At 40.3% G+C, this 118,987-nt stretch overlaps 4 protein-coding genes across 4 annotated transcripts; 3 read left to right on the forward strand and 1 right to left on the reverse strand.

The window, feature by feature from the left end:
* Window positions 1-19,371: 19,371 nt before the first annotated feature.
* LOC109398944 (uncharacterized protein K02A2.6-like) lies at window positions 19,372-49,308 on the reverse strand. The gene is made up of 5 exons (XM_062857923.1): window positions 49,281-49,308; window positions 47,457-48,402; window positions 46,667-47,369; window positions 46,486-46,588; window positions 19,372-19,595 (listed from the first exon to the last, which is right to left on the reverse strand). Exons 1-5 carry the CDS (start codon window positions 49,306-49,308, stop codon window positions 19,372-19,374), a joined length of 2,004 nt encoding a protein of 667 aa, XP_062713907.1.
* A 19,108-nt stretch (window positions 49,309-68,416) lies between these two features.
* LOC115257596 (phenoloxidase-activating factor 2-like) lies at window positions 68,417-70,233 on the forward strand. Its single transcript, XM_062858399.1, has 4 exons — window positions 68,417-68,557; window positions 68,972-69,042; window positions 69,110-69,581; window positions 69,637-70,233. The coding sequence occupies exons 1-4, from the start codon at window positions 68,483-68,485 to the stop codon at window positions 70,198-70,200; spliced, it is 1,182 nt and encodes a 393-aa protein (XP_062714383.1). The 5' UTR covers window positions 68,417-68,482; the 3' UTR covers window positions 70,201-70,233.
* A 4,754-nt stretch (window positions 70,234-74,987) lies between these two features.
* Window positions 74,988-75,651, forward strand: LOC109416724 (phenoloxidase-activating factor 2-like). The gene is made up of 2 exons (XM_062857924.1): window positions 74,988-75,017; window positions 75,067-75,651. The coding sequence occupies exons 1-2, from the start codon at window positions 74,988-74,990 to the stop codon at window positions 75,643-75,645; spliced, it is 609 nt and encodes a 202-aa protein (XP_062713908.1). The 3' UTR covers window positions 75,646-75,651.
* A 38,551-nt stretch (window positions 75,652-114,202) lies between these two features.
* LOC109416725 (phenoloxidase-activating factor 2) lies at window positions 114,203-115,804 on the forward strand. The gene is made up of 4 exons (XM_029857280.2): window positions 114,203-114,330; window positions 114,403-114,473; window positions 114,537-115,161; window positions 115,217-115,804. Exons 1-4 carry the CDS (start codon window positions 114,256-114,258, stop codon window positions 115,778-115,780), a joined length of 1,335 nt encoding a protein of 444 aa, XP_029713140.2. The 5' UTR covers window positions 114,203-114,255; the 3' UTR covers window positions 115,781-115,804.
* The last annotated feature ends 3,183 nt before the right edge of the window (window positions 115,805-118,987 follow it).

Raw genomic sequence — 118,987 nt, forward strand, 5'->3', positions numbered from 1 at the left:
CCTTATATAATTCAGAGATAAGAAAATCTAAACGCAAAAACTGGAGGCACACCTGTGAAAATATTGAAAGTACTCCGGTGGCTGCTAGGTTATAAAAGGTTTTATCAAAAGATCATTGTAATGGGCTTGGTACTCTTAGGAACGATAACGGCTGTTTTACTTCTAACGCAACAGAAACTTTGAATCTGATGATGCAAGTACACTTCCCAGGATCTCTGCCTGTATCAAGTGAAGAAGCGACTTCTCGGTATATTCAAACTGGGCCTGAAATGACCAGGTTGAGAATATTTGAGGAAGCTAATGAAATTGCAAAAAAGTACTGGGCGACAAATGATCAGGACAGACATGCACGATCTAGCAAGTCGCATTTTTACTCAAGCAAGAGTTGAATGGGCTATAGATTCCATTGAACCATATAAATCACCGGGCACAGATGAAATTCGTCCAATAATGATTCAGCAAAGCAAAAACATATTGATCCCATGTTTAACTGAAATGTTTAAAGCCAGTTTAAGGTTGAATTATATTCCCAAAAGCTGGCGACAAATTCGTGTCGTATTCATTCCTAAAGCCAATAAAAAAGATAAAAAGAATCCAATATCTTTTAGGCCAATTAGTCTTTCGTCAATCATGCTGAAAGTGATGGAAAAAATCATAGATTACTACAATAAATCAAAATATTTAGTAACGTTTCCATTGAGTAAAAACCAATTTGCGTATCAGCACGGAAACTCGACAATAACAGCACTCCATACACTGGTAACAAAAGTTGAGAAAACTTTTGAGGCTAAGGAGATCTTGTTAGCTGCATTTCTTGATGTAGAAGGAGCCTTTGACAATGCTTCTCATAATTCAATGAAAAAAGCGATGATCAAGCGTAACTTTGATATGTGTATAGTGAATTGGATTTTTGGAATGTTGCAAAAACGAGAAATAACTTGTAATTATGGTAATTCAACAACTGTGGTTAGGACTGTGAAAGGTTGTCCACAGGGAGGTGTTCTTTCATCTTTATTGTGGTCGTTACTAGTTGACGAACTAATATCGAATCTTGAAGCTCAAGGATTTGAAATAATCGGATTTGCAGATGATATAGTAATTATAGTACGTGGTAAATTTGAACAAGTAATTAGAGACAGACTGCAGTATGCTCTAAAATTGACTTCAGCGTGGTGTAAAAATGAGGGGTTATCAGTAAACCCTCTTAAAACTGCTATCATTCCGTTTACACGAAGAAGGAAGTACAAAATACCAGATATTTACTTGGATGGATCAAAAATTTCGCTCTGTCTAAAGGTTAAATATTTGGGAGTAATTCTTGACAACAAACTAAATTGGAACTCGCACATTGATCAAATATTAAATAAGGCTACGAACGCATTATGGGTAAGCAAGAAAACTTTTGGAAATAAATGGGGACTTAAGCCAAAAATGATCCATTGGATCTATACGGCTATTGTAAGGCCCAGAATAACATATGCAGCTTTGATTTGGTGGCCGAAAACTAAAGTTAGGTACATCCAAAAAAAGTTGGAAAAACTACAAAGACTTGCTACAACTTCTATCACAGAAGCTATTCGTAGTACGCCTACAAAAGCATTGGACGCAATGCTACATATTCTACCGCTACATTTGTTTGTACAGTTTGAAGCTGAGAAAAACGCACTAAGATTGAAAAGAACACAAAATTTGTTTCCTGGAGATCTTAGGGGTCATCTTAGTATTTTGAAAAGTTTTAAAATCAATACTCTAGTTACACATGAAGACTGAATGGAGAGGCAGTATAACTTTGAACGACTATTCGATGTGACTTTTCCGAATCGTGTTGAATGGGAATCAGGGGGGCCTAATATTCGTTCAGGTTCAGTAAGTTTCTTTACAGATGGCTCCAAAATGGGTGACAATGTTGGAGCTGGTGTCAGTGGCCCCCCAAGTAACACAGAAAACATCTTTGAAAATGAAATTTGAAAAAGATGTTTTAATGCAGTACTTTAATTGTATCTGTACAAATCTTATGTTGAAATCAAGTTTAAACTATGTTTGTCATTAACAAGCTACTTAAAAATCTTATCAACATCACCACACTTTACAGCAACGTAAATATCACGTTGATTAAACTTGATTTGTGTATCGTTGTCTTCTTTCAATTCAAGATGATATGTAAAACATCATCAGCACATAGTTATAACCTTTAGGCTCAAATATGTTACGATTACGTTATTTTTACGTATTCTATACGTTAATGTATAAGTTTATCAGATCTCTGTCTCCCCTCAATCACCTAAATTTATGATACACTAGCTGTCCCGGCAAACGTCGTACTGCCTGCCTACTGTGTTTTTTGACATGCAGCTCCATAGGGACGTCCCCAGCGAAGTCATCTGTATAGGAGCCCCCCGTTCCAGAGACCGGAGAGGTCTCACACCAGGCTCAGAACCTTTCCCGGTCCGAAACCCCCCTGCATACAAAATTTGAAGCCGATCGGTTCAGTAGTTTCCGAATCCATAGCGGTCAGACAGACAGACAGACAGAAATTCATTTTTATGTATATAGAAGATCTTATGCACATAAAACTACACCGAAATTTAACTATGATAGCACCATGATAGTTTATGCTGTGCGGACACTTTGAGTACTTACGTGACGACTAAAACTCACTAAGAAACGTAAATTTTGATGCCACAAAATTAGACAAGAATTTATTTTGATTGATCCCAAGATCTGCACTCTAACTTTGTTATTGTTGCACTGATGTTCAAAACAGGTATCAAAAACCAAAAATCACATCGTTGTATGCTATTTGAAAATGGATGCTGCTAGTACGTTGCCAAGATGTTTTTTCCATGTATTTCCATCGACTCAAATAGTACGTTTTTCCAATATTTTGAATTCTTTCCTATCAGGCCAGGCAAATAACAGTGCCTGCTAAAAGATTTGACACTAACGCTTTTATAGATGCATAGCAGTTTGTTTATCCACAAGTTTTTCTCCGAATAATTATTTATCTGGGAATTTTTTAACATTCAATGTAATAATATAGTTGCCTTGATGATAACGAATACATATTCTACAGTGTAAAAGCACATAATTAATACGTTATGATTAAAAATAGCATTCCAAAACTTTCTGGCGGTACTGTGTCAAGAATCCACCATGTTGCATATCTGAAAATGTACTCGAAAATCTCACAAAAACCATAGAGATGACAAAAACCTCCCTTCTTGTTTTCAATCCGATGGGAGGCGAATTAATTCATGAAGAGTGAATGTGTTTATTTCACCATAAATTTTGAATGGCACATGTATTTAAGTCATAGTGACCAAACATCGTGATGGTGAATTACAAATGAAATGTAAGGCTTGACAATTATTTTGAGCCATTACCAAATAGCACATGTCACATTATTTCCACAGTGTGCGATTGATAAAGAATAATTTTCCTGCTAGCAAAAAGTAAGTTCTTACGATGTTGCTGAGAACATATGCGATACTTAATTTTATGTTATGAAAATGTATTGAAAAACATCTTTGGTAACATCGTAGATGTTTTATAAGCCGCCATTTTTTGCGCTTTTTCGGTGATATAAGTGTACGAAAATAAGTTTTCCATATTCAGAACAAAACATGGACGTTTGTATGAATCATGTATTATATACAGTATTGTAACAAGTTGTGTTACTTGGGCCTGGAATTAGTTTATCAATATCTATGGGCAGATGGCCAACTGTATTTCAAGCAGAAATACAGGCGATTATTGAATGTGCCTATATTTGTTTAAAACGTAACTATAGAGATGCAAACATATGTATCTTTTCTGATAGTCAAGCTGCATTAAAAGCGTTAAAATCTTTTACGTGTACTTCTAAATTAGTTTGGGAATGCGTTCAATTACTACAGAAGGTATCTAGAAAATGTTCAGTAAACCTTTTCTGGGTACCTGGGCACTGTGGAATTGAAGGTAATGAAAAAGCAGACTGTTTAGCATGACTTGGGTCATCAACTTCTTTCCTAGGTCCAGAGCCATTTTGTGGGGCCGCAGAATGTACCTTCAAAATGGAATTAAAGAACTGAGAAAAGAAGATGATTGATGATACCTGGCAAAAAACGACAACAGCACGACAATCGAAACGATTTATAGTACCTAACAAAATTATAACTCAAAAACTTCTCAGCCTGTCAAAAAGAGACTTGAATACTTTTTGTGGGCTTATAACAGGGCACTGTGCAAGTAAATACCATTTGAAACAACTATGTATACTCGAAGATGATACCTGTCGTTTCTGTAATAGGGACAAGGAGGATTCTGAACATTTGTAATGTACCTGTGAAGCACTTTTCCAACAAAGATGCACATTTTTCGATAAAGGTTTTATAAAACCATCAGATGTATGGATGACTTCTCCTAGCAAGGTAATACATTTCATTCGATCTGTTATACCGTACTGGGATAATGCCTACCGTCAGCAAGTGGAAATCACTCAAACTCATAGTGATATGACACACTGATATGGGCAAAAACATTAAAACGGGGCCGTTCACAATAGATCAAAAAACTGGTCGCAGTGGAAAATGTACCCAACAGGAAAAAAAAAATCCGACATCCTGATGACGTGACCCGCCCACCGTAGCCTCCCGATTTTCGCGGTATGGACGATGGTTGGTTCTCTCAGCAACTGATGCAGCTCGTGGTTCATTCGCCTTCTCCAAGTCCCGTCTTCCATCTGCACTCCGCCGTAGATGGTACGCAACACCTTCCGTTCGAAAACTCCAAGGGGGCGCGTTGGTCCTCTGCACGTAGGGTCCATGTTTCGTGCCCATAGAGAACCACCGGTCTAATCAGCGTTTTGTAGATAGTTAACTTCGTGTTACGGCAAACTTTATTCGATCGTAGAGTTCTGCGGAGTCCAAAGTAGGCACGATTCCCTGCCACAATGCGCCTCTGAATTTCTCTGCTGGTGTCGTTGTCGTCGGTCACCAGTGAGCCCAAGTACACGAATTCTTCAACCGCCTCGATTTCATCACCGTCGATATAAATTCGGGGTGGCGGGCGCGCTGATTCCTCCCTGGAGCCCTTTGCCATCATGTACTTTGTCTTCGACACATTGATGACTAATCCGATTCGCCTGGCTTCACTCTTTAGTCGGATGTACGTTTCCGCCATCGTCTCAAATTTACGAGCAATAATATCAATATCATCAGCGAAACCAAGCAGCTGAACGGACTTCGTGAAAATCGTCCCACTCGTGTTAATCCCTGCTCTTTTTATTACACCCTCTAACGCAATGTTGAAGTTCGAAAGACCATCACCTTGCCGTAACCCTCTGCGAGATTCGAAGGGACTCGAGAGTGTCCCTGATACTCGAACTACGCACATCACTCGATCCATCGTCGCGTCGCCTTGATCAATCGTTTCAGTTTATCCGGGAATCCGTATTCGTGCATAATCTGCCATTGCTGTTCTCGGTCGATTGTATCATACGCCGATTTGAAATCGATGAACAAGTGATGTGTGGGCACGTTGTATTCGCGGCATTTCTGAAACACCTGGCGGATGGCGAACATCTGGTCCGTTGTAGCGCGTTCACCCATGAATCCAGCCTAATATTGCCCCACGAACTCTCTTGCAATCGGTGATAGACGGCGGCATAAAATTTGAGAGAGCATCTTGTAGGCAGCGCTCAGTAGTGTGATCGCGCGGTAGTTTCCGCAATCCAACTTGTCGCCCTTTTTGTAGATGGAACACACGATACCTTCCATCCATTCCTCTGGTAATACTTCCTCCTCCCAAATCTTGGTAATGACCCAGTGTAGTGCTCTCACCAGTGCTTCTCCACCGTGTTTTAGAAGCTCGCTTGGTAGTTGATCTACTCCAGCAGCTTTGTTGCTTTTCAACCGGTCAATCTCCTCCTCAATCTCTTGGAGGTCAGGGGCCGGAAGTCTTTCGTCCTGGGCACATACTCCTCAATCTGTTACCACGCCACCTTCTGTACTTGCAACGTCGCCATTGAGGTGCTCATCGTAGTGCTGATGCCACCTCTCGACCACCTCACGCTAACTCGTGAGAATATTCCAGTGTTTATCTCGGCACATGTCGGCTTGTGGCACAAAGCCTCTGCGCGAGCAGATCTGCTACTCGTAGAACTTTCGTGTGTCATTAGCGCGGTACAGCTCTTCCATCGCTTCGCAATCTCGTTCTTCCTGCTGGCGCTTCTTCATCCGGAAGACTGAGTAATGCCTGTTCCGCGCCTGTCTGTAACGTTCCTCGATCGCTCTCGTACGGTGTTGCAGCATTCTCGCCTATGCTGCATTCTTCTCATTTTTCAACTGTTCACATTCACCGTCGTACCACTCGTTTCTGTGATTCGGAGTCGCGAGGCCTAGTGATGTAGCCGAGGTACTACCTATGGCGGATCGGATGTCCCTCCAGCCATCTTCAAGTGTAGCTGCGCCAAGCTGCTCTTCCGTTGGTAGGGCCACTGCTAACTGCTGCGCGTAGTCTTGAGCCACTTCTACGTTTCGCAGCTGCTCGATGTTGAGCCGCGGCGCACTAAGGGGCGTTTGGCCAATCTAGCTGGCCAATATTATTTTAAGGGGATTTTCACGTATTGAATTCGCAATTAACATTGAAACACTACATAAACAACATTTGAATGCAATTTGCATGATTTACACAATAACAAATGCCTTTATCAATCAAATAATCAATATATTAGAGAAAGCGTTTTAACTTTCTTATGAAATTGCCTACCGTTAGGCGTAAAACACGGTTCAGAGAAATTTATTAATCAAATAACTCCAAGAGTACATTACCTGTAAGAATTTTGACAACAAATTTGAATTTAGAAATGCTGCCTGTCACATTTTAGGGTATTTTTACTTAAACGAACATTGTTTTTTAAACCATTCCTTATTTAAAAATACTAACATTTATTGATAGATTCTTGGATAAGTTCAATATGTACTGAGTGAACCAGTACTTGTTTTGACAACATGAAACGTGTAATTTTCACTTATATTGCGAACACTTTGATAACGCGAGAGGCGTTGCATATTTTAGTAACAACTATGATTTCATGCTGAACTGATCGCAAAATGTATACGAGGATCGAAAACTATTAATAAAGAACTCCATCTCAAAATTATTGGTATGGAAAAGAAGGGAATTTAGACTTTTTAATCCAAATATTGAATTCGTTGATGTGTTTTCCTTTTTAACAGTTTCAACCTGTTCTACAATCACATGTTAAACAATTTCTCAATTATTTGACACTTATTTTTGGTAAATCAAACAAAATAGATTCAAAATATGGCCTTGAAACGCTTAACTGAAGAGGTTTTGATAAAATAGAACTACATTCAAAATAACAGACGGTTATCCCCATAGACTGTAATACGCCTTAAAGTATGCAATGACCCTGAAATTACAATTTATTCAATAGCTTTCATTCAGAAAAACGTTGATTACTCAAAAGTACGCACTTTTTCGCAGCTGGATTTTCTATTAAGCTCAAAAAGGATGGGAAAGCTTATGTTTTAGGCAGTCTCGACCCAGCAATCGCCAGCAATCAAAAACTGCAGATGTTTCTTTGTTTGTTTTCACCTGAGGAAGCCCCAAAATATGAAACTATACAAATTTTGCAGACATGTATTGTTTTATCACCTCGTTGCAACATTTGTGGTATGTTTTGTCTATTGAAACTGACTTTGCGGTTATAAAACTGAAAACATAACCAAACGGCCACAGACAAACTTTAGTCGAAAATTGTAAAATTCATTAACCCTAGCTTTGACCTAAAGCAGACTTTGTATACGTTTGTTTGATGGAAATTCGAGTATAGGGCATTATTCCACAACTATCCATGTGTCATATTCAGCACACATTTTCACAATACGAGCGACTTTGAAAAATGACTTATGGCCAGCTAGATTGGCCAAACGCCCCTTAGTGCGGCGTTCGACTTCGACGCGTGGTGATAACTGTCGAAAGTTTTGAGCGCATGCATACAGCGACTAAGTAGTGATCCGAATCTATATTCGCACTGCGGTATGTGCGGACATTGGCTATATCCGAGAAGAATTTACCGTCGATTAGAACGTGGTCGATTTGGTTTTCTGTTTGATGGTCGGGTGATCTCCAGGTGGCTTTGTGGATATCTTTGCAGGGGAAGAAGGTGCTTCGGACTACCATACCACGGGAGGCTGCAAAGTTTGCGCATCGCTGGCCGTTATCATTCGATACGGCGTGCAGGCTGTTTCGTTCGATTACCAATCTGTACATTTCCTCCCTTCTTACCTACACACCAAAAAATCAATTGTGGGTTTCAGCAAAATTTTGCTGAATTTTGCCGAGCTGAAGGTTTCAGCAAAAAATTTGCTAAAATTCAGCAAAATTTGCTGAATTGTTCAGTAAACTCTGCTGATCATCAGTAACGTTTTGCCGAAATTCAGCAAACTTTGCCGAAAGTTCAGCAAAAAATTTTGCTGGACCCTTCAGCTCGGCAAAATTCATCAAAATATTGCTGAAAGCGTTTAGTGTGTGCGCGTTCATGTCGCCGACAACGATTTTCACGTCACGCGGCGAGCAACCATCGTATGTTTGCCCTAATTGCGCGTAGAACGCTTCTTTCTCGTTATCAGGTCTCCCTTCGTGTGGGCAGTGGACGATGATGATGATGTAGTTGAAGAAACGGCCCTATAGCTCTTAACATGCACATCCTTGCGTTGATCAGCTGCCACCCGATCACACGTTGTCGCATCTTGCCCAACACTATAAATCCTGATCCCAGTTCATTGGTGATGCCACAGCTTTGGTAGAAGGTAGCCGCTCGATGCCCGCTTTTCCACACTTTCTGTCCAGTCCTACAAAGCTCTTGCAACGCCACGATGTCGAAGTTGCGGGGATGTAATTCATCGTAGATTATCCTGTCACATCCTGCGAAACCTAGTGACTTACAATTCCATGTTCCAAGTTTCCAATCGTAGTCCTTATTTCGTCGCGTGGGTCTTTGTCGATGGTATCGAGTCGTATTTTGTCCTATGTTATTCGCAATGGGGATTTTAACGGGTGGCTTATTGGGCCTACGCCAACACTCCTGTCTCGCCGGAGGGCCATCGTGATAGTTCTGTTTAACGTCGTAACCAACACTGGGATGACCACGCTGATGGGGCTAGCTGGCCGTGGTGCAGCGTTTCTTACTCAGCCGCTGGATGCCAGAACAGACGCTGTTTGAGCCGCACCTCCTTGGTGAACAGACGCTCGGGTCGTACCTCCTCAATCTAGCTGAAGTCAGAAAGACAACAGTACCCAGGCTGCACTACCAGCTAAGCACACAACTCTTAGCTGACGGTCACGAATCTAATGCATTTTAATTTATTTTTAGCGATTGTAAAAGATAGTTCGTAAAACGGAAGTGGTGCAATATGGCCACCTGCTATGGGGTAAGATGCCACTTCCGCGCTTGTCTATATGTTCTCGCCCATGCTGCTTTTTTCTCGTTTTTAAACTGTTAACATTCGCCGTCGTATCAGCCGTTTCTGTGATTCGGAGTCGCGTAGTCTAGTGCTGCAGCCGAGGTGGAAATGGAACCGCTGTGCCGTTGATAAGTACCACGGAAGATATACCAAAAGCTCAACGCAACCCGCAAAGGTTTCGTGCCGCGAGCCGAAATGTGCTGGGATATGGACAGAGGCTTCTTGACTGATGAACGTGAGATGATCGAAAGATGCAAGCAACACTACAACGAACATTTGAATGGTACGGGGAGCGCATACATGGATGATCAAGGCAGCAAGAGAAATGAGTACGTCAGTAAAGCAGGGAGCTACAACGAGCCAACTCTCACGTTAAGGAATGTTACGGATGCTATATGCGGGGATGAACCAGCCTCGGGCTGAAAATCCCCATAATAAAGAATCAATATAATAAATAAAGGATTCTATACAGCAGCTCAAGAACAATAAAGCCAGCTGGTAGGGATGGTATGGAGATGAACCCATCAAGATAGGCATGTATAAGTGGGCAACCTACCTACACCGGACAATAGCTCAGATCTTGGAGACCGAACAGCTACCAGAGGAGTGGAAGGAAGGGATCATATTCCCCGTCATCAAGGATATTATCTTCCGTTATCATCCACCCTAAGCGGATGAATTTGTGAGAAGTTATCAAGCAGACTTCGTTGACGGTCACTCGACAACGGACAAGATCTTCACCATACAGTAAATCCTTCAAATATGCCGCGAATACCATGTCCCAACTAACATTTTGTTCATCGACATCAAGGCAGCGTACGTCAGTATCAATTGACCGCAGAGAGCTATGTCAAATCATGGACGACAACGGCTTCTCCGGGACGCTTACAAGTCTGATAAAATGGACCGTTCATTGTCCATTGAAAAACTACGTAAGGGTTTCGGACGAACTGAGTAGAGTTTTCGCCGGGGACTACGACAATGTAATGAAATCTTATGACTGCTGAACAATATTGCCCTGGAAGATGTTATGTGGCAAGCCGAGCTCAACGGCCGGACCACGATTTTCACGAAAGTCGGCCAATTTGTCTGTTTTGCGGATGACATGGCGATTATTACTAGAATGTTTGGAACGGTGGCAGAACTGTACACCCGCCTGAAACGCGAATTATAAGTGCCATTAATAATCCGCGCTCCTAAATTCATCCTATTCGAAAACAAACGATTACTGCACCGATTACTTCCTTTCTATTTGTTCTCATGCGAGCTCACTTCTTACAAAAAAGCTTCTAACAGGTATTCACTGCTCTACTTTTATTCAAAAAAAATCTCGTGTACAATTCGTTGTAAAACTTGTGGTTTGGTGTTTATTTCGATTGATTTTGTGTGTTATCCATAACATAAAAATTCAGCATCCCTAGCTTCCACATCAGTCACAAACAAAACAGCAACTAGTGCCGAACGAGCAGCAAACTCAGCACACAAACCTCTCGTCGATACCTACCTAACATTATTCTCAAATGCCATAAATTGATTCCAAAAGTTTATCCAAATATCAGCGCAAACTCAATGATTGTGCAGCGTTTGCGGGTAAAATCCGGAACTTGAGTTATCATTCTACCGTGAAGTGGTTCAGAAATTTCCACCGCATTTGTTGCCGCATTCTAGAGCTCGATTCTATTGATTGTAACGCGCAACCACCGCGCTTTTGATGGTTAGTGAAGCGGCCATGGTACAAGAGGTTGTTGCTGCTGGAGGAGTCGATGCATTTAGAGAATCGTTTATCAACTCACGGTGTTGCGGAAGCAAATCTCGTCAAACATATCAATAGGTGCTTTGCACAAAAAAAAGAGTCTCTTTGTATTTTTTTCTCTGCCGTTAATATCTCGCTTGTCTATTCGGATGTTGATTTGTTTCTAGTTTAAGACGATTGTTACAGCGTTTGTCTTTTGATCTGATCTATTTGCAAAAACTTCACTATGTAAAAAGTCATAGGAAATTTGAAAGTGAATAAAAAGAACCTCAGTTTTACAGACAAGATCTTTTAAAATTTTTGGTAAAAAAAAAACTAAAAATAAATAAAATACCCTTAACTAAGATTGTTGTTGATAACTTCACTACATCGTAATAGCATACATACAGGGGATAGACAAAATGATCGGGACAGGCAAAATTTTCCCTTCTCTAAGTTGAACAACTAGTTGTGTATCAGTGGACAAAATTTGGAAAAGATCGGACTATTTTGCACGAAGTTATAAATGTTCTAAGAAAAGGTATAATTAGCAGATAGCCAACTTTGAGCCGTTATACCTCCAGATATAATGAACCGAATGCAATGACATTTTGACCATTTATGACTTATATAATGAGCTATGAAAAACTTTTGACATAACTTAAAATTCTTTACACGGAAGAAAATTATAACGATTAGATTATTCTTTTAATAGAACACCAACTTTTTAAAATTTCAACATTGTTTCAAATTTCAAGATATTTCATTTAAATTCCCTCTAATTGTCTTGAATACAGATATGTTTTGAAAGAACGAAACAACATAGGCGGCAATTCATTGAAAAAGTAATGGGATCCATATTAAAAATATACTAATTTACTAAAAAATCATAAAATTAATGAAATCGCTATAACTTTTTCTCTTGTTAATAATTTCTAGTTTAGTCAAACTTTTTTCAGAGCTCATTATATAAGTCATAAATGGACAAAATGTCATTGCATTCGGTTCATTGAATCCGGAGATATAACAGTTCAAAATTGGCTATCGGATAATTCTACCTTTTTCTAATATGCTTATAACTTCGTGCAGAACAACCCGATATTCTCCAAATTTTGTCCACTGATACACAACTAGTTGATCAACTGACAGTAAAAATTTGAGAATATTTGATTCACTTTTAGAAAAGTTACAGCTAATTGGACATTTTTTGAAAAGTGAAAAGTTTGCCTGTCTCGATCATTTTGTCTATCCTCTGTATAAGTAAGCCACTTTTGTGTTTACTCCTATGTGACTAGCACAACAGCTACTATGTGCCACAAAAAGTTAGAAAAATTCAAATGCAAACGTTTCAACTATCATTAAAAGTCAGCAACCTTTAGCTTTCTAAATTATGCCTGATACTAACGTTGCCTCTTTTCAGACAGCTTCGCAAAAGTTCTATCTTATGGAAATGGTTGGTTTTCCGGTGACATTCAAGTATATCCGGCCACCGAAACGGAAGCTATCCTTCTGTATCCTCTTACAAAATATCTCCTTTCAGTTGCCATTGTGTTCTAACCGGTTGAAATCTGTTGCCGAAAATCCTTCCCAAACGGAAAGCGTGTACGAGATTACAATAAAATAATATCTCATTATAGCTAGCTGGTTTTTGGCTTTTATCGGGACAATAAAATTAAATAATGTCTCGTTCCTTTACGGAATGTAGTCGTCTTTTTTGTCAGGAAATCCTCTACATCCCTCGCATTCACTTGCAAAGGATCAGTGTCGTCTACACACAACACCCTTAATGGAAAACCCGGAGCAACCGGCCCGGGATAGGGGGGAAAGATCCACACGTGGAACATCACATAAAAGTATAATGAACATAATACTTTGTCTAAATCGCACCATTGAGAGGAAAAGCGTGTACGGAGCACAGCATTGCACGCTACTGACTGGCACGGCACACTCCCTTCCTATAAGGCTGCGGATTTCGGACTAGACGGAAAGAGAGAAACCGCACTACATCTTACATGTCCCCCCGGATGGTACATTGCCGCTTTCAGGAAGCTTCGGATTTCTATAACAACTTACTTCCGCCCTGTTGAAGAGTGAGACGAAGCACAATCCACTTAGGCGGAATGTGTCTCTGCGTTGGTTTTATGCTTCGAAAGCGGGGACATTTGTCATGAAATCCACATGTGAGTTCTCATTTTTACCAGGAAATTCAACTAGGAAAAATAATTATGCTGTATATTTTTAGTACAATGTCAATGAAAAATTAAAGAGTCTGGTTGAAATCAATAGAGTTGAGTTTGAATTCATTCATCGACAGTCGTTTTGCATCTGAATAAATTATTGCAAACAAATGGTATGTTCACCAAAATATGCCGCCGTCTTGGGCTGGTCTGCACGAAATAAGAAATTATTCAGCTCTGCTTCCAACTTGACAGGCTGAAGCTTTTAGCAAATTGGAAAGTGTTTTTCTGGGCGAAGAAAACAGTGCTCGTGATCTCAAAATGGGCAATGAATTCGTTCCAGAAGTAATTGAAATTGTCTCACCGCAAATATTCCTAAGGGTGTCCATAAGCATACCACACCACGATGAATGGCTCAAAGATTGCCGTCTGTCGGGATTTGTCAAGCTGCATCCGACATCCGCATCCTGGGAGTGCTTGCTTATAAGGAGAAAATGGCAAAGGTGACCACTTTGGGAGTGTAAAAAATTGCTTTTATTCAAAATTCTGTCTAGACCTTTTGAGTTTTTATAATTTAATACAAAAATAGTGAAAAGGAGTATGCTTGCAAAGAGTTGCCCCTCCCGTGATTCTGTGTATTATTAATGATAGTTCTATGTTGATACCTGGGACGATTTTCGGCTTGGCAGTCGCAATTGCAATCAAACGATCAGATATTCTCCTTCATCCGACGTTTCGATGTTTATTACATCTTCTTCAGGGAATTCTATATTTGAGACAAGATAATTTTACTATATATACTAAACATAAAACATTAAAAAAGAGGCTTACAGAAGTGTTGATCGCTTTCGTTCTGAAAAGCTTTGTGAAAGCATAATCCGTCTAAAACAATATTTTAAAAAACGTTGGGATCCACTCTGAAATACATATAGCATCAGTAACATTCTTAAGCATATATGATAAACTAATTATGTACTATAGAACACTAATAATATTCGCAGAATTCGGTTCGCGCTTCTAACAACACTACCAACGGCCAATTTGTTTAAGCTAAGTGGTGAATATTTGTGGAACCTAATGTTACTGATGCTATATGTATTTCAGAGTGGATCCCAACGTTTTTTAAAATATTGTTTTAGACGGATTATGCTTTCACAAAGCTTTTCAGAACGAAAGCGATCAACACTTCTGTAAGCCTCTTTTTTAATGTTTTATGTTTAGTATATATAGTAAAATTATCTTGTCTCAAATATAGAATTCCCTGAAGAAGATGTAATAAACATCGAAACGTCGGATGAAGGAGAATATCTGATCGTTTGATTGCAATTGCGACTGCCAAGCCGAAAATCGTCCCAGGTTTCCAGATTCCTCAGTCGATAGCTACCTCCAAATATCTATGTTGATATTAAACTCGTTATGATGAGTACAGAAGAGTTTACAACGAGGCGTTGTACACAAAATTCACTTACTTTCTTAGTCATTTAGAGATGAACCAGCCAAGGGCTGAAAGTCTCCTAAATAAAGACAAATCAATCAATCAATTCGTACTTATTTACTCACTTACTTACTTTTTTACCTACTTACTTACTTACTTACTTACTTACTTACTTACTTACTTACTTACTTACTTACTTACTTACTTACTTACTTACTTACTTACTTACTTAATTATTTACTTACTTACTTACTTACTTACTTACTTACTTACTTACTTACTTACTTACTCACTTACTGACTAACTTACTTACTTACTTACTTACTTACTTACTTACTTACTTACTTACTTACTTACTTACTTACTTACTTACTTACCCACTTACTTACTTACTTACTTACTTACTTACTTACTTACTTACTTACTTACCTACTTAGTAAAATCAGCTTGAGAACATGAAAAAATTGTACTAATAGCCAATTTTGCCGTAACCATGAACTACGTACGATATAAACTGAACTTGTCACCCAATGTATAGTATACATTGTATACTTTCTTGTTAATTTACTTGGCATTCTTATCAAGTAAACACGTCAGGCATAATTGAGTCAGCCGTTGCAAACAAAGCGATGAAAAATGATCTTTCAACTGTTAGCATGATGGATTGCCAGCGCAACATAATATGACACTTTTCAATCAAGCAACTGATTTTCCGACCAGCCCCGCGCATTGTCCTTCACAAAGAACCATCGGCAATCCTCTGCAGATAAAACTTTTCTAGGCCCTGCTAAAAGTTTTATAAAAATCCCGAAAGATTAATCGTGCCATATACTACACCCGTGCGCTACTCTCAATCAAGGAACAGAGACGAAAGCGCCGCCATTCCACTTCGCTGTACTTCTTTTTTCGGTCGGTAGGTAGGTAAGTATCTAGGGACCTCCGGACTGGAATCTCATCTCCACAAATCTTCACATCCCCTCAATCTCGGCTTTGGAGCTTCGTTAGCCGAACAAGGGGAAGAAAGGTGCATTCATCAAGCTCTCTGCTCTGCTGCTGACTGCGGTGTCTACCGTGGAAAACGGAAAATAAATCACACAATTGTATCCCCATCTGCACATCGGTATGCGACCAGAAGTTGGTTCCAGTTCTAAGTATTTTCTTTTTTCGGTGGAGTTCATCTTTATTAAATTTTGATAAATTGAGTTCAGCAAAAACGACTTCTGAATTGAAAGAAAAAAATCACAAAAAATCTGAGGCTAGTAGAAACTGTGCTGTGTATATGATGTTTTTTGATATCCCTGGACAATTTGTTGGGACGCGTTGTAGCTAGAAAGATGTTTGGGAAAAATCATGTTTTTGCATTTGTATGACACACATAAAAATACTCTATTACTAGGAAAGTTGATCAATCCGATGAATCCGTTGAAAAAATAGTACGCGCTGGTAGGCGAAGCTATGCACAACAAGGTTCGTCTAGTAAGTAGTCGCATCAAAGACGATGGTACCTTTGGGAACCTAGGATCTAATGACTAACAACAATGTGAGTCGTGAAATACGAAGACGCATCACACGTAGAAGTCAGGGCTGCAGAAGAAAATGTAGTATACATAACATCATCTCACTATCTCAGCATTAGTTGGACCAAAAAGCTTGAGTTGTTCTCCACAGAGATGAGTTACACTATTCGACCCCTCGGCGGAAGTAGAAGAGCTGGGCCAGCTACTTCACTGAACTAGTCTCACTGGATCTCTACTCAGATCGCTGTAAGGTCAGATATGTCTCTCAGTCGGCACCGGCTAATTTCGTCGTTCCTGTCTACAGACGCGACGAACTCGTTAATCGTCTCTTCCTGGCTAGGAAGCTTTTCTTTGCGCTAGAGAACAGTAAGGAAGTAGGGTAGCATCTGTCTAAATCGTTAACAATTTCATCCTTTTAGCTCGTCAATCCGATCTGGTGAGTGCAACTCTTTCTGGAAAACTGAAGAATCAGCATTACTGTTCCGATTACCAAGGCCAACACGTAAGGGGTGTCTCTAGCAGAATCTTAACCCGCTTGTTCATGAAACGGCTTCCCCATTCCACGGCCCAGGCCTTAAAGTCACCCCCCAGTCAACCAGTTATCGTATATGAATGTGTAAAAAATATCGTATACATATATGGATGATTTTCGTCAAAATCGTAAATATGTGTGGTACAAGTCGTCGCAAGCATGGCAGAAATTGCATATCATGATTATTATTGATTTATATACGACTTTGCGTATAAGATCGTATAAGGTGTTGTAAAAAGTCACACTCTATCGGATTTAATCTAATATGCCGTGTGATATAAGATTGTTGCAAGATTTCCAATATTATCGTAAATGAATCCATGCAAAGTCTAAATATGTGCCGTAATGCATACTGTTTCATCGTATATACTGATTTGGCATGTACAATTGACAGTTTCATTTCTTTCAAAAGAAAAATAAACCAAAATGAAAGAAATTTTGTTGAAAAATAAACTAAAACGTATGAGAAAAAGTGGAACATACTGTTGACTTCGAAAAAAGTTCATCCGAAGCTATAAAACGAACGATAGTGCTAGCGAAGGAATTGAAAGTTCATCTCCCGTACATCAGAATTCTTCGGAGCCCATCATTTTGAACAGCAGTTCGTACGATCAAACTTCGAATTTGTTCAACCCTTCCACAGACATCGAGGAATGTGGAGGTAATTTATTCCAATATCTTGGAATATTCATATCTTATTTTCATTTTATAAATACTTCAGGTCAGCGAACACATCTCATCCATGGAATCAGACAATGGGCTATAAATTTCCATATTTCGCAGTCCGCTTTGCAATCACTAACTTCGATCCTTAATGAGAACTTGAACCTAAATCTTCCAAAGGATCCACGAACGCTGATATCAACACCTCGAAGTTTTGATCGGGAGCAAATCTACGAAACTGGCCTTTACTGGCATCAAGGACTGGAGTTTTGTCTTAGAGCAGCATTGAGTAACATATCGCGATCTACTAATATTTCTCTCAATTTCAATATTGACGGCCTCCCACTGTATAAAAGTGCAACGAAAAACTTTTGGCCCATACTGTTCAACATTCAGGAATTTCCTGAAATTCAGCCACTGATCATCGGAATATTCTACGGAATAAGTAAGCCAAAGGATGCATCCGTTTTTTTGGGCCCTTTCGTAGAGGAATTACTGCAGCTGCTGTTCTCTGGCTTAGTCATAAATGGTTATCAGATTATGATTAAGATACGATGCTTTATTTGCGATACACCGGCACGTGCATTTATTGAGGGAGTTATCAACTTCAATGGTAAATACGGTTGCATCAAATGTACGACCAAAGGCGTGTATTCACAAATATCACGAACTGTGGTGTTTCCCAACAGCAGAGCATTGAAACGTACTGATGAAATGTTCAGGGCAAGGGAGTATTCAAATCATCAACGTTGTGAATCACCTCTTACAAGGCTTCCAATTGATATGATTGAAGACGTTATTGTTGCTGATTCGTTACACCTTTTAGAATTAGGAATGATGAAGAAGTTACTTAATGTCAATGAAAACTAAGTGGAGTACATTTCAGAAGAAGGAAATTTCAGAGTTGTTAGTTGCGGTGCAGTTTCCAGCAGAAATTCATCGTAGGATGAGGTCGTTGGATTTCGTTTCTCTATGGAAAGGATTGGAGTATCGCAATTTTTTTTAACTACGTTGGGATTGTTGTGTTGAAGGACTATTTGCCAGAATAATATTACCAAAACTTTCTTATCCTCTTTTGTGCCGTTCGCATTTGCTCTGTCGATAAATACTCCAATTTGTTGGAAATTGGTCGAGAGCTATTCAATGATTTTCTTAACGAGTTCAAATCATTGTATGGTGTGGAATTCATGACAAGTAACATACACAATCTATGTCACATTGTGGATGAAGTGGCTAAATTTGCATCCTTGCCAACCCTGTCAGCATATCCTTTTGAAAACTGCTTTCACTCGTTAAAAAAATTGTGAAAACTGGACCAAATCCGTTAGCTCAAATAGCTGGTCGTATAACAGAAAGCATGCAAAGTTATGAATCTCTTGTAAATGAACAGCAGCGCACACAATTAGCAAATGCCCACCTTCGACAAAGATTTGTAGATAAAAAAAGCGAAAGTAAATTAGTAAAGATAAATGGATCCTAACTCTTGATCAATCAATCATGGCATTTTGTAGCGTAAACGAAAAAAAAAAATCAAATTATTTTGTAAAAGGCCAGGTTGTTTCTACTAAAAAGGTTTACTTTGAAAAACCATTCAAATCTTCGTACTTGCACATCTACATTGCTGAATCTGTTTTCCCCGAAGAAAGACTGATACACGTCGATAACATTTTTTTTTTACGCCCCTCCTCCACACAATAAGTTGATATGTTTTAGCCTTGGTACGTTTCATTTTACGTGAAAAAAATAAAAACGATGCACATTGTATTCTTGAATTTATTTGATATTCAATTTCACTTTATATGATACATTTCAATAATAAACATCAATTGATCAATCACCGTTTGCTTAGTCATCACTGTCACTTTCATCCAGAGCCTCATTATCACTCGCGTTAAACACATCCTCATCGTCAGCATAATTATCATTCTCGGAATCAGCCTCATTTGTTTTTACATCCATCTTCTCATCTTGGTCATTACCAGGTTCTTCAGCACTGTCGCTTTGAACTACATCAACCAGCTCTGCTGGATTATCGATGCTTTGTTCGTGCATCTTCTTCAGTTTGCGTTCTGGGCGGCATGCTGACTTTCGTAGTCACTTATTCGTACTTCTGGACATGCTGTATCGGAATAGCCGGGTCCTACAAAAATCCTCCAATTTATGGGCACTGTATGAGGGATCGCCGATGCAAACTAAGTCTACAAGTAGCTGCAGAACGTTGCCAAACTCCCTGAAACCTCTCTTTGATTTTTGTCCCCGGCTGATTCCAGTCCAGGTGAACCGCGTCCAGAACTCCCTGGTGAACAAACAGTCGACAATTGTGTAGCACGCATTATCTCCATTACCGTCATTTCGGGTGAAATTGATCACTTTTCACAGTTTTTGGTGTCTAATTTTTGAATTGTTATCGATAAGCCCAAACTCAATGCTTTAAAAAAAGTACGGCCAGAGATTGCATCAGTGAACGAAGTTGAAACTTTTACTGCAAATCATTTTATTGTAATAAATATCATTTAAAATAAAAAATCAAAAATTTCACTTGTGGGGTGAAATTTATCAGTCAGTGAAATGTCTTTGTTAGTCCTAAAAATATTTTTTCTACTTGAATTAACCACCCCAGAATGCGAAAAGCAATGCAAAACTTTCACAACTTTACTATTTTTTTAATTATTTAAGTTTAAAGTTCAATAAATCGAAGGATATGAATGAAAGTATGCAATTTATACACTAAATAAGTGAATACTTCCAGAAAAGTACAATTGTATACATACATTTCAATGTTTATAGAACTTTTGATGACGAATTTGGGTCTGGCGAATACTTGGCAACTATAAACATTCATTCGAATATTCATTACATCTGTGATACAGCTACGACAACAAAACTTTGAAAGTGTCTTTGAATTTCGCCTAACACATAGTTTAGGAAAATATGGAATTTGATACAGAAATGTGAGACTAATTGGCCGTAAAACACATAAACTCAATTTAATAACCCTTGAGCCAGATAATAACCATTTTCCACAAATTGTTTTAAATTTAAAGCGTTATTTTTAACAAATAAAAATGGCCCTCACGTCGATCAATTTCACCCCACTGATCAATTTCACCCGAAATCACGGTACTAACGTATGAATTCGGGGGAATAACTCGTGTGAAATAAATGAGCTGAAAAATGCAAATTAGAAAAAAAAAATATGTGCTGCTTTACTGTCTTATTTACGTACTATATATATGACAATTATGCATGTAACAATGAATACTAGTTTTTGTGTCAACGAGTACCGGTTTTGAGTTGGTAAGCCCATGAAGCTTTCAGTGATAGAATATGGGCTACAGTCGGCTTTTACACTACACGGTATATGCACCGCATTATCATGAGCGATTTCCAAATACACACCGATTATAAGTTACATTTATGTAAGTCGGTCAAATGCATATGTGACTCCTACAATCCAAAACGGCGTAACTGTTTCTTTAGGCAATACCTTTTATCAAAGCTATCCTACACAATCAACAACCCCCACTTGACAAAAATATGGGGTCCTTCCTCCGAAAGTGGCGAAGAATTTTGTGGGAAGGGTGAAAATTCGACCCACAGCTTTGAAAAAAAAAAAACATTGTTTCAAAAAGCAGTTACTCCCCTTTGAAATGTTGGTATACATCTAATATAAATCATACTACTAAATCGCATAATACTTTCTAGGTTTAATCACCGCATGACTTTATGATAATTGAATTTTATTGGCTTTTCTCGGTGAACGTAATACTACTCAAAGAAGGAGGGAGTAACGAAAGTAATGAAAGAAACGGTGGATAGAATCGCAAGTGTGCGACGAGAGAAATTGAATAGAAGTTAAAAATTAACAGAGGGCCATAATTGAACAACACAATCACAACGACGACCCCTTTGCCTAACGTCCTGGGTTTGAACGGCTAGGTACTAGTAGTTTGATGATGACTACTAGCCCTAGACAGGCAGAAAGATCGTGGTTGTGATCTGTTAAATGTTGTTCGGCTTTGCTTTCGGTTCTATCGATCTGTGACACTTGTTCGGAGATTCATATCGAGCGAACGTTACTTATTTGATTGTTTCGCGCTTTCATCTCGTATGCTCCTGTTGTGTCCAAATGATCTTATTTGAACCATGCGGTGATTAAACCTAGAAAGTAAAATCCAGTTGGCAAGAAAGAATGAAACTCAATTAATACTAATGTTGATTATGCTGCGTTTTGATCATACAAACACTAAGTAGTGCTAGTGAGCGAAAATTTGCGAGGAACAAAATAATGCAAGCGTCGCGTGTGATCACTGATCGTCTATTTGTCAAAAAAATCATTCATTTCAAGTTACTGTTTACGGTTGTTTGCAGTACTGCTTGCTCGTTAACCTGAACATCGAGAGTTCGAAACTCGTAAGTATAATTTGAAAATATTAACAATTGTATTTAATCATATGTCTAAATATCTCATACATGCTTGTTAAATAATTAAATAAACAGAAAACTGGCGCAACTATGTTTTTTTTTTCTTTTTAGCAGCAAAAATATAAAGTCGTATATCATTCTTGGGAGACGTAATTGATTGTTCCAAAGCAGTTGTATATACGTCTGAATGAATTCGATGAAGTCGTATAAACAATGTGATTTTTTACACAATCGTATTGAATGCTATCAAAACTATCTAGTATCGCATTAGAGTTTCTAAATGGCCTCCACTTTAGTGCGTATATGGATGTTTTCTGCATAAACGCAATGTTAATGTGTACCGCACACTCATTCCGCTTGTTCCTACAATTCGATTTAACAGTTACTTTCTGACTGGCTACAATTACAATTTCAATTCCTACGCGCCCCACCAGAAGCAACGTTACCATTCGGTAATAGCACGTATCATAGATTGTGCTCAAAGATTACCTGCAAGTACTCCGAGATTACGAGCGACACATACTAAAGACGATCTTCGGCCTTCGATGAACCACGAGCTCACCAAAGCTAGAAGGATACAGTGGACAGGGCATGTTACAGTAATGCCGGACGAGCTGCGTGTAGAATGCGTTGAATCGGTTGATCCTCAACCTGCGCATTATTTTGTCGATCGGCCACCAACCAATCACGCACTTCTGCATATCGTCCATCACGATGAAAGCTCTTCTCAGCTTGCTTGTGCAACCGCAGCTCTGTTATGAGGTTGGGATCGGAGGAGTATGGCAGGAAGCTGAAGGATCTTACAAGAGACCTAAATCCCTATGCCAGCCTTAACCGTGCCATTTGGGATCTCGTCGGAGTTTCATGCCTTCTCTTCAACATTCCGAACGCGGCAGGATTTGTCTAGGAAGTAATGTCATGTCACCACGACAGACAGAGATACTTTCCAGGTAATGGAGGAACTCGTTTACCTTGCATACTTACTGACGATCGACAACAAAGTGAGTCGTGAAATACAAAAGCACATAATCAGTGGATGTCGTGCCTACTACGGGCTCCCTGAGAAATTGCGGTCGAAAGATTTAATCCTGCCGCAGCGAATTTACCGTGTACAAAACGTTTATAAGACCGTTAACACTCCTCTATGGGCACGAATCATAGATTACACTAGTTTACAGCATTTTTGAACTCGGTAAGCTGATGATCATTTTTGGTGTAAAATTATGCCCTGAGTTCGAAAACGCGAAAGAAAAAAATTACAGTAGAGCGGAAATTTTTTCGACTTTCCATACAAGGTTGATGATTTGAAATCGATTTTTGTTCTATTTTTAAGCAACGTCGCTCTGTTCACACATCTCATTCTCCGTAATCAATGCTCCGATTGAGCTGAAATTTTTAATGTAACTCGCCTACATATAATATGTCAAATAAACGTCGAGAAAGAATTTTTAAGTAAGTTTTTTTCTTATTGAAAAAAATACATTTCTTCAAAAAAATTTGGGAATTTTGCTAAAATTTAAGAAGATTGTCCCTAAAACTCGCCAATATCTTGAATTTCATCAATCTGACGCAAAACCTGTATTCAGATGACCGAATGGTATTGTATTCAGCTTTCAATTTATGGAAAAAGATTTAAAATTGGTTGAACAAAATGCAATATATTTGAATTTTAGTAAATTACATATTTTAAAAAGTTGCAAAGCTCGATTTTGAGCTAAAACTCAAAAACTGTTCCACTTAAAATTTTTTGAAGGTCGGCTTCGAAATCAGCACTAAATTGTGCTTCAAAAATGTTGGTCGTTGACAGAAGTTCACGACTTTCGTTTCATTTTGTAAACTTGTGTTATGCTCAAGGATGACCTGCAAGTACTCCGAGATTACGAGCGACACATACTAAGGACGATCTTCCGCCTCCGATGAACCAAGAGCTCGTCAAAGCTAGAAGGATACGGTGGACTGGACAGAGCATGTTACAGTAATGCCAGATAACATCCCTGGAAAGTTGATGTTTGATATTGATCCGGTTAGCACAAGATGGCGTGGAGCGCAGAGAGCACGTCAATTGAAATGGAGCGTGATCTGGTAAGCTTTGGACGTGACCGACGATGGCGAGTGGCAGCTGCAATCTTAAAAATGTTATGCAACTCATAACTGTGTTTGCATTGAAATGGGGATACAATAATCATGATCTAGCACTGCGCTATAAAAAAGCGGACAATATCAAGCGACAACTGAATCGTCGTTCAGAACAACTGCCATACGCACTATGCACGGATTACGCTCCAGCTTGCCGCTATTACTAGCTCAAATCCCTAACGAACCTAGTTTCAAGTGTTCCTCCAAAGCCGAGTGATGGCAATGCGTATCATTTTCCTGAGGCGAATTTAAATTGCTTCCTTTCAATGCATCTTACAGGGAATCATTTATATTTGATGAAGGTTACACAAGTGCCAGTATAGGGTACTAAATCCTTGAATATGCCAAGGGCTCACTTTCAGCTAAATCAACTCCTTCTGCTATCGCAATGCAGCAGTGTTGTCATCTGTCAAATGAGAACTAACTTCAACTGCTTTGCATGCTTCTTTCTCATCGATTTTTTTTGCCATTGTAGCCGGCGTATCCTAATTCACATTTTCGCACTCCTTTCAAATCCAGCAGTGCAGTGTGACGGTCGTATAGCAATCTCCTGCAGAGCCCACTTCAACGTGCAACCCTTCACTTCATTTGGCAAACATAAAAACACACATATATGGGGCCCCATTACGAATTCGAATCCCATCACTGCACCGTGGCATCATCGTCAACTCTTTCCCCTCTGTATCTACGTACGCTTGATGGCGATGCTGATGCTGGTTCATTCCGTCAAGCGTGCTGTTAGCCAGCCGTACGTATCTATAGAGGTACACATACTTTGCATTCAAAACACGTCCCATGATGATGCTTTCAAATACATGCAACGACTTTCTTTACTCCCGTGGGTATTCCCCAATGGGAAGTGCTTGCCAAGTTTAACCCTATAATTTTTAGCAAATAATCATCAAAATATCACTCTCCCGTTCTTTAAGTGCTGGTAGGAGCTTGGGGGAAAGGAAACATGTAAAACAAACGACGACGACGATGCGGACGGATACCTAGCAGCATCCAGCTAGGAGTAGCTTTTCTTTACATTCGCTCCATTCAGCCCATTAGCACAGACAGACTCTCAATGGACGGAATTGGCGAGGGTGGACTCTACGAATGTGGATCAACAACAAATGATGCAAAGGAGGTGACTTGCTACGCCTTTTCTGCTAAACCTACCTACTTGCATCGAGAAGGGTTGCTCCAGTTCGAGGCAGTCAGTGCCGAATGAGGGAGTACAATCCCCTTGAGGGTCTAGAACGCAAGTAAATATCATGAATGATGCATGTTTTAATCAACTTCAGCTCAAAAAAATATTCTGACGATCTTTTTTGTCTTTACGGTTGAAGTGTAGACGTTGAGTGCCTTGGCGTATTGCCGAGGCGTTTCTTGAATCACGCTGGAAATTAGGATTGGTGGTAAGGGGTAACGATTTCTAACCAGATGAGCGTGAGGCTCGCACTTTCATGTTATATTAATGTTGGTAATATTTTAAAACATAGGGGTTGTCCATAAATTACGAGGTCAATTTCTTTAGGACGTCCCCTTTGTGGTATTTAGTTTTGGGGCTAAAATCCCTAATAAAACAGGGCTGATAAAGTCTCTTAAATAAAGACAAATCAATCAATCAACCTGAAAAATCGCGTTTGTACAGAAATATAATACTAACAACGTATCTTTCGGGGTTATGGGACATATTTACATATAATTTTTGGATTAGATAACCGTTCACATTGTCATTGCTACTCCATGATTGACAAGAACGAAGGAAAGTTGCACATAAAATAAATAAATAAAAGGCGCTTGGGACTAGCCAGCCAACCCCAATGTGCACAATTCGAGATTTCAGAATGAAAAAAATGACTGTGCTATTCGACTGTTAATTTGACAACCGTTGCAACTAGAGATCGGGGAATCCACAGCATCTTCAAAGTTGTTCCGGGGAGGAGTATTTGTTAGTATGGTCTGGCAAGGTGTAAATCTTGGAGTAACCTATGGCTGGTAATACAATTCATATAGGAGTATGAAAATGTGGGTTCCCAGTAAGCCTAGTCGTTGAGGTTATGGATATGGATCCCCAACTTGTTATATTTTCGAAGACTTCTCCTTCAATTCCTTCTAGGATTTATACAAATGTCTTCAATGATAACCGCTTATTCACATGTTCCCAAGAATTCTCCTGAAAATGTATCAGGCATTGGTGTAGCTAGGGGGGGTTCCAGGGGTGCCTGGCACCCCCTAGAACAAATTTGGCACCCCCTAGAGTTTTTCCTTGATAGTTATCAAAAATTTAAAACTTCACACAATAATTCCAATGTTTATTAATCGCACATTCGAATAAAATATAAGCACACCCGTAATTACTTATATACCTGTTGTACGTTTTGGCGTTTTGAATATCGGTAAGAACAATCAACAGACGTCTCTATAGATTCCTCCAGAAATACCTCTATCTAATCATACAGTGATTTCTCTAAGCTTCGTTTATGGATTCTTCCCGATATTTCTTCAATAAACTTCCCTTAGGATTGTCCAGGCAGTTCGTCCTGATGGGGTTGTACATAATAGAAATTTCTGCAGAGATTGGTCCAGCAATTTCTCCTAGGATTTATTTGGAAATTCTTACTACGATACTACTCGGAATTATTCTAGGAATTCCTCTGAAATTTTCTCTTGGGATTCCTTGAGGAGTTTCTGGTGGGATTATTCTAGACAATCTTCCTGGGATTCTTTCAGAAGTTCCTCAGGCGATTCCTTTTATATTATTCAGATTTATTTCAGAGATTCTTCCAGAAATTCCTCATGCAATTTCTCCAGCTTTTTTGGCCTTCTTCCGGGAATTGAGGCTAGGATTCCTCAAGCAACTTCTGCTGCGAATCTCTTAGAACTCTTCCAAAAACTCTCACTGTGGTACCTTCAGGAATTCTACTAGGAAAGATCTTCCGGCAATTCTTTCGGAAAATCTACCTGAAATTTTTCTAAAAATCCCTTCGGTGATTATTCCAGAGATTTATTCAAGGATTTAACCAGGACTTCCTCCAAAGGTACTTTCAGAAATGCCACAGGGGATTTCTCCAAGAACTTCTATTGGCCTTCCTTCATGAATTCCAGCTGGAAATCTTCAAGAAATACCCATTAGGACTCCTTCAGAATTATATTTAGAATAATTAGGACACCTGATATACTAACTTGTTGCAACACTTTCGAGATATCTTACTGAGATTCCTCCAGAAATTCCCCCTGCGATTCCATCAGGGAATCCTCCAGTATACTTCTACCGATTATTTCAAGGAGTACTGTATGTATTCCTCTAGGCATAAATTAGAGGAACTTCTCTTAGGATACCCCCGGTATTCCTGATTCTAGGATTCCTCCAGAAATTACTTATATGAAACCTCCCGGAGTTCTAGGAATTCCTTTAGATATTTCTGATGGGATTCCTCAAGCAATTCCTGCGGTTCTTCCAGCTGTTCTTCTTCCAGCCAGAAATTCTTACTGTGGTACTTCAGAAATTATGCTACGGTTTCTTTTAGAGCTTACTCCAGTCTATTTGCAGGGATCTTTCCAGGAAATCTTCCTGGGATTCTTGCAGAAACCTCTGTTGTTGTTCTACCAGAGATTTCTCCAAGGACTCATCCAGCAATTCCTCCAGAGATTTTATCCAAACATTCTTCCAGAAATTCCTCATGGAATTCCTGCGGAAAATCCATTTGGCCCTCCACCAAGAATACCTCGAACAACTCCTTCTGCGGTTCGTCCAGCAATTCCTTCAGAAATTCTTACACTGATACGTCTAGAAATTCTTCTAGTGATTCCTACACGAATTTATCCTAGTATTATGGCTGCAATTCTTCTGGGAAATCGTCCTGGGATTTCTTCAGAAAATCCTCCTGCGATTCCTTCAGGGCCTTCCCCATAGATTCTTTCAGAAAACCTCTACCGGTCCTTGCAGGGACTTCTCTAGGTATCCCGAGCAGGAGAAAATAGCTGAAGAATACCGGACTCAGGTATGGAAAACCGAATACCTACAACCTGCATGAGGTATTAAGAAGCCCTGCATAAGAGGTAAAATACCTAAAATAATAACTGGTGCATATTCTATGCATAACTCGTGAATAATGATATCAGGTATGGCAATACCTAAATAATAATCGACGATTTTTCCATACAAATAGCGATTTTTCCATAATCGAATAATACCTCAAGCAGTCCTCAACACCAAACCAATAACTCGTTGAGCTATTATGTCAATACCTAGAAAATACCAAAATAAGTTATTTTCAAGACCAGGGTAACCGACCAATACCTCGTTCTGGTGTGATACCTGACTTTGGTATGCTGCAGTTATGTGTCAGTTATTAGTTCCTGCTCGGGATTCCATGAATTTTTCCTTTGGATTCCCGCAGGCATCCTGATGGGGTTTCCCCATAAATTCTTGTATAGCTTCCTCCAGCAATTCCTCCTTAGATTTTTACTATGATACACCGCAGAATCCTTCTAAGAATACCTCCTGAGATTTTTCCTATGATTTCTTCAGAAGTTCTCTGGTGATTCCTCTAGGAATTTTTATCCGATATAGTTTATCCAAGGACTCTTTCATAAATTACTCATGGGATTCCTCGAGGAACTCCTCTTGGCCTTCCTCCAGAAATTTCAGCTGGATTTCTCAAGCTATTCCTGCTGTGGTTCTTCCTGCAATTCCTCCTCGCACTCCTCCAGAAATTCTTACTGTTATACCTCCCGGAATTCTTCTAGGGATTTCTCTAAGAATTTCTCCAGGGATTCTCCAAAAAACTTGCTAGGATTATTCAAGGCAATCTTTCTAGGAACCTTTCAGAAGTACCTTCGATGTTTTCTCCTGGAAATACTATTTTTTTCCTGGGGTTTCTCCAAATACTTTTTATTGATTTTTTCCAAGGATCCCGCTTGACTTTCATCCAGGAACTCCTCTTGGGAATACATAAGCAATTTTTGCTGCTTCTAATGTTTCAGGAATGCCTCTTAGGTCTCCTCCAGAAATTCTTACTGTGATACCTTCAGGAATCCCTCTAGGGATTTCTCCTGGCATTCTTGCTAGGATTCTTCTAGGCAGCTTTCCTAGGATACTTTCAGAAATGCCTTTGATTCTTCCAGGCATTTTTTCAAACACTCATCCAGGAATGCCTCTAGAGTTTTTTTCACGGATTACTCTAGAAATCCTAGAATTCCTCTTGGCCTTCTTAAAGGAATTTCAGCTGAAGTAATCCTGATACAAATCTCTAGAGGCATCTTTAAACGAATTTCGGGAATAGTTGAAATTTTCAGAGAAATCTTAGAAGGTATTACTAGGGAAATCTCTAGTGAAATCCTATAGGATTGTACGGAAAAAACTTGTAATTAATTAGAAGGCACAGAATCTTGCTGATTGACAAATTGAGAGATGAATTTTCGAAAAAAAACGAGTTCTGGTGGGATTCAAACCCGCGACTCCGTATCCGCTAGACTGTAGTGTGACCAATTCTTTGAAGATTGCTTCGGCGTAGTTGTTTTTTGAATTTCTTAGATAGTTTCAATAGAATTTAATCAGCAAATTCTTTGGATATTTTCTTATAATTGCAATGGCTATTCCTCTGAAATTTTTTCAGCAATTTCTTTTTCAGTTATTTTGCAAATTTCTCAGGCAATTTTACCATGATTATTTTTGTAATTCTTTATGATTTAATTGTATTTATATTTATTGCTTCCGAGAATTGCTGAATTGGAAATTCATAAATTCATAAAACCCAGTTGGCTCAAAGAAAATCCTATGAAACTCACGAAAAACTTCCTGACATATTCCCAAAGAAATTGTCGGAAAAAACATTACAATTATCTTAAAACTTTCAAAGTATTTGCCAAAAGAATTCATATAAGAATTACCAGAGGAATTTCGGAAGAAAATATTAAGCCTTTTTAAAGAAATTGACCAAATCCAATCTCAAAATAAATAACCGACATATATTCTATAAAAATTTCCACAAACATTCACAAAAAAAATTTCGAAGAACATCGAAGGAATTTCTGAAGAAAATTTTGAACGAACTACAAAAGTAATTTTCGTAGAATCACCGACACAGAATTAAAATAGAAAACATTTTTTTTTTTCAAATAAATGTCCCACATCAATTTCCAAAGGAATTACCGAAGAAGCTCCCAAAGTAATAATCGAAGCTTCCAAAATTTCCAAAGGAGTTGATGATGAAATTCCCAAATAAATTTCCAATGCAAGTAATATCGAAATTGCCGAAGGTATTCCGAAATCATCTACTGTAGGAATTCCTTACATAATTACTGAAGAAATCTAGAAGAAATTGTCTTAAGAATTTTCAATAAAATTATAGAAGCGATTTATGGAACAATTTTCGATGAATCGGCTAAGGAATACAGAATAGCATAGATAATGAAAGTCTAAAAAAAACGACGAAAATCCAAAAAAAAAAGTAGAATGACTTGTCGAAGAATTTCCAGAAAAATTGTGAGGATGTTCCCAAAGTCATTGTCGAATGGATTACCAAAGGCTTCACTAAAAGAATTCTCAAAGGAATTGCCTGAAAAGTAATTTAGAGAATTTTTAAAAGCAAATATCAATAGAATTGTTGACATTAACAAAACAATGCTTGAAAGACTACTAAAGAATTGGCGAAGGAACTCCCGAGAAAACATTTCAAAGGATTTGCCAATGAAATAAAAAGCCAAATAAACTCCTAATGGAATTGCCGATGTAATTTTCAAAGGATGCGTGAAAGGTATTTAGTATCAAATTCCCAAATAAATTCTTAAAGAAAGATCCAAAGATATTACTGAAGAAATTTGTCAAATCCCAAGGAATTACTGGGAGATTTCCAAAAAAAGTATTAATTGAAATAAATTGCAAAACAATTCCCATATAAATTACCGGGAATATTCCCTGAGGAATTACCGAAAGAATGTTTTGCCGAAAACATAAATTTCTTGTACAAACCAGACTCGATTATCTGAAAAGTAATTTCCCTATAAAAGTATTCTCATGTACACGTGGTAGTGTTCAACTAAAAAAACAAAAACACTGTCGCCATTGATGGTGTGGTCAAACCAAAAATGCAAATATGTATCCTGATTTTGCAATTTTAAGTATGTATAACTTTTGCATTTTTTCTTGAAAACTATTTTTATAAGGTTTTCACTATGTGGAGTTTATGTCACCGTCGAATGTTATATATTACGATTATTGATTATTTTCGGTGAAAACACACACTAAAACTCGATTATACATAACGTTTCGGCCTACTCAACTTCAGCCATCATCAGATCTGTAAAATTTATTGCGGTTTCATTAGTATTTTTACAAACATTTCTTACATTCACAATTTTCTTTGATACCCACATTTACTGCATCAATCGATCACCACCAGTGTGGTTGCAATACTAACCCCCCTTTCGCTGCTATGTGTTGTGTTCTGCTACTTCGTGTTGATCGTTTTCGGGGTCGTTCGTTTGTTGTTGGTGTGTGCGTGTGGTTCGGCTCCGAAGTTTGCACACTAGGCCGTTGTAAGCCGAGGGATCGACTCGGCTTACAACGGCCTAGTGTGCAAACTTCGGAGCCGAACCACACGCACACACCAACAACAAACGAACGACCCCGAAAACGATCAACACGAAGTAGCAGAACACAACACATAGCAGCGAAAGGGGGGTTAGTATTGCAACCACACTGGTGGTGATCGATTGATGCAGTAAATGTGGGTATCAAAGAAAATTGTGAATGTAAGAAATGTTTGTAAAAATACTAATGAAACCGCAATAAATTTTACAGATCTGATGATGGCTGAAGTTGAGTAGGCCGAAACGTTATGTATAATCGAGTTTTAGTGTGTGTTTTCACCGAAAATAATCAATAATCGTAATATATATATATTTTTATAAGGGTTGTTATCATGCAATAAAACAAAGAGGATGTCACGATGAATAAAAGTTACACGCAAATTTGTGTATATTTTATAGTTTTCGAGATTTACACTTTTAATAATTGTCCTTGAAAATGTATTTTGTTTAATCCACACAACAAAAGGGTTGTCGCGATGATTGTTAAGTTCAAAGTGAAAATACAAATTCCATGTATTATACGCAATCAATTTATCAAGTTTTCATACCACCATGACAAGTAAAGTGTTAAATCAGTACAACGGATCGATTTTTTTTAAAAAAAGCTATTCTCTAAAATATAGTGTGGGCCCATTCTCCCCGTGACTGAGATATTTAGGGTGGATCGGTATTTCCTTTAACAAAAACCCTGATTAATCCACCTAGTGGTGATAGTGCCTTTCTCGTCGAATATGTACTAATAATCTTTCCGTAGACGCAATCAATCTTGCCTTAGTCAGTGATCAGCCCCAAAATTTGGGGCCCAAATCTCTGTGCTTTGGTAACGGACGAGAAGGAGGAAATGCTCATATCAGCCATCTGGGACTGTACCACCTACGAATTTCTGAATCATGAGAATAATTTATTTAGAAATTCAAGGTCATCATCGAATTGGGCCACTTATTCCTACGTTATGTTCAACGTATCGGCAGAGCCGAAAGTATCAGACCTTTTAGTTGACTGCTTGATAATCTTCACTGGATGCTGATTCATACCAAGATGACAATTACTAGCCAGGATTTAACTTTTTCACAGATCATTTTGACAAAGTTTAATCTGCACACGTTATGCTATATTTTGTTATCATTGCTTACAAGATCCATGTAAAATTTGTTATGTATTTAGTAATTTGAATTGCCAATGTTATATCACATTCAAATATAAATCACATTACAGAGCTCGCTCTCCAGTCGCATCAAAATTTTGCGCAGTAATTTTAGACGCAAATAAAGATTTCAAAGAATGTTCGGGGCTGATGCGCATAAATTTTAATTTTTCCATATAACGTTGACCCATCCTATTGTAAATTTACGTCTCAGGAATCTAAAATTGTGTGATTTAGGTTTTTGGTTCTCTTACACATATCCATCGCTTGCATTGATTTAGTTCACTTTCATAATTCCGCTGAAGCACCCAACGCTGCTTCTGCAACACCACCGGTAGCCTCTTATGTAGTCTCAGTCTATTTTGTATTGCTTACGAGACCCCCGGAAATGATTCCGGAACACTACCTTATGTTCACTAGATTATGAAAACTGTTAATCAGGCTACCCGGATTTAAAAACACTACCGGTGGTAACTTCTGTGGACAGTGCCAATTTTCTTATTATCCACGCATCAGGTTACTGACAAAAAAGCGATTTGATACCGCAAGCATGGGTTTGATCCACTTTTATATATGTCCATTTCCAGTGGGACACTTTTAACCGGTTCCGGAAAATTTACATGGTTCATTTTTACATTTGACCAATTCCGGCGGGACACCTGAAACCGGTTGTGGAACGTAATCTCAGTTGATTTTCTTTATAACCGTTCATCAGCATTATCGAAAAAACCGCGATTTGATGAAGCGCATGCATGAAGTTCGGTTCCCTTCTACCTTTGACCACATCTGGAGGGACACCGGGAACCGATTCCGGGACACTACTAGTTCTCCCAAGCATGGTCTGGGATATTTTTTTTTGTAACCGTTCATCAGGATACCTTAATGCCATTTGATGTGTCGCGAATATTTTTTTGGTTTGTTTTTGCATTCGGCCACTTTCAGCGAGACACCTCGAACCGATTCCGGAACACTATCCGTAGTTTCTAATGTGGGCTTAGCTTATTTTCTTGCTGATAGTACAAGTTATCGAAGAGGCTACGATTTGATGTGTCGCATGTATGAATTAGGCCACTTCCGGCGGGACATCAGGAACCATTCCGGGATGCTACCAGTTCATATATGGTCCGAAACCGGTTCCGTAACACTACCGGTCAGATATAGTGCACGACTATTTTCCTATTTACCGTTCATCAGGTTACACAAAAAGCTGCGATTTGATGGGTCGCATACATGGGTTTGGTTCACTTTTATATTTGGCCACTTCCGGCGGGATACCCGGAACCGGTTCCGGAACACTACCAGATCAGATATCAGAGACTATTTTCTTGTTTACCAATCATCAGGTTACAGAAAAAGCGGTGATTTGATGTGTCGCATACATGGGTTTGTTTCACTTTTATATTTGGCCACTTCCAGTGGGACACCCGGAACCGGTTCCGGTATGCTACCGGTTTAGATATGGTCTTAGACTATTTTCCTGTCTACCGTTCATCAGGTTATAAAAAAAGCTGCGTTTTGATGTGTCGCATGCATGGGTTTGGTACACTTTTATATTTAGCCACTTCCGGCGGGACACCCGGAACCGGTTCCGGAACATTACCGGTTCAGATATAGTCTGCGACTATTTTCCTGCTTACCGTTCATCAGATGAACGAAAATGCTGTGGTTTGATGGGTCGCATGCAAGGGTTTGTTGCAATTTCATATCTGGTTCCTTTCTGGGGTACCGGTCCGGAACACCTAAATGGCCATAACTCCGGAACGGCTGGACCGATTCAAACCATTTTCAATAGGAAACAATGGGACAATATTCCGCGTCGATTGAAACCTAAAGCGTTGAAATCGGATGATATTTACTATCCAAAAGTGAGGTGACTTTTTAGTACACATACACACATACACACGCACACACACACACACACACACACACACACACACACACACACACACACACACACACACACATACACATACATACATACATCCCCCCGAAGTAGTCGCTTCTAGTGGAATCCGGGGGAAGCAGGCACTGTAGACCTTGGTGGAGGTTAGAGGCGTAGGGTTCAGAGTTCTCTTCTCTGTTCTGAGTCCCTCACGAACTGGCACGCGATGGACGAAATCGGTAGCACTGGTAAGTAAAAAAAAAAAATACATACATACATACACACACACATACACACACACAGACATCATCTCAACTCGTCGAACTGAATCGATTGGTATATAAGACTTCGCCCTCCGGGGGTTCTATCAAGATTTCATTTTTGGAGTGAACATATAGCCTTTCGGTACACCTTGGTGTACGCGAAAGGCAAAAAAAAAACAACCTGGACGCCACTGAAACTGGCACCCCCTAAACACCCCTTAGGAAAAAATCCTAGATACGCCAATGGTATCAGGGATTCCTCTCTGCATTTTTATAGACTTTTTCGGAATCTCCGGGAACATTACAATTCCTCCGGAGTGCCTTGGAATTCATGGAAGAATTTTGGGAGGACTGCTGCGAAGATGTTGTGGAACAATCCTTGAGAATGCTCGAATAAGACCCTTAAATAATTACCGGAAACCTTGGAGAGATTCCTTAAGCATTTCCATAATTTTCCCTCCAGGAATTTTTGGAAGTAATCTTCTGGAAAATCTCCAGAGGAGTTTTTTTTCTGAAATAAATTCCAAGGATTCCTCTCGCTCGATACTTTTCCAAAAGTTCCTTCAAACATTTTTGTAAGGTCTTCAGAAGCTCTTCCAAGCACTCTTTCAGGATTTTTTCCAAGATCGGATTCAACGATTCTTCAAGAAATTTCTTAATTCTTTGTTTAGAAATCCTACTAAGGATTGTTACAATTATTTTTCAAGGATTCCTCCTTGATTCCTCGGAAAACTCTTCTAAAAATTCTTCCAAGGCTACTAAAGAAACTCTGCAGAATTATTACGGAAATCCTTCTACGCATCATCCAGTAATTTCTTCAAGGGTTCTTCTAATAATTTCTCCAGTTTCTCTTCCCCGGGATTTTTTCCAAGAATCTTTTCGGAATTCACCAAGAATGCCTCCCAAAAATGTGTTCACCAGAAGAAGCGGCTCGTAATTGCATTTAAACGCCATGAAGACTCTAAACTCAACTGTGTCCTTCGGAAAATTAGTGGTTGGTGTCCGGCTCGGCGAGCCAGCTGTAAAAAGGATTGCACCCGAAAATTAACCACAAAACTCGAACCGAGACCCACGTCAACGACCCCAGCAAAAAAAGGAGTTGCGTTTGAAAACTCGGAAAGTGGAATTTCTGATCCCTGGTGTTTGCCGCTGCAAAAGCCGCGCTGAAGACCGAGATAATGGCAAGCAATAAGGCCTACCTCGAGGGTCCCTGCCTGAGTTTCGATGCAAATCCGTGGGGTGATGCCTTCAGGATCGTGATGGCCAAGACAAGAAATATTTCCCACAGATCAATCTCCAGAGATGTTAGGGAGGGGGGTCATCGAGGGGCTTTTTCCGTGCTATGATCCTAGTCCTTGGCCTCCTTTTGTAGGACAGCAGGGGACTGGAGCTGGCAATGAGGAGAGGATCATCGATGTGGAACTTGCGGGGATAGCAAAGTCATTAGCGTAGGTAAGGCCCCATATCTGGACGGAGTTCCAAGCCTGGCCTTAAAAGTAGCTATTGCAGAGGCTCCTGAGATATTCAGGTCTGCTATGCAGAAATGCCTGGACGAGGGAGTTTTCCCAGAAGTATGGAAGAGGCAGAGCTTGGTTCAATTGCCAAAGGCGAGAAAACCACCCGGAGACCCGTCGGCATGGAGACCAATATGCTTGATCGATACGGCGGGGAAGGTACTTACATCATCCTCAATAGAATGTTGATGCACGCCGAGGGTGGAAATGATGTCTCGTACGGTTTCAGGAAGGGGAGGTCGACCGTAGACGCTATCATGCTGGTTACAAAAACCGCCGAGATAGCGCTCCAGCGTTAGAGAAGGATTATTCGCTACTGTAAGGAATCGCGGATGTAAGGAACGCGCTCAATAGCGCCAGTTGTCCGGCTATTGCCGATGCGCTCCTGCGTCTGGGAACAAGATTCTCAGAAGTTCTTCCAAAATCGAGCACTACTTTACGACACAGAGGTGAGTCGGAAGTGCTTTCACATAACCTCAGGAGTCCACCCCCCCCCCCGCATCCTGGGTCCGGTGTTATGGAATGTCATGTACGAACAAAGAGTTCCCGGTGGGGTGGAGATCGTTTGCTTTGCGGCTGACATTACGCTGGAAGTCTGTGTATCGATCGAAGAAGTGGAGTTGACTACTGAAACTGGAGTTGGCTCACCACAAAACTAAGGTGTTGATTGTGAACATTCGGAAGTCGGAGCAGCAAGCGGAGATCAGTGTAGGCGATTGCTCTATCACGTCAAAGCGCTCCGTCAAACACTTGGGTGTGATGATCGACGGTAAGCTTACCTTCGGTAGCCATGTTGGTTACGCCTGTGAAAGAGCCTCCACAGCTATAGTAACACAAACACTATCCTACATGATGTGCAATAGCTCTGTGATGTACGCCAGTAAGCGCAAGCTTCTGGCTAGGTCGCTACGTCCATACTAAGGTATGGTGGCCCGCCGTGGGGCACGGCGATAAGTACCGTAGAAAGCTGGAAAGTACTTACAGGCTGAAGTGCCTGAGGGTTGCGAGCGCGTACCGTACCGTTTCACACGGCGCGCTCTGCGTCATCACTGGTATCATACCTATCGACATTCTTATCAGGGAAGACATAGAGTGCTTCGGTTCTCCAGTTAGCCTAGTGGTTAAGGCTATGGATCGCCAATCCGGAGATGGCGGGTTCGATTTTCTCGACTCCCTGGGCATAGAATATCATTGTACTTGCCTCACAATATACAGAATCATGCAATGGCAGGCAAAGAAAGCCCTTCAATTAATAAATGTGGAAGTTCTCTAGAAACACTAAGTTGAAGAGATGCAGGCCAAGTTCCAGTGGGAACGTAGAGCCATACAGAAGAAGAAAAAGAAGATAGAGTGCTTCGAAATGCGCGGCACAGAAGGCATACGCAAGACTGCCCGGATGGCCTCTACGATCGAATGACTGTGCGTGTGGGACAGTTTCACCAAAGGAAGATGGACCGGGACCCATAGGGTACGTTCATAAACCACGTAGAGCAAATTTTGGTCATCTAAGACCCCCCTCCTCCTCGTAGACTTTTGTTTTGTTAAAATTTATATGGAGTGTAGGCTTTGGCCAGAGCCCCCCAAAAAGTCCACTTGGTTTATAAACAGCTCTGTTGGCGCGCCAAGTAGGGATGGCAACCCTATCAATAACGCAAATAATAGCTCTGTAGGCACCACAGTGCATTGTTTCGAAGTAGGTAGTTTAATGGAGAAGAAGATCGAAGTAGTTTGTAGATGGTTTGAAACCTACCGGAATAGAAACACTAAGATTTGTAAGTGTATTTCCATTAGTTTAAGAGAAACAATTGATGATGAATAAACTTGATTTCAGTTTGAGCTGATCATCCAAACAACGGTTTTATATCTGCTACAAAGAATTAGTGTCGTGATTGAATCACTCCCCGCGCTTCAACAAGCTCCATAGGCTGATTCCGATGGTAGATAGTTGGATTAACAGGCACCATGGGGAAGTAACATTCCACTTGACATAGGTCCGATCAGGTCATGGTTGCTTTCGACAGTATCTACACCGTTTCGGTCATGCGCGTTCTTCCGAATGTCCGGTTTGTGCTGGTTTAGATGAAACGACTGAACATGTTTTGTTAGTGTGTCCGTTTTTTCGCACAATGCGTGATCGTGTGTGTGCTTGCCACGTGCGGGGAGGACTACTGGGTTGGATCCGAGCCCTCGGTTGATATGAGATCCTCGGTAAGGGCCGGGGCAGGTGGAGACTCTACTGTCAGCAACCTGATAGGACCTAAAAGGTAGTGATACCCTTGCCTTCCGCAGGTCATATCGGGTTGCACGTGGGCATCAATTCTTGATGCTTGCAAAACAGTTGGGTGTGGGCGTGGGGAAGACCCTGCCCGCCTTCCGAGGACAAAGGGAGTGGTGAGGATCATCGGGAAACTGGCTAAGCGCCAGCATGCTGTCGTAACGAACTTTCCAAAGCGAGTCATCGATGTTCGTTGCAGTACGCTACGCAGCTAAACTTAAGGGTACGATATTCACTAGCCCCTCTCTGAAACAATGCCTGCCAATGACTAGCTTTTACTTTTGTTGTAGAAGATGGCCTTAACCTCACACTATACCCGCACCTTCCTGTGAAGGTGTCTGTTGAGCAGATTGTCCCCCTTGGTTTCTTTATAAGGAAAAAAGTCTAAGCAGCCATTAATAACGCAGCCAATGCCGCATCGCACAGTGGAGCACCTAGTACATCAAAACTGATCAAAATTATTTTGACGTGATTTCGCAACCCAAATACAACCCAAATTAGTACTGAAACGTATTTCATAATTTTCAATGAATTTTAAAACAATAAATTCACCTAGTAGTGAGAAACAACCAATCTAACCGACTTCAACAAGATTTTTTTAATAATAATAATACAGTCCCGATTCGTTCGTTGGTGGCTCGTTAGATGGGCTGTCTCGATGGTTGGATGTTCACTGGTTGGGGAAAAACCCAACTAAAAAGAACTGTCAATGTCAAAATCGATGTCAAAACGAGTTTGACATCTGACCGCCGTCGCATCGCAGCTCCTACATACAGAACGTTTGTGCAAGTATGTGAGTGTTTCGTGACGTATTTCTCTTCACTTGTGTGTGTCTAGAGCATTTTGATCAGTTGTCAGTTGCCCCAACGAACGAACACAATTCACTAATCGGGGCGCAGTCGTGACCCAACGAGTGAATCCTCACTGTACACCAATCCATAGAAAATTGATATAGTGTGTATCCGAACATCGTGATACTTGGTGGTTTTGTAGTTTATCGAAAATAATTAGAACCTTATTTATTTATTTCATCATTAGGGTGACCAATTTTATAATTGTAAAAATCAAGATTTTTCAAAACTAAAATTTTTCAAAAAATCACAGCTGTTGAACTAGTTGACCGATTTCAAACTTCTTTTTTTGATTGAAAGCTGTTGAATTCTAGTTTTCAGCAAAAATACGTTCAGAGGGCGAAATAGTGTTTTTGGGCAAATAATATCATATAATAATATAATTATCACGATTTTTTCAAAGTGTTGAAACTCATAAAATCGGAAACATCCGGAAGGTTTTCTTGCTGCATTTGGAAGAGGAACAATAGTTTTATCATACACTAAAAGCAGATTTCCCGGAAACAGCCGGAAAATCAACTTATATCATTTTGAATGTACGGTAAAGGATTCCATCAATTTTTTTTTTCAATATTTTCATATATTGTATGTAAACTTAATGTCAATTTATTTGGGGTTCAAATTAACAGAATAAGAACATTAACCTTCTTTAACAAACTGCATCGTTGAATTGATTGACTAACAATTTTGTTCACTTTGTACGGTCAAAACTTGCATGCGCTGTGAGTTATATCAAAGAAAACGGCTAACATTCAGCTTCACTAAACCTCTTCTGATAAGCGTAAACAAAACATTTGGACACTGCTTAGCTGTCAAACGATTACACGATAACTACACTTGGCAAATCACAACGGGAAACCCAATTACTGCATTTTGAGTTTTTCCACTTATGATCAGGTTTTGATATGATTTACTTCAATGTGTGCTGTGCTGTTGTCAAGAAACAAGGAAGTTCTACCGCAAGCTCAACACATCCCGCCATGGCTTCGTGCCGCGAGCCAAAATATGAAGAGATAAGGGCGGGAGCCTCACGGACGAACACGAGGTGATTGAAAGTTGGAAATAACATTTCGATAGTAACACCAGGTCGACCATAATCCTGAATGTCGCCTATAAAGTGCTGATACACTGAAATAAGTTTTGTTGTCGAAACTACCGATTCCATAGTAAAATTACTAACCGTACCTATGATTCTCAACCGACAACAAAATCTGTTAAGGTAACTGAAATATGCTTGAAATTACAATGCATTGTAGTAAATTCAACTAAAAGCATAGTCGTCTCAACAACAAAACATTGTTAATTTTTCCAGGACACGCATTTTACAACACAGTATGGTTAAAAATACAATGCTCATTTGTTAAATTAAGACTATTTTTGATAATGTTAACTGCAGTGCTAGTTAAGTTGACAGTGTTTTAGTGGAATTAACTGGAAATTGTTGTCGGTTGAGAATCATAGGTACTGTTAGTAATTTTACTATGGAATCGGTAGTTCCCACAACAAAATTTATTTCAGTGTAGTCTTCCGTCTTTCTGTGTGTTCTCTATGAGCATGAAACCTAGACTATATTCGAAGAAGACTTGCAAACACTCAAAGTGTTCGAGCGTTGAGTGATTAGGATCATCTTTGGCGGTGCGCAACAGAACAATAGGTGGTAAGATTGTGTTGCCAAGAAATCCTAATGGTTCAAGATGATGTGGAGCTCTGTGGAAAAGGAAGCCTAACCTAACCAGGTTGAGAGGGCGATTTGGAGAGTGTATGACGTTCCGGAGGTGAAGGAAAGCAGCAGCAAACCGAAATGTGTGGCCTTATATTGTGGATTCAATCGTATGTGTGTAATGATGTGGAACTATACATTGAAAACGTTTGTTAATACAATTAAACGTGTTTCTAATCAATAACGAAAAAGTCTCAAAGTATGATGTCCTAAATTGTAGGGAACGCTTTGGTACAACTTAGATTTTCATCGCACACTGTTACATTGAACCAGGTTTATCGCTTCATCATCTTACAAATTTGTCATCAGAAGCAGTGTCGCAGTCATAAATTTCTCAAATACATTCTTGTCGCCCGTTGGAAGATAATTAAAATCACTTAATTAATGAGAACAAAGCACAAGTTGTCTATGCAAATGGCGCATGGAGGTTCGCCCAAAACGAGCGTTACTTACCTTTGGATCATTGCTAGGGTAGTTGCCACGAGTGAAGACGATAAGAATAATTAGTTAGCTCAGTGTTAAGAAAGCGAACTTTTCTTTGGATACGTGGTGCGCTAAAGATGTTCGATGCTGGTAATTAAGCGACGATAACGAAATCCTGGTAGCAGAAACAAGAATCACTCCCTTTTCTCCGTCGCTCACCGGGTGTGACTGGACGAGCGCTTAGCACAACTGCTGGGTGTAATATATCTATTTGAAGCTACCCACTATAAATCATCCACTTGTCAGACTTTGGATCATGAATGAACTCAGAGTATTACGGGCGTATTTTAAAGAATACACTCGCGATTCATTTCACATTTACAATTTCGCATTTTTTACCTATTCATTTAAGGCCGTTCGCAATGCTGTTTTATTTTGTATGGCGAGTTTTAAAAATTTCAAAACTCGTCATACAAAATAAAACAGCATTGCGAACGGTCTAAGCATGGCCAGGGCAATATCGCATTTTTTGATAAATTCAATAAAGACATAATTGGATTCCAGATATCTTCCCACGCTGTGCCACCCCACCGAATTTACTTGACTTGTTTGAAACAAAATATCAGCTTCATAAATCATACCGGTCCCTACAGGAGGCTGAAGAGAAAACCTACTAGCATTCATGGTATATTTCCTCCTAAGATGCTCCTTGGAAATTGCGTAGGCCATAGTCTACGACGATTGGAAGTTTTTCCGAAAGGAAAATATCGATTTCCCGTTTGCTGAACCCCTTTTTTTACGAGGAAAGGCGAGAAATAATAATAAATTGGATAAATTTGATGACCGCTGCCGGAGCCGCATTTGAGATTATTTCCCTCATTTGGTAGCTGAAGAATTGTTGCTTCACTTTGGAGGATGAGAAGAACAACTGTGACATCACAGAGTGGTGTTGTGGGTTTGATATCAGAGCACTCAGAAACGATTTTCAGGAATCACGCTTACTTAATTGTTTCAAAAGGTTTAAGTAATGAACCATGAAAGATATGTAGATTTTATTATTCATTTATTAACTCAAACCACATATGTACAGATGGATAAATAATGAATAAATAAGGCACAAACCCGTACCTAAAGAAGGGGTTTTGGGAGTTCGCGCTGGCCCATAACCGAAGCTTTAAGTTGATCATTTGCGAGGTTCTGACTTTTCTATAATAATCTGTCGTATTCGAAAGAATGCGAACGACACGTTAGTCGTCTTTCAGCAGGCATTAATTGGGTTCCAAAAACCTATCTCAATTTGTTGCACTATTCGATCAAATATAGAACTGTCTCATAACGTGGGCAGATCACCTTGGAATAGTGCGTTTTGGCGTTAGTTTGATTAAAGCAAGGATTAAAGTTCTTCACATATCGATAGACCTGCTGATAAGTCTATGGATGCTCCTTCGTGATGGCTAATTTAAAGTCATATTATTATTATCAATTGTAAAAGTACACACTTTATTCAAAAAGTTTAGTTAGTTTAGTTCATAATTTTGGTGATTACTCTTTGTGTCTGCAGGGGCCCTAAAATTACAAAAAAAAATGTATTAGAGATCAAAATTCAATTTTATGAAATTCATTACCGATATGGAAGTAAAACTCATGAGCATTGAGGAAAACGTACCTGCGATTAGGACGCAGGACGGAAAATAGCCATTGACTAAGCTTAAGGTAGTGGATGAAATTCAGGATCCCATTTATTAAAAAAAAAATTAAGGAATATGAAATACACATATTCAGACCAAAATTATTATTTGTGAGACCCAAAAATGTATGGGCTTGAGCTACTATGATGGTCGATTAGTTTTGATAGCTTAAATGATTGTTTAAAATTAAGATCTTCAGGAAGTTTTGTTTAGAAACTCCTCCAAGCATTCCTTAAGGAATACTTCTACGGATTCCTTCATTAATTCCTTCAAGTAGCATGTCATGAAGTCGTTCAAGGAATTCTTCAAATAAACTTTAACGAAGTTCTCCTTTGCAGATTTTTCCAAGAAGGAATCTTTCTCAAGGAAAAATATATTTGATGAATTTCTGAGATCATGCTTAGAACCATGCCTGAATGAATCTTGGCCTGAATGAATTTTCTGAAGGAATTTTGGCGGAATTCATGTAGGAATCCTTGTTGAAATGCGTGCAGGAATTTTTGAAGGAATTTCTCAAAAACATATTAGTAAACAAACATGTTTTGGTTGTGGTAGGTCTCATCTCGTACCACCCACGTACTCTTAATATTGATTTATTTTTTTTTATTTTTATTTATTTAATACCAATCTTAATCTGATTATGTCTTAATGAAGTAAAAAAAATACATGCATAGATAAAACCAAATTACAAAACAAAAGAGGCATTACCAAAAAACTCATAAAGCCGTTACAAATATTTATTTCACTTTTTGTCCCACCACTCTTGGGCTGGTCGAGGGGGGGATAAAAATAATAAAGCATTTAATCTGAAAAATATTAAAAACTCATCGGATTTGTTAAAGAATTTTTAGCAAAACCCGATATTTTGATAAATATTTTTTCGTCTGCCCCTGTAGGATATTCGGATATCACAATAATTCTTTAATAATGCCCAAACTTCCTGAATAATACTTTCACTATATTTCCACCACTTTACTCTAGAGCTCTAATTCACACGACTACACTCTGTCGGTCGCTGACCATGAATCCTCTCTCTTCCCAACTGTGCCTACTGCGATGCTGTCTCTTAATGCTATAGGGTAGACCCTACAACCCCCCTTAGCTTCTATTCCGTTAATGTGGGATGAAATCTTTGAATCTTGCAGGTTCTACCCTAACACGTTTTTCACGGATTCCTTCGCGCTCATGCGGCCCTGTGTTATTTTCGATCCTTTTCAAATGAGCTACATTTCGTCTGTATTCCTTTCCTGTTTCCAACGACTTAACTGTTACATCCTCCTACCTTTTTAATAACTTCAAATTCCTCTGCAGAAAAATCTGCCTCTAACTTGTTATTCTTCTTCATCCTTTTGCTTACAACGCGGTCTCCTATGCTAATATCACTTTCCTTTGCTCTCCGTTTTGAATCTGCATAAACTCGTCCTTTTTCCTTTGATACTGCATCTCGGTCACGTACTTCTCCGTCATTTAAGTTGGCAGATTCAACTTGGGGTAGCTTGCTACGAATTTTTCTGCCAAACATCAATTCAGCAGGAGACTTTCCGGTGGTACTATGACTCGTTGCGTGATATGTGAGCAGATACTTCCGCATTTCTGCTCTCCAGTCCTTTCCCAATTCTTGAGCAATTCGCATCCTTTTCAGTAACAATCTGTTTTGGCGTTCTACTTCGCCGTTCATGGCAGGCCAAAACGGTATTGTATTTACTAATGCAATCCCGTTACTTTCACAAAACTCCTTGAATTCTTCACATTTTGAGCTGAATTGTGGGCCATTGTCAACACGCAAAGTTGAAGGAAGCCCATATCGACTGAATATGATGGCAAGTTCTTTGATGGTCTCAGCAGCTGTTATCACATTCATCTCGCAAACTTCTATAAAGCGACTGTAATAGTCTACTACAACCAACAAATATTGCCCCTCCGGTAATGGACCAAGGAAATCAGCTGCAATATCTCTCCATGGCTGATCTGGGAGTTCCCGTCGAATCATAGGTTCTGGTGGGTTTGGAGCCGATACTAACGTACATCCTTTACACTGTTTCACGAAATTCTCGACGTCTTGATCCATTCGAGGCCACCACACGTTCGTTCTCAGATGGCTCTTCATCATTCTTACTCCTGGATGACCTTCATGAGCTATTTGCAATACCCTGGATCTCAGACTTCTGGGAATGATGATACGGTCCACCCGTAGCAATACAGTATCAATGATGCATAGTTCACTCGCAATGACCTTGTAAGCAATCGGCATGTCCTTTTCATTTCCGCTTTGGATGATTTGTATGACCTCTGAAATTTCAGCATCATTGTCACTTTCTGTTCGTATTTAATTCCATTTTAGGGCCACTGACGAGCCAGCCGAAACTGCTATCTCTCTTATGATCAACTCTTCATCTGCATCAAACGGACTGGGTTTCACTATAGCTAGTCGAGAAAGACTATCGGCTATATTCTGGCTTCCGGGAATATGTACTATTTGATAATCAAACGATTGAAGCCGTAATACCCAGCGTTCTATTCGGGCACAAGGCTTAGAGCGAGGAGTGAACAGATATTCCAAAGCCTTGCAGTCTGTCATTAGTTCAAATGGTCTTCAGTATAGATACATGTGAAAACGTTCCACGCTCCACACTAGTGCCAAAGCCTCCTTTTCCGTTTGGCAATAGCGCCGCTCGGTATCCGTGAGTGATTTTGATGCATAACAAATCACTCGTGAAACATCCAAGCTGTTAGTTTGAATCAACACTGCACCAAGTCCGGTGGGGCTAGCATCCGCCATGACTGTGGTTTTATCTCTGACGTCAAAAAATCCAAGTTTAGTGGCTGCAGCTAGCTTATTTTTGATTTGCTGAAAAGCTCGGTCATGTTCGTCGCTCCAAACAAATTTCACTGCCTTTTTCGTCAGATCTCTCAACGGTTCAGCTATAGTGGCGAGATCTGTGATGAATTTGTTTAGATAGTTTGCCAATCCTAGAAAACTTCGTACTTCTGATTCAGATGTAGGAGGACGAAAGGATAATACAGCTTTGACTTTGGTACTAGATGGACTTATACCTTCTTTCGAAATGTCATAACCGAGAAACTCCAGCCGCGATACCCCAAACTCACACTTCTCCCAGTTAAGCTCTACGCCACGTTCTTTGAACCTATCGAGCACCTAAAAATTTTACATAACTAATTTTATTATTCCATTCAAGTTTATTACATTATGTTTCCTGTTATCTCTTTACAATACCTTCTTCAAGTTTTTATCGTGGATTTCCTTCGTCTCACCTTCTACCATCACATCATCTAGGTACCAGTATGTACCTTCACAACCTGATAAAATCTCCTCCATTATTCTTTGAAATATTTCAGGGGCAGTCACGAGTCCGAACGGAAGCCGTTTGAACCGGAACAATCCTTTATTCGTGATGAATGTTGCCACGTCCCTCGAATCATCGTCCAGCTCAATCTGATGAAATGCTTCACGAATATCCAGCTTGCTCCAGATTTTTCCTCTTCCGAGTCTTGCTAGATACTCATCCACTACCGGCATAGGAAAATGTTCTCGGACTACCGCTTCATTCACTTGTCGTAGATCCAAACAAATTCGTGGTTCGCCTGAAGTTTTCCCAACGATTACCAGCGGAGAAACCCATGTTGCCGGTCCTTGTTTCACTTCAATGATATCTCGTTGTAATAATTGATCCAGCTTCCGGTTTACTGCATCCTCCATTGGAATCGGCACTCGACGAACTGGCTGAAAGACAGGCCGAGCATCTGCCATCATTCTTATCTGCGCCTTCACACCCTTGATTTTACTGAACGGTTTCATTTCTTTGTCGACGTTGTTAACTTCGATTCCAACTTTCAGCACACCCAGCTTCTTAGCAGTCGCGTCTCCCAAAATGTCCTTCTGTCCGCCATTGACAACGAAGAATTCCGCCACTGTAGTCCTACGCCCGATAGAAACTTCGGCCTCGAATGTGCCTACCACGTCCAACGGTGTATCGCTTCCATATCCTTTCAAAACTCGTTATGACCCTTTTGTCGACGTTACTACAATGACCTTCCTCTCTTTCATCATTTTCCACGTTTCCAGCCGAATCAAATTTGCATCTGCTCCCGAATCAATCAAAACCTTCACCGCGATTCCTCCAATAACTCCGTCCAAAAGATTTGTTTGGTTTCCTCCATAGAACGCATAATACACCTTTTTCGGCTCCGGAGAATCATCTCGCTTATCCTTATCTTCCTCCTCTTGCTCTACTGCTGACGATTTATCGATGTTGTAGATCTTCCTTGGTCTCCTTACAGCTTCTGATCTCTGTTTTTGCTTCCTGCAAACAGTTTCGAAGTGACCCAATTCACGACAACGACGACATATACGACCACGTGCTGGACAATCAGGTGAATTTGCCAAATGCCCGGACTGTCCACATGCAAAACAAGATGATTTCGAGCCTTTGAACGCCGTCAGTTTGGTAGCAACTTCACGCTTGGATGTAACCCCGAACAGCTGCCCACGGTGTGTTCTACGATCTGCTGTTGAGTTTCTGCGCACCGCAGGTCGTGCCTGATTTGGTCGGTTGACTTCATAAACTGCTACTTCTCGGGACGTATTGGCGTGCTCCTTCAACTCCTTCATTTGCTGATCCGTATCCTCAATTGTCGCTGCTATTTCCTCAATTTCTCTGATCGATCGATCGCGTTTGAGAATGGCCTTGCGAAGATCATCTGAACGGCAATTCTCCACTATGACATCGACCAGATAAATTTCCTTCAAGATTTCAGTGACTTCTGTTCCACACTTCTCGAAACCACAGTTCAGTGCCTGTTGTCTCAACCGGATGACATAGTGAGAAAACTTTTCATTTGACTCTTGCTTCAATTTACGGAGCTTACGGCGTTCAATCACATCTTGTCTGCCAGCTTGGAAGTACGTATCAAGTAACTCAATGGCAAAATCATACACCTTGGGTTCCAATGCTACCAGAGGTGTTTTATCATGTTCGGGCAGACTTCGAAAAATTTGGCTCGCTTTATTTTCTGATCGCTGATGCTATACGCTTCGAAATAGCACTCCAAAGACCACTTCCAAGTTTCCCATTTTCGAGAAAGTTTGCCCTTCTCGATTGATTCACAACGGAATGGGGGAATTTGACGTGATTCTTCCATCTGGAACAGTAGTATATACAATAATTTCTACCACATTATTCATGTGTAGACATTTTTTTTTTTCATTCTAAAATACATATGTTTGATGGTATCGGATGATGGCTATGAAAACTTCAAATAATTTTCAGGTATTAACATATCCCCAATATTTCAAAAACCCATAGCTGGAAAGCATATCATCAGCATTTATCAAACCGTTTTATGCTTTTACTCTTCATACATAAACATATGTTTATGTTCATGTTAATGTAGTAAATGTGAATAAATTATTCAACGCAAAAACACTTCACTTATTTATTTTCAATTTTATTTATTTATTATTATTATTTTTTTATATTTATGAAATGATCTTTCGCATTTACCAGTCCTTAGTCGTCTACTGATTCATTCAACTTTCATCCTTTCTTAGAAAACTACTGGTCCAGTTTCAGTAACTCTCAGAACGCTACTAATTGAAAAAAAAATCAGAACGGTCCTAGTTCAATCAACTTCTCTGAATATTACTAGTTCAGTAATCCTCTGAACGCTACTGGATCAGTAAACATTTCTTTGAACGCTACTGGTTCAATAGACATTCCCCTGAACGCTACTGGTTCAGTAATCCTACGAACGCTACTAGTTCAACCAATATTCCTCTGAACGCTACTGGTTCAGTAATCCTCCGAACGCTACTGGCTCAATAAACATACCTCTGAACGCTACTGCTTCAAAAGACATTCTTCTGAACGCTACTGGTACAGTAATCCTCCGAACGCTACTGGTTCAATAAACATTCCTCTGAACGCTACTGGTTCAGTAATCCTCCGAACGCTACTGGCTCAATAAACATACCTCTGAACGCTACTGCTTCAAAAGACATTCTTCTGAACGCTACTGGTACAGTAATCCTCCGAACGCTACTGGTTCAATAAACATTCCTCTGAACGCTACTGGTTCAGTAATCCTCCGAACGCTACTGGCTCAATAAACATTCCTATGGACGCTACTGGTTCAATAGACATGCTTCTGAACGCTACTGGTTCAGTAATCCTCCGAACGCTACTGGTTCAATATACATTCCTCTGAACGCTACTGGTTCAGTAATCCTACGAACGCTACTGGTTCAATCACAACTCCTCTGAACGCTACTGGTTCAGTAATCCTCTACTTCATCAATGGCTGAAAATAACGGTATCAACAGTAGATATTGGACAAGACCCATCTTTGAAACATTATACTTCAATCGTTTAGAGACACACATATAAAAAGAAATTAAAAAATATTTTGTTTCGCATCATCATTTATTTGTCATCAATAAGCAGGAAAATATAAACATTTAGATTAATTACAACCAACGGAAACATCTTTCATGACTTTCTTTATTTTAATTTGCCCATTATTTAATATAGGTAATATACTTGGAAAATATAATAATGTATTTTTTTTTACCGTATACATGTACTGAAGTAACTATGCCATGTGGTTTAATTTCTCAATTTTGTATATAATTCCCATTAAAATAAAAGAAAAATGAATTCAAATGAAGACCGAGTTCCCCTTTTTTTTCATTTTGTTACTTCGGGATACTCGGGAACAACAAACAAACAAACAGCTAATGAAACTGGATCGCATAAACAAACATAACCAAATTTTCTTCACGTTAGTTTTCCCAATTCTTTGCAATAGAACAACACGGCACAATGATGATGTACTGCAATATTCCCTTCATTCCTGATATGAACAATCAGTTTATACATAAGAAAACAAAACAAGTAATGCTGTACTCCTGGGTTCACCAAATACCGTTAATCGTTCTGAACTGAGGTTCTCAGGTTCCGAATACCGTTCAACCACCGTCCAATATTAGCTAGACGACAAACATCTCTCTCGTTTCCACCAATGACACAATTCATTGATTTCGTTTTCCATCACTCTCTTACCCTTCGCCGCACGCATGCGCGTATCGCACATAGGTACGTCTTCATCGTCATCATTATCATCATCACCATCATCATTCAAACAAAGCAGAGCGCTAGCAGAAGCAGTGCAGAAGCCCAACCAATGAGTGACGTAACCAACACGCTAGAGTGAGAAAGCAAAATTTTGAATTTTTGGAATCGTCGCAAGTGGACAGCGTGTACACGGAAAAATATTATAACCCAAAGAATAAGTTTTAAAAACTCAAATTTGACTAAACTGCTTAAAGTTTTAACTCAAAGTTGGGTTGTTTTCTCCCTCGCTCCATCGCAATGTTTTCGAAAACAAAGAGAGAGGCACCGACGCATCCGCTGCTCTTCCGTGGAAGAAGCCAAATTTGGGTTTTCTTGAGTTAACGCAAATTTGCGTCAATTGAGGCCTCCGTTGGGTGAAAATAACTTACCTCTGGGTTAATTTTTTTGCCGCTCTCAAACGAGAACTACTCACTCGCCACTATCGCTGTTTGACGCAAATTTGAGTAATTCCACGGAAGACCGGGATTGCGTCAAAACAACTTAAATTTGGGTTCATTTGTAGTTCCGTGTATCGCAGCATGCGTAGCCCGCGCACCGTGTTACTATAGCAACATGTTTTTTTTTTTCACCAACGACGACGGTGGTACTCCCTTCACTTCCCATTGCAAGTCAGCACAGCAGAAAATGCATAATCGAAATCGAAACATTTTCATTTATCAAAGAATTCTCACTCAACCCAACAATTCCGTACACGTAGAGACGAACCAGCCAAGGGCTGAAAGTCTCTGAAATAAAGACCCAAGGTGTCGATATTTAATTTCGAATCACATTCTATAGAAGCACACCATCCGATACATCCATCAACACATATTATTTCCAAACCGAGCCAAAGAGCGGCATTCTTATATCACTTTCACATTTATTAGTTTTAAAATCGAAATAAAAACTCTTACCGTTATCCTCGTCGCCAGTTGTAGGATATTCAGATATCACAATTATTCTTTAATAATGCCCAAACTTCCTGAATAATACTTTCACTATATTTCCACCACTTTACTCTAGAGCTCTAATTCACACGACTACACTCTGTCGGTCGCTGACCATGAATCCTCTCTCTTCCCAACTGTGCCTACTGCGATGCTGTCTCTTAATGCTATAGGGTAGACCCTACAGCCCCCTCAAAATGCAAAATCCAGCCAAAAATTTTTGAAGGGGGGGTATCAGGTATCAGGTATCAGAAGGCCGGCTCCAGATGCACGTTATCCTCCATTTGGGACATTTGTGCCATCGCCAAAATAACAGCCTATTTCATCATCTACCTGAGGGAAAAGGAAGGAAAAAGGATTTGGATGGGGATAGGGACAGGTAAGGAAATAGGAAAAATACCCTGGGAGAGGGTACTAACGCACAAGCGTACCACAATGGGTTCAAACAGCGCCCTGAAAAGGGCACTGTAATAACGCATAAAGCGAAAGAGAGCCTATAGCTCTTTACCACAGTGGGTTAAGAACAACAGAATATCCTGAAGATTCAGGTTTCTGAAGTCAGTTTCACTTTATAAGTGTTTCCCGAGTACTCAGAAACGCAATTGCGCAAAAACTGGACAGTTACATATCAAATAATACGAAGTTCCATAATCGGATTCACAGCTATCACAGGCAAATGAATCAGCTTGCTGAATATTCGCCATGTGATAGCTGAGTCGGCAGTGGCCAGTCAATGCTTTGACCAGCATGCTGCAATTCTGCTTTGACAGATTAGTTAGATACTTCCTCCTCTCCTCTTCTTGGCGTAACGTCCTCATTGGGACAAAGCCTGCTTCTCAGCTTAGTGTTCTATGAGCACTTCCACAGTTATTAACTGAGAGCTTCCTCTGCCAATGACCATTTTGCATGTGTATATCGTGTGGCAGGCACGAAGATACTCTATGCCCAAGGAAGTCAAGGAAATTTCCTTTACGAAAAGATCCTGGACCGACCGGGAATCGAACCCGTCACCCTCAGCATGGTCATGCTGAATACCCGTGCGTTTACCGCCTCGGCTATATGGGCCCTTAGTTAGATACTTCGCCACCCGTAGAGATGGCTCAGCACTATATAATATGGTTTGACGACATGACTCCACACTATTCCAATATTGTCTGTGTTGAGTGACAGCCCAGGTGTGAATCTGAAGCTTAACCCAACACTTCGATATCGGAATAGCTGGCTCAGGGCCAATGAAGTCATGTGATGCTCCAGAGCGAGCTAACTCAATTCATTTCCAGCGATGGAAGAATGACCAGGTACCCATAGAAGGTGAACAGCGTTTGCTGAATTCAGCTCCTCGATTTGAGTTCGACAAGCGACAATTATCTTCGACCTGAAGTTGGCCGAAGCAAGTGCTTTAATAGCAGCCTGGCTATCTGAACAGAAGTATATTACTTTGCCCATTACATGCTGCTGAAGTGCTGATTGCACTCCGCACATAAGAGCAAAGATTTCGGCCTGAAAAACGGTACAGTGTCTACCAAGTGAGTAAGACTGATACAGCCTTAGCTCACGAGAATAAACACCAGCACCTGCTCGACCTTCGAGAAGAGAGCCATCAGTGTAACATACGATGCCGTCTGAAATACTTCTTATCAGATAACCAGATGTCTTCCGGGAAGGGAATTTCATGGAAAATGTCCTATATGGAAAATTACAAGCAATTGTAAGATCACTTGGAGCAAGGACAATTTTGTCCCAATTCACCAAAAGTGGAAACAACGAGGTGTGTGTTCATCAGTCCTGCAAAATATCAGTCTCAGTGCCTGTTTTTCAGCCGAAAATGAATGACTGCAGCGGTCGTTTTCAGTTCCTCGATGTGAGAACTGACAGAGTCCGAGAGCTCCATTCGTGAGCGACCCAACAAGATCAATTCCCAATCATCCACACACTACTCATGCTGAAAGGCCATTCTTCTCAAGCGGTGGCTTGTGAGAGTGAGTGCCCTATACGCTACCACGGGTGAAAAAACTCAACTACAGAAAATTGAATGGAAATTTAACCCTGTCAGCTCTCGCTTTCAGCACGCTGCGTGCGAGTGTGAGTACCTATTTCATTTCGCTTCCGTGTTGCTGATCGGAAAGTAACATTGACAGGAAAACCAAAACGGAGAAAATGAAAAAAGCAAAATATCGCTATCATAAAGGCCTGTCGAAAAATTGCAGCACTGGTGTTGAGGTGCGGTTCACAGGAGTTTCCTCTAGTAGACCGAGTACCCGTAACCGGTAAGTGCAAGAAAGGGCTTCTTGTTTGAGATGAATGTGTAGTGGGGCAACGTCAAAGAGAACTTCGAGCGCTGCCGTAGGAGTTGAAGAGAACGCTCCAGACATCGCCATTAAGCACATCCTTTGGAGATGGCCTAATTTTGATTAGACCGTTCTCACTTCACCCTTTTGCCTCCACACAAGACATCCATAGGCCAATATTGGCCGAACCACAGTTGTGTAAATCCATTTGATATAAGTACTTGGGTTTTAGACCCCAAGTTGTACCAAAAGTACACCGGCATTGCCCGAAGGCCATACAAGCTTTCTTGATTCTGAACTTAATGTGAGGTGTCCAGGAAAGCTTGGAATCAAGAATGACTCCAACGTACTTTACCTGTTCAGTCACATCGATTTCAGAATCAAAGAGACGCAAGGGTCGAACGCCATTACGGTTTCGCCTTTCCGTGAAAAGAACAATAGATGTTTTACTCGGATTAATCGAATGGCCATATTAGCGACACCAACCCTTAACTACCTGAAGGGCTTTTTGCATCAGGTCGAAAAGGATGCTGATGCACATACCAACTAACAATGTTAGGTAGTCGTCGGCAAAACCATAAGTAGGAAAACCGCTATTATTGAGTTGCCTCAATTGCGTATCTGCTACGAGATTCCACAAAAGCGGTGATAAGACTCCCCCTTGGGGGCATCCACAAACACTCAATTTCCTAATCCCTGCTAGACGCAATGTCGAGAAGAGATATCGGTTTTTGAGCATTTGATGAATCCATTTGAAAATCATTGGAGATATACCATGACTCCGTGTGGCTTCCAATATGGTATCGAAAGGCACGTTGTCAAAGGCACCCTCGATATCTAAAAAAACACCCAAACAAGATTGCTTTTGAGCGAATGCTTTCTCGATATCGTTAACAACCTTGTGTAAAACAGTCACAGTGGACTTACCAGATTGGTAGGCATGTTGGTTCACATGAAGAGGCACGTTGGCCAGATGAACATCACGGATGTGATGATCCACAATGCGTTCTAAGCATTTCAGAAGAAAAGAGGTCAAACTGATAGGTCTGAAACTCTTTCCTTCTTCATACGACGCACGACCCACTTTCGGAATAAACTTTACAGTAATATCCCTCCAGGATTTGGAAATATACCCTGTAGCAAAACTGCAAACAAGTAGTTTTTTCAAAACATGTTTGAAATAATCGAATCCCTTCTGAAGCAAAATAGGATAAATCCCATCTGCCCCAGGAGATTTGAAAGGAGCAAAGCTATTAAGAGCCCACTCAATCGATTCTATAGTTACAATACTCCGAGCCGAAGCTAAAGAATCATAACTACAAGAAAAGGCATCAGGATCATCCGAAGATGTAATATCCACACATCCAGGAAAGTGTGTGCTGAATAAGCATTCCAGAACTTCCTCATCAGAGGAAGTCAGATCGCCATTTGGCAAACGAAGTTCGTTCACCCGGAAATCCTTAGATTTCGCAAGGATTTTGTTTAACCGACTGACTTCACTCAAGCTGGAAACATTTGTACAAATGTTTTTCCAGCCGGATCGTTCAGCAGACCGGAGAGCTTTCCTGTAGGCCTTGCGAGCCGACCTGAAAGCCTCCGAACCAGCCGAACGTGGTCTGTTCCAACTCTTTCTACATTGTTTCCTGAGTTTCGCCAGATCAGAGTTCCACCAAGGGGTTCCTCTTGTGATCTTCACAGACCGTAGAGGCAGTGTTGGTAAAAACTCAAATTCTCAAATCTCATGCTTGAGTTGTTTCACGCGCGATTCTTGACTCGCCAAACTCACCGCCGAAAAAATCATGCATGAGTTGACTCGTGATTTCACTCATTGCTTTATTTCTTGGTATTCTTATTACTTACATCGATGTTTTTAGGATTATATGATAGAACAAAAGCAAACCTATCATACAACAATATTGGATGTCGTTCAAATTGATTTGGATTCGTTTTACAAGCGAACGAGATTTCGGCGCTTGACTCGTGAGAGCGAGATTTTGCATGAAAATCTCGCGCGTGAGAAAATGATTCAGAATCGCGCGCGAGTTTGCTCACGTAGGAGCGGTTCATGAGTGTGTTTTGAGTATGATTTTACCAACATTGCGTAGAGGGCATGCTTCTTCGAAAGCTTCCATGATGAAGGTCGTTGTAGTATCAACGGCATCATCTAACTCACTTGGAGTGTCAATGGATGGTGAATATCCATGAAATTTGGCTGCAACCAAATCAGTATAAAGATCCCAGTTTGTTGACCGAGGATTCCTGAAACGCAATGTTTGCGAAGTAACATTTAAATGTTCAAAAAAGATTCTTCATTTGACACATGCCAATTGGTCAGCTCGTGACTAATTCTGCTAGAGCAAAGCGTTATATCTAACACTTCCTCTCTAGCAGATACCATGAAGGTAGAACGGTTGCCTATGTTAAGTAATGCAAGATCTGTACTACTTAAGTACTCCATCAAACTGGAGCCTCTCAAGTTAATGTCTGAGCTGCCCCAGATGATATGGTGAGCATTAGCATCACTGCCAACAATTAGCGGAAGGCCTTTTGAAGTGCAGTATGCGATGACTTGTTTGAAAGCATCCGATGGTTCATCATGCGGTAAATACACAGAACAATAGACGTATTTCCTGTTGAGGTTTCCAACAGATACATCAATTGTGATAGCACATACATCTCTGGTGGTTAGTTCAGAGATGAGTGTAGCAACTATTGCGTTGTTGACAAGCACACAGGCTCGAGGCATGACACGCGAGTTTGCCATTTCATGTTTACTGAAAGTGGCAAACACCGGGTTCATAAGGTTTCCTAGATAGAAATTTCCCTTACGAAAGAAAGGTTCTTGTACCAAGGCCACTTGGGCTGTACCATTTTGCATAAGTCTGCAACGAGGGGCGATTCACTGTACTGAGTTACTGAGTTAAAAATACACAAATGAAAGTAATGCACAAAAATACATAAATACACGATAAATTCAAAACTGAACGAAAAATACACAACATTCGAAAAAAGTACACAAAAATACATCAATACACGATTAATTCGTAATTGAAATAAAAATACACAAATACACCATATTCGAAAAAATGCACAAATTCAGAATAAAATGCAAAAATGCTCCATTGCATGAAAAATACAATAAAAGTTCAAATTTGACAAAAAATTGCAAATATGACGGAATTGCTTGTGCAATGCCCGAATTCGGGAATAATGTGACGATTTCGTGAGAAAACGCGTGAAATTTCATAAAGTGTGATATTTACACACACCCGGACTGGCAAACGACCTGACGCTGGATTAAAGCCAGCGGAGGAAATGATAAATATACTTCCCTGAACATAATCCGTCAACAAACAGTATCAGAAACTTGTAATTGAAAATAAATCATTGTGTGGAGCTTATGTGAATGTTGCCTAGTACGATGCTGGAGGTTAGAGGCAGACTTTACCAGTTTCCCGGATTACATAAGAGAGACATTGCTTCGGAAAATCCTCCAAGAGGAATATGTGCAAAGATCCGTCCAAGAGAAATTCCTTCGGATATTTCCCCAAATTAACTCCAACAGCGATTATTCCAAATGAAATTTCATCGGAATTGATTTTAGGGAAATTCTACCAAGAGAAATGCCTCCCGCCTCCGAAGATTCCTCCATTTTATCTTTATATTTATCTTTTTTATCTCTAAGCGGAATGCCTTCGGAAGCTCCTCCAAGAGAACTTCTTTGGGAGATTCCAATAAAATGAACTTCTCCGAAACATTTCTCCAAGAGGATTTCTTGTGGTGATTTATCAGTTTTTTTAGATTCCTTCAAATATTCATTCCGGATTCCCTTGAAATATTCAAATTCAGATTTCTTCATGTGCATCTAATGGAATTTCTCTACTAGGACTGATTTTGGATTTTTTTCCGGCGTTCCTCAAGATATTGTCAAACGGTATTGCTCCAACAATTCGGAACAAAAACTCTTCAGGCAATCCAATCAAAACTCTGTCCTCCAGGAATTCCCTCCTTTAAAATTACTCCAGGAGTTCTTTCTTGGAGATTCTTCTAATATTTCATGATCAGATTCTTCTAGAAGCTTCTTCCAAGAATTTCATCAATAGCGGCTTCAAAGATGTTCATCCAGGAGCTCCTTCAAAAATGTGATCACAAAAGTAAATAATCACTTGTTGCTTCCTCCAGAACCTACCGCAGCCTTCGCCGAATGATATGTTGTTGGTAACGGAAAAACTAAAAATGTTGTCGCATTCTTTAGTTTTGGATGGATAAGATAAAATTTGAGTTAAATTAGACTTTTCTCGTCTTTGGGAAAGAATATCCAGGTTTTGGTTTAATGCAGCATAAATTTCGATTTGTTTACAAATCCCAAGTCCCAAATGCAAAAGTCAAAATCGATTGAAAAAATACAAATTTATTCGAAAAATACTCAATCATTGCACCAATACGTATCAATTAAATTTTATTCGCAAAAGTGCAAAACAATACACAAATACAAAAAATACATGTCAATGCGCCAAAAATACACAAATTCGATTTTCAATACACCGAGGTGAATCGAAAATACACTAGTGAATCGCCCCTCGGTCTGCAAAGATTGATCGTTGCTGTTCTTTTGTGCTGAAGATTGATCTGAGCTATCCTAACCGTAGCCACTACCCAAACTAGGTAAGAATAAACTCTTCGCAACAACAGCACAACAAAGAACAGCAACAATAAAATCAAAACGGTATCGATTGGAAAACGCCAAAGGCGAGGATACACAGAATACACTGTGTAAATCGCATAATGCGAAACCATATAGGTGAAAATTTAAACTAATTAACAACATCTTCATAATCCCGCCCTTATTTAGCCTCAAGTGAGACTAAAGAAGGGCAGCTGATTGTCTCGGAGAAACACATGGTCCACTGCACCATTGCTCCGGTTAGCGCAGTAAGGGCTACATACTGTGGAGGGCGCCCTGGTACTCCACAGGCTCCGTTAGCGGTTAGGTTTTTATTAGACCCCCGTAGCCATTCATTCCTAGGCACGATAAGCATAAAGCCGCATCACACCATGAATTCGGAGTCACCTGTTGGTGGATTCTTACCACCGGAACAGGCGGTCCGTAGTGTTATTCTTAGCCAATTGAGGCAATCGCTACCGACACTACACAGCTATCTAGGCTGATCGAGAAAAGAAGTTAATATTGATGATCAACTTCATACAGACTCGAACAGCCGTAGCCGATATTTTGATAAATATTTTTTCGTCTGCCCCCTCAAAATGCAAAATCCAGCCAAAAATTTTTGAAGGGGGGGGGGGACAAAAAGTCAAAATATTATTTGTATCAGCCAAATGAAATTTAAAAAACAATTGCTGAAGAGATTATGTGAGGTAGCTTAAAAAAATCGTTTTTGTTGGATAGTTTGCGTGAGGTACACCGGGGAAAGTTGAAACGGATGGGGCAAGATGAAACAGCGGGTTAACATGATGTTATCCAATGATAGTGAACAGCTTGAATGCCATAACACATAGTTTTTGATTCAAACAATCTTTTAACGAATGAAAAAGTTATAAAATGTATTGGAAACTATTTCAAAACTTCGCGTTTCATCTTGCCCCACCCGTTTCAACTTGCCCCGGTGTACCTTAGTCTCGACTCTGAAACTATCATGTAAGATAATTATTGTTTTATTAAAGTACATACATATATGTAATATTATTATGCAAATATATTACAAACACTACTATCGATATGTACTTTGCCGAACTAGAGACAACGTTCCTCAACACTTGGGAGTACTACTGAAGAAACTCCTTCAGAAACGTGTTATTATTTGTTTAAGATATAAAAAGCACCTGTAGGAATAATATGTGTCATAAACATACATTACATACATACATTTATTTGTTCAACATCATTAAGACAAGACATAATCAACAATAGTACGCCACAATACTCGGTTTGTGGCTGCCGCTCTCCATCCTCGGTCGCGCCCAATGCTCGCCAAGTCACGCTCCACCTGGTCCGCCCATCGTGCTCTCTGCGCTCCACGCCTTCTTGTACCAACCCCCCTGCAAACACCAGCTTTGCAGGGTTGTTGTCCGGCATTCTTGCAACATGCCCTGCCCAACGTATCCTTCCGGCTTTGGCCACCTTCTGGATGCTGGGTTCGCCGTAAAGTGCAGCGAGCTCGTGGTTCATCCTTCTCCGCCACACACCGTTCTCCTGCACACCGCCGAAGATCGTTCTTAGCACGCGTCGCTCGAAAACTCCGAGTGCTTGCAGGTCCTCCTCGAGCATGGTCCATGTCTCGTGCCCGTAGAGGATCACCGGTCTTATCAGCGTTTTGTACATGGTGCATTTGGTGCGTGGGTGAATCTTTTTCGACCGCAGTTTCTTCTGGAGCCCGTAGTAGGCCCGACTTCCGCTGATGATGCGCCTCCGAATTTCTCGGCTCACGTTGTTGTCAGCCGTCAGTAAGGATCCGAGGTAGACGAATTCCTCCACCACCTCGAAAGTATCGCCGTCTATCGTAACATTACTACCCAGACGGATCCGGTCGTTTTCGGTTCCGCCTACCAGCATGTACTTTGTTTTTGAGGCATTCACCACCAGTCCGACCTTTGCTGCTTCGCATTTCAGGCGGGTGTACAGTTCTGCCACCGTTCCAAATGTTCTAGCGATAATTTCCATGTCGTCCGCAAAGCACACAAATTGACCGGATTTTGTGAAAATCGTTCCCCGGCTGTTGAGCCCGGCTCGTCGCATCACACCTTCCAGCGCGATGTTGAAGAGTAGACATGAGAGTCCGTCACCTTGTCGCAGTCCCCGGCGAGATACGAATGAACTGGATAGTTCACCCGAAACCCTTACGCAGTTTTGCACACCGTCCATCGTTGCTTTAATCAGTCTAGTCAGCTTCCCAGGAAAGCCGTTTTCGTCCATGATTCTCCATAGCTCTGCGCGGTCGATACTATCGTATCGAGTTACATTCACTTGCTACTATCTCAGTTCATAAGCATGCTATCAAACAACAATGTATGGATGACTTTTACCTTGTAGTTTTATCTGAAAGTTTGCCGAATATCATAAGGGTCGCACACGCATGCTTAACTCGTGAGCGAGCTGTGAAAGCAACTCTCCACGCCGTGAATGTAAATTACATTCACGGCGTGGAGAGTTGCTTTCACAGCTCGCTCACAAGTTAAGCATGCGTGTGCGACCCTTATGATATTCGGCAAACTTTCAGATAAAACTACAAGGTAAAAGTCATCCATACATTGTTGTTTGATAGCATGCTTATGAACTGAGATAGTAGCAAGTGAATGTAACTCTTTGCAAATGGTGAATGCCATCCCTGTATGCCGCTTTGAAGTCGATGAACAGGTGGTGCGTTGGGACCTGGTATTCACGGCATTTCTGGAGGATTTGCCGTACGGTAAAGATCTGGTCCGTTGTCGACCGGCCGTCGATGAAACCGGCTTGATAACTTCCCACGAACTCATTTGTTTTAGGTGACAGACGACGGAAGATGATCTGGGATAGCACTTTGTAGGCAGCATTCAAAATAGTGATCGCCCTGAAGTTCTCACATTCCAAATGGTCGCCTTTCTTGTGAATGGGGCAGATTACCCCTTCCTTCCACTCCTCCGGTAGCTGTTCGGTTTCCCAGATCCTGACTATTAGCCGATGCAGACAAGTGACCAACTTTTCTGGGCCCATCTTGATGAGTTCAGCTGCGATACCATCCTTACCAGCTGCTTTGTTGGTTTTGAGCTGGTGAATGGCATCCTTAACTTCCCTCAGCGTGGGAGTTGGTTCATTTCCGTCCTCCGCTGCACTGGCGTCGTCGTTCCTTCCGTTGCCGTGGGCTCCCGTGCCTACGTTCTCCTCGCCGTTCAGATGCTGATCGAAGTGCTGCTTCCACCTTTCGATCACCTCACGTCCGTCCGTCAAGAGGCCTCCGTCTTTATCCCTGCATATTTCGGCTCGCGGCACGAAGCCGTTGCGGGATGCGTTGAGCTTCTGATAGAACTTCCGTGTTTCTTGGGAACGGCACAGCAGTTCCATTTCTTCACACTCCGCTTCTTCCAGGCGGCGCTTTTTGTCCCGAAAGAGGCGGGTCTGCTGTTTCCGCTTCTGTTTGTAACGTTCCACGTTCTGTCGAGTCCCTTGCTGCAGCATTACCGCCCTCGCTGCGTTCTTCTCCTCCAAAACCGTTCTGCACTCTTCGTCAAACCATTCGTTACGTCGATTCCGTTCCACGTACCCGATGGTGCTCTCGGCTGCGTCGTTGATGGCTGCTTTCACTGTACTCCAGCAGTCCTCTAGAGGGGCCTCATCGAGCTCGCCCTCGTCTGGCAACGCGGCTTCGAGATTCTGCGCTTATGCTGAGGCGACATCCGGTTGCTTCAGTCGCTCTAGGTTGTACCGTGGCGGTCGCCGGTACCGTACATTGTTGATGACAGAGAGTTTTGGGCGCAGTTTGACCATCACCAGATAGTGGTCGGAGTCGATGTTGGCGCCACGATAGGTCCTGACGTCGATAATGTCGGAGAAGTGCCGTCCGTCAATCAGAACGTGGTCGATTTGAGATTCCGTCTGCTGTGGTGATCTCCAGGTGTAACGATAAGGGAGGCTGTGTTGGAAAAAGGTGCTACGTATGGCCATATTTTTGGAGGCGGCGAAATCAATGAGTCGTAGGCCGTTTTCGTTCGTCTGCTGGTGGGCGCTGAACTTACCAATCGTCGGTCTGAATTCCTCCTCCTGGCCTACCTGAGCGTTCAAATCTCCTATGATGATCTTGACGTCGTGGCTTGGGCAGCGATCGTACTCGCGTTCGAGCTGCGCGTAAAATGCGTCCTTGTCATCATCAGTACTTCCGGAGTGTGGGCTGTGCACGTTTATTATGCTGAAGTTAAAGAATCGGCCCTTGATCCTCAACCTGCACATTCTTTCGTCGATCGGCCACCAACCGATCACGCGCCTCTGCATATCACCCATCACGATGAAAGCTGTTCCCAGCTCGCGTGTGTTGCCGCAGCTCTGGTAGATGGTATGATTACCTCTAAACGTTCGCACCATGGATCCTATCCAACACACCTCCTGCAGCGCTACGATGCCGAACCCGCGGTCCTTCAGTAGATCGGCGAGTATGCGAGTGCTCCCAATGAAGTTGAGAGATCGGCAGTTCCACGTACCGAGTTTCCAATCGCAAGTCCTTTTTGTTCGCTGGGGTCGTTGCCGTTGGTCTCGGTTCGTTGCTGATTTTCCGTTACAATGGTTTTTTACGGCTGGCTCGTAGGGCCTGACACCAACCCCCTACTTTCCGGAGGACCATAGTGCACAGTTGAGCTTAGAGTCCTTCCCTGGCACTCGGACGTAGATCAGCCGCCCCTAACATGGGGATCAGACGCTGTTGTGAGCCGCTCCTCCTGGAGAACAGACGCTCAGGTTTGCCGAAGCAAACCCCCCCTTCCCTGTCAGCCTACGACCAAAGTTCCCACCGGGGTTGGTTACCCGATCTTCCCTAAGGTTGCTCGTAGTTTCCGGCCGGTACCGCGTGGAGGTAGGGATAGGAGTTGCTGGGCAGAGGCTAGTGGATCACAATGGGATCTGAATTGCGCAGCATACCCAGCCTTTACCGTGCCTGTGTTATAAAATATGTTTTGAATTGATTTAGCGTGAATCTAGATGTAGGAATAATATGTGTTATAAATTATGTTTTATAACACATATTATTCCTACAGCACCGTATGATAATATTCCCATATATGAGCTAATTCTATGAAAATAGAGGAAAATCTTCGAGTAAAACCTTTGGTTTTCCTCGAAAAAACATTTTCAAATTTTCGGAGGATATACTAGAATAGTATATCTTTCGAATACCGGGTGTAAGTTTGGAGTACATTTGTATTTGTTAATAATGGTATCAGGCACACCGTGCGTGCATATTTACTCATATAAGAAAATCCTATAGAAATGGCTCAAAATCTTCAAATCACAAAAACTTTAGTTTCCCTCGATGAAACATTTTCAAATTTTCAGAGGAGATACTAGAATAGTATATCTTTCGAATGCCGGGTGCCATTTGGGTGGGCATTTTTATTTGTTAATAACGGTTTTTGGCACACCGTGGATTGTTTTAAACGACTGCATTTTTGTCACTAACAAAGTCGGAATGTGATTGTGTTGGTGACGGTAGGTCCCGCGGCAGCTCGGAAATCTATTTTTAGACACTCGGAAAGCGGATGGAAGTTGGAACGAATAAAAAAAAGACAAGGTGGAACCGATCAACCTTTTGTGGATGCTGTTTTGAGTACCTGCGCGTTATCCATCACGTCCAAAACTGCACTTGGAATTGAAACACTTTCTTCGTTGTGGCGATGTTGGGGTGAAAATTTCAAAGATGTGTGAGTGGTTTCGGGCTATGTTTATGGTCCCCATTTTGTTGCAACAAATGAAGTATTTATCGTTATATGGAATGATGGGAATTGATTGTTTTGATCGATGAACTCCAAGTAAAGAACAAATAAATATAACGTTGGAATAAGCAAATGCTCAGTTTGGAAATCAACCATGCGTTACATTGTTTTAAACGAGCCTCATTTTTCTGCGTGTAGTATAAGTTTTGCCAACATGAACAAATCGACAATGATTTTTCATAAGGGCCTAACTGACTTGGTCGATTTCTCTTCGTCAACTCTCTCTTTCGCTAATAATTTGATCAAAACAAACAAAATCATTATTCCTTTTTGTTTCTAGAGCAAGATGTAGTCGTTGTCTTCGTATTTCAACCAAAAAATCTTTGGAAAACTTAATACACTTTCCGTAATAACACAAGGAGAGGATCGATGAAGAAAAATCGAAAATGTCAGTTAGGCCCTAATGAAAAATCAGTGTCGAAATATTTGGCTATATGACTTATCAGACGATATCAGACATTTGCCCTTTGGCTAATATTTTCCAATGGCCAGTACACGCGTGACAAACAATTGGCAACTATTATTTTCACATGTTTTCCACTCGAGAACTAATCGGAGTTGCAAAGGTTCTATGACAAAAGGTTGAAGGTCAAAAGGTCGAAATGACAAAAGGTCGAAGGGTCAAAAGGGCGAAAAATCGGCTAGGACAAAAGGTCGAAATTACTAGTGGTCCAAAGGTCGAAATTAAAAAAAAATGACTACCTGCATAAACGATAACCATAAGATTTGCTTAACCACCCATTCGGGATACAATTCGAACTGTATGCGGTATTGTTGAACCGTCTACATTATGGTCCTTACGGTGTTTATTGTATTGGTTTATTAGGGTAGTTCAAAGGAAGAAGGTTGAAATGTTGAAAGCTCAAAGGCTGTAGTTTGTACAAATGTAGGTAACACATCTGAAAGGACCAGGATTCGTTAGTTGGGAGAAGTGGATTTAAAATTTATTTAAGTACCTGCACCGTGTTGATGTACGCCATAACTTTCAATTGCATTCCGTCACTCATAATCAGTATGAATATTAGGATGGAACAATGGTCAAAATCAATAGAAATATTACGTATAAAGTATAAAAACATGCAGTGTTTATAATAAATACATATGCGGAATGGAATGTCATATGGAGCTGATGTCAGTTGTCTAACTTTCATGAGTAAGAACTCAAAACTTCAGCTCCGTAGCATTCCATTTGTCAGATATATGTACAGGAAGCTTCAGAACCCGACTCCAGATAATCGAGTCCAACCTGTATTCCTAGTGATAATCCTATACAAATTTCATTTACAATACGCAAAGCGATGGCATGTGTAACGGTTTAAAGTGGCACATTATTCTTTTTTTCTTATTTTGACTATAATTTCGAAAGAGGGGAAATCCCAACATATTATTAATGCCTCACGCAAATCTCAATCGTTATTGCTTTGCATTGGTTACTCGGGCAATTCTGAATGTTTGATAAAGCGTTTCCAATCTTCCTTGATCAGAAGAAAATAACACCTTAATTATTTTATGCAATTAAGTATCATAATTTATATTTTACATAACTCATTTTAATATTATAATGGCCAATTTTTCCGAACTGGTCCATTATGCAAGTGAAAATAGTTGCATAATGAAAAATAGTTGCATAATGTTCATAATGCAACCCATTTGAGTTGTATTATGAACATTATGCAACTCAAATGGGTTGCATTATAAAAAAAAAAATATTGCATAAAATTTTGTATGGGACTCGTTGCAAAACTCGATTTTTTCAGCACTCTTTGTATTCATCCAACTCGGCAAGCCTCGTTGGATAAATGTACAACTCGTGCTGAAAAAATCAACTTTTTGCAACTCGTTACATAAATAACTATATGCCTATCAAATATAGTAGTATAAAGAGTTAATATAACAAAAAGTTAAAACAAAACTTTGTATTGATAACAGCTTTACTATAGCAAACCGGTTATTTGATTACTAAACTTGTTATGCGATTGTTATTGTAATAGATTATTGTAATTGTTAAAAGCTTCTTATTTGTCATAAAATATGTTCGTACACAACACATGAGTTTGTGGTATTACACATCTTATTATTGGCAAGAACTCGGGTCATCGCGTTTTTACATCACAACTGGTGCCGAGTTTGCTTGTGACCCATGTATTTGTGGGCTTCGTGGCCAAACGGTTAGCGGCGTCAGTCGTTTAAGTGTCTCGTTAGCATCGGAGTGTGGGTTCGATTCCCGCTCCAGTCGGGGACAACTATTCGTCAAAACGGAAAATTCTCCACTGGGCCACTGTGTGTTATATGTGTTGTCCGTTGTGTAATGTAAGTAATGTTCAGTCTGTGCGGCCTCTGGCTCAAGACGGTGTAACTGTCTTTTTTTTTTTTGAACTAGAAACCTATAGTTATACAATTGCCTTCATAGCCGAAGCAGTAAACGCAAGTGTATTCAGTAATGATAGCGACGGATTCGAATTCCGGTCGGTTCAAGTACTCTTTGTAATAAAAATTTCTCTAATAGGAAACACTCTGCTGAGAAGCATGCATTGTAAAAGCAGGAGCGTTTCGCCAAGAAGAAATAATACATTTGCAAATACAATCACTTCCACGTTTGTAATCATATGCTAGCTGGAGAATTGAGTCGAAGTTCCCGAAGCAGAAATTCGTTCGTCTGTCTAGAACAGTGACTTATCAGACGGAATTCCCCGTCACATCCACCGCAGTCAAGAGTGTGTTTCCAATTTTAGATTGTCTTAAACATATGTACTGTGATTAGCGAAATGCTGGATTGATCAATGCTTATATTGCTGGCATACAGACTTCACCCTCTTGTTTAAAGAGTCATTCACTTTTCAGTAGATTGTTTTTATTCATGATGCTTTACTGTAGAACCAGTAATACATTGAAAGCCAATGCTTTGAAAACTATTTTCAATAGCTTTTTTGTTCAATCAAATAACTGATTTGGATATCGTACTCTCCTATTGTGCAAGCACATGCTGTCTACCGACCGCAATCATATACTACTCAAGAAATAAGGCATCACTGTTCAGTGCTAACAGTCTACCTATTCCACGTCCGAATGATAGAAAACATTAAAAAAGACAAGGGCTAGACTGCGGAACGAGACACTGCCATATAGATGCTAAATGGATGATCTAAGATAGAACTTTTAACGCTAAGGACGATTGCCCAAGTAACCACAGTGCTGCAGCCTTATTACATGCAGATATACGGTGTATTTAGTGCAATCATTACTTTACATGCAAACTTAAGGTTGATTTAAAGTGGAAGTGGGCAATTATAGAATCAAATTAGGATTATATTGGTATAATCTTGAAGCAGTCGCATAATTGCCCATTTCCACTTTAAATCAACTTTAAGTTTGCATGTAAAGTAATGATTGCTCTAAGTACACCGTATATCTGCATGCAATAAGGCTTCAGCACCGTGGTTACTTGGGTGGTCACTGAAGAAAGTTACGAGAAAATGTATGCATACGAATTGCTAACAAGCCGAACTTCTAAGATTTCCCTAACAGCTAAAAGTTTTTGAATCACGTTCAGATGAATACAAACGTCAAACGTACACGTAACTCTGTACTATGTAAGAAGGGTTTCTCACGATTACCTTCTATTAACAACCCATAGAATCATATTCTTATCAAACCCCTGATAAACTACCAATCCTACGAGTATATAATGTTCCCTACTAAAATACATACAATAACAGCTCAACATTTCCGCTTCCTATGCCCAGCCCATGCTAGTAAGCAAAACACAAATTCTGACTATCATTTAACTTACATTGTTGAGAATACACGTGATTTGGGTAGCATGTCTGCTTCCTATTTTGCGTTTTTATCTGAACAATTGCAACAAATGTTTGATATAACGTTCAAACCTTAAGCTATCAGTGGAGTAATTCAAGTTGGAGTGAAATTTACGAAAAAATGGTTATTTTGAGTTCTGCACATATAAACTTTTGAAACGCAAATTTAGCAATAAAGGCATCTTAAAAATCAAGAGTTAAGGCATTTTTTCAGCTAGATTATTTTATACGAATGTGGAAAGCATAGACATGTTATGCCTCAGTACTCAAAACTTAATTTGTAAATAAATAACGCATTTTATTTGCACAGTGGTAAAACCCAAGACAATCATCTCAGGAACAGTATAAAAACTGTCGATCGTTAGTTAATCTTCACAGTGATCATCAGTTCTTGCAACAGAATGGGATACGGAGCGCTCAATGTGGTCTTGTTGGTTGGAATTTTGTACGGCTCTATCACACTGACAGCCGGCAAAGTACGTTGTGCTCTTTAAACTTAAGGCGAAACTGGAAGCATTTCCTCATTTATTCAGTTTTTGATTTTTTTTTAAACAACGAAGCAATATTTTCAAAAACGGTTTTCGTACACATGTAGAGTATGGATCAGTGTATTTTCTGAATTTTTTTCGTGTTGAAAAAGTTTTCCATTTTTTCAAAACCCATTTTTTTTTTGTGAAATTTCGTTCAAAAATGGTTTCTGCAAAAACGAAAAATATTTTCCACTACGAAAAAAATTAGAAGATACCTTGATCCATCCTCTACACGTGTACCAATTTTGAAAATATTGCTTCGTTATTTAATAAAAAACCGAAAACCAAAAAGTGAGGAAATGCTTCCAGTTTCTCCTTAATCTATAAATTTATTAATTTTCATTCTTCTCAAAATTTTAGTGTGGAGGTGTGTGTGTTAAAATGGACGAGTGTAATAACACTTTCGGAGGAGGTGATATCGTTGATGTGAGGTAATATCCAAAATAGGTCAGCATATCAAGCTTGGTAAATGAAATCTAATAATGTATGCATGTCCAGATATGACATTGAAGACTATGAGCAAGCCGACTGCCCTCATTACTTGGAGGTATGCTGTGATTTGGAACATGTTGCAACGACTCGGGCACCGCCGATTGATGAGCATGTTCAGGTGTATGGTACATTCGTTGTGAACGAAGGACCGAGGGAAAAAAGCTCCGAAGAAATTAGGTTCCCGACAGAGCAACGAGGACAATTCGGAGAGTGTGGAATTAGAAACCCTGAAGGTATCGCTTTCAGGCTTGCAAACTCCAAATTCAATGAAACCGAATATGGTGAGTTCCCGTGGATGGTTGCTATCCTGCAAGCAGAAGGAACCGAAGCTTCAACGTATGCATGTGGTGGATCGCTGATCGCGCCCAATGTAATTTTGACTGTTGCTCACTGTGTGGTAGATAAACAAGCAAGTCAGCTAACCGCTCGAGCAGGTGAATGGGATACCATGACCACCAAAGAAACACATCCTCATCAGGTGATTCATAGCTATCAAAAGTGTTCTAAACTTCTTAACCGACTTATCATTACAGGAACGCAAAGTATCGTCGATAATTCTTCATCCCAATTTCAATCGAAGGCTCCTTTTCCACGATTTGGCCTTACTGGTGGTAGAAGAACCATTCACTGCTGCAGAAAACGTGCAGCTTGCGTGTTTGCCACCGCAAGGAATGAACTTTACCAGTGAAAATTGTTTTGCCGCCGGTTGGGGAAAGACAGCATTCGATGCCAACAGCTACCATGAAATCCTCAAAAGAGTTTCTCTAGCCATGGTTCATCGAGCCCAATGTCAAAATGCTCTTAGAACTACAAGGCTTGGCTATCGATTCCGCTTGCATGAGTCATTCATCTGTGCTGGCGGTGAGGAAGGCATCGACACTTGCACAGGAGACGGTGGATCTCCCCTTGTATGCCCGGTTGAAGGCGTTGCGAACAAGTATTACCAAGCCGGTATTGTTGCTTGGGGTATCAATTGTGGTCAGGCTGGTATCCCCGGAGTTTATGTTCGTACCAGTTTGTACTCCAACTGGATTGGTGACGAACTGACGAAACTCGATTATGTATCTATAGATAAAAGAACCAACATGTGGAACTGAATAAAATAAAATTCTATTTGTTTCAAAACCAAATCCTAAAACTCGTTGATCGTATCGTATTGTATGTTTTCAAGTTTTAGCTACACCACCTCAATCACTCTTGCATTTTTTGGCAGAACCACAGAAAAAATCAACACAGTAAAATCTCTGGTAATATCACATCATTCTTGTTGCACTTTAGGCGCGTCTCAAAAGTGGTGTTCAAAGCATGTCCTTGCCATGTACCAAAAGAGCACCGTGCCCTTAGTAACCATACGCTTCCAAATTTAACCTACTCGAAAACAAAGCGATTACGATATCGATTGATTCCGTTCTTTTTGTTATAGAAAATGCAAAAAAAATAACAAACAGTTTCGTTGTTTTTTCTTCAAAGTTGTGCAGATCGTTTTGTAGACTTGTTGTGCTGATGTCATTCTTCACTTAAACTTCTTACAGTGCAATATGTATCAAATGCAGTACGTCCATAACAACTCCATAATATTCACAGGTTGGATCGGATTCGTTCTTAAATAGAAAGGTGTGGATTAGCCAACTGCCGTTTCAACTGCAGTGATGTTGTTCGCTTCACGGGAAAGCAAACAACTAAACACCCACGTAAGGTGATTGCTCAATATTTATTCATAAAAATACAGACAACAAATATACATAGACAGATAGCATAGCATAGCATTGCATGAATACTTGCACAAATCTAGGATGGAGTTGCAAAGTTGAATACATCCATTGACATTGCTGATGTCGCTACTATCTACAATGTCATAGATTCACTCAGCTCCACACACCTGGTCAAGTCCTTGCAAGCATTTATAAATCCCTTCATCAACTTAGAAAGAGCCCAGAACTGAAGCAGCTTCCAATAGATGAAAGGATGTTGAAAATAGCGAATTTTCAACATATACGCAGTTATATAGCAAATATATACTGAAGTAGAAAAATTCATAAATAAATAATATTGGAAAGATCTCACAAATTGTTATGTGGTTTTTGTGGTTCAATGCCGAGAACAACACAGTACTCAGCGAAGAACAACGCAATACTGAACACTAAACACCCGCGCATCTATTGTTTTGATTTTCACGCGAGACATATCGAACGCGATAGATTATGCTGCCATACTCATCCCTTACAGGAGCGATGCATGCACAGCAAAGAACAACACAATACTCAATAAATATACATAAACAGATACATAGAAAAACAGTATGTCGTTAGGAGATTGCACAAAAAAATGAAATTCAATAATAAGAAGAAATAATTTGTAAGATGCCATCCCGAACAGTGACAAAACAATGTTCACGCACCTGAAAGTTAGGGCATCTTTAAGGCATGCTTTAAGGAGTTCCTTTAGAAATCACTTCAGGATTTATTTCTTGACATTTTTCCAGAAATATGTCAAGAAATTTGCTCTTGGAATTACTACACAGGATTCTTGAGTTTTCCACGCATTGATTCGGAGATTCCTTGAGAAAAAAATCATTTTATTAGAAATGTCTTATGGCGATTCCTTTAATAATACTTTCACAAGCTTCTCTAGGGAAATTGTAACAGAAAATTTTATCGCTAATACTATTGAGGCATCCTTGAAGAATCCCTGTAGGATCATATGAAAGGGAAATATTTCTAGAAAGAGTTTCTAAAAAATTCTGGAAATTCTCCCTCAGAAACCGTTGGTTGAATTCCCAGAACGATTTGAGAAATTTCTACCAAAATTCATGGATGACGTTCTAAAATAATTGCATGAGGAATTTATGAACATATTTAGAAGGAATCCCTGAAAGAAAGTCTGGAGAAACACTTCAACTGTAAAGGATCCTAGTTTTTGGAAACCGAAAATTTTGCTTGTCCCGATCATTTTGTCTATGCCTTGTACATAGTGTTATCTCTTCATACCCTAAATTTAATTCATAAATAAACATCCTATTTTCTAATTTTCTAATCCTATTTTAATAACCCAAAACGATCTTCTCAAGAACAGTATAAAAACTTTCGAACGTTAGTTAATCTTCACAGTGATCATCAGTTCTTGCAAAAGAATGGGATACGGAGCGCTCAATGTGGTCTTGTTGGTTGGAGTTTTGTACAGCTTTATCACACTTTCAGTTGGAATAGTACGTTGTGCTCTTTAACCGTTGTTTAGTGGGTTGTTTAGTGAATAAAATATTGCCAATTTCTATAGCCTAATGGAAACAGCTCATTTTTCTGAGTATAAAGTGATTTTATTGGCTTCCAATGTTTTTGTTTTGATGGTTAAATAAACAAAACAGTTTTAATTTCCGTGGATAGAATGACAGTTCAATCGATAAAATGACAGTTCATCCCGAACAAAAAAAATCTTCATACAAACTTTAAATACATTTTAAAAATAGTTTCCAGCCACCAAATATTATGAAATTTTGGATTTCGACTAATGTTTGGGCGGAGATTCTGATTGTGAAATAATCTAGATACCACTAAAGAACCCACTTGGAATATTTATAAATGCTTCTCTTCTACACATTCTAGTGTACAGGCGTGTGTGTTAACAAGGACCAGTGTGATAAGATTCTCGGAGATGATTTGAGGTAATATCCTAAATAGGTCAGCATGTTTAGCTTAGTGAATACTTATAATGTACACTTAGTAGCAAAAAAAAAACGATTCGAAGTTCTCCCAAAATCCATCATGTTCAATTGAATGTAAATTTGGCAATAGTTATTAATATATTAGGCTTAAAACTTCAGTACTTCATCATCAGCATATTGACGAATTTCGCGCCAACTCGACCAACACACATTTGGCAAAATCAAGCCCAAAGGTGGAAAAAATTAATAATTTTCTTAATACAAGACACTATGTGACCATCTATGGCTTATTCGAAAGCAAATTTTCTCAAGAATTGGTTGATGGATGGCTCATGTACGGGCAACTACTCTGAAGCGAGTTATAGAGCCCGTTTTACCCCAGTTCCCCCTAAAATTTGAGAATTTCTGTTATTATACGGCATTTGTTATGATTTTAATGATTATTTCGCTGGGATACCACCGCTCTAATCCCATTGAGTAACGTTAAATACAAAAAGTTATTGAAATGTTGGAATTTTAGGGTGTTGTGGGGTCAATTAGCAATGGTATATTTTCAAGGTAGAAATTCATTTTCTATTTTTTTATGATTAAATCAAAATTTTTTTACGTGACAATAACTAAATGATCGAATACACATGGGTTATTTCTGAAGAAATCATTTTTGTCGAGTTTGATCTCAAAGTATTGGTAATATTTGAGTTTTCACGCATACAAATATGAGTTGTTCTCATCCTAATACCACCGATTCCAAACATTTCCAAACGATCCTAAATGTTGTTTGCGCATAGCCTCATAGACGGGAGGTGGCAGCAGCATATAGTTTTAGAGCTTAAGCCTGGAACACATAGCGTCAGTTCCGTCGAGGTTTGCGTTTTTTGACAGTTTTCCCATGGGAAATGTGTCAAACTACTGTCACGCACACGCAAACGTATGCATTGTGTAGGGCACTTTAGTTTACCCAAACTTCCCTATAAACATATTTTCTATTGTTTTTAAATTAAAACAACCTTACCTTGAAATTTCTATGCAAGATATGAGTTAATATTGATGAAGAGCTAACCAGTAATATTTCTTCTTCTTGTTGAATTTAGAAATTTAGGGTACAATGGGGTTAAATAAAAAAATCCAAAAGATTGAATGACCATAAAAGTTGACAAATAGTTTGTTTGATAGATAATTTCAAAACGAATGATTTTCGTACTTACACCAGATTTCAATGATAGTTATTTTTGGTCAATTTAATAAAAGTGTCCCCAAGATTAAATGACATCCTTAACTTTAGTAGAAGTTTATCAATCATCAAGCATAAGAAATTCTCATATATCCTTTGGTAGTGGAAATTTGAAAGTGGTCCTATTATTTTGTCGTTTCGTATATCTGTAACGTTTGATGTAGTGAACAGCGTTGAATCAATTAAATACAAATCAAAATTCCTGCAAGTCCATGGCCACTGTTATCATTCCAGCCATTCACTAAAAACTGAGCACCACATAATCAAACCTGACCATTTTGTATAAGAAATGGCAGATGGTTTAATTGTTTTGTTCAACATTGTAGTTATGCATATGATTAACAAATGTTGGTTACGGTAAAAACCTTGTAAACAAGTGATTTCCCTTAAATATATATCAAGACCATAAGACAGTCAATACTGGTGATGAAGTTTTCAAAATTTCAGCCAAAATATAGTGATCATTGCCAAAGCTACAGGAGATTCATCTTGACGGATATGAGCAGACTTATTTTGCTACTAATTGTATGCATGTCTGCATGTATATGCAGATCAGACGATATTTTTGCAGAGACCTCAATGACTTCTTTTTAACACTTGATTGCCATTTCTTGGAGGTATGCTGTGATGTGGAACATGTTGTTACGACTCGGGCACCACCACCATCAGGCTCAATGGGAGGCGGTACTTCGGGAGAAAATAATGACCGTTCTGATGAGCAAGCTCAGGGGAACAGTGTGTTTGGAGAGTGTGGAATGAGAAATCCTGATGGTATCGCCTTCAAGGTTGCAAACTCAAAAATCAATGAAACAAAATTTGGCGAGTTCCCATGGATGGTTGCAATCCTGCAAGCAAATTTAACAGAAGAAACAGAAGCTTCGACATATGTGTGCGGTGGATCACTGATCGCACCCAACGTAATTTTAACTGCTGCTCACTGTGTGATGCATGAGCAAGCAGATCAGCTAACTGTTCGAGCTGGTGAATGGGATACCATGACCACCAAAGAAATATATCCTCATCAGGTGAGCTGTAATTATCTTGAATGTCTCCAAAATTTTTACCGGCTGATCATTACAGGACCGCAAAGTATCGTCAAAAATTCTTCATCCCAATTTCATTCCAAGCCTCCTTCACCACGATGAGGCCTTACTGGAGTTAGAAAAACCATTCACTGCTGCAAAAAACGTGCAGCTTGCGTGTTTGCCACCACAAGGAATGGAATTTACCAGTGAGCACTGTTTTGCCACTGGTTGGGGAAAGACTTCATCTGATGCCGACAGCTATCATGAAATCCTCAAAAGAATTCCATTACCCATGGTTCAAAGAGCCGAATGCCAAAATGCTCTCAGAACTACCACGCTTGGCAACCGATTCCGTCTGCATGAGTCGTTCATCTGTGCAGGCGGTAAGGAAGGCATCGACATGTACCGAGGAGACGGCGGATCTCCTCTTGTATGCCCGGTTGAAGGCGTTCCGAACAAGTATTACCAAGCCGGTATTGTGGCTTGGGGTATCAATTTTGGCCAGACTGATATCCCCGGAGTTTATGTTCGTACCAGTTCGTACTCTCACTGGATTAATAACGAACTGTCGAAAATCAATTATGGACCTATAGATAAACGAATCGATATATGGTACTGGACAAAATAAAATGCTGCGTGTTACAAAACCAAAACCTAAAACCCGTTGATCTTATCGTATTGCATGTACCTAGTCTAGTTTAAGTTAGAATCACTTGAATCACCGTTGCATTTTTTGGCAGAATAACAGGAACAGATATTCAACACAGCAAAAAATCTGGTAATATCACATCATTTTAGCCGCGTCTCAAAAGTGGCATACAAATCATAGGGTCTTGTACCATTTGGGCAGGTGTACCTATTTTGGGCACTTGCCTCTATATCAGGTTTTTTACGCGGTTTTCATTTATGCGGCCGCGTCAATGAAAACTCCATACAAAAAAAAATCATCATCTTAGTTTTGCATGATTCGTCGAGAAATTGTGAGACTTTTTTACGCAGTTTTTTTGGATTTTGAACTTAAAAAAAACCTGACTGTAAGTCAATTTCAAACCGATTGATTTGGGTCTTTGTATAGAGTTGGATACTGTACGTGCCTAACTCTATACAAAAATCCAAACCAATCAGTTTGAAATTGACTTAGTTATAGCGAAAAGTGCCCAAAATAGGTAGACCTGCCAAAATGGTACAAGACCCTACCACAGAGAACAGACGAACATGCTCGAACAAAATTGTTTGAAAATCTTGTGTAAAGAAAAAACAAGCTCAGTAGCGACATCGACGGTGACTTTCCCACACAAAAACTTGTTTCGACACCATGATGGCGCTTTCTGAAAAAATATTTCACTAGCGCACCTTTAAATTTTCCTACTCAGGTTCTAAGCCGTATTCACATAAATAGCAAGATGTTTATGATTATTTCACTAATCCAGCAACAAAATTTGAGCAACTCATTGAAAATTAGTTTCATCATTTTCAATAAGAAACAAGTTTAACAAGAATTCAATTAATGTTTTTCAAATAAAACCAACACATTCTCTTGGTGGAACTATACTAGGGTGCACACTTGGCGACACTAGCGCCAAAAGGTAAAACAACGGCAAATTTGTACCCCGATTCGAAATTTGACAGCGCCGCGTAATGGCCACATTCCCAGTTATTTCAAAACAACCGTTGCAATGCTTTACACAACTGCACTACATGAGCTTGGACGTCTGTTCTCTGTGACCCTACCCTTACCACGTAGCAAATAAACACAATGCCCTTAGTAATAAATTAGGGGTTGCCGTACCGATCCGACCCGTTTTGGTCAATACCGTCATTTTGGTCTCTAGCGTGCGCAGCTTTTTCTTGTTTTCACACTCACTCTCATAAACAAACATGAGAAAAAAAAGAGATAAAAGAGGGGGCACTTGCATGTTTAAAGTGTCATCCGCCAAACGAGAATGAATTTTGTTGCACAGAATGCTCTCTCAGAGTCTACACGGAAAAAACAGATCACCTAAATAATACGTTAAAAGAACGCAACAATAAGTAAACCACTTGAATTTTTGCCTAGCCGATAATGTCCGTGCGAGAAGCCAAATTTGGGGTTTTCGCCGTTTACCCAAAAGTGGGTTTATATCAACCCACTAGGGTACTTCCGAAAGTCAACTCTGGATAGAAAGAACTTTGTCATGGGTTGTAATTTTCTGCCGGGATCAAACGAAAACAACCCACTCAGAGCTTTTTCGTGGTGTAGCCAAAATTGGGTAATCGCACGGAAGAATCGATATGAGTGAAAAGAACCTATATTTGGGTTGATTTCTGGTTCCGTGTACCGATGTAGAGTGACTAGAAGGAAGAGTGACATTAATGTCAAAATTGAAACAGCGGTCATCTGTTAAATCCATATACAAATTCCCGTTTCAAACGAGCAGGAGACCTGTCAAAATTGGAACATGACGCCACTCTCCCTTCCAGTCACTCTATCTATACCGATGTATACAGCCGATGTAGACAGGTATTTCCCTTTTACTTTCTCGGATTCATAATAAGCAAATTTCCTGCCGTACAACTTTTATGAACCCGGGCGCCATTATTGAATTTGAAACAACACTTTCGTTCGTTTTAGTCTGCTGTAGTCTTCGTTCAAACTTCGGTCTTATTGTCAGCACCTCATAATCATCGTCCACTCCTTGAACTGCGTTCGCTGCATCGCTGGTAACCGAGCCCTCCGTATCATTCCCTCCTTTCATCGACTTCAGTATTTCGGTGGCCTGTTTGATCAATGTAGCCCTGGGCGTTTTGAAGAATATTTCGAAATCCGACTTTACTGTTGTTTGCACCACTCACCAGGGTGCGATGACGTCACGTTTTCGATTCCCGCATCTTGTACCAATGTTTAGGGAACTCAAATGCATTGTCAATGGAGGAACCAAATTGATGTTGGATATTGGGTGGGAATAGGGATGTCATATACGTGGCACCACTACTTTTACGCAAAAAGATCTGCATACTCGAACCGTCTTTCGGCAATCCTCAGTTTGAGTGCCTTGAAAAGTTCATTCGCGATCGTCGTATTTTGGGTGGACGTCAACAGCTTCGTACAAGGAGCATTCTTTCCTACACAATTGCTCCGCAGGTGCACTGACGGGTTCGGGGCCATTAATGATGTCGCGGATAAAATCCATTTCTTCGTCGTGAATACTCAATTTAACCTGACCTATCAGAACCATCACTGCTTTCTGCACTGTATTTTTGGCATCGTCAAATCTTTTTTTTTTTTTTTATTTATTTATTTCAATTCATAGTACATATTTAACAGTTGGTAATTAAGTATGATCCCTATTGAACTATTGTTCTTTGAAAGGGTCATCAGATCTTATTGAACTAGCTTAGTTAATTATTCAAAAAAGAAAGATAATGAAATAACAAAGATTATAACTAGAAAATAAGTTGTTCACAGGAACTCAACGAACAATGAAGGTTTCAATATTACTTTTTATATGAGCTATAAAACGACGTTTAAACTGAGCTATGGATTGAGCGTTCTTGATGTCCTCTGGCAGTCGATTAAATGTGTCTGGTCCTATATTCTGGAACCGTTTCCTTCCTACCTCAGATCTTGCCTCAGATCTGAAACCAGGTCTCTGCAAGAGATGAGCGTACCGCGTGCGATAGTGATGGGATGCGGAGTTGAAAGACCAATTGTGGTGCATGTTGAGGCTATTCGTAGTTTTGTACATGATCATACAGACTCTAAGAGTGTAGAGTCCTTGTATTGGTAGAATATCATGTTCTGTCGTACTGTACAGATCGATCGTTGGATGTAGGAAAGGTAGCTTGAATATTGCTTTTATACATCGGTTTTGCTGAATTTGGATGTCCTTGAGATAGGTGTTATAAGACGATCCCCAAGCAGAGATACCGTACTGGTACCGGTTATGGATGTACGCGAAATACACTTTGAGCAGTACATGTTGAGGCACATATCTCGCGAGTTTACTCAGAATCCCACACAGAGATGCACAGTTTGCAACAGTTTTCCGTATATGAACGTCCCATCGTAGTTGATCATCTATGTGAACACCTAAGTATTTGTAGTACGACACCCTTTCGAAAATCTCTCCTTTGATAGTCAGAGTAGGAAACAATGAAGTTTCATCCTCCTTGGCACCAAAAACCATCAATTTTGTTTTGCTCAGGTTCAGCGCAAGAAGGTTATTATCTAGGTAAGCTGTAACAAGATGTAGATCGTTGCACATATGTTGATACAGTTCAGCCACAGAGTTGGTTTCGTACGTAAGCGCTGTATCGTCTGCAAATAATCTAGGTTGTCCTTCCAACGGGAGCTTTGCAATATCGTTTATATAAAGCAAAAACAGCAAAGGGCCGATGTTGCTTCCTTGAGGAACGCCACAACTAACGCTTCGATACTCACTACAAATCCCGTCAACCATAACCTTCTGATATCGACCGGTGAGATAGCTATTAATGAGATCATTCGCAATACCACGGATTCCATAGGTGTCGAGTTTCTTCAGAAGTATCGAATGATTAATGGTGTCAAAGGCCTTAGACAAATCCAAAAACACTGCTCCGGCTACCTTCCTTCGATCTACAGATCGAGCGATGTCGTCCACCAACTCTAAAATAGCTACATCGGTCGTAGATCCTTGTCTGAACCCGAATTGTCTTTCATAGAGCAGGCCTGTAGTCTCTAGGAAACAGTGCAAACGTGTCGACAAAAGTTTTTCAAATACTTTGTTGATAGTTGGTAGGACGGAAATGGGTCTATAGTTGGTTGGATTTGTTGGATCGCCGCTTTTGAAGACTGGATACACGAGGGTCTTTTTCAAACAGTCGGGATACGCTCCAGATGACAAACTATCATTGAAGCAGTTGCAGATAATACCGGATAATACTGCGCTGTACTGCTTAAGTGCTGATACAGGGAAGCTGTCTACTCCTGTTGCTTTAGAGCTGTCTAATGTTCCTATGATGTTAATCACTTCTGATTGTGTAGCAGGTCTGAAGAATATAGATCTATCAGATAACTCCACGGTATTGAACCTGTTGATATTGCCAACCGATTGCAAACAACTAGCAATGTTTTCTCCCACAGATGTAAAAAGCTGTTGAATATATCACCTACTTCAGCTGGCTCAGTAACAAGGAGATCTACGATAAGTTTGTGTTGCTTGTGTTCGCCGGTTTTGTTTCCAAGTGCGTCGTTGACTCGGGTCCAGAATACTTTGGGATTGCTCGTAGAGAAGAATCGTTGGTAGTATCTAGATTTTGCACGCCTTTTAGCTTCAGCCAACTTGTTATTGGCATGTTTTAGGAAATCCTTCACATGTTGATCCTGACGATTCCTTTTCCACCTTTGAAACAGATTATTCGATATTCTTCCGAGCTTCCAAATGTTAAAATTGTACCACGGGCAAACATCTGTTTTTACTTTCACCTCTACTGTGATTGTCTTGGAGAAGGAATCTTTGAGCTGCTTATAACGGCTGGTAATTGCTAGCAGTCGATCGTTGGGTTGCATGGATGAAAAATCGGTGGTCTCCAGAAACGATAGGAAATGTGTTTCTAATAATCGGTGGTTTACAACAGATTTGTATAACGTTCTGGTGCATTTTTCTATTTTAGTATTGAAGTGAGTTACTATGTAACAATGATCACTTAAATTACAATCCATTGTGCAGTTCGTAATGCGCTCGGAGGTTTCAGCATGACAAACGACGTGATCAAGTATGTTGCTGCTTGTTGGGCGTGTAACATGCGTATTTGTGACAAGCATGTTGTACGAAGCCAATAACTGTAGATACGTTTGGGCACCGCGCGAATCGATACTGTTTATAGGGAAATTGATATCCCCAAGGATGAAGCAAAAGTTTCTTGGATCCGACAATGATATGATGCTTTCCACGAAGGAGAAAAAGCGGTTGGAATCGAAGCTAGGAGGTCGATAGATTCCATGAACCGTGACACGAGATTTCCCAGGTAGTATAGCGGTTTCAATGTGGTGTAAACCATCGTCAGCTGTGTTAGCTTTCACTTCAAAATTGAGCCCATTTCTGATGAAAACGGCAAGCCCTCCAGAGGATGTTGTGCGACAAGAGTGAATGCTACTAAATCCCGGGATGTTGTAATACTTTTGTCTGCTAGCTTTAATCCAAGTTTCTCCAATGACCAGAACGTCAACGACAATGGGAAGACCTTGCAGGAAAATGCAAAGTGAATCCAACTTTTCGAATCGATTTATACCTCGAAGATTAATCTGCACCATGTTCAAACCAGCAGAGTTGAAGTGTTCCAGCAGGTTTTCCAAAGAGTTCGCACGATGATTTTGAGCTTGATTGATCGAATCCATTTATGATAGATTGCATTTTTACTGGCTTGCTCTCAACCATTATTGTTGGGTTCTCAGCGTGAGCCAAGGCGTGAGCTTTTGTAGATCGCTCCGTGATCGGATTTTGATAGGGGAGGAATTTTCAGTAAATTTCACATATATCACTCCATCTCGACCAGGCCAAACGTAGCGATATTTCAGCAAGGTCTTTTTCGTTTGGGGCTGTTCATAAACCACGTAGACCAAAATTTGGCCATCTCAGACCCCCCCCTCCCCCCTCGTAGACTTCTGTCCATACAAAAATTTTGAAATTTGTATGGAGCGTAGACTTTGGTCAGATCCCCCCCTCCCCCCAAAAAGTCTACGTGGTTTATGAACGGCCCCTTTTTAGTTCACGAAAGATATCCAGAGAGAGCGGGGACAGCTCATCTCGAATAAAAACCTTGTTGGTCCAGCCATTAGGCCACCTAACGCCAGCAATCATCGAAACAGTGAGTGTGCCAAATTGTCTCTTCCTAGCAATTAGACGTTCTTTGGCCTGGGTAGTTTTGAACGTAATTCTGACCGGATTGTTTTCTGCTTTGTTGGAAATTAGTCTGGTACATGAAGTAATAGCATCATCCTCATCACCGCAACCGAGCAATTCACATGTTTTGGCAACTAAAGCTTTGGTATCTTCGTTCGGTAAACGCGGTATTCCTAGCAGAATGGCGTTAGAGGCTAATTCTGAACGCCGTTGCATATCTAGTGTAGACTCTTGTTTGTCAACTGCAACCGATACTACTTCAGTTTTAGTTGAAAGATCAGACAACGTTTTCTTCAAGAAGGTGTTCTCCGATTTCAATTTAGCAATTTCCGATTTCAGTTGAATTATTGCATCTTTTGCACCGTATTCGACCCCCTGCAGAAATTTTTTGTCCCACCACAATATGTTCCCACCAGTTTTAGCATACATTGGTTCGTTTCGCTGCTAGAATTTTTCAGGGTCGGTTACACTTTTTGAGTGGTGCATTGAATAATCGGTTTGTTTACTTGCTACTTCCTTTGGTGTTTGACGTGTGAACAAATATTTTAAACGTTTGAACAATTGCACGGTAATCTAAAAAGCAAAGCAAGATGCAATATCTGATTGCCGAAATCGTCCAATTTGTCCGACAAGAATTGCTGACTGTGCTCAATATTCGCATGTAACTTATTTGCATGCTCATTGAGCGCATTAGAAATCAGATTTGGCAACTCTGCTACGCTTATACGAGCTGCTGTTGTCATGTTTCTAGTATTCGCTAGCAGATGGCGCTTTGCGAAAAATGATTCAACGTGACGTCTGTATGATTGATTCTGGTAATCATACACAGCTATACACAGCAACAAGATCTAGATTATTTACTCACACAGTGACGGATGACCAGCAGGTTTTGGATATGCAAGAGCGATCTTCGTAGTGGCAATGGGGAGAAGTCGAACGTCAATACTTGTACAGCAGCGATTGTTCCACAAAGTAAATCCTCCGATAGGGCATTGCACGCAGGTCACAGTAGGGCTGATGCCAGCAGCAAGGACGGGTGGCGGTGGCAGGGGAATAAAAACAACCAGCAGGAATATTTGTTTATTGCCAGGGGGCCAGCAAAAGGCAAAATCACCGTAGCTCACAACAAAAACACGTTCAAAATTGTTTGTGCTGAAAATTGATGCATTACACAATTTCTTACTGATTTATTTACTATCTTCACGTTGTCGTGTAATTTCGAACGATTGCACGCCAAAATTTTGGTAACCTTTTGCTAGTTTTACACGTTTTACTTAAGTAATAACTTATGGTAATGACTAATTCGCAAATTTCGTACACATCCCAGATCTGTCAGAGTGCCCAAAAGTGTCAATTTCCCAAACATGTCAAATTCATGTGGACTACGGCACATCTATTCGTGGTTGACGTCCGCGCTGCCCCGCTGTTTATTGCAGCAGCTTGGGTACAATTGTGGTTTGGGCAATTCACTAATTGTCGATTATCGGCGTTTTGAAAGCGAATATGTTCGGTAACGGCAACAGCAGCAGCATATGATCAGCGCAAACAGCAGCAGCAACAAGCAGTTGTATTTGGAACTTGTTTAGGATAGGTGCGGGTGAGGCGGCAGGGCAGCGTGGTAGCGGAGTGGTGGGTGGCGGGTGGCGGTTGTAATGGTGGCAGACAGCAGCATCTGAGTGGTATACTGGATCGGATGTATTTTCCGTGAATTCTACTCACATCGGGAGTTTGGGACGTCCATCAGCTAGGCAGCAGCAGTAGGAACGATTTGATGTATAGCGGGCGGAAAAGTTTCGTCGTTTTCCAGGGAAATATCTGGTGTTTAGCGGAGCACAAAAACAAAGTAGCTAGTTCACAGCAGGGATCTCTTGAACATATAGAGCAAGCTATTCCACTGTGTTTTGCCATCCGAAACCAATCTGTGCTCCTTAACAATCTTTTCTTTGTTGTTTTTTTTAAGGACGTCATCGTTCCTGACTGATGATATCCGAAAAAAAAGTTCATAGCCGTTCGGATTTTTTTGCTCGTGGGCCAAAAATCTGGTCGCCATTCCATGTTTTTCTTTCCTTGAAGTGAAAACGCTTCGAAGTCGCCATCATTAGAAGAACGGTTTGAATCGTCAAAACCTGAAATTCAATACTAAATCCATCTATAAATCAAACTAATAAAAAAACTCACCTTCAAGTAGCTCTTGAGATTCATCATCAGCCTGCTGGTTTAGAGAATAAAGTACGCTCGTTACAGCAACATGTATGCCATGCGCCAGACAAAGATTATGATCTGCGGAAATCGTTCTACCAGCTTTCTTCATGAACGATGCACCTGCACCATCCGTCGTAGCAGTAACGATGTCCCCGGAGAGAGACAAGCCGTAGTCGGAAAGCTTTCTTTTCTTTTTAATACATAGTGTGATGTACTTCTCAGCTTTCATCGAGCCAACAATCCTTACGAGTCCTAAATTCCACGTAGGGGGATTAGGGGCATAATGGACACCCGGGGCGAAATGGACACCCCTGTTTTTGCTGAAACCGTTGACTTTTATGTAAAACTTTTAATGCATAAGTGTAAAGGAACAAGTCAAGGCGCTGATTTTCAAAAGTACCATTTATATTCCTCCAAAATAACCAAAATATCTTTGAAATTAAAATATGTTTTTCATGTGGTGAAATTCTTATAATTTCGAAGCAGCATCAAATAAGGTATCACGAGTGTTGGAGTGTGTCAATCATAAAACAAGTTAATTGCTACTTTATCTACATGTATACAAAGATTTAGCAATGGATGATATATTTTATTTTTGATCAGAATTTACCTAAAATAGCAATTTTAATGTTGTAGTCGATTCGGGGCGAAATGAACACTGGCGATTGTCAATGGATGTACGCACATTGCATACTGTTAGGCGTTTTAGAGAGTTTGGAAAAAGTCAATTCGATTATTTTAGTCTAAAGTTTATTTAATTAACTTTGATGTTATGTAAACTCGTCTAAGATGGAGTATTATATCTGTGGCATTGATCTCCGTAGGCAAATTACTTAACTGATCGATGTAACCAAAGAATTAGCATAAAATACGCAGGGGTATCCATTATGCCCCGATGAGTGTCCATTTCGCCCCGTACCTTTCCTGCCAGCCCTAAAAAACACACGATTTACAATTCATTATGTCTTCACAAAAAAGACATTCTACCTGTTGTAAATCATTAAAAGACGTAGGAAACAAGTTAAAGTTGTAAGTCAACTGATAATATGTTAACTTTTATTATGTTATACAGGCCTAACGTACTCATTTGCTTAGGGTGTCCATTATGCCCCTAATCCCCCTACACGGGTATGCTTATCGCCATGCGCGTTTACGTTCATATATCGACGATTCCTAGTTCAGGTCAATTCGTCGAAGGTGATAGTAAACTTACGGTTCAATTTTTTTCATTTCACGGAACAGTTTTCGGTGCTCCTCATCAACATTTTCGTAGCACAATTTCACTTTCCTCCGAATGACAAATCGTTAAAAACGGAATGTTATCCTTTGCTGCCAGCCTAGCCAGGGCGTTGTTTTTGGAAAATAGTGATACAGCGTACCTAATCCTTTTATTACTCGATGTCGACGGCGAAGAAACCAAGGAAGAAACTTGCGAGGCTCCTGGATCCTGATTATCGGGACGCTTGTCGAGAGTCACCTGATGAGAAATTTTAACGTGCTTTTTAATGCCAGATATGCTTGAACTCTCTCATTTTATCGCTTTTGCACATTTTACGCACTTTGCTACACCGCGATTAGTCGTCCGCCGTAGAAAATACCTCCAAATCGACGATTCCGAAACATTATTATTATCGTTTGTCTCGAAATCCGTGTTCCACTGAATGAACAACAACAGTACTTCATAGGGCACTTGCTGGCTTTGTTTATTGTGCCCAACAGACCCATTTGATTTAGCTGTGAAACGTTTCGTAACGCGATTCTCATTACAAAGCGTTACCAGCAAAATCAAAGGGTCTGTTGGGCACACTAAACAAAGCCAGCAAATGCCCTATTCACAGCAAACACAGAATTACGAATGACAGGTCAATGCGAATGAGGGGTCGTCCATATATGACGTAGATTTTTAGGGGAGAGGAGGGAGTCTCGGATAATGCTACGAGCCATGTATTAGGTATGGGAAAATAGGCTATGAGGGGGAGGGGATGTCAAAAATCGTCAAAAAAAATTGCTACGTTATTTATGCACGGACCCTGACAACTTTCATTCATTGCCTACACGGAGAGGCGAAACTACCCAAAAGTGAGTTCTTTCTGCACAACTTCGGGGCTGCGTGCGTCAAGCTAATTTTGAGTTAATGGAATTGATGTTTAAGTTGGGTTGTTCCGCTTGCTTTCATGTGAAACAAATACTTAATTTTAAGTTTTATTTTTTCACCCAACCGAAATTCGGCTACGTTGTATTTATACACTCAAATTTGAGTACTTTGCTAGAAACTAAGTGTTGGGTTGACGCACTCGAACTGCAAAAGTTGGGCTGTTTCTCTTTTCACTTTCTGACTAAAACGGAAAGAGCGTATGAAAAGGGAGATGAAAAAGAACTCAAAATTGAGTTTAAAAGTACCTAATTTTGATTTTTTTTAGTTTCTCCGTGTAGTGGAGCTGAATTTTAGCGTCGTGTTTACTTGGAAGAATCGTTTCCAATAAGATGCGGTGATGATTCTAATTTGAAAACAACATTGCCGGAAGTGAAAAAACAAGCGTTGTTTAAGGCCTTTTCTTGTGTCATCATAAAATGACTTTTTCAAAATCATCTCCCAAATTCAACTGAAAGCTGGGATATAGAAAAATAGATTTACTTAAACTTGAAAATGATATCAATTAGTCTCAGCCACACCAACAATGTTTAGGGTAGACTGGGTACACTTGTTCCCTGGGGAGACTTGATCTCTCTCCTGTATTTCGTCTTCGAGTTAAAAAACGCTAATCAACTGTTTTAGAAAAATTAAGAATATCTCAAAACTACTATATGGTTGCAAAAATAATAACTAAGATAATACATGGACATAAATTTAACAATTTTTTGAAAATGAAATTGAGCAACAGAAGAAGATCTTTTTTTAAGATTTTCATTATTTTATTGATTAGATGAAATTACCCGCAAAACATAATATTAAGGTACAAAGCATTCGGCAATAATGTTATCTATACGTATACTTTTCGTTGGAGGCAAAAATAATTGTACCAATTTAAATATTTCAATTTTCCTAAAATATTTGAAGTGGGTTCACTTGATCCCTTAAACTTGTGGAGATACGATCCCTCAGCTGAATTGCTTACTAACACCACTAAGCACTATAAAAAACACATTCATCGTAGAAGCAGTGGCTGCCATAAACATTTATACGTTAGCATTGATTTTGCATACAGAAAAATAAATACATATAATGTAACCGGCGTTACTGGCAGCCCTGCCTCACAAGTTTGACATTTCACGGGTTTTTAGAAGAAAAAAAAGTTCGTCTTGGATATTTCTGAGGGAAAATCGAAAAATCCTGTAAAAACATCAGGTAAGAACTGTGAATTTATAATAATTGTGAACTTTTTCTACCATAAATACTGTTTTTGGGTTTCAGAATGCCACGAATCTACAAAGCAAAAGGAAAATTCATCAGTCGAGTGCGAGTGAATGAAGCCTCACTCCAGCAAGCGGTGGCCGCTGTGCTAGAGGGTCGGCCCATTAAAACAACCGCTAAACAGTTCGGGGTACCAGTCATGACCGTCAAACGCTATGCCCGGAAACAGAAGGCTGCCGACATGTTGATTCGCTAGGGACCGGTGTACGGATCGTCATCGAGAGCCTTCTCCGACGAAGAGGAGGAAATGCTGCAGGATGATGCGTTAAAGGCGAGCAAGCTTAATCACGGACTTACTCCCATTGGTGTCCGGAAACTGGCTTACCAGTTTGCACTTGCAAATAATAAACCAATCGCAGCAAAATGGGTAAACAGTTTAGCTTCTTTTTGTTGGAGTAAAGTAGTGACAGCCCCCAGGTCATGATCAGTATATAACAGATGTATCACCCCCTTGGTTGTTAGTGACGGATGTTGTGAATGTATATGTGTAGAATAAGTATAATGAAGACGAAGCGTAATTGCCGATGTATATGACCATGTATGTTGTTTGTTTATTTTAGTCCGTACTAGATCGTTAATGATTAAAGTTGAAAGAAACACGATCCGCGAAGTTATTACTTTCTTTCGTATCACGAATCCCGGTGACGATAATTGTCCGGTTGGTCATTCCGGTCGGTTGCTCTGGTCCACTGTGCTACGATTGCCAACAGGTGATGGGCTCAGATAACGCGAAGAAAGTATGTTAAAAGTGTCCGTTCGAAGAGGCATTTTTGTGAATGTGATGTCAATTACAGTTCGAGGTAATTGAATATTGTTCGCCTGGCGGGTGAGATCGTTGTTTATGACGAGTTCTGCAGTATGAAGCGTTGGGGCCAGTGAATTTTGCCGAGAGAAGTGCCACTGGCAATAAGTACTACCGGAAGAAATAAGGTACGGACGTGAGTACGGACTTGTGGAAGTGAATTTTTTTTTGAGGAGGAGCGGCCATAGCTTTAGTTGCGCCGAGTGTTGTGTTGGAACGTTACACAATAACCAAAAGCGGGGAGAGAGTGCACGGCGCGCATAGCCGCAAAGCGTGTTTGTGTGCAATAGAGTTGAACAGTTTTGGAGGAGTGCCACAGTGGTCTAGAAGGGTGATTTTGTGCGACGAAAAGTTTGAAAATGGCAGAAGCGAAGGTGTCGTTTGATCGGTTGAGCGATGTCAACTGGTCAACGTGGCGGTTCCGAATGGAGTTATTGTTGATGCGAGAGGATCTATGGATGATGATAAAGGATCCCAAGCCAGAACCAGCGGATGTGACCCCAGCGTGGAACAGGAAGGATGAAAAGGCACGAGCGTTTATCGGCTTAGCTCTTGAGGATAGTCAGCTCATCCACATCATGGAAGCGACAACGGCAAAGGAGATGTGGGAAAAATTGAAGGGCTACCATGAACGAGGATCTCTGTCAAACAAGATCCATGTTTTACGGCGACTTTGTTCGATGCGGCTGGAAGAAGGTGGAAACATGTCGGATCATCTAGTGAAAGCCTCGGAGTTGGTCCACCGTCTGGCAAGAATGGGAGAGTCGCTGAAGGAACACCTGGTCGTGGCGATTCTTCTGTCAAGCTTACCGGAGTCGTTCAACCCGCTTGTGACCGCACTTGAAGGACGCCCGGAAGATGATCTTAAATTAGATTACGTGAAGGGAAAGTTGTTGGATGAGTGGCGAAGAAGAAGTGAAGAGCGGATTCCGAATAATATACCCGAACAAGTCATGAAGTCGACAGTACAGCCTGGAAATCGGAGAAATGTGGCTCGGGTGTGTTATTACTGTGGACGTGAAGGACATTTGCAGAGAAACTGTCCGGTGTTGTTGGAAGAGATAAAAAATGATGTGAGGAAGCAAATAGAAGCAAAAGCAGCAAATGTGCGACATTCGGATCCGGACAGTGATGGTGATGATCGAGGAGTATGCTTTACTGTGACAACTGGGAGTGATGTGTGTACAACAGGAAGATGGATTGTAGACACCGGCTGCACAAAGCACATGACTAACTCGGTAGAAAATCTTGGTTGGTGGAACCCTTGTGCAAAAGATGTGTCGTTAGCAGATGGAAAAACTGTGAAAGCAAGAGGATGTGGCAATGGCAAAATCACCACAACAGGGATGAATGGTGAGTCAGTTGAAGTGACAATGAAGGAGCTTCTTTATGTGCCAGGATTGTCGGAAAATGTGTTATCGGTCAGTCAGATCACGGAAGACGGGTATACTGTTGTGTTTGGTAAGAATGATTTCCGGATTATGGATAATCAAAAGGTGCTAGCAAGAGGCAGAAAGTGTGGCGGTTTATACTATCTACAGCAATAAATGATGTGGTTTATTGAAGCATTGGACTAGGAGGAGCACGAGGAGGAGTAAGCGTTGTTTTAGTGGGAAGGTAAAGGGGGCTGCACTAAGGAGGAGTGTTGGAGTAAAGTAGTGACAGCCCCCAGGTCATGATCAGTATATAACAGATGTATCACCCCCTTGGTTGTTAGTGACGGATGTTGTGAATGTATATGTGTAGAATAAGTATAATGAAGACGAAGCGTAATTGCCGATGTATATGACCATGTATGTTGTTTGTTTATTTTAGTCCGTACTAGATCGTTAATGATTAAAGTTGAAAGAAACACGATCCGCGAAGTTATTACTTTCTTTCGTATCACGAATCCCGGTGACGGTAATTGTCCGGTTGGTCATTCCGGTCGGTTGCTCTGGTCCACTGTGCTACGATTGCCAACACTTTTGAGTGGTATTATTGATTCATGCGCCGGCGCAAATGTTTGGCGCTCAGGAAAGCACAGGCAACAAGTTTGAGTCGCGCTACCAGCTTCAACAAGCACAATGTTGCTCAATTTTTCGACAATCTGCGAACGGTTCAAGCACGGTACAACTTTGAGGCAATCGACATCTGGAATTAGGATGAAACTGGCGTAACTACTGTCCATGACCCAACAAAGATAATGGCTGCTAAAGGAAGCAAGCAGGTTAGCAAAGCTACATCCGGCGAAAGAGGTGAGTTAGTCACGGCATGCTGTGCTATTAATGCTGCAGGAGGTTTTATCCCCCCGTTCATGATTTTCCCTCGAAAAAACTGACAGGATAGGATGCTCAGCAACTGCTACCCTGGAACTGCCGGCAAACCCCATCCAAGTGGTTGGATGACCGCCGAGAATTTCGTCAAGTTCCTTGAGCATTTCGTGAAACACACTAAGTTCTCGATCAGTAAGCCATGCCTCATAATTATGGACAATCATGACAGCCACATTAGTATCGACTCTCTATCTTAAGCCAAGACCAACGGAATTCACTGGTTAACCCTTTATAAGGCAGTGGCAACTATATTGCCACCTTATACACATATTTTTTTCTGTTCGTTTAGAAAAAAAAAATAAAACTTCTGTTTTATCTGATGGACACATTAGGCCTTTGTGAACACTCATGATTTTTTTGAGCGATTACAAATATGAATGGGCTATTTTAGAACAAAATGTCTCTCCAAAAAATGGCATTTTTGAGTGCATAAAGGTTTATAAGCTCGAATTTCTGTTGTGGTGAGCGAATTGAAAATCGAATGATGGGGAATGAAAGGCCTATGTTCCTTTTATTTGTGGACCACATTTCAACTTGATTGCTTCATTACTTTTAGAGACTCAGCTCTTTGAAAAAATGTACTATAATAAATAAACGTGTACTAAAATTGCCATACAGTTCGATCGCAGCCGTCGTCAAGTATAGGCGGAGGCAAATGTGCGCTCTGTTGTGCGGGATTTCTTTGTTATCGGCGCGTGCCGTTTAGAAATACTTTTTGTTTGTCGGTTATTCACACTCGTTTCGATTGCCGGTTACGCTTTCGGTGCTATTAGAACGGCATCCAAATATCGGTATGGGTGATGTGATAATTGAAAACACCGTCCAATTTCGCTTCCCCGCGGGAAGCCCACGACCTTCGTGTGTTTGATTTGCCGCCAGAACTGTCAGATGATAAACTGTTGTCGGTTCTCGGAGAATATGGAAAGGTGGATCGTGTGGTGCGGGAGAAATTTCCCACGGATTTGGGCCTCGATCATTTGTGTACAGGAGTGAGAGGAGTGTACATGAATGTTGAAAAGGATATCCCCCCATCAATAGATGTCGTGGGTCGGAATGCTAAAGTTTTTTACGACGGACTGAAGGACACATGCTTTGTGTGTCGGAAGACGGGGCATCGGAGAGATGCTTGCCCTCAATGGAAACCTCGGAAGAGGAAGCGGAACGGCAAAACCCAGGAAAACCCGACTACCTCATTTGCCGCGGTCGTATCTGGAAACCAAGAAATATCTACGGAACAGCCAAGGGAACAGCAGTCAACGGAAACACTAGGTGATGAAGTGATCGAAGTCCTGGACGAAGAATACCTCGATCACTCAACCGACACGGAAGAAGCGGGACAACAACAGACAAGTATTTGTGAGACAGAATCAGCATCGGAAAAGGAAATACGGCGTAAGGAGAACATGAAGAAGTTGGAAGAAGCTGCCTATGCGATAAAGGAAGCCATCGAGAATAAGACAGCGAAGGATCGGCGGGCACAGTTTGCGAGTTCGAACTCCAATTCAGGGTCATTACCAAGAAAAAAGGTCGCTCGTAGAACGTTCTACTGATTTTCATTGAAGTATTATAGAATAACAAATGCACAGATAAAAATAATGAGATTTACACGTCATGTAAACTTCATTTTAGTCATGTAAACTTATTGTTATGATGGTTTACATGATATATCATGTAAATTTATGTTATATGTCATGTAAACACTCAGAGTCATGCTAAATTACATGATATATAATGGAAGTTTACATGATATTTTATGATTTTTACATGATATGTCATGTAAACTTCTGTGATATCTCACGCTCCAATTATGTGCATCATATGTCACAGAATTTTACACTCTTTTTTCGATCTGTGTGTTATTAAAATAGTAATCGGCTCTGTAGAGTTTTTAAGTAAACAGTTGAGCCTCTCAAATAAACGAACTAGAATAAAAAAATAAAAAAATAAAATTGCCATATCGTCCAAAATAATTGACCAATAGAGTTCAAATCCACACATGTAACTTATGAATATTAGGGCAATCACCTGTCAAAAAATCAGCATGATTGATAAACCCATCACAAAATAACAACATTTTAAACTTTGTTGACAAAAAGTTGAAATTAAGACCATTTTTTTCATACAAAATCGACCATCGTATTTTGACGTAGGACTACGTCTCTCTTTTCTATACCGGGTGTCATTCTAAATTTTCAGAAATCGGCCGCGTTACGTTTGAAGTGGAGATTTTGAGCGTTAATAACTCAGCCATTTCTCGTTGAATTTTCAAAATTTTGGCTCCAATTGTTTGGAAATCTTTACACCAATTATGTCCAATATTAACATTTGCTGATTTTCAATAACAAACTATTGAAAAATTGGGAAAAGTGAACCCATGTTTATTCCAGCCAATCACGATCGAGCACATTTTGGATGCTCCCGTCGAATATAAAAGCTACTGCTTCTTCGCATCTTCCCTCATTTGTCTTTGTCGTCTCGAGGTGAACGCATCGAACGAGAGCTGCTCACTTTCTTTGTTTGCGTTTTCGCTCATTCTTCTTTGACGGCCGTGTCGGCTCGGTGTCGGAGCGGTGGTTGTCGGCAAGGGTGCTGTTGTACATTCGCCTTCTAACCGTCTAACGCAACAGACCAAGGAAGGAATACTTTTCATCGATTGTTCGGCGGTGGTGGCAGAGGCAGCAGCAAAATCCGGAATCGCACCCACGGCAGCAAGCGGCGGGCCAATTTTCGACGGCTTCCAGCAAACAGCGCGGAGAAATCCAACACGCATTGCGTGGCATGATAAATTCATGTCAATTTTCTGTCTGAAATCGTCCAATATTCGAACGGTTCTTTTCAGGACCACAGAAAATTATTCCTCAAGAGTTGTGAATCAGATAATTATTTAATTCCATCGCTCGGTAGAAGTGTGGTGCAACCGAAAAGTGAAAAACTGTATGTTTGGTTGCCCCGCAACAATAATGATGCCGGCCACTAATGATTCCACCAGGAATTTAGCAACGTTTTATCATACTCAGACCATTTTTCGTGAAACATTGTTTGATTTAACCATTTTTCGAATTTAAATTATCCAAATCTTCCAATATTTTGGTTACTTTATAGAGCTTGCTGACGTTTATTCACCTTTCTCTTTCAAACATGCAAGCGGAATAGGATTTGTTGTCATCAGGAAAGGTTTCCCGATGAAAACAAATCCTATCCCGTCTGCAAGCTTGAAAGAGAGAGGTGAATAAACGTCAGCAAGCTCTATTCGTTAAATTACAGATAACAGACGTTTATGCTTATATTGGCAATGTGTGTAAAAATGCTCAACAGTCATTTTGTATGTAACGAGCAGCTGAAACTCATGTGGCAATCATTTAGAGATGGCGCAGTGATCGATAGTCAGTGATCGCTTTCAAGATTGCATGCACTACGCAATTTTACATTCAAGATTGTATTCGATCTTGAATGAAAGTGGAACTTTGAAGTATTTTTGCATTCAAGTTAGATGTAATGTCGCAATCAGTTGAGTAGATGGCGGTAGTGAGCCAACGTATATCGTTTTGAACATTTACACAGGATTCTGCGAAAAATTTGTACTAGCATAAACATCTGTTATCTGTGGTTAAATGAAAATTTTCTCATTTCTCGGTTGATTAACCGTTTCAAGCGTCTGGTGCATGCGGGGCGGGGCATGCAATCGAAATAAACTGGAATCCAGTCAAATGGGAGGAGCTTCATCTGCTAATCTAGGGACATAAAAGCTGTTCCCCCTGATTTCTTTCGTCATTTTCGTTGGATCAGTCAAGCAGGGTGGATGTCACCTCCACAGCTGAGCAGTGGCACATCAACCCAGCCGCAACTCTCGGCTATCGTGCGGATAGCACCAGGAATCTCATCCATGACAGAAAGCGGCGTACCAGTTTTCGGTGGCATCCTGTATTTAGCATTAAGGAGAAAACCAACACGCATTGCGTGACATGATGTTTTCATGCCATTTCGTTCCTTAAATCGTCAATTAATCAAACGGTCCTTTTCAGGACCACCGAAAATATTTCCTCAAGAGTTGTAAATCAGATATTCTCATTCCATCAATCGAGAAAAATATGGTTCAATCGAAAAATGAAAAATTGAATTCCGGCCACTAATCGTTCCACCCAGAATTTAGCAACGCATTGTCCTATCAGAACCATTTTTCGTGAAACACTGGGGAGCGTCCAGAAATTACGTCACGTTTAAAGGGGGGGGGGTCAGCAAAGTGTGACAACCCATACAAAAATTTCAGAGGTCCCATACAAAAAGTGTGACATAGGGATGAGGAGGGGTTGAAAATGACTAATTTTTGTGTGCCTTAATTTAAGGACGATCCCTTGTTTAATTCTAGCATTTTTCGAATTAAAATGATCTAAATCTTTTTATATTTTGGTTACTTTATTTTGTTAAATGAAATTTTCTCTCATTTCTTGGTTGAAAATCGTTAGAAGCGTCCGAAGCATGCGGGGCGGGTCATGCAATCGAAACAAACTGGAAAGCCAGCCGAATGGGAGGAGCTTCATCTGCTATAGGGGCATAAAAGGTGTTTCCTCTGATTTCTTTCGTCATTTTCATTGGATCAGTCAGGGAGGGTGGAGGTGGATATCACGTCCACGGCTGCGCAGCAGCACGTCAACTGCGACGAGTGATAGCACCAGGAATCTCATCCACTGATCACGGCTGCGGTGGGCCCGGCAATGGAAGTTACCTCCGCAGCTGAGTAGCTGCCAGTCCTGCAAAATATCAGTCTCAGTGCCTGTTTTTCAGCCGAAAATGAATGACTGCGGGGGTCGTTTTCAGTTCCTCGTTGTGAGAACTGATAGAGTCCGAGAACTCCATTCGTGAGCGACCCAACAAGATCAATTCCCAATCATCCGCACACTACTCATGCTGAAAGGCCATTCGTCTCAAGCGGTGGCTTGTGAGAGTGAGTGCCCTATACGCTACCACGGGTGAAAACATTCAACTACAGAAAATTGAATGGAAATTTAGCCTTGTCAGCTCTCGCTTTCAGCACGCTGCGTGCGAGTGTGAGTACCTATTTCATTTCGCTCCCGCGTTGCTGTTCGGAAAACAACAATGACAGGAAAACCAAAACGGGGAAAATGAAAAAAAGCAAAATATCGCTATCATAAAGGCCTGTCGAAAAATTGCAGCACTGGTAGCTGCGCACCAACCCAGCGACGGCTCTCGGCTATCTATCTGATAGAACCAGGAATCTCATTCACGGCAGCAGGCGGCGGCAGTTTTCGATGGCTTCCCGCATTCAGTGTGAATAATTTTCAATTGTCTTTCTAAAATCAACCGTTATTTGAACGGACCTTTTCAGGACTAGAGAAAATTATTCCTTAAGAGTTATGAATCGGATAATTTTCGGATATATCGTCGGTTTCCTGCAATAGGGGCACAACTCAAAATTTGTCGTTTTTGAGATTTTGATGGCAAATGATGAAAAACTATGCAAACTTTCATCTCACAAAGACCCGTTCCGAAATTCGTTGAGAAACGCGAGATTTTTGAATTTTCACCAATTTTCCGCAATAAAGGCACAACTCAAAATCAGTCAACTTTTTCAATAGTCGATGAAAAATAGTAATCCAAAAATCATGAAACAGATAGTCCTTCAGCCCCTTTCTATGATACAACAATCAAAATTCGTTTACTTTTGTCGAATAATGAGAGAAATAAGTGAACTTGTAGGAAGTGCTTCAAGTTTGCCAATTTTCAAATGCTCATTCTGAAAATTCACATTTTTTGAGTTGTGCCCCTATTGCAGGAAACCGACGATATTTCAACGATCGGTAAAAGTGTAGTGCATTCGAAAAGTGAATGGTTGAATGCTTGGTGGCTCAGAAACAGCAAAATCGAACACTAATCTTTCTACCCGAAATTTAGCAACGCGTTATCTTATTCGGAGAATTGTACCTGAAACATTGTTTCATTCTAATGTTTATCGAATTAAAATGATCTTAATTTTTCAATACTTCGATTAGTTTATCCGTTCGATTCGAAATTGTCTCAAAGAACGGTTGCAGTAGTTTTAAGCGTCTGACACAATGTGGGCGGGTCATGCAAATGGAATAAACTGGGAAGCCCGCCGAATGGGAGGAGCTTCATCTGCATAAAAGCTGTTTCCTCAGACCATTTTCGTCATTTTCCATGGATCAGTCAAGGAGAGTGGAGATGCCACCTCCCAGCTAGGCAGCAGCACACAAACTCAGCGATGACTCTCGGCTATCGTGGTGGCAGCATTAGGAATCTCATCCACGACAGCAAACGGCCGCATTCAGTATGGGTAAAATCGCATTGCGTGATGAATTCATGCAATTGTCTTGCCAAAATCTTCCGTTTTATAAATGGTCTTTTCCAGGATCAGCGAAAATGATTCCTCAAGAGTTATGATTCGGATAATTAAAAGCGACAGATTGAAAGCTTGGTAGTTCAGCAATAGTGAAGTGGCTACTAATGTTCTTCCTGGATGAAAACAACGTATTGTCGAAAGAGTTTCACGTTAAACTTTCGTTGAAAAGATCTATTTAACGCCGTTAAATTATCTAATAATTTTATCCGCTCGATGAAAATTCTCTCGTAGAACAGTAATTTAACCATTTCTCTTCAAAACGAAATAACTCTTGAATTAGTCAACATCTTCCCAAATAACAGAACCAGCTGAATAACAGCTTCTTGAGCTAAAGTTAGCTCAAGAGTGATTCGTTTTACTCTTATACAGCAAAAATGTGTGTTGGGTTGTGAATGCGTTCAGCGAAAGCGATCACACAACAACTTTACTCAACACATCAGTCCACCATTTGTATTATCATAACAACAAACATTGTATTATGGAAATATAAAAGTCGGAATCTCGTTCCAGCCTTTGTCCTACGTCAACATTGCGGTTATGTCTCAGACATTACCCACTTCTAGTTTTTTGAAAATAAAAACATTTTTGTTCATTACACCACAAGTACTTTACATTCCAATGTAGAACGAGTGGTTTCCGTGCCTGGTTCTCTCGACCTTATAAAGGGTTCACAATCCCACCGCACACATCGCACAAACTGCAGCCACTGGATAGGACTGTGTATGGCCCTTTGAAAACACTCTACAACCGGGCATGTGATGATTGGATGTCACAGCATGCAGGAAACACACTGACTATATATGAGATAGCGGAATGTTTTGGCAAGATTTTCCCTCAAGCGTTTACTGCAAAAACATCCTCAGTGGATTCCCAACAACTGGGATTTTTCCTATGATTTCGGAAAAATTCACTGGCGAAGACTGACAGACCTGAACCTGTTGATCAACCAAGTACCGCTCCTGTTGCTGTCGATGAGGGTGGATCAATCATTCAAAAAAGTAATGCTGCTGATGTCGACCGACAGGAAACTGGTTCATCCGACGGCATTTCAGGAACTCCAGCTCCGGAAACTTCCGCGCCAGTTGATGCACATGATACAACAATTGACTCCATCGGTGATCAACAGAAAGGAACCAGGAAACGTCGTAAACCAGCTAGATTTCTCCAGAGGCAGAACCCTGGGCAGAACCACCGAAGCTTCCTGTCGTGACCGGAGGAAATCTCGATCCAGCCCGTAGTGAGGGAACTCTCAAGAACCTCACTACGAGCCGGCTATTCCCGCCGGTGATTTCTAGCGACGCTCCGACGAAGAGGGCGGCACCACCCGCTTGCTCATCGTCGGAGCGGACTGACGCTTTTCGGCGTTCCACTACTGGAGTGCTGCCGTTGCTCTCCGCTGCTGCGTCCATTCGTCGTCACTATCGTCAATCAACTGACTGGCACCGTGATGTGCGCATCTTCTATAGCCTACAATCACAAATATTTTTCCTCCAATTTTCGACAATCGCTCTGCGCGAGCAGCATTGGGCGATTTCGCTACCAAATAGTAGGGATGTCTATTTTAATATCAACAATATTTTATTTTCTTGTGTACCAATATCTAATCGTCTAATCCTACACTTCCGAAGAAAACAGTTCGGAATAAGCCCCAGGTGCAACAAAAAAACAGCTGCTCCCCTCACTGCACATCCACCTACACCAGACGTCAAGCAGGAACCTCGTAATGATCCAGCGACTGGACACAAAATCAAGTCTCCAGAGGAAATTCGACCGTTTCCCAAAGCTTCACCACGCAAAAATTTGCGGAAGGGTCGGAAGCGTGGTGCGACTCAAATCCTGACGGACACTCCTATTCGAGTGAAAATCGAACAGGAGTTTAAAATCAAACAGGAAAAACAACAAAACAAGAAACAGCCCAACAACAAACCATGCCGTCGTAAACTTTAATTCTCCAACAAGTCCGAAAGTCAATTATATTTTTCCTTTTTCACATCAAACAATAAGCTGTCGTGAACATAATTAATGTAAACTTAATGAATTTGAATAAATGGTTTAAAACGAAGACTGAGTGTCTATTTCATTATTAATAGCCTGAATTACCAGAAACGTTTTAAAAAACAAATTCGAATAACGTGACGATTCTTATAAAATTTGGGAACATTCGTTAAAAATATCATGAAGAGATCGTTTTATTTAAAGTACCGTATGCGTGATAATGTTTGCACCATCGTACAAATAAGGTACCCATATCACCTGTACACACAATGTCTTGGTTTTTATTGCATGTACGTAAGCTCTAACTCATATCACAGTAGGTTGCGGGTAAAAAAATCCGATTTCTTAAGTTTAAAATTTGCACCATGTAGGGGTAGCAGCGGTAGTCGGGACTTGTCCACGCGCAAATGTTAAAAAAGACATATCAGGAGTGTTCAGGAGAACCGTAAAACAGTCTTAGACCGAAAAACTAGAAGTGGGTAATGTCTGAGACATAACCGCAATGTTGACGTAGGACAAAGGCTGGAACGAGATTCCGACTTTTATATTTCCATAATACAATGTTTGTTGTTATGATAATACAAATGGTGGACTGATGTGTTGAGTAAAGTTGTTGTGTGATCGCTTTCGCTGAACGCATTCACAACCCAACACACATTTTTGCTGTATAAGAGTAAAACGAATCACTCTTGAGCTAACTTTAGCTCAAGAAGCTGTTATTCAGCTGGTTCTGTTATTTGGGAAGATGTTGACTAATTCAAGAGTTATTTCGTTTTGAAGAGAAATGGTTAAATTACTGTTCTACGAGAGAATTTTCATCGAGCGGATAAAATTATTAGATAATTTAACGGCGTTAAATAGATCTTTTCAACGAAAGTTTAACGTGAAACTCTTTCGACAATACGTTGTTTTCATCCAGGAAGAACATTAGTAGCCACTTCACTATTGCTGAACTACCAAGCTTTCAATCTGTCGCTTTTAATTATCCGAATCATAACTCTTGAGGAATCATTTTCGCTGATCCTGGAAAAGACCGTTTATAAAACGGAAGATTTTGGCAAGACAATTGCATGAATTCATCACGCAATGCGATTTTACCCATACTGAATGCGGCCGTTTGCTGTCGTGGATGAGATTCCTAATGCTGCCACCACGATAGCCGAGAGTCATCGCTGAGTTTGTGTGCTGCTGCCTAGCTGGGAGGTGGCATCTCCACTCTCCTTGACTGATCCATGGAAAATGACGAAAATGGTCTGAGGAAACAGCTTTTATGCAGATGAAGCTCCTCCCATTCGGCGGGCTTCCCAGTTTATTCCATTTGCATGACCCGCCCACATTGTGTCAGACGCTTAAAACTACTGCAACCGTTCTTTGAGACAATTTCGAATCGAACGGATAAACTAATCGAAGTATTGAAAAATTAAGATCATTTTAATTCGATAAACATTAGAATGAAACAATGTTTCAGGTACAATTCTCCGAATAAGATAACGCGTTGCTAAATTTCGGGTAGAAAGATTAGTGTTCGATTTTGCTGTTTCTGAGCCACCAAGCATTCAACCATTCACTTTTCGAATGCACTACACTTTTACCGATCGTTGAAATATCGTCGGTTTCCTGCAATAGGGGCACAACTCAAAAAATGTGAATTTTCAGAATGAGCATTTGAAAATTGGCAAACTTGAAGCACTTCCTACAAGTTCACTTATTTCTCTCATTATTCGACAAAAGTAAACGAATTTTGATTGTTGTATCATAGAAAGGGGCTGAAGGACTATCTGTTTCATGATTTTTGGATTACTATTTTTCATCGACTATTGAAAAAGTTGACTGATTTTGAGTTGTGCCTTTATTGCGGAAAATTGGTGAAAATTCAAAAATCTCGCGTTTCTCAACGAATTTCGGAACGGGTCTTTGTGAGATGAAAGTTTGCATAGTTTTTCATCATTTGCCATCAAAATCTCAAAAACGACAAATTTTGAGTTGTGCCCCTATTGCAGGAAACCGACGATATATCCGAAAATTATCCGATTCATAACTCTTAAGGAATAATTTTCTCTAGTCCTGAAAAGGTCCGTTCAAATAACGGTTGATTTTAGAAAGACAATTGAAAATTATTCACACTGAATGCGGGAAGCCATCGAAAACTGCCGCCGCCTGCTGCCGTGAATGAGATTCCTGGTTCTATCAGATAGATAGCCGAGAGCCGTCGCTGGGTTGGTGCGCAGCTACCAGTGCTGCAATTTTTCGACAGGCCTTTATGATAGCGATATTTTGCTTTTTTTCATTTTCCCCGTTTTGGTTTTCCTGTCATTGTTGTTTTCCGAACAGCAACGCGGGAGCGAAATGAAATAGGTACTCACACTCGCACGCAGCGTGCTGAAAGCGAGAGCTGACAAGGCTAAATTTCCATTCAATTTTCTGTAGTTGAATGTTTTCACCCGTGGTAGCGTATAGGGCACTCACTCTCACAAGCCACCGCTTGAGACGAATGGCCTTTCAGCATGAGTAGTGTGCGGATGATTGGGAATTGATCTTGTTGGGTCGCTCACGAATGGAGTTCTCGGACTCTATCAGTTCTCACAACGAGGAACTGAAAACGACCCCCGCAGTCATTCATTTTCGGCTGAAAAACAGGCACTGAGACTGATATTTTGCAGGACTGGCAGCTACTCAGCTGCGGAGGTAACTTCCATTGCCGGGCCCACCGCAGCCGTGATCAGTGGATGAGATTCCTGGTGCTATCACTCGTCGCAGTTGACGTGCTGCTGCGCAGCCGTGGACGTGATATCCACCTCCACCCTCCCTGACTGATCCAATGAAAATGACGAAAGAAATCAGAGGAAACACCTTTTATGCCCCTATAGCAGATGAAGCTCCTCCCATTCGGCTGGCTTTCCAGTTTGTTTCGATTGCATGACCCGCCCCGCATGCTTCGGACGCTTCTAACGATTTTCAACCAAGAAATGAGAGAAAATTTCATTTAACAAAATAAAGTAACCAAAATATAAAAAGATTTAGATCATTTTAATTCGAAAAATGCTAGAATTAAACAAGGGATCGTCCTTAAATTAAGGCACACAAAAATTAGTCATTTTCAACCCCTCCTCATCCCTATGTCACACTTTTTGTATGGGACCTCTGAAATTTTTGTATGGGTTGTCACACTTTGCTGACCCCCCCCCCTTTAAACGTGACGTAATTTCTGGACGCTCCCCAGTGTTTCACGAAAAATGGTTCTGATAGGACAATGCGTTGCTAAATTCTGGGTGGAACGATTAGTGGCCGGAATTCAATTTTTCATTTTTCGATTGAACCATATTTTTCTCGATTGATGGAATGAGAATATCTGATTTACAACTCTTGAGGAAATATTTTCGGTGGTCCTGAAAAGGACCGTTTGATTAATTGACGATTTAAGGAACGAAATGGCATGAAAACATCATGTCACGCAATGCGTGTTGGTTTTCTCCTTAATGCTAAATACAGGATGCCACCGAAAACTGGTACGCCGCTTTCTGTCATGGATGAGATTCCTGGTGCTATCCGCACGATAGCCGAGAGTTGCGGCTGGGTTGATGTGCCACTGCTCAGCTGTGGAGGTGACATCCACCCTGCTTGACTGATCCAACGAAAATGACGAAAGAAATCAGGGGGAACAGCTTTTATGTCCCTAGATTAGCAGATGAAGCTCCTCCCATTTGACTGGATTCCAGTTTATTTCGATTGCATGCCCCGCCCCGCATGCACCAGACGCTTGAAACGGTTAATCAACCGAGAAATGAGAAAATTTTCATTTAACCACAGATAACAGATGTTTATGCTAGTACAAATTTTTCGCAGAATCCTGTGTAAATGTTCAAAACGATATACGTTGGCTCACTACCGCCATCTACTCAACTGATTGCGACATTACATCTAACTTGAATGCAAAAATACTTCAAAGTTCCACTTTCATTCAAGATCGAATACAATCTTGAATGTAAAATTGCGTAGTGCATGCAATCTTGAAAGCGATCACTGACTATCGATCACTGCGCCATCTCTAAATGATTGCCACATGAGTTTCAGCTGCTCGTTACATACAAAATGACTGTTGAGCATTTTTACACACATTGCCAATATAAGCATAAACGTCTGTTATCTGTAATTTAACGAATAGAGCTTGCTGACGTTTATTCACCTCTCTCTTTCAAGCTTGCAGACGGGATAGGATTTGTTTTCATCGGGAAACCTTTCCTGATGACAACAAATCCTATTCCGCTTGCATGTTTGAAAGAGAAAGGTGAATAAACGTCAGCAAGCTCTATAAAGTAACCAAAATATTGGAAGATTTGGATAATTTAAATTCGAAAAATGGTTAAATCAAACAATGTTTCACGAAAAATGGTCTGAGTATGATAAAACGTTGCTAAATTCCTGGTGGAATCATTAGTGGCCGGCATCATTATTGTTGCGGGGCAACCAAACATACAGTTTTTCACTTTTCGGTTGCACCACACTTCTACCGAGCGATGGAATTAAATAATTATCTGATTCACAACTCTTGAGGAATAATTTTCTGTGGTCCTGAAAAGAACCGTTCGAATATTGGACGATTTCAGACAGAAAATTGACATGAATTTATCATGCCACGCAATGCGTGTTGGATTTCTCCGCGCTGTTTGCTGGAAGCCGTCGAAAATTGGCCCGCCGCTTGCTGCCGTGGGTGCGATTCCGGATTTTGCTGCTGCCTCTGCCACCACCGCCGAACAATCGATGAAAAGTATTCCTTCCTTGGTCTGTTGCGTTAGACGGTTAGAAGGCGAATGTACAACAGCACCCTTGCCGACAACCACCGCTCCGACACCGAGCCGACACGGCCGTCAAAGAAGAATGAGCGAAAACGCAAACAAAGAAAGTGAGCAGCTCTCGTTCGATGCGTTCACCTCGAGACGACAAAGACAAATGAGGGAAGATGCGAAGAAGCAGTAGCTTTTATATTCGACGGGAGCATCCAAAATGTGCTCGATCGTGATTGGCTGGAATAAACATGGGTTCACTTTTCCCAATTTTTCAATAGTTTGTTATTGAAAATCAGCAAATGTTAATATTGGACATAATTGGTGTAAAGATTTCCAAACAATTGGAGCCAAAATTTTGAAAATTCAACGAGAAATGGCTGAGTTATTAACGCTCAAAATCTCCACTTCAAACGTAACGCGGCCGATTTCTGAAAATTTAGAATGACACCCGGTATAGAAAAGAGAGACGTAGTCCTACGTCAAAAAAAGCAAGGGCAACTATTCCCGAAGGTCGTCCAAGGTTAAGATGGATTAAGAAAGCTATCGCTGCCACTAAAAATAAGATTTGGGTGAATTATATGCTTTCAATGAGAAAAATGGCAAAGAAACGCGAAATCAGCGACTTAACGGCATGGCATATCCAAAAGGAAAATTACGGTGGCCTTTATGATCCTTCGACCATAGAAAAAAAAAACTTACATTATTACCAATGGCATCCAGGAGCTACGAGTAGCGCCATATAAGAAAGTCTTGAATTTGCCCGAACGCAACCTCCGTTTTTTTCGATTTCCGAAAAACTATCGATCCGTACCAAATGCCAGAATCCTCCTCTCCTCTTCTTGGCGTAACGTCCTCACTGGGACAAAGCCTGCTTCTCAGCTTAGTGTTCTATGAGCACTTCCACAGTTTTTAACTGAGAGCTTCCTCTGCCAATGACCATTTTGCATGTGTATATCGTGTGGCAGGCACGAAGATACTCTATGCCCAAGGAAGTCAAGGAAATTTCCTTTACGAAAAGATCCTGGACCGACCGGGAATCGAACCCGTCACCCTCAGCATGGTCATGCTGAATACCCGTGCGTTTACCGCCTCGGCTATACAGGCCCTGATTGATTCCAGAATCAATAGTTATTATAATTTTTGTTTGTGTGCCAGTGTCTACACCATTATGCAATGTCAAAATAAAAAAATAAATTCAAAAATTGTTTATCTTGACTTTGACACTACCACGGATACTTTTCGACATTTGCGCGTGGACAAATCACGAGTTAGGTTGCCACTTAGTCATTATGCAAGTGTAAAACTAAGAAAATCAACACTTTTTATTCACAGCCTACTAGGATATGAGTAATAGCTTAAATTCCTGCAAATAAAACCAATACATTGTCTTCACAAGTCAAACTGGAATTTTATTTGACGATGGTGCAAACATTATCACGCATACGGTAATAGTATTTCTGCAGGCATAATTTTCTCACAAAAAGCAAAAAAAAAAGTTTTAAATTGCTGTTTTAGGGAGGGATCATATCTCCCCAAACAAGGGATCAAGTCTCCACTAGTCTGAAAAAATTTCGATTTTGATCACTTTTTTTAAAAACCTTTATAACTTTTGTTCTATGCAAAGAAAATCCATTATTTTTTGGAGGATGTTCAACATTTATGTGATGTATTTAAAACTACAAAGTAACTCCTTGCTCTTCGTTGCGTTGAAGAAATAATCTGGGATAAAGAAAAGGGGATCAAGTCTACGTCTCCCCTACCATCCACCACAGTACAACGACGACGCTAGCAGCGCGATGCGATGGTGCCTTTTGGCGCATACAATCATCGATCATTGAACGCAATGATGTCAATCATGCGGACAATATCATTTATAAAATTAATCAAAATTGCTCAAATAGCCAACTCAAACTCATTGATTTTACGTCGTACATTCGAAAACTATTCTTCGAATGATTATTATTGTACTTTTCATCACACATGCTATAGTAATATAAGCGAATATTTTTTTATTTGTGAAATCTCCTCCAAACTGTCTGCCAACACCGGTATTTCGGGCCCAAATATTAGTCACTATTACCGGTATTTTCGTATCCCTACGGTATGCAAAACTGCGTAAGGCTTTCGGGTGAACTATCCAGTTCGTTTGAATCTCGCCGGGGACTGCGACAAGGTACCGGACTCTCAACCCGAATAAAAAATACAGTAGAAAAACCGAACGTTGTATTGTAACAGTACTATTTAGAACCATATTGTTACAATAGACACTACTGTAAAAATAAAAATACAAAAACAGTAAGATGTAATGTAGACACCATACAGTGAATTGTAAATAAGATTTTTACAATATAGTATACAGGTTGTTAAGTATAGTTACAATACAAAAAATATTTTTCTCCATATATATTTTTTTGCAAAACCATACATTTTATTGTAAATGAATTGTTCGAAATACTGATACGTGGGTTTTATTATACCGTACATTGTATGGTACATGTATAGTTTCAAACAATAAAATGTACCGTAACTATATTGTTTTTAATTGTAATTTCACTACTGGCTATACATTTAATCAAATGGTTTTGTAATGGTTCTCTTTTGGTATGGTGTATTGTTTTACATTACATAAACCATATAATGTTATATTATCTTGCCATTTTCCTCCTGTTTATGGCATCTTAGGCTATCTAGCCAAACTAACCTAAACTCGTCTAAGTCTGAGTAGTCTTTGATTGCATTAACAGTTGAAGCATAGGCTCCCATGTCCCACTAGCCAGATGACTGGGTTTTGCAAACTAAGCATTATTTGTGGCAACACTTTGAGAGGCATGATGGAACTATGCCGAGCGCACTAAGTGTTATTAGACCACTAATGTAGTTGCATGAAGTGAGTGACGAGGTACATAAGTATCATTACAGCGTGCTTAACCGTTATTGCAATATTAAGGCTCCAGTTTGACTAAAGTAAATACATACCAACTCATGAGAAAATTGTCTAGTTCGATTCAAATATGAGTTAGGTTAAAAATCCAACCCGCAGACGAACTTATATAAGAAGTTGTTTCAGTGTCCAATCCAGTCCATATGTTAAAGATGGCTCTACGTCAAAGATAAATCGCATTTGATTCGGTTGTGGTAGAGGGAAAGTTCACATGCCCGTCATATCTCTTGGATCCTCAGTCCTTAGGACACCTGGTTTACCACTTATTTAAACATTTTATTGGCTTTAAATAGATGTTTCAACCAAGGGGTAGTCACTCTACACACTTCATTTGTGCCAACGATTTTCGATGTGTGCCTTGGTGTGCCCTAGTGTGCCGATGTGCTGAAGCGCCGAGGCTCTAAAATATATTATGGCGACTGCTATAATAAAGTGACGCCGCACTGGCATTATTTTCTTAGCAACCATAGAATTTATAGTACTTTATTGTTTTTGTTTTTCAACGAGAATGTCAACGAAAATATTTTCTGGATATAATTCCAAGTGGATTCTGAAATGATTCCGAGATGTAATGTTAAGCGGTTTTGTGCTTGGTTTTGGGGGACATTTTAGTGAAATAAGGGGAAAAATCTGGAGGAATTTCTATTATGGCTGATGGAGGAATTGTTAAATTTGATGACGGAGGTATGCTAGAATAATATTGTAGTTTTCTGAAGGAAATTCTCGGAAGAATCATAGAAAAGCTCCTATAAGCTTTAGAAGGGGTTTTTGATTAAACTTATAGGAAAGAACAAGTTAGGGTATTTTGAATTAATTTTGAATGACATTAGAAATGAGTTACCTGGAAAAAAATTAAGAATTGAGAATGGACAGGTTTTTAAGAGTTCGCAGCAAAATTCTGAAACTAATTATCGATGTTGAAGATTCTAAGCTTGATTCTAAGGTCACCGGCAATTGTTGATAAATTGAGACATTCTTGGTTGGGCTCATGGAAAAAATGTATTTATTACTTCTTGCAAAAAAAAAAAAAAAAAAACGCATCCACATTATAACAGATTCACATACTTTCCATTAAACATCACAGCAACTATTTAGCACCATTCTGAAACAAACAGGATTTGTTAAATTGGTATTTTGTTCGAATAGTTTACAAAAGTTCTACTGAAGGTATTGTTTCGGTTTCAACATTCCGTTTAACTGACGATTGCTACGAACGAAAAGTCGTTATTTTATATAGACTGTTTCAGAAATTATAAATACACTTCGTTTATTAAATTAAATGGACAGTTCTAATGATGTTTACCAACTTTTTTCAGAGAATAGCATATTGTACTCCATATTTTTATATTTCCTTTCAATTGTCTTGATATTTTAAAGAACAGTCGAGTTCTCCAACAAATAACTTAATTTTTCAAATTTACATTTGCACAAAGGTGTTTTTTAATGATTTCAACATTTTTTATCACTAAATACCAAAAATTATCTAAATTTTTATCACATTCGCTTTCTCAACAAGTTGTCTAAGGAATGCCTTGATCAAAATTTGGAAAAAATCGATAAAGGCATTTCCACAACATTTTTTCGGAGATCAAGTTTCTCATTTTTAAAGGTTTTCTACGGAACATAAGAACTACCATACAGTTTCTTAGCTTTCCTGAACGCATTTAATCTAAACTTACTTATTTTTTCAGCTCATTTGATCCTTCAGATGACAAAGCTTGTCATACCATAAAAACGAATGCAGTAAACAGTAATTAAGACATTCGTTTGCTTAACGTTTGTTGCTATTGGTGTTGTTGAGAAATTTGAAACAAAAATTTTTGTTTTGAGTAGGCCCGTAATGGTGATTCTTGATCAAGTATTCCAGTAAAAATTACTTTTACCAATCGAGAAATCTTTTTTTTATCGATACAGCAATTTTTATTGTGTTTGGAAATTAAATATTTTATCTGTGAGATTTTTTTCTTTTCTACTATGCTACATTTTTTGACCACTTTGTGCAATTTCAAATTTTGATCATCTTGTTTACAGAGCCCTATTTTTTAACTTTTACCAGAAACATCAACAAAATTGGTATTATTTGCTTCGTTAGCGTGTTTACTATAAGAGCTAGAAGAAACTTTTTTGGATATTGTGCTCAAATTGAAATGGCAGGTTATCGTATTGTGTCGGTTGTATTGTATCGGTTAGTGTATTTATAATTTCTGAAACAGTCTATAGCATCCTTATTATGTGAACCTGCGCCAACCGGTGCCACTGGTGTGCCCAAGGCACACTGTGTAGAGTGACTATCCCTTGGTTTCAACTGATTCACTTTTTTCTCTTTCCTTTCCTTTCCTTTGCAACAAAAACGTCACGAACATCAACAAAACAAAGCACGGAAAAATCTAAAACCTAATAAATAATTAAAAATGGACGGAAAAAAATATTTCGGAATAGTGAATGATTCAAACGTAAGAAAAACAGTATAATATATTGTTCCATAAAGATCTAATGTAAATGTATAGTAGCTACAATGTGCACAGCTTTTGGCGAACCATTTCATTACAATATACTTTATTGTAGCTGGTACACTGTATGGTACATGAATGGTTTTCACCAAATACCCTATGGTTAGTTTTATCCGGGAAGCCTACTCTTGAACATCGCTCTGGAAGGTGAGATGCGACGAGCCGGGCTCAACAGTGGATAACTGACACTGAAGAAGATTACAAGGAGGGAATAGTATCGACTGAGGGAATCTGGCAATGATATGTTGGTGGCGTAGCAGTCTTTTCACAAATCAAAAACTAATTTGTTTCTATGTTCGACGTTTCGATATATTTAACATTTTTTTCAAGGATTAGAAACTTTAGCTTTTTTGTCAGGTGGCTCTAGTTGCTGAGCAGTAGTCACAGAACATACAAACATCCGAACAAAAAACTTCCGACACAAAGCACTTAATTAACAAACACGTATTATACTATTATCTTTTTCGTCGCAGTCGATTTGGTCTTACTTTACTGAATGGATTACAAGTGGTAGTCGAAATACGCGTATCTGTAAAAGGATAAGTAGAATTGGGCGGAATTAAATTCCGGGGAACAATTTTCTCAAAATTCGGTCTATTTGTCTGCTTTGCGGACGACATGGACATTATCGCCAGAACATTTGGAACGGTGGCAGAGCTGTATACCCGCCTGAAACGCGAAGCAGCAAAGGTTGGACTGGCGGTGATTGCCTCAAAAACAAAGTACATGCACGTAGGCGGAACCGAATACGACCGAATCCATCTAGGTAGTAATGTTATTATAGACGGTTATACTTTCGAGGTGGTGGAGGATTTATCTACCTCGGATCCCTACTAATGGCTGACAACAATGCTGGCCGTGAAATACGAAGGCGCATCATCAGTGGAAGTCGTACCATGGGCTCCAGAAGAAGCTGAAAGCAATCGGAGATTCCGAGCGATGCGTGCTGAGGACGATCTTCGGCGGTGTGCAGGAGAACACTGTGTGGCTGAGAAGGATGAACTACGAGCTCGCTGCACTTTACGGCGAACCAAGCAACCAGAAGGTGGCCACAGCCGGAAGGATACGGTGGGCAGGGCATGTTGCAAGAATGCGGGACAACCCTGTAAAGTTGGTGTTTGCGACCGATCCGGTTGGTGAACCAAGGCATGGAGCGCAGAGAGCATGATAGGCGAACCAGGTGGAGTTGGAGTGTGACTTGGCGAGCATTGAGCGTGACCGAGGATGGAGACCGCCAGCCACAAACTGAATATTGTCATCATTGTCGATTATCATTCGCATTGAATTATCAGTCGGAATTCCCCAACACTCAAGAGTATGTTTCCGATTCCGGATTGTGTTATACGCATGTACTGTGATCAAGAAATTACTAGATTAATCCTTGTTTGTATTATAGACATGCAGACTTTATTCTCTTGCTCAAAGAGTAAATCACTTTTAAAAAAATCTACATTCATAGCTTTAAATTCAAACTTGAAAATGATACTTGGTTTATAGGCAGTTGTGATTTCAACCAGTACTCATCTTACCAGATAGACTAAGTCCTGAGTGCCCTCTGCTGTACGCAGGAGTCGTCTCCATTCGACTCGCTCCATGACTGTGCAGTGCATCTCGAGTTCCGCACTCTGCGAAGGGTCCGTAAATCGTCCTCCACTTGATCAACTCACATAGCTCGCTGCGTACCACGTTTTCTTGTACCGGTCGGATTACTCTCGAGATTTTTTTTTATCGGGTTGCTATTCGACATCTTGATGACGATGCCGATTCTGGACGATGGTTGATTCTCAGCAGCTCATGGTTCATCCGCTTTCTCAAAGCCCCGTCATCCATGTTTCGTGCCCATAGAGAACTATCGGTCTGATCAGCGTTTCCTAAATAGACAGTTATTTTCGTGCAGGTCATGATGCAGCATTTCTTAATCAACCGCTGGATGCAATATCAGCATGTTGTTTGAGCCACACCTTCTTGGTGAACAAACGCTTGGGACGTACCTTCTCAATCTAGCTGGAGTCGGAAGGACAGCAGTGCCCAGGCTGCACTATCAGCTAAGCATACTACCACATACAACTCTTAGCTGGCGTCCTTCGTCATCGATTGACCCGTAGGAAGTTGATTAGGCACTTGTGGGGTCCAGAACTATGTAGAATGACCTTGTCGTCTCACTATTTAGCAGCCCAAAGACAGTTTACATACATTTTTTGCCTTTCTCGTACACCAAGTGTACTGGAAAGGCTATATGTTCACTCCAAAAATGACTTTTTGATAGGAGGCCCGGAGGGTCAAGTCACATATACCAATCAACTCGGCTCGACGAATCGAGGTGATGTCTGTGTGTGTGTGTATGTGTGGGTGTATGTGTGTGTGTATGTATGTGTGTATGTGTACAAAAAACTCACATCACTTTTTGGCAGTAAACCTCAACCGATTTTAATGACCGACATTTCATTCGACGCGGAATCTGGTCCCGTTGTTTCCTATTGAAAATGGTTCGGATCAGTCCATTGGTTCCGGAGTTATGGCCATTTAGGTGTTCCGGACCAGTACCCCAGGAAGGGGCCAGATATGAAAACGCTCCAAACCCATGCATGTGACACATCAAACTACGGCATTTTCGATAACTTGATGAATGGTAAGCATAAAAATGGTCTAAGACCATATCTGAACCGGTAGTGTCCCGGAACCGGTTCCGAACGTCCCGCTGGAAGTGGCCAAACATAAAAGCGATCTAAACCCATGCATGCGACAAATCAAACCGCGGCTTTTTCGATAATCTGATGAACAGTAAGCAGGAAAACATTCTCAGACCATATCGGAACCGGTAGTGTTCCGGAACCGGTTCCAAATGTCCCGCCGGAGGTGGCCAAGTATAAAAGTTATTCAAACCTATGCATGCGACATATCAAATAGTGGCTTTTTCCATATATTGATGAACAGTAAGCAGGAAAATATTTTCAGAATATATCTGAATCGGTAGTGATTTGGAACCGGTTCCGGGTGTCGCGCCGGAAGTGACCAAATATAAAAATAAACTAAAACCATGCATGCGACATATCAAACCGCGTCTTTTTCGATAACCTGATGAACAGTAAGCAGGAAAACATTCTCAGATCATGTCGGAACCGGTAGTGTTCCGGAACCGGCTCTAGGTGTCCCGCTGGAGGTGGCCAAGTATAAAAGTCACCCTAACCTATGCATGCGACATATCAAATAGTGGCTTTCTGATATACTGATGAACAGTATGCAGGAGAATATTTTCAGAATATATCTGAACCGGTAGTGATCCGGAACCGGTTACGGGTGCCCCGCCGGAAATGGCCAAACATAAAAGTGAACTGAACCCATACATGCGACACATCAAATCGCGGATTTTAGGAATCTTGATTTGGCAAAAAAGTTTCCGGCCGGAACTGGCCGCCTTGCCGGAACTGGCGAAATGCACAAATGAACCACACCCATGCATGAGGTACATCAATACGCGAATTTTCAGGAAAACTGATTAACAATTTGCATGATACTAGTCTAATACCACATCAGGGACAATCGGTAAGTAGTAAAATGTGAACCGAAAGTGGTAAAATGTGAAATTGAACCAAACCCATATGTGTGGTACCATAAAACCACGCTAATTCGACAATGATTACAGTCAAATCCTACAGTTCATTTTACGATTGTTGGCTTCCGAAGTTCACTGCGAGGTACAAATTTAAAAGTGTCGTATTGTAGAGTGAGGATTACGCGGTGTTTGACAGTACATCAAATAGCAGCTTTTTTGTTAACACGATGATCGATTCGTAAGAACATAGCCTCAGACCATATTTTTGAGAACCGGTAGTGCCTCAAAACCAGTTCTGGGTGTCTCATTGAAAGTGGTTAAATGTAAAAATGATCTATACCCAGATAATTCAAATCGTGTTTTTAGGTAACCATATAAACGTTAGCAATAAAATAATCTGAGACTATATTTAGGAGACCCGATAGTGCTCCGGAACCTGTTCCGGTACCGCATCGATAGTAACCAAATATACTCTGCGATACACCAAATTTCGGCTTTTTTAATAACCTGAGGAACGGTTAACTAGAAAATAGGCTCATACCACATTAGAGACTATCGGTAGAGTTGCGCAACCTAAACGCTTCGCCAGAAATACGAAAGTGAATAAAATCAATGCAAGTGATAAAAATGTGTAAGCGAACAAAATTTTGACAAATTTAAACCACATACAAACAGACGTCTCACTGTACTAACTACCTATCGTTCTTGTTTTCAACTGTCATTAAAATATAGCCTAAAATGTGCAAAAAAAAAACTTTATGATCTGTGATTGTGTAAAAAGTTATATCTTAGCTTGTTGGTATCGTCTTGATATTGATAAGTCTCCAGTGCGAGTGAAGGTGCTCAAGCAGTCGACTGAGAAGTTTGATATTATTCAGCTCTGCTTATACATTGAACATAACATCGGCCTATGTGCCATCATAAGTTTTCAATTCAATGATGGCTTTGATAAAATGCTTGCTTATCTTTAAAAAAATATCAGGATTCAGGAACACTTTGATTTACGTCGACGGAAAGATCATGAGAACATATTCGACGAGAAAGGCACTATCACCACTAGGTGGATTAATTTGGGTTTTTATTATTTGTTAAAATTGACATTTACTCGAAATGCCTCTAAAAGCGAATAACTAACACTAAGGAAGTTTCGTAGTAGAAAACCTCGTATCTGTCAAAGGATAAAAACGTTAGGGGCAGAATTCAAACTAAAAAAATGTTTGAACCACTATGAGAGGTATTCCAAGAATAAGTAATAATCGAATCAAGTTAAGTTGGAAAACCATAAGTCGATTCATGGAAAATAAAACCACTAGCATCATTACCCTTTACATAGTTTTTATATCCCATCTTGATGAGCTTGATTTATTGATGAATACTGCGCTTTCCATGCATGGTGGTAAAACCCATAACGGTCAACTCAAGAACAGTATAAAAACTGTCGAACGTTAGTTAATCTTCACAGTGATCATCAGTACTCGCAACAGAATGGGATACGGAGCGCTCAAGGTGGCCTTGTTGATTGGAGTTTTGCACGGCTCTATCACACTGGCAGCCGGCAAAGTACGTTGTGTAGATTAATCCTAATCTGTATGTTTACAAATTTGAGCATTTTTCTTCTTTTGAACTTTCTAGTGTGAAGGCGTGTGTGTTAAAATGGATGAGTGTGATAACACTTTCGGAGGAGTTGATTTCGTAAACTTGAGGTAATGTATGAAATAGTTTGGCATAATTAGCTTGGTAAATATTAACAACGTCTCCATATTCAGGTTTGGCGATGAAGACTATGTAGAAGCTGATTGTCCCCATTACTTGGAGATATGCTGTGATTTGGAGCATGTTGTTACGACTGCTGCGCCCCCGCCATCATACTCTATGGGAGGCAGTAATTCTGGAGAAAAGGATGATCGCTCTGATGAGCATGATCAGGAAGCAAGGGTTAACCCACCAGAAGCTACTAGTGAAATCCCTCGTGTGCCCGCCGCGAACGAAGCATCAAAGGAAAAAAGTTCTGAAGAAGTCAAATCGGAAAACACAGAGCAACAAGGACGAAGCTCGAGTGAAGTGATCCAAGATACTGCCGTTCGCACCGCCGAACAAACAAAGAAATTCGGAGAGTGTGGAATGAGAAATCCTGATGGTATCGCCTTCAAGGTTGCAAATTCCAAATTCAATGAAACCGAGTTTGGTGAGTTCCCATGGATGGTTGCAGTCCTTCAGTTACATGCAGCAGAAGAAACAGAGGCTTCGACTTATGTGTGCGGTGGATCACTGATCGCGCCCAACGTAATTTTAACTGCTGCTCACTGTGTGATGGATAAGGAAGCAGGTCAGCTAACTGTTCGAGCAGGTGAATGGGATACCATGACCACCAATGAAATATATCCTCATCAGGTAAGCTGTAATTATTTTAAATGTCTCCAAAATTTTAACCGGCTGATCATTACAGGAACGCAAAGTATCGTCGATAATTCTTCATCCCAATTTCAATCGGAACCTACTTTTCAACGATGTGGCCTTACTGGTGGTAGAAGATCCATTCACGGCTGCAGAAAACGTACAGCTTGCGTGTTTGCCACCACAAGGAATGGACTTTAGCAGTGCAAACTGTTTTGCCGCCGGTTGGGGAAAGACAGCATTTGATGCCCACAGCTACCATGAAATCCTCAAAAGAGTTCCTCTACCCATGGTTCAACGAGCCGAATGCCAAAATGCTCTCAGAACTACCAGGCTTGGCAACCGATTCCGCTTGCATGAGTCGTTCATCTGTGCAGGCGGTGAGGAAGGTATCGACACTTGCACTGGAGACGGTGGATCTCCCCTTGTATGCCCAGTTGAAGGCGTTCCGAACAAGTATTACCAAGCCGGTATTGTTGCTTGGGGTATCAATTGTGGCCAGACTGGTATCCCCGGGGTTTACGTTCGTACCTGTTCGTACACCAACTGGATTGACGCTGAATTGTTGAAACTCAATTTTGTTTCTGTAGACAAACGAAACAATATGGAAAACTGAACGAAATATAATTATTGAAATGAATGTGAATGAGGTTTATTACTTGAAGGCGAAACTAATCCCGAAAAATCGTTAAACAGATTCATTGCTTCCTTTAGAGAAAATCACAGAAAATTTTAGTTTTGCATATACATAGTATGCATATTTTATGTCCATTTACCCCAGGAACGTGCATTAAAATGGTGGCAAGGGAGGGGTTTCTCTCAATGTCGACAAAATAAGGAAGGGCGCCTAGTGTATGGAGCATCGGTAATGTTAACTCACTCCTTCTTCCCTCTTACACGGGCTTGATTCACCTTCTATTAACAGCAGCAGTTTACCTAAAGCCGTCTTTTACCCTACTTATTTGATACTCAATTTTTGCTACAATGGACCAATGCACGTGTTCACTGGTTTGTCTTTTGAGCGGTGCCGTGTTGTCTTGATGGCCATGGAAACGAGTTCATTTTACGTAAACATGGCACCGCTCAAACGTCAAATTAAACTAATGAACTCGTTCAGAGACCTATGTCAGAGCTCAATATTTCTGCGTTTTGAGGTGCTGTGTTTACAGAATATAAGCTAGCCTTCCCGTCCAGTGTCAGTGTCTGACGGACCACATCCTTGCGTTGAAGATAATTTGGGAGATTCGCTACATGTTTCTTACCAGAACGTTAAAAGCCTTCGGAGTAGAGCTGAGGATACCTTTACTGCAGCGTGTGACGTAGAGCACGACATTATGGTGATATCCGAAACATGGCTCAACGATGCTCAAGGTGATAATTATAACGTCTACCATCGCTACACCATTAGCACTGATAAATTCCAAGGCAGAGGCGTTCTTATAACAGTTGTGAACCATCTGAACTTTGTGGGTTATTTTAGTAGCGAGATTCGTCTGGTATGTTTCTTGGTGAAAGTAGCGCTAACTCAACCGTAGAAAAATGTTATCGTTTCGCCGATCATTTTTCCAGTGTGTTTAACTCCAATACAACGTCGGATCAAGGCAGCGGCGGTGAGACAGCTCAACGTTCCTGAACACATTGTTTCTAAGGATATAGTACAATTTCCTACTAATGAAGTCTTTGAAGCTCTCTGTGGAATATAATCTTCATCAAAACCAGGACCGTCAACTTTGCAATAACCTCCCTGTGCACAGATTCTTAACTCTTCGAGATTTAAGTGCAGAATTAGCATTTAAGTTAAAATACACGTTAATACGAACAAAAAAAAAACTCTTCGAGATTTTGAGAGGGGAGATGCTGTTCCGTAAAATGAAATCGTACATCTCGTCTGATCAACATGGCTTTCTATTCCGATTGTTCTACGAGTACCAATTTGCTTGAACGCTCGTCGTACTGCATAACTGGAATGGATGAGGAAGTGCAAAACGAGACGGTATAAACCGACCTCTAAGCTGTATTTGATAGGATGATTCACCTGAAACTTTTAGCCTAACTGGATCGCCTTGGAGTATCGCAAGATCTTGTAATTTGGCTCCAATCGTAAATATGGAACCACAAGTTATCTGTTAGGAGACACAGAATCACGTATTTTTTTTTTCGAGTGAGTGTAATCATTTTCATACTTTTTAATTCCGTCCTAATTGCTTATCCTTTGACAGATACGCGTATTTCGACTACCACTTGTAATCTTCCTCAGTGTCAGTGGATGCAAGAACGGTCGGTACAAGAACGTATTTTTTGCAATTATTTTGGAGTTCTTCAAGCCATCAATTTAGGCCACCTTTTATTTGCTATCTTTTTTTAACGACGTATGTTGTGAACCTTTTTGCCTTTCTCGTACACTGGTGTACTGGAAAGGCTATATGTTCACTCCAAAAATGACTTTTTGATAGAAGGCCCGGAGTGTCGACTCACATATACCAATCAACTCAGCTCGACGAATTGAGGTGATGTCTGTGTGTATGTATGTGTGTGTGTATGTGTGTGTGTATGTGTGTGTGTATGTGTGTGTGTGTATGTGTGTGTGTATGTGTGTGTGTATGTGTGTGTGTATGTGTACAAAAAACTCACATCATTTTTTGGCAGTAAACCTCAACCGATTTTAATGACCGACGGGTCATTCGACGCGGAATCTGGTCCCATTGTTTCCTATTGAAAATGGTTTGGATCGATCCAGCCGTTCCGGAGTTATGGCCATTTAGGTGTTCCGGACCAGTACCCTTGGATGGGGCCATACATAAACATTTAACAAACACATACATGCGACACATCAAACAGTGGCATTTTGGATAACCTGATGAACGTTTAGCAGGAAAACAGTCTCAGACCATATCTGAACCGGTAGTGTTCCGGAACCGGTTCCGGATGTCTTGCCGGAAGTGGCCAAATATAAAAGTGAACTAAAGCCATGCATGCGACACATCAAATTGCGGCAATTTCGATAACCTGATGAACAGTTAGCAAGAAAACAGTCTCTGAACATATCTGAACTAGTTGTGTTTCGGAACCGGTTCCGGATGTCCCGCCGGAAGTGGCCAAATATAAAAGTGAACCAAATCCATGCATGCGACATATCAAAGCGCGACTTTTTTATAACCCAATGACAGGTTGGCATTGAAAAAGTCTCAGACCATATGGCCGGGGTTCTGCTAAACCGAACTAAGCGCCAAAAACTTTATTCCGAGATAATTAAGCTTAAAGTTCAACCACTCACAAAAAAACAACAGCTAATATAATTTGAAACTTTTCCACACACATGTAACTTACAAGCCTTTATTAATCATCAGAGACGAAGAATACACGTAAATTATTTGAAATCATTGATATAATTACATTTAATTTTTCAGTACTTCACACTCAGTTCACTCTGGCTGAACAAAAACATTGAAATATGGTTTATAGTTCAGTGTGGCTGACTGTGTTTCTTTGTTTCATAGAAAACCATTCGGATTGTGAAAAAACAAACTCGATTTTTCATCGTCCATGAAGTTGAAATCGATATCACTCACAATTCTTTACATAAATCAGTCGGACGCATAATATACGCGCATAGCATGGAGCATGTGCAGGTAGCATGGAGGTCTCAAAATAGTTTGAAATATGAACGGCGGAAGCCCTCCCAGCTCAGCCCTTCCCACCTATGTTTTTTTTATAGGCGGTGCATGTGCAGGCACAGAGCAAGAGTGATTATGTTAAATGATGTCTTTGCATGTCCTGAGGTCCTGAGATGTGAAAATGGAGCAATTTGTGAACTTCAAATTTA

The sequence above is a fragment of the Aedes albopictus genome, chromosome 3, assembly GCF_035046485.1.
Source record: "Aedes albopictus strain Foshan chromosome 3, AalbF5, whole genome shotgun sequence".
Taxonomy (NCBI): domain Eukaryota; kingdom Metazoa; phylum Arthropoda; class Insecta; order Diptera; family Culicidae; genus Aedes; species Aedes albopictus.

Coding starts and splice junctions, on each gene's coding strand:
- LOC115257596 (XM_062858399.1), top strand. CDS start 68,483: ATGGGATACGGAGCGCTCAATGTGGTCTTGTTGGTTGGAATTTTGTAC. Junction 69,043..69,109: donor GGTGATATCGTTGATGTGAG/GTAATATCCAAA, acceptor ATGCATGTCCAG/ATATGACATTGAAGACTATG. Junction 69,582..69,636: donor AAGAAACACATCCTCATCAG/GTGATTCATAGC, acceptor TTATCATTACAG/GAACGCAAAGTATCGTCGAT.
- LOC109398944 (XM_062857923.1), bottom strand. CDS start 49,308: ATGTCTTTTGAAGCAGTAGCGTTCAGAG. Junction 47,370..47,456: donor GTAGTAACGTCGACAAAAGG/GTCATAACGAGT, acceptor TATCGGGCGTAG/GACTACAGTGGCGGAATTCT. Junction 19,596..46,485: donor TTATGACATTTCGAAAGAAG/GTATAAGTCCAT, acceptor CATGCCGCCCAG/AACGCAAACTGAAGAAGATG.
- LOC109416724 (XM_062857924.1), top strand. CDS start 74,988: ATGACCACCAAAGAAATATATCCTCATCAG. Junction 75,018..75,066: donor AAGAAATATATCCTCATCAG/GTGAGCTGTAAT, acceptor ACCGGCTGATCA/TTACAGGACCGCAAAGTATC.
- LOC109416725 (XM_029857280.2), top strand. CDS start 114,256: ATGGGATACGGAGCGCTCAAGGTGGCCTTGTTGATTGGAGTTTTGCAC. Junction 114,474..114,536: donor GTTGATTTCGTAAACTTGAG/GTAATGTATGAA, acceptor CTCCATATTCAG/GTTTGGCGATGAAGACTATG. Junction 115,162..115,216: donor ATGAAATATATCCTCATCAG/GTAAGCTGTAAT, acceptor TGATCATTACAG/GAACGCAAAGTATCGTCGAT.